This window comes from Pholcus phalangioides, unplaced genomic scaffold, assembly GCF_987345545.1.
Source record: "Pholcus phalangioides strain wild (caught in Gottingen) unplaced genomic scaffold, Ppha-v1.0 ptg000005l_1, whole genome shotgun sequence".
In the NCBI taxonomy this organism is placed as follows: domain Eukaryota; kingdom Metazoa; phylum Arthropoda; class Arachnida; order Araneae; family Pholcidae; genus Pholcus; species Pholcus phalangioides.
Genome location: NW_028301598.1, coordinates 10,217,958 through 10,362,136, shown reverse-complemented (window position 1 = coordinate 10,362,136; position 144,179 = coordinate 10,217,958). Strand labels below are relative to the sequence as shown.

The 144,179-nt window shown below is 37.8% G+C and overlaps 4 protein-coding genes, 2 non-coding genes and 1 pseudogene across 7 annotated transcripts; 3 read left to right on the top strand and 4 right to left on the bottom strand.

The window, feature by feature from the left end:
• Positions 1-13,106: 13,106 nt before the first annotated feature.
• On the bottom strand, positions 13,107-13,799 carry LOC149086281 (uncharacterized). Its single transcript, XM_089232054.1, has one exon. It carries the CDS (start codon positions 13,797-13,799, stop codon positions 13,107-13,109), a length of 693 nt encoding a protein of 230 aa, XP_089088180.1.
• Positions 13,800-26,508: 12,709 nt separating this feature from the next.
• LOC149086280 (leucine-rich repeat-containing protein 47-like) lies at positions 26,509-74,939 on the bottom strand. Its single transcript, XM_089232308.1, has 6 exons — positions 74,003-74,939; positions 64,829-64,996; positions 44,105-44,221; positions 32,227-32,345; positions 26,953-27,055; positions 26,509-26,845 (listed from the first exon to the last, which is right to left on the bottom strand). Exons 1-6 carry the CDS (start codon positions 74,813-74,815, stop codon positions 26,576-26,578), a joined length of 1,590 nt encoding a protein of 529 aa, XP_089088434.1. The 5' UTR covers positions 74,816-74,939; the 3' UTR covers positions 26,509-26,575.
• A 442-nt stretch (positions 74,940-75,381) lies between these two features.
• On the top strand, positions 75,382-111,591 carry LOC149086276 (corrinoid adenosyltransferase MMAB-like). Of its 2 annotated transcripts, none has more exons than XM_089232306.1 (8): positions 75,382-75,594; positions 79,992-80,038; positions 87,369-87,520; positions 87,724-87,796; positions 89,249-89,354; positions 96,544-96,608; positions 101,878-101,937; positions 111,313-111,591. In XM_089232306.1, exons 1-7 carry the CDS (start codon positions 75,524-75,526, stop codon positions 101,931-101,933), a joined length of 570 nt encoding a protein of 189 aa, XP_089088432.1. In that variant the 5' UTR covers positions 75,382-75,523; the 3' UTR covers positions 101,934-101,937; positions 111,313-111,591. The 2 variants fall into 2 exon arrangements, with proteins under 2 accessions (XP_089088432.1, XP_089088431.1); XM_089232305.1 differs by having other exon boundaries at positions 75,429-75,594; positions 89,249-89,346.
• LOC149086279 (U2 spliceosomal RNA) lies at positions 96,149-96,299 on the bottom strand (annotated as a pseudogene).
• TRNAT-GGU (transfer RNA threonine (anticodon GGU)) lies at positions 102,476-102,549 on the top strand. Its single transcript has one exon. It is a non-coding gene; the product is annotated as a tRNA-Thr (tRNA).
• Positions 102,755-102,828, top strand: TRNAT-GGU (transfer RNA threonine (anticodon GGU)). The gene has a single exon. It is a non-coding gene; the product is annotated as a tRNA-Thr (tRNA).
• Positions 111,592-114,464: 2,873 nt separating the features above from the next.
• LOC149086275 (somatomedin-B and thrombospondin type-1 domain-containing protein-like) lies at positions 114,465-137,234 on the bottom strand. Its single transcript, XM_089232304.1, has 4 exons — positions 136,762-137,234; positions 121,928-122,128; positions 118,657-118,777; positions 114,465-115,700 (listed from the first exon to the last, which is right to left on the bottom strand). Exons 1-4 carry the CDS (start codon positions 136,997-136,999, stop codon positions 115,415-115,417), a joined length of 846 nt encoding a protein of 281 aa, XP_089088430.1. The 5' UTR covers positions 137,000-137,234; the 3' UTR covers positions 114,465-115,414.
• Between the last annotated feature and the right edge of the window lie 6,945 nt (positions 137,235-144,179).

Genomic DNA, 144,179 nt, shown 5'->3' with positions numbered 1-144,179 from the left:
CGTTTCCATTCTTTGAGCAAATTTCCCACATGTTGGATGATGTCATTAATTTTACATTTTTAAGTATTTTTTCCCCTTTATCAAATAAAATTGAATTTTTTCAGGAATATTCATGTCGATTTTCAAGTCATTCTGACAATCGTTCTTTTTTTAATGTTTTGAAATCAGAACCTTAGTTATAATCACCCAGTATATCGTAAATCATTGCTAATTAATCTGCATTATTTATGCTTCATTAAATGCATTATATTCACCTAATTTTTATTACTTTTTGCAAAATAGCTTCCTAATTAAGTATACTGAAAGCAACTGGAGAAAAACCTTTATATATTATATGATTAATAATAACATTAAAAGAATTTTCAAACACACAGTAATCCATTGAGTTAAGCAAAAAATAATTAAATTGCAAAAGTTGGTTTTTGTTCAAATGTATTTATTGATTAATTAGCATGGGAATAGTGTTAATTACATTAATAAACATTTTATTTTAGTTAATTATCAGAAGTTTGAATGATTTTTCAGAAATTTCATTGTTTTTAATGTTAATACTATTTAAAACAAAAAACCGGTTTAAACCAAAAAAACCTGGTTTAAACCAAAAAAACCCGGTTTTTTTACCAACCCTGCTTCAAGGGAATTCAAAGAAAGGTGCTACAAGTTGAAACTATCCAGGACTGGGAAAGGTCAAGCAATTCCTAAATACAGAAGGATACGAATTTCACAGCTTCAAATTAAAGGAAAAAGAGTCAATCAAAATAGTGATAAAAAATATACATGTTTCATGTACAACGGCTATAATCCAAGAAAATTCGGAATCACTGGGTTTTGAAATTGACACAATAAACAGACTGGTTAGTGTTAGGAGCAAAAAGGCATTACCTATGGTGGTCATTGAGATGCCAAAAGGTAAAAAGAACAAGAAAATATTTAGACTTTACCTCTTGGACTGCCATATTCAAAAGACTGTCATGAATTTATAGTGTAAAAAAAAGCAAAAATAATATTTGCCCCAGATGTTGGAGTCCTGCAAGCCCCACCCTCGTGGGGGGTCACAGAGTATATATAGACAATGCAATAACATCATTGCAAAGCATACTGTTTGCAAGTAATTGAAGTTTTAAGGTATAATTTTTAATGGCGTTTTTCAAGGGTTTTTGTAACACCTATAATCTAAATAGCATTGAATACACAGATTTATTTATGTATTTCTTTTGAGATAGAGTATGGCAATGCAATAACATAATTAGAAAGTATACTGTTTGCGAGTAAGTGCAGTTTTAGGGGTGTAGTTTTTTTTGGGTTTTTCACCTGGGTTTTTTCTCTTTAAGAAATTCATAGCGACCCAACCATTAAACCATATATGGTAAACCCTTGACCCGCAGACCAAATGTGGCCCCAAATTTTCTGATGCGACTTGCCCCCTCAAACCTAATTTTGTAAAAATTAACTAAGCGGCACATTTACAAATCGCTTAAATAACCCGTGGCACAATTCCAAAGCATTTAAGTAGCCCGTGGCACATTTTCAGATCACTGAAGTAGGCTTCAAAGGGGGAATATATATGTTTATCGTGTACCTCATCTTCATTTCTTTGGAGAGTTTTGCCAAGCAATTGTTCTTCCTGTCTGTCATATTCATGTAAGTCTTGCCATCTTTTATTTATTTTATATTTTGAGGCTGGGAATATATATGTTTATCGTGTACCTCATCTTCATTTCTTTGAATGAAATTTATTCAAATTGTATTGGCATGCATGTGGATGATTAAACCATTTTATTCAAACTCCATGTTGTGTTTATGTGATCCAGTGGAGACTATTGAGTGAAATTCTACTGACTCTTGTGACAAAAGGCACATTGAATCTTCTCATGAAGAGGACGAAAATAACTCTAAGAAAGCAACAGAGGTAACCCCTATTTCAACACTTGCAGAAGATACAGATGTCAAAATAAAAAGACTGTTTAAGCTCAGAAATCACATTTATCATTCTATAAATCAACTTGAAGACCAACAGGGTATGGCAATTTGAATTTAATTTTTCCTTTAACTTCAACAGCATTTAAAATCATAGGTGGTTCGCTGGACCGAGACCACTGATTAAACAATCGAACCACCGAAAGGAAAACTAGTAATCCGTGGGACCAGTAGTGGAAATTTAAAGACAATATATAAGTTTATCGTAAGTTATCATAAGTTAAAATATTATGGTTATACCTCACCTAATGAAGATGATTTGTTCCGGAATCACTTTCATTAGCTGAAACTTGATTTCCTTAAGGTTTATATGGAAAATTATTTCATTCGATTCAGCTTCTGTCCGAAATTTAATGTTAAGTTTTTAAAACACCAACGAATGCTATGAAAAAGACAAACTGATCACAGACCAAAATGAACAGCTTCAAAATTTACAGGAGAATTTAAAAATTAAAGATTAACAAATTAAAAAAATTTACAAATTACAAGAGAATTTACAGGAGGACACAAAATACCAACCAATGATCTTTATTATTTTACATTATGTACACAACCAACACCAGCTTCAGTCTATCAAAGGTTGTGTTGACACAACCCAATAGACTTCACAAGTGTTCATCCATTTGTGATTCTGTCAGCTCATTTCCATGTCTAATACATGCAGATGGAAAAGATAATCTCCCAGAATGTCCAGCTTGATGCTAAGAGTCTTGCACCAAGGCTTAAACTATGGCAGGGGTGGGAAGTGACTAAGTCCATTTCGGAGCAGCTATGGAGCAGCAAAATTCAGGATTCGGAGCAGTTTTGGAGCAGCAAATTCTGGATTCGGAGCAGTTTTGGAGCAGCAAATTCTGGATTTGGAGCAGCAAAATGTGGGATTCGGAGCAGATATTTATAAATTGGAGCAGTGAAATTAACAAAAATATTTTTGTTAACCCTCAACCCTTTTCAAAATAAAACTGCACTGTCTTTTGCTATGAAACATCTCTTCATCAGCTTGATTTTTGTTTTTGGTGTTTTAGGCTTTTGACACCTTGTTTGAAAGAGCAGCTGTCATAAAATTTTTTGCACCCGTCTATTTAAGATGATTTTTGCTTACTGAGGGCACTATTTGCTGCCTTGAACAGCAGCACTTCAAATGAGCTAAAAAAATTTTATAAGTTTTTAATTTTTTTATACTTGGAAAGAAATTGTTGCAAAATGGGAGAAAATTTCGGAAGTATCAATTCGATGTTTGGCGATTCAGCACTCATTATTTGGCGAGATTACGATTTAACGCTCGTTATTCGGCACCATTGGCGATTTAACGCTCGTTATTCGGCACCATTGGCGATTTAACCCTCGTTATTCAGCACCATTGGCGATTTAACCCTCGTTATTCTGCACCATTGACGATTTAACGCTCGTTATTCGGCACCATTGGCGATTTAACCCTCGTTATTCAGCAACATTGTCGATTTAGCGCTCGTTATTCGCCAACATTGGCGATTTAACACTCGTTATTCGGCAAAGTTTCTAAACTAACATTCGTAATTCGGCGGACATGCGCTTTTTACTCCCGGAATGACAATTTTTTTCACGAAACATAGGGATTTAACGGGGCTAACAAGAAAGAGTTTTTCTCTTTCTCGTTAGCCCCGGGGATTTAACACAATGACAATCGACTACAGTAATTTCTGCTGCTTCCAGTGACGACTTTTTTTTTTTACGGAAACACTCGAATTTGCACTTTAAAGCTGAAAGGCATTGCAAACCATCTTCAGTTCCACGATCACGGACAATATCGGGGTTTCGCGATGGAAAGCCCGATCAGGGGCCGATAGTTTAAGTATAGTGGAATAAAACACGCTCTTCTCTCTCGTAAAGTTAAAGTTTAAGTTTCAAAGAAAGTTTAAGTTAAAGTTAAAGTTTCGTGGCTAGCAGGAACAAAATTTTTTTGGCGTCCTTTCCGAAATTCCGGGCATACTGTAGCAAAATTCGCTATTTGGCGCAGAAAAATGCGAAAATACGCTATTGGAGCAGGATGGCGCAAGATATTAGTTTTGGCGCAGTGCGGCGCAATTGGCGCAGAGTTCCCACCCCTGCTACGGTCAAATTTTTCGCAAAATGCAAAAGAAAATCATAGAATGCAAAAAAAGTAAGAGCCACTTTCGCAAAAATGCGTACAGGAGGTATGCAACGAGTAGACATCCAACCATCAATCATTACATTAGCATTGTAGAATTTTGTGCTACAGCTTTTCCCCCATTTTTGCGAAAGGAATTTTTTTATCCAGCTTAAACCGTCTTGCACTGAAAGAGTGCATGATCTGGAAACAGGCTACCTTTTTATTTTCAATGCATTTTCTATTTTGGCTGAATTTTTCATTTTACATGAAATGGTTAGAATAATTTTAAAAAGCAAAGAGTAGGGAAATCTGAAAAAAGATTTCGAGGTGGACATGAGCTAATCGGGTCCCAGTGACTAATTCTGATGATTGGTGCAAAAATTCAGCTCATGATGCAGCTATTTTACGTTAGTATATGCATTCACATCATCAAAAATGTTTGTTAGCTGAATCCCTATTTGTTAGCCGAAGCAGAAAAATCAGAAAAAAATCGTTGTCAGCCGAAAAGTTTGTTAGCCAAGGTATCACTGCTTACAAAATCTTGTTTTTTTTCAACACTTGTTACAATTTTACATCTAATTAAGAAAATTTCAACCATTATTTACCTGCAAGTATTAATGCATCATAAAATTTACGACTAATTTTTCCCCCCTAGATGTTCTTTGTCCCTTTCAGTAGTTCAATACATTTCTTGTTTAAGTATATCTTTCAGTAAGTGAACTTGTGTAAATCATGCTCATACCAGACATTCACCTTAAAGATAGGAAGCCCTCTTGAATTATAGCCCTCTACAGGGAAAAATGATAATCCGCAAAGTTAATTTGGATCAACGCCCTTTCATGTTACATAAATAGATTTTAAGTATCAGTATTTCTTGTTTGTTTGTTTATTTTCCATTTCACATTGTTCATTTATTCATAAATGGTGAACAAAATTTGAGAGATTAGTTGAAAACATGCATTTCTAATAATTAACAAGATTTGTTTCAATTAACATGCAGTCAGTTAATTTATATCGAGAAAATTTTATTTAAACCAAAAATATAATTTTTTCACACCCTGTTGAAGACTTCGTACAATGTTTGAGAGGATCCAAAAGAAAACAAGTGAAAAATATGAATTTATAAATGAAAAAGGTTTCATGATCTCTTACGTTTTATACAAGCACAAAATATTGTAGTATTACACTATGTTTATTGATACAAATACTAGGCCCTATACTGATTGTACATGTTTCATCTTGATTTCCACAAAGTATTCGATTGAGTCCAACATCGTAAACTCTTCAAGTGTTTACATGATATTGAGAGCAACTTGTTGAATTGGATAGAATCATGGTTGAACACAGGTCACAACGGGTTATGTTGAACATGAATGAATGAATGAACGCCAGGGTCTCTGCCACTGGACTTATCCCGTTGCAGAGATCTCTTCCAGCCCAGCTTCGTGGCAGAGTCTGGAACAAAGTGAGTGTGTACACCTAACAGTCTGAGTGTGTAGCTAGTTTTGTGTATGATATTTAAGTGCTGCCATCTATACTTCAAATTGTGAGTGAAGTGTAATGATTGAATATTTATAACGTTGTAGGCCTGTTGCTCTCTGTGGCGAGGGAGATCGGTGTAACGGGGAGATCGGCTCGCATTCGCGCCTTGAAGTTGGGAACCACAGAAAACCAACTTCAGCCGACCACCACTGTGGGGTTCGAACCCGGATCCTCGCATCGCGAGTCCGTCACTATAACCACTCGACCACCACAGCGGCGGGTTATGTTGAACAGGGAATTTTCTGATTTGACATGTGAAAAATGGATTCCCTCAAGGTAGTGCCCTTGGACTGATACTTTCTTCCACATTTTATCAATAAACTTGATCAGGGTATTATTAACAAATTTGCAGATATTGTGAAGCCAATAGGGGTAGTCAAGAATTCAGGCGATAGGGAGACAATCCAGAATAACTTCAAATATGATTGCGAATAGTCAGAATTCTCATTGACGAGTAGCTTAGGTTTTCTGACCATTGTCTAGCAGGGTCAAAAAATCGAATGGATTGCTTGGTTTCATTATTAAAAATGTTTCTTTGCCAGGTGGGGGGGGGGGGGGGGACAAATGTATTTTTGAAAGTCGCTTTTTCCCAACTTTCCCAAATGATAGGCCTGCTTTTCGAATTTTGCTAAAGTCATTCTTCTGCTTAGTTCGTCCTGGAGTAGAATGTGTCATAAAGTTTTAGAGTACATACCTACAGAGGGACATATACTTGGTTGAAGCGGTGCAGGGAAGTGCTATGTGTGCTCTTGTTGGCAGACAAGGCTTGAGCCATAAAGACCTGATTTCTTGAATATGTTAACAGTGGAGGAACGCAGGTGTCAGAGATGATCAAAATTTTCACAAATTTCAATGGGATGGATAAGATGAACCATGAGTTATTAAAAGTGTCAATTAACTGCTTTGACAAGGGGACACCAGTGTCGTTTCTAGTAAGGGACAATTTTAGGCTGTGATGTCACAAGGAGTTTTTCTCTAATTGGGTTGCTAATGAATGGAATAGCTTACCTCTGGGGGTCATGAAACCTAACACAATTGACATGTTTAAAAATATAATAATAAACATAGCGGAGCACATAAAACGTAGCAGGATAAATTGAGAAGATATCCATACTTAAAAGTAAGATAACCATAATCTTTATGGGCACTGTGTAATGTTACTATGTTATTAGTTACTATGTTTCTTTTCGCAAATACCTGTTCATAATTTCCTAGTAATATATAATATGTCGTGCTACGAAACTAGTTCGTTTACATCTCCGGCCGCGTCGTAGACATGAGGTATTTCCCATGCAATATCTAAAATATCGTAAGTTACATCACAACATATAGTTATTAGTGGTGCGACTTAAAAGTTCCGCAGCATAGAGTGGTGCCGTGACCAAGATTCGAACCTGGGTTATTTATGCCAAGTTAATCCTGACAATATTTAAGAGTGCCACACAACCCAAATACACCACAGATTCGCCGGTCGACGGCACCACTCTATGTTGGTATGTCGATACGCCATTTTCCGTATTATATATTACTTGACAATTATAAACAGGACATTGCAGAAATGATAACCTTTCCAATTAGAGAATTACAATTTAATTTTATTCATTCATTGAAAATACTTCGACACCGTGAATTACACTAAACTCGATACAATTTACATTCAACATGGACACTCTCACTCCACCAAATTAAACACACAATAATTATATATATAGTTGGAATTACTCACCGTCATCTCGGGGCAAGGTTTCTTGCGTCCCCTACATTGAGGGATCTCGACCCGGGGTTAGGAGGGGAGAGAGAGAGTAAATTAACGACTTTTCAAGCGCGACATGTTGGTCGTCCAATCTCCAGCAATACTCTCTCTGGCAAAAGGGTCTAGGTCAATTCGTCGCAGTCAATTTGTCGCAGCGTCAATTCGTCGTGCTACAAACTCGTCGCAGGCTCATTTCGTCGCGGTACAAATTTGTCGCAGGCTCATTTCGTCGCAGTACAAATTTGTCGCAGGCTCATTTCGTCGCGGTACAAATTTGTCGCAAGCTCATTTCATCGCGACAAATTTGAATTGCTTTAAAATTCATATGTTTGTTGTGATCTTATAAATAGGGTAGGTGCTTTAGGCGTAAAAAATGGAACTAATTGTTTTTCTCATTTATTGGAAATGTTCCCCCTCCCATCTGTTTTAATTTTTAACAAATAAAGGAAAGTATTCTTCGAAATCATTAAATTTTTAAAATTTAATTTTTACCATATAAGTCGCATCTCTGTCGGGATTTCCATTTCTCGCAGTGAGGGATGTTGAAGAGCTCACCCAAATAAAAAATTGAGATCAAATAAATTTTTAAATTTTAATTTCCATCGTATAGGCCGCATTTCCCACTTTTTGTCGGGATTTGAGTCCCTTATAAACGGAAGGAATGGCGATTTTCAGCCCCCCCCCCCACCTCCTCAATGTTTCCTTCATGTCGGCACCTTTGACTGGCCAAGCATGCCGGAAGTGTTTGGAACTTGTGGGTTCTTGTCTTGATCTTGAAGTAGGAAATTTTGATTTCTGAATCATTTCTCTGGATGCTCATACCCATTCCATAAAGTACCCTGGGCACCAACAGCATCTCTGTCTCTGACACCACTGCAAATGTCAATCGATTTTTGATTTTTTTTTTCAACTCTAAAGTAACAACTCTCGAGTGAAAAGAATGAAATCAGACTTTTAATTAGATCATTATTCTTCATGTACATGCCACTCGAAATTAAAATTACAATATCAATTACATTTAAAAATTTAACTGCATATAAAAGTTTAATTATATGTATTTGAAAATTCGGTTAGAAAAATTTGAAATGTTAAATAATTGATTTTTGCTGTGATAAAATTTCAATATCATGTGGAAAAATTTCGGTTTGTATGATATTCCCCAAATTACAGTGAGCCTATCTTTAACGGTAAATTTCTATCTGCCCCATTACAGTATCTCCATAAGAACCTGAAATATTTAATTAATTAATAATTCAATTAAATTAATATTTAATTTTCACCGTATAAGCCGCACTTCCCGCTTTTGTTGGGATTTCTCACAGCGAAGGGAGTTGGGCACAGATCAAAGATGGAAACGTACAGTGCTTATGAATGACAATTCGATGAAGTTTTCATTATGCCCACCGGATGAGCACCGACAAAGGCAATGTAATCACCAATAAGAAAGATGACTATGGGTCAGTCGCATAGATACAACATAACCATTAATCTCATGTTTATAATCAGTCGCATATCTTTGGCTGGCTTGTTTGAATATTTTCACATAGTTTTCATTAGCGTCTAAGCTTTTGATACAAGGCTGGTGTGCTTGGTCTACGGCTCCAGTCAACGATTAGTAAAAATTTCTTCCTACAATATAAGTGAATTAACATTAACAGACAATGTAAGATTATTATATTCAGAGGTATATTTCCTAGGTGGGGAGGGGGTATGCGGACTTTATCCCAAGATGACAAGTTCAAGTGAAAGGGCGTGACCAAAATTAAGTAATTTGTGATCAAGAACATGAATTAGAAAGGAAGAAGGAAGGCAAGGTTTGAATAGCCCACAGGTGGGAAAACTATAAATCCGCCTCTGATTATAGCCTACATTTATTAGGATAATTTTAATTTTAAAAACAATTCGTATCGTACATACAGTATAAACACTCCACAATATCTAAACCTTTATTTATTTTCAGTGCTTTAAGAGTATCATTTTATTTACACTTATATACGTGAATATCGCAGTAAAAACCCGATGATGATTTATAGAACAATACGTGATGGTATTTTGAACTATCATAATTTTTTTTTAAGATACATAGAAGATTTCAATTTATTGCAATTTAAATTGAATTCAAACAATTTAATTTTAAAAAGTACTACATTATTTTTTGTCATCCGTATAACCTGTATTTCTCTTTAAGATACAACAAAAAACTCAAATAAAGAAAATTAATAATAGTCTAATTCATTTTGAATTGCATTAAAAGTTTTTATAATTTCGGAACATGAATTATGGGGGAAAAAAACTTATGGGGGAAAAGTAACCACACACGTAAACCAACATATCATTTCCCCATTCGGTTTTGCAATATTCCATGTTTATGCCAACAGAAATATGTAGACCAAGCACACCAACCTTGTTCCAAAAGCTTAGACGCTAATGAAAACATTGGCTGGCTTGTTTGAATATTTTCACAAAGATATGCGACTGATTATAAACATAAGATTAATGAAATTCCTGAAGTTAAGAGAGGCTACTAATGCCTCTACTTCAGCGCCTCACGACACAGTGCGTGAAATTAGGAAGGCAGATTCATGTGTCTCCAGTGGTGTAGATGGTAGCATGCTTGCCCGGTATGCAAGAGGCCTGGGTTCGAGTCCCGGCGGAGACGTGATGACTTTTCTTTCCGAGCTCACCTCAGCATAATATCCGGAAAATAACTGTTTCCTTGATAAGATTAATGGTTATATTGTATCTATGCGACTGACCCATAGACATCTTTCTTATTGGTGATTACATTGCCTTTGTCGGTGCTCATCCAGTGGGCATTATGAAAACTTCATCGAATCGTCATTCATAAGCATTGTACATTTCCATCCTTGATCTGCGCCCAACTCCCTTCGCTGTGAGAAATCCCAACAAAAGAGGGAAGTGCGGCTTATACGGTGAAAATTAAATATTAATTTAATTAAATTATTAATTAATTAAATATTTCAGGTTCTTGTGGAGATACTGTAATGGTAAATGTTGGTGACTCTTGAAGGGGGGGGGGGAGAAACTCTTGAGCCCATGGGGCAGATAGAAATTTACCGTTAAAGATAGGCTCACTGTAATTTGGGGAATATCAAACCGAAATTTTTCCACATGATATTGAAATTTTATCACAGCAAAAATCAATTATTTAACATTTCAAATTTTTCTAACCGAATTTTCAAATATAATTAAACTTTTATATGCAGTTAAATTTTTAAATGTAATTGATATTGTAATTTTAATTTCGATGACCTTTCTGCATAGACAAAAATTAATTTTCAGTTAACTGCGTGTACACTTTTGTTCATGTTTTTATTTCACGTGTAAGACAAAAATACAAATACAAATACAACGCCACAACAGGCAAATTGCCCAACGAGGTGGCTGACTTTAAGAACATCCTGGATCCCCGAGCCATTTTTGGAGGCCCTACCTACTACTGCTACACCACACATGCACCCCCCCCCGCGAAACCCCCCAACGAACCCCCAACGAATAGGTACATGCGGGAATGTGCGTGTACGTGTAGTGCAACCTGACGTAAAGTTTGTTTCTGTGTAATGCTTGTTATGTGTAGTGCTGTCATCTGCCCCCAGTTTTTCTAACTATGAGTGAAGTGTTATGATTGAACGATTTATCGTTGTAGGACTGTTGCTCTCTGTGGCGAGACTTTTTAACGGGGAGATCGGCTCGCATTTGCGCCTTGAAGTTGGGAACCACAGAAAACCAACTTCAGCCGACCACCACTGTGGGGTTCGAACCCGGATCCTCGCATCACGAGTCCGGCACTATAACCACTCGACCACCACAGCGGCCTACATACAAGCTCGCGTGGAGCATGTACAGTGAAGAATCGACGGTTCGACGAATTGATTCTGCGCTGTAATATATAAATTCACGTCACGACGAATTCACACGGCGGAAAACTTGTACAGCTACGAATTGGAGCTGTGACGAATTTGTATCGCGACGAATTGGAGCTGCGACAAATTTGTACCGCAACGAATTGACACTGCGACAAATTTGTATTGCGACGAATTTGTATTGCGACGAATTGGAGCTGCGACAAATTTGTACCGCGACGAATTGATACTGCGACAAACTTGTACCGCGACAAATTGAGGCGCGACGAGTTGAGCGCGACAAATTGACCGGCTACGCTGGCAAAAGCCTCGTATGTTCCCAAACCAAGTTGGTGAAGACCCTCTGCTATTGGTCAAAGGCAATCGCCTGATTTCTGTAAGGGTCTATGGCCCAGAGGCACAATGTCTGTCTGTAGAGTTGTGATTTTGTTATGTAATACGTACTTATTCGGTGCTCAAGTGCGTCTTAGAAATACCTGGTGAGGGAAAGGAGAGCACACGTGTTGCAACCCTGTATGTATGTATGTATGATGTGTGGTTTCTCGATGAGAAGGCGAGGGGGGAGAGTGTGTGTGTAAGGTGCACTCGTGACATATGCTTTCTGTGTGTACGTTCGCCCGACTCTGGAGTTCTGTTCGCAAGTATGGAGCCCTTACAAAATCAAGGACATTCAGCTCCTCGAAAAGCCACAGAGGTCGTTTACTAAACGAATACCTGGCATGAGCGGTCTATCTTATTGCCAGAGACTTCAATTTCTGGGTTTACACTCACTGGAATGGCGTAGAATCGCTGCAGATCTGAAGATGTGCTACAAACTAGTCCACCAAATTGTTTATCTACCATCGAGAGAGCCTTTCTTTGAGATCATAGACAGGCGAGTTAACCTACGTAGGCATCGCTTCCAAATAAGAGTACCAACGGCTAGAAGGGATTGCTTTTTCCACGGATATAGATGCCGTGTGGCAAGAATATGGAACAGTCTTCCATCAGAACTTGTATGTACCTCCTACGCAAGATTCGCTTCCACTATTGGGGATTTCGACCTGACTCCGTATGCGAAGTGCTTCCCGTACTGACTTTTTTTTTTTTCCTTCCAGTATAAGTGCATTTCATGCCTTCTGGGGTTATTGTAAATAAATAAATAAGGTTACCAATTTGAGTCCCACCTCTTTACAGAACTGTCTCACATAATCGGATTCCAAAGACGGCGCACCACCGCTTACAATCCAAAATGCAACGGCTTCATCGAAAGATGGCATCGAACCCTGAAAGCTGCAATCAGATGTCACAGCAACAAGCAGTGGACTCGAGTGTTGACTACAGTCCTCCTGGGATTAAGGTCCACATTCCTGGAAGAGTTCAACTCAACCCCAGCTGAAATGATTTACGGCACGAACATCCGACTGCCAGGAGATTTTCTGGATACATCTGCCTCATCTCCATCTTCTTCCGATTTCATTCAACATCTCCGTGACCATTTCAATGACCTCAGACCAGCTCCGCCGTCAAGCCATTCAACACCGCATCTTTTCGTCTCTTCAGCGTTAAACACCTGTCCTAGTGTATGTGAAGCCGAGGCGTACACATAACACAAATTTATTAAACATTTTAGCACAAATTACCAAGACACAAATAATAGACAACTAAGAATCAGACAAACTGAACGTGAACATGCTTCTCTGTGTGAGTCAGCGAGTGATACAGTATATATGAAAGATCTTCGTCAGGAGTTGGGGGGAGGAGAGTTTAGTTTTAGTTCCAGTCTCAAAGTCAAACCAAAACCAAAGATGTTCTTCGTTTTTTGCGGTAAACAGTGTCCGCCTCAGTACCCCCCTTCCAGTGACTAACGACACAGTCTGACAACATTATTGAATCTGACAGGATAGCGAACCTGTCTTCCGGAAAGCGTGAAGCGGTCTGGTGGTTTCGGAAGCACATTAATTTTGGGACACACTGTATTCGAAATTGTAGTTGTAGCATCCTCATTCACTGTGAATGCAGGTTTTATTCGATCGATACATACATTTGTTGGTTTTCCATCTATCAGAACTTTAAAGTTCTTTTCTTTTCTGCTAATCACCGGAAACGGTCCAGAGTAGGGTGCTTGAAGCGATGTTCTCAACCTGTCATGTCGGATAAATACATGAGAACAGGTGTTTAATGCTTTATGTACGAACACATTATTTTTGTTATGAGAGCTTGTTGGTTTCGGTTTTAATGCTCTCATGTGTTGCCTGAGGTTTTCGATGAACATGGACGGATCTTGAATTTCGTCACTCGAATCGTAAAAATCGCCAGGAAGACGCAAGGAAGCACCGTAGACAAGCTCAGCTGGTGTTGCACCTATATCTTCTTTTAGTGCTGAACGAAAACCGAGAAGAATGGTTGGAAGGACTTCTGTCCACTTGGTGGTGTGGTGAGCCATAATTGCAGCTTTTAATGGACGGTGAAAATTTTCGATCAGCCCATTTGCTTTTGGGTTGTACGGTGATGTTCGCCACTTTTCCACACCTAGAAGAGCAGCAAGCTGAGACATTAGTCTTGACTCGAACTGTCTGCCTTGATCAGTTGTTATGCGGTCTGGTGTGCCGAATCGGGCAATCCACTCAGAGTAGATTGTCTTTGCGACTGTTTCAGCGGTAATATCTGAAATCGCATATGCTTCCGGCCAACGTGTTACGCGGTCAATTAAAGTTAAACAATAAGTTTTCCCGTTTGATTCCGGCAAGGGTCCCACAAGATCGCAATGAATATGTTGGAATCGTGCAGTTGGCAGTGAAAATTTTCCTAATTCTGATTTCGTGTGTTTGTGAATTTTAGAACGTTGGCAATCAATGCATTGGCGTGCCCACTCACGAACATCTTTATTCATAGACTGCCAAACGAAACGGTTACGTATAAGGTCAACAGTACTTTTAATACCTGGATGAGAAAGGCAATGTAAGTTTAGGAAAACTTGTTTGCGAAATTTAGCAGTGACATAAGGTCTTACTTTTCCAGTTGAAAGATCGCAATATATTTGAGAATTTGAATTGGGCAATTGAATTAATTTCAATTGCAACCCAGTATTAGTGTCTGAAATGAGTTGTTTCAGTTGTTCGTTTGATTTTTGATCATTACTGAGTTCATCATAATTAAAAGGCTGGGGGACAATAACCTCACTTATGCGCGATAGTGCATCGGCAGCTTCATTTCGCTCACCTTTTAGATACTCGATATCAGTAGTGAATTCTGATATGTAAGAAATCCACCGTGTTTGCTTATTCGAGTAAGTGTCCGTTGCCTTACGAAAAACGTATGTTAATGGACGATGATCTGTAACAATTTTACAGTTTCTAGCCTCTAGCATGTGTTTAAAAAATTTAACAGACTCGTATATAGCTAATAGTTCACGGTCAAAACTTGAATATTTCATTTGTGTAGGTGTAAGACGTCTTGAAAAGAATCCCAGGGGTTTATATTCTAAATTCTGCATTACACTTAAGGTAGCTCCAATTGAAATTTCGCTAGCATCACAATGAAGTATTAACTTATCTTCATTTTCTGGAAACACTAGCGAAGTAGCGTTTAGCAAAGCTTCTTTTGATTTTTCGAATGAATCTAACAAATTTTTAGACCATGTAATGCGAGATTGATCATTTTTCTTTTTAGACCCTTTCAATAGGTCAGTTAATGGTGCTAGTACTTCAGCAGCATGTGAAATGAATTTCCTATAGAAATTTAGTAACCCCAAGTATTTTCTGAGTTGCACCAGATTTTCTGGACGTGGATAGTTCATTATAGCTTTTACCTTGTCGTCCAAAGGTCGAACACCACCTGCTGATATTTCGTGACCCAGAAAGGAAATTTGTTGTTGACCAAAAACACATTTGGAAGCATTTATGTTTAGTCCGTACCTACTAAACCTTTCCAAAACAAGTTCCACGTGCTTAATATGATCATTTTCGTTTTCAGAAAAAATTAAGACATCGTCTAAATAACTGACAGTAAAATCAAGACCTTTCAGTACCTCATTCATAAATCTTTGAAATGTCATTGGTGCACATTTCAGACCAAATGGGAGATATAAAAATTCAAAACTACCAATGGGAGTAGTAACGGCAGTTTTTGGTACATCGGATTCATTTATCGGAATATGATAGTATGCCCTTACTATATCAATTTTGGAAAATATTTTCTTTCCGTGCAGAACATTAGTTATGTCATGTATATGAGGTAATGGGTACCTATCTGGGACAGTTATAGCATTCAAGCGACGATAATCACCACAAATTCGGTACGTTCCATTTGATTTCGGAACTACATGAATTGGAGAAGCCCAAGGTGACTTTGATGGGCGACAAATTCCATTATCAATCAAATATTCAAATTCTTGTTTAACTGCTTGTAATATTTTTGGATGCAGCCTTCTAGGTTTAAAGAAAATTGGACTTCCGTTTGTTTCAATAAAATGCTGAGTGTTATGTTTTGGAGGACGGGAAAACTGCGGTATTGGATTTGCCAAAATTGGAAATTGTTCAAAAATTTTATGATATGGTGATTCACCAACAATCAATTTCACTGTGGGTACTGCAGCATTGGACAGTACACCTTTTGTTTGCATGTTAGTGATAGAGTCAATTAATGCTCTATTCTTTAAATCCAACACGAGTCCGAAATGTGTTAAAAAATCAGCACCAATAATAGCAGTATTGACTTTTGCAATGAGGAAAGTCCAACGAAAATTTCGACGAAGCCCTAAATTTAGCTCTAAATGTTTTTTTCCGTATGTTGGAATTTTCGTGTTGTTGGCTGCATAGAGAAAATGTGAAGAACTGTCCTTCACATTGGGTGACACAGGAATGCAAGAGATGTCACTACCCGAATCGATTAAAAAATTACAATTTGTCGCTTTATCATATACGTAAAGTCTACATTTAGTAGGACCTGCTGCTGCACCGGAAAAAGTATGCTGTAACGATGCAGCAGCGTGCTTTAGTTTTTTGATTTGTATGTGCACGGCTGGTAACACTTTGTTGCTTTCTCACCAAATTTATTATGATAGAAACATAGTGTTTGTGTAGTATTGAAGTTACGATTTCTAAAATTACGGCTGTTGCTTCGATAGCGAGAATGAGTACGCCCTCTTGAATAATTTTCATTTTTAATTTTCGTTGACAAATCTGCAATTTGAATTTTTAATTGCGATATTTCACTACGCAATTGTGCAATATCAGATTTCACAGAATCTGATGAAGGGCCTGACTGTGAAGAAAGCGCAGAAATACTCGATATTGGTCGTATTTCGGAAATTTTATCGGCTAGTGTGGCCAATTCAGTTAAATCTGCAGTTGACACTGATAAAATGGCCTGAGAGTTCAAAGGTAACCTTTCCATCCAAATAGTTTTTAGAAAATCTTCAGTTACTGAATTTCCTGCCAGCTCTTTCATTTGTCTCAGTAGAGAGGATGGTTTCTTATCCCCAAGAGTTAATTCAGACAACAGTTTGCGGATTTGTATCGATTTAGAATCTGTAAATTCAGCGATAAGCCTTTTTTTAAGTGCTTCGTATTTGTTTTCGGCTGGTGGATTAAGCACCAAGTCTGAAACCGAATGAAGCGAGTCGGCATCTACAGCTGCTAAAACAGTGTTATATTTCGTTATATCGGAAGTTATTTGTGCTACTGCGAAATTAGCTTCCACTTGCACGAACCATAAAGCAATATTATTTATCCACATTGGAGGTAATTTACAAGATACCCTTGCGACCACCGTGGGATCCGTACCGTCATCCATCTCGTAATAACAATAACGAAATAGATGGGGGAAAACGAGGATAAAATTCCAACCAAAATTATTTTATGTGAACAATATTAGAATTTTACAAGAAAAAATATATGTATAAAGGCCGGAAGATTAGCGAAAACAGTAGCTCACCGTGAGAAGATCCCATCATGCCAATGGAAACAGAGGGAAAATAATCCAGAGCTTGGAAATACGACCAAAAAGTTTATTCAGAAGGTTCTGTTCATTTGTGAGTCACCACTGAAGCCGAGGCGTACACATAACACAAATTTATTAAACATTTTAGCACAAATTACCAAGACACAAATAATAGACAACTAAGAATCAGACAAACTGAACGTGAACATGCTTCTCTGTGTGAGTCAGCGAGTGATACAGTATATATGAAAGATCTTCGTCAGGAGTTGGGGGGAGGAGAGTTTAGTTTTAGTTCCAGTCTCAAAGTCAAACCAAAACCAAAGATGTTCTTCGTTTTTTGCGGTAAACAGTGTCCGCCTCATATGCATTCGTACGGACGCTGTGAGAAAACCCTTTCAAGCTCCGTACGAAGGTCCATACAAAGTCATCACAAGGACTGAGCAATATTATACTCTCTCAGTAAACGGTAAAGAAAAAAACATCTCCACAAGCCGGTTGAAACCCTGCTTCACAGAGAACTTCGACTCATCTCAAATCAATGGGAAACCTAACGAAAATCAAGCACCTCATCCGAAGACTTCACAACCTCTTCATACGAAGAAAAAGGTTCATTTCAACACGACAGTGAAGACTTCGAGTGAGACTGATAAATCAAAACTTCAACGACAGACTCGTTCTGGAAGACTCATCAAACCACCTTCTCGTTACGTATCGCTCTCTTCTGTTCACTAGAGAGGGAGTAATGTAGTGTCTTCCCAGCACTTACAAAAAATTATTTTCGTCGTTGTGGCAACACTACAAAAATCCAACGTCAACGCCGTCTGGCTAGAGAGCTTTTGTTGTTTATATTTTCCGGTCGCATCTTTTTGCATGTCCCTGCTCTCGTCCGAATCCCGTATTATTTTACCTTCGTTTATATTTGTAAATAAATAATTGTTTTATTGTTTAACTACTGCTTCGAATAATATAGTTATGTCTCAAAGCTAGCTCACATAACTATAGATCTGACAAACTTTTGAAGTAACCTATCGTTCAAGTCGGGTCCTATTTGGTATATACGCAAAATTTGGTGACGATCAATCTAAAATTGTAGATTTGTATAGAGAACATACATACACACACACACAGAAAATCATTTTTATATATATAGACTAGCTATAATACTCGGCGTTGTCCGGGTTTCCTTCAATGAGGCTTTATGGAGGATCAAGTGATATCTCATTCTTTCTTTGAGGGACATGCAAACCGTGTCTAAAGTTAACCAATATGGTGACTTCCTGTGCGACTCATGAAGTAAACAAATCTAAATTGAAAGAAACGTGCAAATGAATATTCCCTTTTTTTTTTGATGGGCGCTAGGTATTTCGATTCCCTCCCCCTGAACTTCAAGTTATCCATCTGCCAAAAATGCTTAATTGATGTTGTAGAATTTTTTCGATGTACTTTTTACGGGCCCATAAGTAATTTTAAAATATCCTAACCTATATGGATTTATAAAGTTGAATATCAAAAGACAATACGGAGACATTAATTTTCATGCTTGAGAAGATGTAAATAAAAAGTTGAAATCAATGTTATTGCATGAATGTCCAACTCAAAAGTAGGTCCGGCTAATTACTTCATATTTTATTTTTTCCGGGCTTCGTATATCTCTAGGCGACGTCACTATTTCAAAAAACGAGAATTCAATACAATTTTTTAAATTATTGATGTGACAGAAAACCCCACCAAATTTCAGCATTTATACAGTAGAATCGGCAATTATAACACTGATTTTTATTAGGATCACCCTTTTCCTGACACTCAAAGCGATGCTGGTGATGATTATGACGTCTAGTCAAAAGGCCTCATTACTGAGAGTATTGAAAATGTGGCACACAAACCATTATAAAGGCATAAACTATTATACATACACAGGCAGAATAAAGAAGTGGCAAACCATTGTAAACGCATTGCTAGGGAACCACGGTAACCAAAGTAAACGTTCGGAAAGTGATTGTTGAGGCCCAAAAACCATTGTTGCCCGACAGTTTTTTTTTGCCCATTTGGGGCGGGGCATTTGCCCTGGTCTGACGAAATTTTAATGTAGCCTATCGTTCAAGTCGGGTCCCATTTGGTATATATGCAAAATTTGGTGACGATCGATCTAAAATTGTAGATTTGTATAGAGAACATACACACACACACACAGACAGACAGAAAATCAATTTTATATATATAGATTATGGATAGGAATAGGATACGAATACATGCTTTATTTTTGCCTCATGCTTATAATTTGCTGTGAAATAGTGATGTTTTTGTTTTCCCACATCCACGACCTTGAAGTTATTTACTACTCATAGTTTGGACCCCAAAAATTGATATTGAGAATGCAAATTTTTTTGTTATATTGAAAAAAAATGTCTACACCTTTCTGATAATAAGAATATTGTTCTGCTGATGGATGAGATTCTCTTTAAATCTTTTCTCGATTTCAAAGGAGGAAATATCCTAGACATGGCTTTCAATTGCAGTGAAGCTGCAAACTCTGCTTTGTATTTATGGTTCAGTGTCCAGTCAAATTTCAAAGTTGTTGTAGCTATAATGTCAGTTAAGACTATTAATGCAGACATAATGCATGAGTTTGTGAAGAAAGTAATTATAGGTTTTAGGACAATGGGCTTTCATGTTTTTTGCATTATAAGTGACAATAATTCTCTGAATTGCAAGATATCATATGTTTTCAGGCTCAACCCATATAGTTTCAATATCATTTCTCTGCACATTACTCTCTCTAGCCTCTAAACATGATTTTACGTATATCAACACTCCACCCCCTTTCCTATCAGATCTATTTCCCAAAAACATATTGTATCCTGAGATGTATAAGAAAGATTCATTCCCATCGTTTGCCCAATTTAAGGGCAAAACTAGATAACACTTAAAAAATAGGAGAATGCAAAACCTTAACAAGAAATTAAAATAACCTCAAATACAGGGTGGACTCCGTAAAAACTTTAAAAACCGGGAAAATAACCGAAATAAAAACTGTTTGCAGAGTTAACATTCTAGGTCACTGGATTTCTTTTAAGACAGGAAGAAAATAAGTCCAAAAAAACCAATAGGTGACGCTTACATACACAAGTCAAAGAAAAGATATGAAAGCAAATAACGAACAGAATGTCTCCAAATTGTTTATTACAATAGTATATGTTCCACAAGACCACCACCACAGGGAATAACGCATTGCAGGGGGAATCACTAATCCAGCAATTGCAGAGTGCAGCAGGTCCGGATGTATACATGACACAACATACATTATTGTGGATTAGGAGCGCAAGTTCTTATAACCGTCTCATTTGCATATTACCACCAAAGTTGCTCATAACAGCACCACCTAACAGCTTTTTCCCCCAGTCGTAAAAAAATTCCCGTGACCTACCGATGCTAATCCTGCAAACTGTTTCTTCAGTTATTTTTCCGGTGTTCATGAATTTTTAAAGTTTGTACGGACTTTTTGCCCACCCTGTAAATGTAAACGATTGTACAAAAAAATTAAGTCAAATAAAATGCTCAACACTTATTCACAATATCTTAATCCTGTCTGTATAGCACTTGTGTGCCATTTGCCACAAGAAGTGTACAGAAATGGCACACAGTACATGTTAGAAATGTAATCACACTCTGGTTTATGTTGTATATGTATGTGCATAGATGATGCATGTCCATGAAGTGGTCCTTTGCAGTTTCGGCATAGGTGTGTGTGCTTGTATATTATGTCCTCTCTTGTACAATAAATAGTCTTCTTCCACTGACTTGTTCACGCCTCTCTCTTTAACAGTATGAATACAAATACAACGCCACAACAGGCAAAATGCTCAACGAGGTGGCTGAGGAAAAGATGCCCATAAAAATATGGATGTCATATATTTCAAAAATACAGTAACCCAATTAAAAATGCAATTAACAAAAATTATAAACAATATACACACATGATAAAACATTATAGAATGCCCATAAAGAATACTTATGGTTGTCTTACTCTAAGTATGGATAGCTTCTCGATTTACCCCAACATGTTTATCGTATTTATTTTTAAATTTGTCAATTGTGTTACAATTTATCACCTCCGGGGGTAAGCTATTCCATTTGTTAACAACCCTATTGGAGAAAAATTCCCTGCGACACCATAACCTTGCATTGTCCCTCACCAATCAATACTGGTGTCCCTTTGTAAAAGCAGTCGATTGGCGGTGTACTAAAAGTTCATGGTCCATCCTATCCATCCCATTGAAAATTTTAAACACTTCGATCATATCTCCTCAACACCTGCGTTCATCCAATGTAAACATATTCAAAAAATAAAGTCTCGCTTCATAACTCAAGCCCTGTATGCCATAAGGGCACGCGTAGCTCTTCTCTGCACCCCTTCAACCAAGTCTATGTCCCTCTGTAGGTATGGTCTCCAAAACCTTACAGCATACTCCAGTCCAGGACAAACTAAGCCTCAAAAAAGCGAAAGAATGACTTTAGGAGAACGCGAAGAGACTTTTTTGAAAATGACACCAAGCATTCTATTTGCTTTTTTGACCACCGCAGAACAATGTTCAGAAAACCTAAGACGCTCGTCAATGAGAATTCCCAAATCGGTGACCTTAGTTGCATCCGGGATAGTGACACCGTTCAACTTGTAAGAAAACCGTGGGTTGTTCGAACCAAAATGAGTGACCATGCCCTTATCAATGCTAAATGTCATGCTCCATGCTGCAATCCTTGTTAAGTTGGTCTGGAACAACTCCCTATCGCTTTCATTCCCGATTACCCCCATTAGCTTCACATCATCTGCGAATTTGCTAGTTATCCCATCGATACCCTGATCGAGTTTATAAAAAGTGAAAAAAGTATGGGGCCAAGGACACTTCCTTGAGGAACTCCACTTGTGACGTCTGTCCAACGAGAGAATTCCCAGTTCACCATAACTCGTTGCGACCTCTCTTAACCACGATTCTATCCAATTCAGCAAGTTGCCCCCAATTCCAATCTCGTGTAAACGCTTCAAGAATTTACCATGTTGGATCCAATCGAATGCCTTCTGGAAATCAAGGTAAACAACATCTACATTTTTGCTCTTACCCAAAGACTTAGTCACGTGATCATAGAAGCAAAGGAGGTTAGTTACACATGACTTCCCCTTCCTGAACCCATGCTGATTATCCGACAATACATTTTTCTCATCTATCCACTTCACAAACTGCCTTTTGATAATAGTTTCCAAAAATAGCTGCCTGGCAGTCGAGTGGTTAGGGAACTAGCTTCTCACTGTGCAGGTCTGGGTTCGAATCCCGGTTCGGGCATGGATGTTTACTAACACTAACAAATTCCCTGGACGGATCATGCTGATCCCTGGGAATACGTGAGGATCATATTATTATTATTAATTTTTGAGAGGGAGCTCGTCAAACTCACTGGACGATAATTGGACACAGCTTCTCTACTACCCTTCTTAAATATCGGAACAACATTAGCAAGTTTCGAATCCCTTGGGACGATACCCTCAGCAACACTACTCCTGTATATCTGTGTGACTGGACCCAACAATTCAATAGCACATTCCCTGAGGACCCTGGGATAGATATCATCTGGTCCTGGTGCTTTGCTTGCACATACATTTCTTAGAAGATTTAGGACCTCCACGTCTGCTACTTGAATATCGTTGAGGGTTTTAGTTACCCCATGCAACACCCGTATATCGAATATCACTGTCTCCATTAAAAACTGACATGAAAAAGTCATTGAAAGCACTACACATGCCTACATTGCTCTCTAACCTAGAGCCTCCTATCGAGAGGGGGCCAACTGTCCCCTTACATCCATTATTGGCGTATCGAAAAAATGATTTTGGGTCAGAGCCAATGTTATCTGCCAACCTAGATTCAACTTCCTTTTTACTATCCCTTATCGCTTTCTTCAACAGTCTTCTTTTATCAGTAAACAATGATAGGTCACCTCGTCCACTTTTATACTTTCTGAATGCTCTTCTCTTTTCAAGATAAAGTGAACCATAGAGGGTGCGATGTACAAACACGCTTTTTTCGAACAAAGGGTATGACGTAGTGCAAAATATAGGACAGCTTCATACTAAATTCTTCCCATTCACTTACCACCCCTACTGATTCCAACCGGTCTTTGAAAACTTCCGCTAACCTTCCTTTCAAAACATCAAAGTTAGTTCTCCGAAAACTAGGAACCAGTCTTTTGTTATCAACCTTACCCGAGGAAAAGTTACAGTGAAATCTGACGATACGATGATTACTGGAAGAAAACTCTTCCCCCACCAAAACATGTTCAACTAGATCTTCAGAACTAGTAAGAACTAAATCCAAAATAGCATTACCCCTCCTGGCTTCTGATACAAAAAAATTTTGAGCACCAACTTAAGAAAGTCTCTTTCATACTGATCTCTAGATGAAAGGTTCTCCCAATCAATACCAGGGTAATTGAAATCCCCTAGTATGAGAACCCTTTTACGCTTACACATGTAGGAAATTTCATCATGCAATTTGGCGATGTAGTTTGGATCCGTATTTGGTGGATTGTAACAAACCCCAACAATAAGTTTATGACATCTTTTGTTCTCAAGCTAAACCCATATAGTTTCAATATCACTTCACCGCACGTTACACTCTCTAGCCTTCAAACAGGATTTCACGTATATCAACACTCCACCCCCTTTCCTATCAGATCTATTTCTCAAAAAAGTATCGTATCCCGAGATGTGTAAGAAAGATTCATCCCCATCGTTTACCCAAGATTCTGTAATGGCTATAAGATCCAGGCCCTCCACAACTATCATAGTTTCTAAACAAATCTTTATTACCCAAGCTCCTGGCATTTATTAACACACATTTTAATTTGCCCGGTGATTTAGTGTCAATCGAGAAGCCATTCAAGTCAGTGGTGGGTAATTCTCCGTCAGTACTGTTATGATTAACATTAACTAACCCACATTCCCGACTACGTGGTCCGGGAGTAAAAAACCTAACCTAAGACTATCGTAAATCTCCCAGACCCCCCCCCCCTTATTCAGATGGATCCCATCCGAACGAAGCCACCTATCGGTAAATGCGGGAAGCTCCAAGTGAGGAGCAAACGTCCTTCAGGCCTATATTGAATTGGTGGATCCTACTCCTATACCCCTACTACCCCTTGGCAGCACTGGAATCACTGCCACGACATCTGAACCCCCCTCCCTAGTGGATAATAGTAAATCCTGGTACTCTGACAGAGACTCACTAATATTCTCTCCTACATGATTCGTTCCCACCCACAGAATCACCCGCAAGGGCAACTTTCGGCAATGAAAAACGTCTCGAACGTTGCCAATCTTCCCCCCAGGAAGACAACAGCGCTCGAAACCCCAAAAATCCCTTCACACTCGGTTCCCAAGTTCCCTAACCATAGAATCGCCGATGATCGCCCCTATCACTATCCCTCTCTACCTCATCCACGACCACCCATTCGCCGTCTAAACTGACGTTGTTCGTGGAGATTGCTTCTTCATCAACAGGTGGCTCGACGACCCGAAGCTCCGTTATAACCGGGCCCTCTAGCACCCTTTTTCCCGTAAAGCTTCGAGTTCCAGTCTTTTCCTATCCAAGCACCCTTTACAATTGAAACTATCAGCTAATATACCCCTAGACCAGGGAAACCTCCCGTCACAAGCTCTACTCAACACTAGTCGAGGTCGAGGCATACTAACACTATTGCCAAAGCTAGATAATAATAATAATTAAAAATAGGAAAATGAAAAACGTTAACAGGAAATTAAAATAATGTAAATATGCGAAATATGCGTAAGAGATTGTACTAAAAAATTACGTAAAATAGAATGCTTAACACTAAATCACAAAGAATAAAATAAATATGTATATAAAGAATACAACACACTCTAAAAAAGTATTAAGCTACAAAGTACAATTTATACTTACTAGAATTAGCTAACTATCTCAAATCACACTAACACTATAACCATAGGCCCAAGTGGAAAGAAAAACAAAGTTATTGAGAGAACCTGGGAAAAAGTATACACTGATTGCTAACACTAACGTCTAAAAAACCTACAAATTTATATCAGAGAAGTGAGAAAACACAAACCTGGCAAAAAGACAATGAAAATGAAATGAGAACGAGAAAAAAAAAATCTAAGTCGATCGAAAATACACAACGAAAATTTAAAAAATTGAAAGGAATATAATTTAAAAAAACCACTTATCTCGCAATCCAACGCGTGCTAGAAAAAATAAAACACCGCAGAATATGACCCAAAAATAAACAACACGCTAAGTAAAACTCACGAGAACGAAGAAAAACACAAAGACACAAAATGGCGCACTGACGTGACGGATAATTCTTCAGTAATCCCCCGGTAACGGTTTCAGATAAAACTTCTGCTATTGGTCGGTGAGTGGAGCGCTATAAGAGCACGTCCGTTCCCAACTACGGCAAAGACGAGAAAGACAAAACAAACAAATCTTACTGCAGTGATTGAACAAGCTTGGAAGGCAATTAAACAGTTATTAATGGCTTATCTCTATCATTGACATCCCGAATGTAAAGATAATAATGGAAAAAAACCTGTTTCTTTTGATTCAAAATAAAACTTGAGCGTAATTTTAATTACCTTTATACTTTTTTCGAGGTTTAGACCTTCACTATAATTAAAAATTTACTATTGTAGTTCACACTAGAATTTTGTAAATCTACAAACACAAGTTTGTAAGATAAAGATTTTTTTGTTTTCCTTAAACTTCTTTCCACCACCTTAGAGAAATAAAATTAAATACTAAACCATGATGAAATACCATTAAATTAAAATAAATGTTTAGTGATATTTTACAACCTACCTTGGTGGCACATCTAAGTTGCACGGTATATCATTCTTTGAAGCTACTATAATAATTAAAAAAAACCTATTTTCTTTAGAAAATCCCAGATCAAGGCTAGAGAAATCCCCAAACATTTTCATGCCCGACTTATACAATATGCCTGAATTAATATTTTATATACCACCGTCGGGTATGAGGTGGAAAAAAATTTATACCTATAATCCATTCCTGTCCCATATTTTATGAAATCAAATGGCGTGTTACATTTGGACAGAAAAAATAAAACAATTTGTAAACCCTTACCATAGAATGGGTGAGTGAAAACCAATTTTTGAAAAACCTTTCAACATATTTTGCATCAATGGAAACAAGAGCAAGTTAAAATATGCCACACTGATGTAGAGAGCAGTAACCCCCCCCCCTCCCACCCGTATTATATAACAATACAAATTGTATAAATCGTTAATATTCTTATTTATTTTCTTTTATCATTTTTTTACCCGTCAAAACTTTGAGACATTGGTTATGCACGAATGACATTTATTTTGATGCTCTGGATATCAGTCCTCGAAGGATAAACTACTTTCAGTTTCCCTTCCTCATCAACAACTTTGACTTGCTGCACAGACAGATGGCAAACAGAAGCTCCAGCATCTCCATCTTCACCCTCCAAATCTGATTTGCTGATATTGAGTTTCAAAGTTTCCTCTAGCAAAGTATCAAGGACCTTTTTACAAGTGGGTAGAGAATTGCCAGTCACTTCAACAAACACTCTTTTTGTTTCTTCTGATACCTATGAAGAGGGAAAAAATGAATAAAAACCAAATAATGCATTATTGTGCATTCAAGAAAAAAACAATAGCAAAATCAAAACTGAAAATGAAAGAATTTTGAGCATACTTTTGTGAGGTCACTGTTGGTGATAGGAGGGAAAGAGATGACCTGCTCAGTTTCATCGGTCAAGCAAGGATAGAGAGGCTTGTCTTTTAACAAATACAAGTACCTGAAAACAATGTGCCAAAATTCAGGACAAACCAATATGAACCACAATTATATTAACCAATATAAATGATAATTAGTGGTAATAATGGCATAAAACAGTGATTCCCAACCATGGATGTGAAAATTATTATCCCACATCTGTGAAAGGGTTTTCATCCCATCAGGGAATGTGGGATGAAAAAAAAAAATACAGGGGCCAATTCCCAGACTTGAAAACTCTGTAGTATGTCACGTGAAGCAGCATACACAAAAGAAAAGCATGTCATTCAAATAAGAGAAAATTAAAGATGTTCGGGGATAGTATAAGATAGCCATATAAAATGTTTTCCCAGAAAAATCCTGTATTTACCCTAAATTTTGGCCACCTAGACTTTATTTTTTCCCCCAGTATTTTCAATGAAAGTAACTGTTGGGACACTTCCACAGACTTATAGAAGTAGTGTTGCTGAGGGTATCATCCCAGGGGATTGGAAGCTTGCTAATATTGTTTCGATATTTAAAAACGGTAGTAGAGACGTGTCCAATCATCGTACACTGAGTTCGACGAGCTCCCTCTCGAATATTTTGAAAAATATCAAAAGGCAGTTTGTGTAGTGGATAGAAGAGAACAATGTGTGTATTGTTAGAAAACCAGCATGAGGGCAAGAAGGGAAGTTATGTAACCTGCCTCCTTTGCTTCTATGGTCACATAACTAAGGCTTTGGGGGGAAAAGTAAAAACTTTGACATTTATCTTGATTACCAGAAGTCATTCAATGGATACAGCATGGCTATCTCTCGAGGCATTCACATGAGATTGGAGGCAACTTGTGCCGAATTGGATAAAATCTTGGTTGAGAGATAGGTCACAACAAGTTATGGTAAACTGGAAACTTTCTGATTGGACACGTGTGAAAAGTAGATTCCCTCAAGGAAGTGTCCTTGGGTGCATACCTTTTTTTCACTTTTTATAGACAAACTTGATCAAGGGTATCGATGGGATGATAAATAATAAACAAAATAATATGAATGATTTTCCAAATATTTTATTTTCAATGTTAATGCTATTCAAACCAAAAAACTGGTTTTTTACTCCCAGACCATGTAGATAGAAATGAAGGTTAGTCAATGATAATAATAACAGCATAGGTGGGGAATTACCCCCTTCTGACTTGGATGGCTTCTCGATAGACAAAAATCACAGGGCAAATTAAAATGTGTGCGAACAAATGCCAGGAGCTTGGGTAACAAGAAAAATTTTTTTTAGAAACTATGATAGCTTTGCAGGGCCTAGATTAGAGATGTGAGTATTCTCCTGGATGTAAAAATTAGAGAATAATAGAGAATATATTCATTTTTCTTTTAAATAATTTAAAATTTTTTTGCTAATTTTGTTTATATTGTGAAATATAAATCAGTTTTCATTGCCTGAAGAAACATTTACAACAAAACAATTTTTGGTATAATCACCCCCCCCCCCCCAATGACAACTTTTTAGTTAGAGAATATTCTCAGAATATATATTCTGGTTACATATTCTCAGAATATTCTCCAGGTAATAATGAGAGGTTTTAAAAATTTGGTTATGAAGATTTTAGAAACCATTAGATTGAAACCTTAAAAAATTATTTTGAAATTAGATAAATTTTCAGAAATAAGTTCAAAACAAAAGAAATTAAATCAAAGTTGATTGATAAAGGAAGCAATTATTATACAATCACCTTCATTCTAAGAAGATACAGAACTGTTGTTTTTTCAATGCACATACACTTTATATATATATATATATATATAAAATTCTGTATCACTCACATTTCTTTAAAAGTTGCGTAATTCAGCCATGTTGGTTTAATTTTCTTGCTTTCAAACTTTAATATTGTGGTCTACAAACTTCAATATACCCATCTTCTTGATGGGAAGAGAGACAGGGACAGAGAATATTCTGGAGAATATTCCCTCAAATGACAACTGTTAAAAATTACTAGAGAATATTCTTATCAAAAATAATTATTATTCTCAGTTATTTATCGAGATAGAGATTATTTATTATAATACACGTTATTACATATATTCTTGATAATATTCTCTGGAAGGACTATTATTAATAACTTTAGAATAATTCTTATTATTTTCTATAAGAATATTCCCAGTAATTTATGAATGCAGTCCTTCCAGAGAATATTCTCAAGGATATTATATGTAACTATATTATAAATAAGAGGAGAATATTCTCATCAAGAACTTATAATATTCTGAAGTTATTGATAATAGTAGCAGAGAATATTCTCCAAAAGATTATTCTCGAGAATTTTACATCTCTAGCCTGGACAAGTAGCCATTACAGAATCTTGGGCAAATGATGCTCCATTCAAGCTGAGCTCCTATGAACTGCCATTGATATATGTGGGGGCAGGGTTGTAAAAAACATGGGTTTTTGAAATAAAACAAAGCCTGGGCGGGTTTTCCTAAAAAAAAAAAGTGTTTTTTGAGCAGAATGGGGAAAATTGAATTTCCTTTTTCTACAACCACAAAATATCTAATTTAAACATGTATGTACATTCTTTGTGTTCATCTTACATTATGTCAAAATATATATTTTTAGTGCATGTTAAACTATGTATTTGGCCCTGTTGGGTGCACCATCTATATGCTGAAAAATATGCGAGAAAGGAAGTTCGTTGAAATGGTGTAGACACACGATCTGTAGTGGTCTTCCCATGTGCAATTCACATGTGCTCCAGTCCCACTCAGGCAGTCGAGAGATGTGCCTGGCTTGTTACCAAATCCTCAACTAAAGTATGTGGAGATGAAGCTATAGAGACTGCTACACCATACCTACGATGTTATCAAAATTAGTCATACCTAATTCCAAAAGTTAGACTTTAAATGTGAACACTTGGAAAAGAAAGAATAGAAGAAACTGTAAACCACTAAATCCTGGTCAATTTTGGTAACTATAATGTAAATTAAACACACTCTCCTACTTTGGTTGATTGGATAGCGTGTGGGTGAAACTCAATGTGGTAAATTCTGTTTCATTTTGTTCTGACAAAGCATGCAAAGAGCTGCACAATGAAACTTGCAAAAATTTGGTCAATTCCAGAAAAAATTTGGTCAGTTTTTCAAACACATTGTGCAACCGATAAACATTGAAATATTAATGATGTTTTAATTTATTTTATCATAAAATAAGCATAACAAACTTTTGCATGTCGATCGTTCAGTTTTAAGTAATATTAGAAAATTAAGAAAAATGTTCAATTTTGTCAATTTTCATAAACTTCAAGTATGATGCGCAACCGGAAGATGTCAACCGATTTTAAATCTTTTTATTAAAGAAGGCTACTTTTCCGCACACTATAGCGATTCGAAAATACAAAAAAAAAAAAAATTCAACCCACCCTAATGTACATCCTTTATGTGTAAATATACATTTTTGGTGCATGTTAAACTATGTATTTGATCAATAAAATTGACCATACTATAAGGGAATAATTGTTCACACACAAACAAATCAACTTCTGTGTAATTGTATCTGAACCTTGAGTTATATGCAGAACTGTAGCAAGAAGATTGTTTGTGGTAAAATAAATGAATTTGGAGATAATGAAAATGCTGAGAAATCGGAATGGTGCTTGAATTTTTTTTTCTCCAAATTTTTCAAACCCTGCAGAAAATGTATCCAAAAGTGTCCTGATACATCATAAATAAAACCTTTTAGCTATGTAACCAGAACCATAATTTTTTTTTTTTTAAATAGAACCCAAACTTTCAGGAGCGAAAGTCTCATGCTTCTCTTTGTCTTGAATTCTTCACTGTTAAAGAATATCCTTACTTCATTAAACTAAATTCTGAAATACTTTCAAAAGAGCAGTAATAATAAAAAATGGTCTGGCTAAGAGGAGGTGATAGCAGTCATTCTGAGGATTCATTACTCTGGAGGTGTTATTATGGCTAATTTGGGACTATCACTCTGGTCCCAAATTAGCCATTTTTGGGAACTTAAAACTACAGAATAACTTGAATTATCATTAAACACAAATGTCAATAACATTATTGTATATTAATATCACTTTATACAAGAAAATGTGTCATGTATAGCAACAGACCTACAGAATGCCTTCATATGGCTGACGATTTTAACAGGCAAAGTTTCGGGGTCGGGCTTATATTATGAGCATCTTGAAAAATCAAGCTAAGGCTTATTTTCTGGTTGGGTCTTATTTTTGGAGAAAAACTATACTTTTTGTTCTGTTTCACTTGAATGTGTTTGTTACCAATGCTCAATTCAAGAATCTCACAAAGTTTTCTTTTCGTTATAAGACAATGTTATTTTTATCTCTGATATTTCAGGTATGAAAGTCTCACGTACCTGTATACAACTTATAAAAAAGTTATGCAAACATGTAAATATTTTTTGAATGAAAATTCAGTTTATATACATTGCTTACTTCTGCGCAGATGCTTCAATTTATTTATACAAGGATTTGTGTGTGTGTGCGTGCATGTGTGTGTGAAAAATTATTGTGTATTATAAATAAGCAATTTCTCTCTGTGGGTGTGTTTATCACATATATCAGGTATATTTGTTAAACTAAGGTCCATGGTTACAATTTTCTGTTTGCAATTTCTTTTAACATTTTAATATCTGAATGTCATACCTAAATGCTTACATAAAAAAAGATAGAAGAATTATAAAAAGTGTGTTTGTGATTCCAAGAAATTATTTATCACCACATTTTTGTTCCTAAAAAAATCATTCAAAAATATTTCAAAATATACATATTATAAACACTGCACAATGCAGCAATTTTTAGAATATATAAACTAACTTCAAACTAAAATTTTAACCTGAAAGCAACACATTTTCTTCGAAAACAAACAATATTCCAAAAAAAACCCCCCATTTTCCCCAATAAACCCGGGTTTTTTAGGCTAAAAAACTCAGCTGGAGGGGGGGGGGTATCTACCTGGGGAGCAAATTTGACAATCCTGTGTGGCGGGACTAAAGTTAGTCAGAGCTCCCACAAGAAGCTCATAGACATGCTTAAAAATGGTATTATACTATGCTAAAAGGTGTATGAGTACTTAACTTTACACTGTGTATAAAGCCCACACATAAAATTTAAAAGACACAATATTATTAATTCCCCTCCCCCATATCCAGAATAAGCTTGTCCATCATTGTACTAACTTGTGGATTCCAGAGTAAGTGTTTTTCTTTTTCTCTTTCCTCACAGCATCAGCTTCATCATTGAGTTGAGCGTACAATTCCGCGGCAGTTAGTTCTTTCTTGCGGTTCAGGGGCAGTATCTATACATAATAAAAAAAATTTAAAAATAACATCTATCGAAAATCAAAATTTTTTTAAAGTAATTTTATATACTTAAGCAAGACATAAAAGTCAAAATTACCATCTTTAAAAAGATTCATGTTTTTGCAGATTTGTGAAATAAAGCATTGCAAAAGAGATTTTGTAGGAATAAAAATCTCAAAAGTAGCAAATACAGTGTAACAATACCTGTTATAGGCCAGTGTAGAGGGTCTGAAATTCAGCCTCAATTTGATCATGAGCAATCGCATGATCAGCATTATTACTGTATAGTTACATACAGGGTGATCAGCGAATAAGCCCTTATTTCAAAATTAAATATCTCTACAACAAAGATCAATAGAATTATGCGGTGAACGGTACGTTTATTAGCAAAACTGTAAGAATGTTGTACAGAAATTTCGAAAATTTAGTTGTTTTTTTTAATTTTTTAAAATTTAAAAAAAACAAAAAAACAAAACTGGAGATTTTGGGGTTCCGAAAATCCTCATTTGTGTGAAGAGAAACCACTGCATTCGCCTAAAGTTACTGCATGGGCTGCGGTATGCGCCATGTGTGCTGACAAATTGTTCCAAAATTGTAACATAACGTTCAGTAGTAATCGTTTCTCGCACGAAGAAGGGGCCGATAATGCCTCTGGCACATACCGCAGCCCATGCAGTAACTTTAGGCGAATGCAGTGGTTTCTCTTCACACAAATGAGGATTTTTGGAACCCCAAAATCTCCAGTTTTTTTTTTTGTTTTTGTTTTTTTTTTTTTAAATTTCAAAAAATTAAAAAAAAAAAAAATTCGAAATTTCTGTACAACATTTTTACAGTTTTGCTAATAAACGTACCGTTTACCGCATAATTCTATTGATCTTTGTTGTAGAGATATTTAATTTTGAAATAAGGGCTTATTCGCTGATCACCCTGTATGAGAGTTGTAATAAATATAATACCCTTGCTTCACAAAATACCTTGCTACGGAAATATGGTCTTTGTATTGTTTCATCAAAAGTAATACTTTTACTCCGCACTATTGAACCAACCTGTCCAGTTTGTCGTTTTGTTAAGTGCTGCAATTTTGATTATGTATAATTATGAATATTTTGGTACGTTGTTTGAATATGTGAATTTCCTAGTGACCTCATATTTTTTTAATGTGAAGATAGAGAAGTTCCGTCAATCAACTAGTCCGAAAATTTCTTTAACACCTGTTTATATACAACTGATGATTTTTTCTCACTCCTTGCAGGAAATAACATGCTGTATGAAATAACATGTTCTAGTCTGAACAATTAGTGCATGAGGTTTGCTCTCGTCTATTCGCCGAGGTAGTTAGATCGATTGAATTCCTGCCATATGTGTTGATTTTTGCATCTGCCGGACTCCAAAAAATATTACTCAAAACTCCAAATTATTCACACTAAAAATTGGAACAAGTAGGATGGGGGTACCCTTAGCCCTGCCTCCCTTAGACAACATAACCATGGCACAAAAAAAATCCCTGTGTTTTTTTTAACAGTTTAAAAAACAAAAATTCATAACACCATTTCAGTATTCTATGAGACTGAGTCATTCCAAAGCAAGAAGAAACGGGTTGGTAACAAACAATTTTTGGCCAAAACAGGGTACTTCAGCCACTGATAATTCTTTTTTGTCTCTCCTCACAATGTAAATTACATTCTTTTTTGTAGTCTTCCACAGTCCAGTCTGTCAACTCTCTTCTACAATGCATAGTTAATTATGGAGGTATGTAAGTTTTTTAAAAATTACACTCTTTCAAGATCACTTTCAAAAGCACAGTGCAAAATGTGTAAATTACAATATCCAATTTAAATAGGTCAACGTGAACAGGATGGTTTTACTGTATTATCTTTTTTTAAAGAGATTTTTTTACATTTTACTGTTCAATACCAGTATAATTTTTTTTGACAAATGGAGCACTTCCATTTCTAACTTTTTATATCTAAATTGCTGGGCGTTGTAAATATCTCTTTAAGCCTCTGCATGCCCAAGCTGCCAACTTTTGAAAATGAAAATTAAAGAGATTTTCGAGCGAACCCGTATTTTATAGTAAAACCACTCCCCTAATAAATACAAAAGGGATTTTTCCAAATAAAATAAGGATTTTCTACACATAAAAGTACACATAAAAGTTAAAGTGTAGGGAATAAAATCTCTACTCAAAAATTAAATCAAATAAAATAGGGATTTTACACACATGGAAGTTAAACCCTTGGGAATAAAATCCCTATGCAAAAAACAAGTGAAATTGGAGGCCAAAACCTCAATGGTGATCTAAAAAAATATATACATATATTGTGCACAATCAGAAACAATGTGAACAAACATTTTGCACGAATGACCCCAAAATCATCGGAAGGTGAAGAAAAAAATTGACAATTTTTGAAGAACACAATTTTTGTGGCACTTCCTTGAATGTTTTTTTGATTTCACATGGATGATGATGTCAGTCTTTTCACCATGACCGATGTTTATGTCCTTATCACAATTTGTACAAAAAGAAAAAGTCAGCCTTTTTCTGGAACGTTTGAAAGAAAATTCATTGGAATAAGTATCTTTAAAATTGATTGAATATTTTTTGCTCATCAGTATTCATGTTTTGTTATATCGCACGTACGTAACTTCAACTAAAGAGGAAGTTTTGACCACATGTGTGTCACTGTAATCTTCAATTATTATCCAAGACTATTGGCTGCCTAGCTATTTCCCGTCATGGTAAGACAAACAACTGTTTTTGTTACCATCAGAGGGTTTGTAAAACTTCCTTAAAAAAGAAATTTCCCACTATTCCCCCATTTACGACGTGTGACGTCATTTCAAAAAGGAAAAAACAGAGGCAAAAGACTTTTTGCCCCACAAGAAATTCCTTAGGGATTGTTTTCAGAAGCGGGGATTGTTTTTAAATCAAGTACAGAATTTTTAGGGACAATTAGGCATTTTGTGATTTTCTTTAAAATTTGGAAGATTTAAGACCTTTTCAGGAGGTCGAGTGATGAAGCTAAAATTCCGGAGACTTGGCAGCTATGGAATGCTATTTGGTGGCATCAGAATCACAAAACATAGAATAGGCCTATGCGATCAACTGTTTTGTTATGTAAACTTTTGTTTCCCCTACACACAAAATGTGCACCATAATTTTGAATGATAAATGTCAATTACTGTCTATGTAAGATCATGAAGATGTAAATAAAAAACTATTTTTTCCATCCAGGCAAAAGTTTTTAATGACTAGTCTACTTGTTAAACCCTCAAACTAAGCAAAAGAAAAATTAATAAACCAAATGATCCACATACACTCCCCGCCTCCAACAAATAACCTAAAAAATGATATAATTCCTGCTTTGGCAGAATCGTTAATTTCAATCTCCTACATTTGTATGGCATGGCTTTAACGAAAAATTTGATGTAAAACCTATCATGAATTTTTTCCTTGGTGAAAAATTATTTTGTTTTCATTCATTCTGTCCTCTACAAATATTTAGATGAACAAAAATATACTGATTAGAGTTTAACAATCTTCAAGAAATAGATTACAGCAAAGTCTCAATATTTTGAGGTCAACAAAACTGAAGCCACCTCAGATTACCAAAAACTAATTATCTGAAAGAAAACAATATAAATCGACTTTCAAGAGGGGAGGGTACTTTTGGACCTCTATATTCACTCTTGCATATTTTTTCATATTTCAGTGGCTTAATTTATTAAGATTGGAGCTATTAAGAACAATGGCCTCTTCATAATGGAAGCTGACACAGATACAGGCTCTTCAATTCCAAGCTGACCCCCCCTTTTCAAAAATTTCATGGGACCCCCCTTTAAAAGCTGACCATATTACCTGGTTTTCCGGGACATTGATATTTTACCGGTAGTAAATATGCTGTTGCAAAAGCATTTTCCGGAATGCTTGTTTCGATTTTAATTAGGTTATATTTATTTCCAAAGATATTCAATTTTTTTAATATAAATATTTACTTTGTTTTTTTGATGTGCTTAGTTTCTTTATGCAAGGTGGAAGTATAGCGAGGTGTATGGTCCTTGATGTTCGTATATATACAGGGTTATTAAGAAAGAGTCATCCGATTTCAAAATGATTCTACACTTGAAATTGACCATTAACAAAATTGTTCATATAACAGACACCAGAGGCGCTATAACGCGTCAAATACGCAAAATTTCGAAAAAGGATGCATAAAAATTTGGTTCACGCGTTCTGAGGGACGCGTTCTTTCCTAGTTCCAAGATGAAAAAAGTAGAGAGAAAAACCTAACTTTCCCCCCCCCCTTTTTTTTTTAGTCTATCATGATCGTGTGACCTTGAAAAAGTGGTTTTTCTACTTTGTATACTATACTGTATTGATATACACATGGGTTGTTGAAGATATTTAACTTCCCATGAGGGGCCATGTACAGAATTTTCAAAGAGAATTTCAGAGTTTTTACCCTCCTGCGAATTTTCTCCCCTCAGGTTACATATAGAAAATTACGGAACTTTTGCTGCTATCTGCCAGCATTCAAAGACAGCAGTCTATGCGGCGTAAATTTGCCTTGTTCTTACAAGATTGCAAATGCACATTTTTTGAAAAATCGTAAAGGATTTGGAATGCCTGTTTAAAGTGTAAAACATTTTCCGAGATCGTTCAGAAAAAAAAATGAATCTGTGAAAACTCTACCTTGAATATCCAGTTTTATCATCTAGCTGCTATGTGGCAGTCACCGCATTTCATTGTAAAAATCACTGGTGTGTATGCAGAATCGGCTTTTGGAGGTGCATAAGGATTGCTTCCACAGAAATTGTGGGTCACTATGCTCGAAAACATAGTACGACTTTTTCCAATATATATTTTAATTTTCTACAAAAATATTTTTCATTTTTCATTTTTGGGGGGGAGCACGGGCCCCCATACCCCCAGATTTTGCCTTTGGTGAAATCTGGGTTTAGAATCTGCGATTGCACAGTGGTAATCGGCTAAAAATACGATTTTCTAAGGTTTCCAATTTTGAGTCAATCATTCCTTTGAAAAAGCTCTGGTTGCCACAACAATCACACAAACCTACAGCACAAATAATATGTATACATTAAATTTCACATCCATGCATTACCAATTTTGAGGATAGATGCAAGGTCGCAACTGAGGAGGCAGGTCTAGTGTTTCCCCCCCCCCCAGGCTCTATTCACCCTTCATAACTGCTTCTACATTACACGGGGGCCAAAATGTGTGTTTGCCCTGTTTGAGAAAGTATCTAGTTGCGGCTATAGATAGATGGCACCACCTACTGAACACAAAACATGCTAAATGCTGGGCACACACAAGCGCACGAGTTTCACAATATAAATCTGACATAGCTTCAATATTCAAGTGAGTGTGAAAATATGTGGCAGTTAAATGGTCACAGATGAGAGCGGTGGACCATCAGGGAGGGAAAATAAAATCATTCTACCAGAAAATTGCTTCGAAAGGATTTGTATGAAATCCTTGCTCATATGAATAGAGAATCGGAAGATAAGTGTCTGAGAGAGTGTGTACTGAGAGAGAAAATTTCATTTGCTTTTCTTAAATTTAAATTAGAAGATATTATTGAAATAGCTAAAGATTTTTTTAAAGAAATGAAAAATCAATCGGAAGGGAATTAATAAATCAATCTATTAGTAAATATATAAATGTGTTTCTCTAACTTTTAATTACAGTGGATCCTGCTTATAATGTTTTTCAAAAACTGTCATAAAAAGGTTGTAAGCAGGAAAACACTTCAAACGGGAAATCTTAATAAAAATTACTTAGAGTTCGGACCACGAAAATCAGTTGTACTATGTGGAAAAACGTTCTAAATGGGAACGTTATAAACAGGATCAACTGTATATTTGGTTTAGATTTGTTATATGTGCTGCATTCCATATGTTAAATTCTCAGTGTTAATGGGCTTCTTTGCAAGCATTTTCCTACCAGTAGATCAAGTAAATGATCCCTTTGATAGAACATGTTTTTATAAATGAATTATTTGATTTACAGAGATACCTCCTCCTACTACCCAGAACATGGCCCACCGTTCTGTCTCAAGGAAGGGATGAAAGCAGGTGATCAAAGACCTGCAGTATGCTGGAAAAATAATTCATGGAGATACCAGTGAATTATGGGGGGAAAAAAGGGGGGGGGCATACTTTTTAAAGGTAATTTTTTTCAAGAAGGACCCATTTTCACTCAAAGGGGACCCAGGTTTTTTGAAGACCCAGGTAAATTAGAATACAGTGGCATCTCTGAACACATTTCCCCGTACATTCACATATTACTTATCATTCTATCCTATGTTTTTAATTATCAAGAAATATGCAATTTTGAAATATCTGGCGATTCTCTTTAAGTCGCCCTGTAAAAGTACTAACTAGATATTGTCCGCCACATGCACTAAAAACACAAATTTCCCTTTTTTTTAATCAGCTGTTTGGATACCTTGTTTCACTATCTTACTTGTGCCTGAAACACAAATGTGTATCCCTATTGAAACGCACGTTAGAATAATACCATAGAGTAACACGGGTGGAGTGAACATTCAAACGCAGGCCTCGAAGTGAAAATTTGAGAAAAAAGTAGGAAAAATAAGAACATTGACAAAAAATAGGAAAAAAATAGAATTCCAAAATTATAGCATTTAAAAATGTTGTGCCATTGAAATTCACACCTTATATATTTGAGTTATAGTATTATCTATGATATTTTAAGAAACTCAAAAAGTTCTGACAAATTTAAAAATCTTTCATTTCCACAGAATGTGGGATCAAAAACAATGTAAATAGCAAAACTAAAAAGAAATTAATAAAATTTCCATTGTTACTTGAAAAGTCCAATTAATCATTCAAGAGACCCCGCGACAGTTTCAGGTCATTCGAGTAACTCGCGTCACAGTCCCAGATCAGTAAATATGTCGCAGCACAACAACAGATCACAGCGCCATAGTTCATGAGCACTCAATTGATCCATGAATCTTTTAAAGATCACTCAAGCAACATGTGCCACAGTTCCACATTCTTCAAGTGTGCTGTGGCACATTCCCAGATCATTTAGGTGACCCGCAGAAAATTTACAGATCACCGCAGCACAGTCCAGAGTACTCAATTCGCCAAGGCACATTTACAAGTCAGCTTAAGTGGCCCACGGTACTGTTTCAGATCACTCAATCAAGTGATCTGTGACCCATTTCAAAATCAATGAACCTACTGAATGTTGAACACCCTTGATATAGCACCTCCTGAAGTTACACCATATGGCTCACAGCACACAGATCACCTAATGGTCTGCAATATATTAACAGTTTACTTAAGTGGCCCTATGCATTTTTTATAATGATTTTAGTGGTGCTCTTAACACATTTCCAGATGACTCATGTGGCTTGCACACATTTCCAGATTACTCAAACGGCCCGCTGCACACTCGCAGACCACCTGAATGACTTGCAGCACATTTCCAATTAACTGAACCATTAAAAGTGTGGGGCCAATTCATTGATTTGAAAACGTGTCATGGGTCACATAATTAAGTGGTCTAGAAAAGTGCTGCAGGTTATTTGTGTGATCTGTGAATGTGCCACGGGTTACTTAGGTGATCTGGGAATGTCTCGTGGGTTACTTGGGTGGTCTGGGAATGTGCTGCGGGTCACAAGTGATCTGGAAATTTTACTCAGGCTACATAATTGAAGTAAGAATGTACTGCGAGCCACTTAAGTTATTTGTAAGTGCACCAGGGACACTTGAGGTAGGCCACATTTGGGCCATGGTTTGAGCACATGTATTCTTTAACCGTTTAAAGGTCGAAATATGAACAAAATCACTTATTGTTTTGAAACTTGGAATTCAAAATTCTTCTGCACCCCTATATATCAACTTTGAAATTTGAAGAAAAAATGTTTTTCTTTGTTTTCCACGAGGAGAGGCAAAAGAGGAAACTGGTATCGCAATTTCTTATTTCTGGAATATTTTGATTGAAATTTGAATTTTCTGTGCAGAAAATTCAATTTTTTTTTCTAATGTCCGTGATAAAAGAACGAAAACATCTTTGATGGACCCGTTTGCAACATTGGTAGCATTTAGTGTTTTTCGGCAAACTGCACCCAGTCCTTGCGTCGCAGACACAATATAATAGCAATCAGATGACCTGGCATCTTTTTTCAGTTGACACCATGAACCTGGATGAATAATTAACCCCTCCTTCATCTGTAGAAGGTTCATTGTCTCTTAGGAATTCCACATGCGAGATATATGATCTGCTTGTTGCCACTCTGAATGAACTATCCAATGTGTTATAATGGTCATACGGCAAATCTTTTCTAATGAAATCCAGAACTGAGGTTTTAATTGGATTCTAGGAAAAAAATTTTTATCCAATGCAATGGGTTTTTTTTTTTCCGATTGCTCAAAACTGTCTTACCTTTTATTGAAACTTTCACATGAGTGTTGCACTTATTTTTTGTTTCTTTTTTCTACCTTACAGCTTTTCAAGAATATGTTTTGGGAGTTTCTAATACCTCATCCTATTTGCAAAATATATACAAACACAACGCCACAACAGACAAAATGCCCACAAATTATAAACAATATATACACATGATAAAATATTATACAACGCCCATAAAGAATACTTATGGTTGTCTTATTCTAAGAATGGATAGCTTCTCGATTTACCCCAACATGTTTATCGTATTTCTTTTTAAACGTGTCAATTGTGTTACAATTTACTACCTCCGGGGGTAAGCTATTCCATTTATTAACAACCCTATTGGAGAAAAATTCCCTGCGACACCATAACCTTGCATTGTCCCTCACCAATCGATACTGGTGTCCCCTTGTAAAAGCAGTCGATTGGCGGTGTACTAAAAGTTCATGGTCCATCCTATCCATCCCATTGAAAATTTTGAACACTTCGATCATATATCCTCGACCATTCATCCAATGTAAACATATTCAAAAAATGAAGTCTCTCTTCATAACTCAAGCCCTGTGTGTCAATAAGGGCACGCGTAGCTCTTCTCTGCACCCCTTCAACCAAGTGCATGTCCCTCTGTAGGTATGGTCTTCAAAACCTTACAGCATACTCCAGTCCAGGACGAACTAAGCCTCGAAAAAGCGGAAGAATGACTTTAGGAGAACGCGAAGAGACCTTTTTGAAAATGAGACTAAGCATTCTATTCGCTTTTTTGACCACCGCTGAACAATGTTCAGAAAAACCTAAGTCGCTCATCAATGAGAATTCCCAAATCTGTGACCCTAGTTGATCTAGCATTCCACATACATCAGCTGGAACTATTGTCACTAGATCATTTTCAATAATAACATCTTCATCCGTGATATTCCCATTTTCAGTAGCAAGTAATTGGCATATATCTAAGAGTTTTCTAAATAGCCTACAGCTTCTTCTAATGTGAGATATCTTTTGGATATGGTTACATACAACTGAACATACAGAGTACAAAAGGACGATTGTGGCAAAAGTAGGAAAATAGGACATTTCTAAAAATTAGGAAAGTAGGGAAAATAGGAGCACTGTGAGACCTGCAAACGTCATTTTCTACGTTCAATTTTTGCAAGGACATTCCACATTCATCATTCTGGCATTACAGAGTTGATATATTGATTCTTGTACAAGTAGAATTTGATAAAATTGAATTGTATGATACATGGTAATTAGCTAAGCTGAATAACGGCATTCTTTAGTTGACATATCTATATATATAAAATTGATTTTCTGTCTGTCTGTCTGTCTGTGTGTGTGTGTGTATGTTCTCAATACAAATCTACAATTTTAGATCGATCGTCGCCAAATTTTGCACATATACCAAATGGGACCCGACTTGAACGATAGACTACTTTAAAATTTCGTCAGCCCAGGGCAAATGCCCCAAATGGGCAAAAAACTGTCCGGCAACAATGGTTTTTGGGCCTCAACAATCACTTTCCGAACGTTTACTTTGGTTACCGTGGTTCCCTAGCAATGCGTTTCAGACGTGTATATGCTTTTACAACGGTTTGTCACTTCTTTAATCCTGTTAGTATATGTATAATAGTTTATGCCTTTATAATGGTTTGCCACATTTTTAATATACTCTCAGTAATGAGGCTTTTTGAATAGACATCATAATCATCATCACTTTGAGGGTTAGGAAAAGGGTGATCCTCATAGAAATCAGTGCTAAAATTGTCGATTTTACTGTAGAAATGCGGAAATTAGTGGGATTTTCCGCCCCATCAATAATTTTCAAAATTGTATTGAATTCTCGATTTTTGAAACATTCAGTTCGCTTAGAGATATACGAAGCCCAGGAGATTAAATATGAAGTAATTAGCCAAACCTATACTTTTGAGTTGGATATTCGAGCAATATCATTGATTTCATTTATATCTTCTCAAGTATGAACATTAATGTCTCCATATTGTCTCTTTTGATATTTATTTGCATAAATTCATGTGGGTTAGGGTATTTTAAAATTAGTTATGAGCCCGTGAAAAGTGCATCGAAAAAATTCCACAGCTTTAATTAATCATTTTTTGAAGCTGGAACAGACAGATGGATAACTTGAAGTTCAGGGGGGGGTGGGATCGAGATACCTAGCGCCCCTTAAAAAAAGAAAAATATATATTCATTTCTACGTTTCTGTGTAAATCTAGATTTGTTTATTTCATGAATCGCGCAGGTCGCCATATTGGTTGACTTGGACACGGTTTGTATGTCCCTCAAGAAAAAGAGAGGGAGATATCACGTGATCCAAAAAAGCCTCATTGAAGAAAACCCGGGCAGCGCCGGGTATTATAGCTAGTTTTTAAATAAAAATGAATTTCTTATTTGGAAGTTTTTATTTTGGAGAATCTCTTGCAACTCCTCCCCCCCCCCTCCTAGTTCATTGACGCAACTCCCCTAGAGGGTCGCAACCCACAGTTTGTGTGAAACTGCCCTAGGTCAGGAAGTAGTTAACTGAAGCTCATGCACGATCCATATGGAGCTCTCTATGGATACATATTGGATGGCTCTGAAGTAGAATCAAAAATAAAAACAAAACTATTTTTCACAATTATTGTCACTAAAGCAATTCTATAAGTGGGAGAGCAGCAATGAAATATTGTCGTGGTCCCCATTCCCTTAACGCACCCTCTGTGATTTGCCCACCTTGCTCGAAGAGCCTGTATCTGCTCAACCCGTCAAAGACAACAGGTCGGCTTATTTCTGTAGGTTTGTTACAGGTCACAATGAAATAAAATTGTTCGTAATGCACACTTCAAAAATAAATATTCAGATGGTGTAACAATAACTTCAAAAGCTAGAATCATTGCTCTGCATGCACCCAATCTCTGTTGGACTAATGTTCAGTTTTCAGCTTTGGGAAACTATAGCAGAATCAGCAAATATAGTCCCAATCAGGATAACTATTGTTTAATCAGAGTCTAAACAAAGTGTATGGTGAACAGAGAAATAGCATTAAACATTGGAAATTAAACTGGCTTTTAAAGGTAACAAGACTTATGCGGCCGTCCTTCATTTTCTAGAAAAACTTGCCTGCTGGCCAAACAATCTGATTAATCTTACTAACATTAATTTGTTTAGAATTCACCAAAGAAACCATTCCAGAAATGAGTATGTCATTATATATATTTTCATTAATTGTAAAAAAATTGAGTTTGGAAACCACATTGAAGGGGATAACGAGCTATGGCTTGAGCATGTGTTGTGTAAAGTATCAAAGGAAAATATCACCTTGAATTTATCAGGTTCTTCAGCATCATAAAAGAGATTGCCCTTGATTTTAAACAAATCATGAGTTGCTATCGTGGCTGCTTGTCTCTTCTCACAAACAGTTTCGTGTAGCTTTGTCTGAAATGAGGGAAAAATTATACTTTACAAAAAGAAAAAACAAGACAATAAAAATGAGACCCTGTGTATCAATAACAGATAAATTTGCGTACATAAATATATACAGTAATACCTTGACTAACAAACATTCCAGCTAACAAATTTTTCGGCTGACAGATTTTTCTTTTTCTCAATGTTTTTCTGCCTCAGCTAACAAACATTCTAGTTGATATGAATGTATGAGCTAACACAAAACGGCCATATCCACAGTTATATTTTTGTCAATCAAAATAGAATACAATGGGTTGTTGTCACTCAAGCAGATTAATTTATTTCCCCACCAAGGAATCATTTTCCAGATACACCGCTTTTTCAGAAAAAGATGATGAGCAATTTCATGTAAGATGAACGATTAAGCTAAGAGAAAAAGTACTGAGAAAAAATAAACCTATACTTGAATGTTTTCAGTGAATATAGTGAGACTCTTGATACCGAACTGAACTGTCCGAGAGAACATTCTATGAACCTATCTTTTCTATCTGAATACAGTAAAACCCTTTTTAATTGACACCCCTCATGTGTAATCACTCCTCTTTTATGGCAAAATAATAATTTCAGTGTGCAATAAAAGTGTGAATTTCAAACAATGGTCACCCCTCTTTTACGGATGAATTTTTTTCGTCTCTCTGGTGTCCGCAAAAGAGAGGTTTCACTGTACATGAGACACAAAAATGAGGTAATCAAATTATAAATAGACAGGGACACTAACAAATCCGACTGGGTTGTGTACATAGCGTAAAATAAAAAGATCTCCAGTTTTTCATCTTATAAATTCTCATGTACTGTTTATCTAGTCGTGTCGTTACTTAGTTTTAGCCACCTGTCAGTTTTAGTTTTTTTTACGGTTTTCCTTGAATATTTTTTAAAACTTACCTTTAAATTTTTGGCATTACTTGGAACAAATCAAACCATTTCTCATAGTAACCTATTCCAATATTCCACACCAGCTTATTCCCCTGATCTTGCCCCATGTGACTTTTTTCCAGAGATAAAGAATTTGCTTCAGGGGCAACAATGCTCAAGTTATGAAGGCGAGCAGCGACAAAGGCACTGGAAGATGCGACAAAAAGGGCACACAATCCGCATTTGCGTTTTTTGTATAAAAAGCAAAAATACATAATTTCACTGGGTCGTTACTTCAAACAAAACATCAAATAAACAGGTTCTATCTGTATTCATTCTTCTGTAATAAAATAAGTTTTGAAACTTTGTGAACATAGTAGAATATCAACTAAAATGTTTGTTAACCGAATAAGTTTTCTTTAACAGAGACGGAAAAACCTAAAAAAATTCATCAGCTGAGGTATGAACATACATTCAAGGCCAAATGGCAGCACTGAAAAATCAAACAATCAAAATCAAATTCCACTGAGACTGTTAGGTACACACATTGACACTTTTGGCACAACTCAATAGGTAGTGAATTGACCACGCTGACAGACCAGAGTTGTGCTCAGTTTGAAAGTCAAGGCCAAAACACGCTATACTCATGAGCGGTGATTATCACATCGCTCACATCAATGTAGTGTGTTTCAGCTTTCAGACCTTGGTATAATAGCCATAGCTTTTAATGTCAGACACTGCCCATAACATTGGTTTTTGAAAGTCAGAAAATCAAAATTGCTGGATAACCAGGAGAACATTATCTGTGCCATTTTTCTATATGTAGGCCTTTAAAAAATAAAATTATTACTGTATATAATGCAAATATTTTGTGTGAGTAAAAATGATTTTCTTTTCATTATTCCGTAGTTATTTTTACTGATCTTTTTTAAAATATAACACCTAGGCAGACATGCCAACATTGGCTTAAAGCTTGTCAGTAGTGATGAATGTTTAGCTTTGCCACTGGGAGACCCCCCCCCCACCCCAATAAACTGAAGAGTCAAAAAAACTGGTGCAGGCATGTGTATGCAAATAAAGACGAGTACGGCACTGCGGTCAGCAACGCCTATATAACACAACAAGTGTCTGGCATAGTTGTTAGAACGGTTACTGCTGCTACAATGGCAGGTTATCAAGATTTAAGTGAGTTTGAACGTGGTGTTATAGTCGGCGCACGAGAGATGGGACATAGCATCTCTGAGGTAGCGATGAAATTTGGATTTTCACGTACGACCATTTCACGAGTGTATCGTGAATATCGGGAATCCGGTAAAAAATTAAATCTACGACATCTCTGCGGCCGGAAAAAGATCATGCAAGAACGTGACTGACGAGAATCATTAAACGTGACAGACGTGCATTCCTTCCGCAAATTGCTGCAGATTTCAATGCTGGGCCATCAACAAGTGTCAGCGTGCGAACCATTAAACGAAAAATCATCGATATGGGCTTTCGGAGCTGAAGGCCCACTCGTGTACCCTTGATGACTGCACGACACAAAGCTTTACGCCTCGCCTGGGCCCGACAACACCGACATTGGACTGTTGAGGACTGGAAACACGTTGCCTGGTCTGACGAGTCTCGGTTCCAATTGCTTCGAGCTGATGGACGTGTACGGGTATGGAGACAACCTCATGAATCCATGGACCCTACATGCCAACAGGGGACTGTTCAAGCTGGTGGAGGCTCTGTGATGGTATGGGGCGTGTGCAGTTGGCGTGATATGGGACCCCTGATACGTCTAGATACGACTCTGACAGGTGACAGGTACGTAAGCATCCTGTCTAATCACCTGCACCCATTCATGTCCATTGTGCATTCCGACGGACTTGGACAATTTCAGCAGGACAATGCGACACCCCACACGTCCAGAATTACTACAGAGTGGCTCCAGGAACACTCTTCTGACTTTAGACACTTCCGCTGGCCACCAAAATCCCCAGACATGAACATTATTGAACATATCTGGGATCCCTTGCAACGTGCTGTTCAGAAGAGATCTCCACTCCCTCTTACTCCTACGGATTTATGGACAGCCCTGCAGGATTCATGGTGTCAATTACCTCCAGCACTACTTCAGACATTAGTCGAGTCCATGCCACGTCGTGTTGCAGCAATTCTGCGTGCTCGTGGGGGCCCTACACGATATTAGGCAGGTTTACCAGTTTTTTTGGCTCTTCAGTGTAATAGGACAGTATATATAATCTTAGTATAATAAAAAAAATCACTCAAAAAATTTGATTTTAATTATTTTTGAAATTTTAATTGAAAAAGTTCATTAAATATAATGTCATTAGCACTGGAACCTAGAAAGCTTTGTGACCTCAGAAAGTTGCTTCAGGGAGCCAAAGTCACTTAATAATTCATGAATATTCAATGCAATCCCAACCCTTGTGAGTGTATATTAGAGAGGGTCAAAAAATAAAATTCACATTTTTCAAGGGGTACAGCAATAAAAAGGCACTAAATGGTCTCAAAATAACACACATGATTTTTTTTAATATTCTGATAATTGTAACTGCTTGATATCCGGATCGATATTAATATTTTGATTTTTTTAGATTTTTTTTTTCAAGGTAAATTTCAGTTAGGGTTTCAACCAATTACATTACCTTCTACAAACACACAATTCATCATGTTGTAGGTGTGAGGAGTAGATGGATGGGTAGAGTGGGGGAGAGTCTATGAAAACCCTACGTGTGCACATGCGATACCCATGTTTCTCAGTATAACTATGGCTGCAATAAGGCGAGGTTGTGTTGCGCTCTTTTGTATCATTTTCATCATGGATTGTACTCGTTCAAAATTGAAATGTTAGTTATTTTGTGATTCAAGTGACATTAAAAGCAATATGTTACACAAAGATGTTATGAAGTTCTATGCGTAGAACCGTCATAAAATCATTTGATTATGTTTGTCGCACCACTGTCATTTTCTGCACACAAGGGCTTAGACTGGGACCACAATTTATTGCCGATTCCGAATGGCAGGCTTGTTCTTATACTCGTCGAGCAGTTGGTGTGCTAATCCCTCAATGGGGGACTCCTTGCAGTGACAATTTTTCCCTGTGGTCTACTCTCAGTTTTTTTTTTTTGTTTTTTTTACCCGCGTCAGGAAATTTTTCTGACAAGGGTAAACTGAGTATCAAACTCGCGACACCTCTAAACATCCTTTGGTACTTTAGGCGAGTATCGACCTGGGCTACCGCGGCCACAGTCATAAAATAAAATGTGATAATGGAATTAATAAAGAGCCCACGTATAAAGAAATGGAGGACATTGTTGTGGCAAAAATTGAAGAAATATGGTAAAGAGATTCCATTCCTTCTGTCCAACATAAACGAGTGAAAGCGATGTTGAAAGCGCATCATGTATGAAATGCAACAATCTTTTAAAATCGCACCCTAAAATACTGAAGAAGCAATTGGAAGAGTTTTGCCATAAATTATTGTTTGACATTTCATCCTGCAAGTGTAAGAACATCGAAGAGTGCATTTGCCCCAAATACAAAAAGAACCTGTCCGAGAGAAAAGCTTCTTAATCAACCAACGAACGACCAAAGTCTTACATATAAATGCTTCATACTTCGACGGACAGATGGGGGAGGATAAATAAAACTTTAATTATATCAGAAAAGGATGAAAAAATGTGTAGAGTATTCTGGAAGAGCATATTTCATTGGTAATGGGAACCAGAGTCTAAACACCCGCTTCTGCACATCTCATTACATAGAAAGAAAACAAACTTTGATTTCTTCCTGAAATCAGAAGTATCTATGGAGACTTAGTGGCAGTTGGGTGTGATGTGAACATTAGTAAATATGGAGATGTCATGCTTCTGCTTGAAAAAAGGTTAGATAATCCATTGCGGTGGATTATCTGCCTACTGCATATGAACGAATTACCCTTCGGACACTTGTTTCTACATATTGATGGCTGTACAGAGACCCAAAACATTTTCAGGGAAAATCGGTAAAGATATAGAAATATGTGAAAAAAAACCGGTGTTTCGTTTCAAGTTATTCGAACAGAGTTACCCAAGTCTGCTATTCAAGGCACAGACCAAACATTTTTGCGCAGAATAGTCTCAGCAGTTTCAACAGTTTTTTTTTTCATATTTCCTAAGGATTTAGCAAACAAATCACAAAGCAAAATGTCCCACGCCCAATGGCTAACTTGTGCTAATCAAATTCTACGTTTGTATGATGGAATCTTCCTCTGAAAAAATAATTCCAGCAACGTATGTTGTCAACCTTCCAGTAAACATGGAAAACAGCACCTGTTCAAGCTCATCTCTGCCACTAGGTATTTGCCCACAGAACTGAAAGGGAAAATATATCCTGTAATTCTTCTCTCTCAAAGAAACACTTACTTCACACACCCTGAAAATTTCCAGATTGCAATGCTGACTGACTTTGAACCGCATATCCGTGAACTAGCAGCCCACCACATATCCGTGAACTAGCAGCCCACCACATATCCGTGAACTAGCAGCCCACCACATATCCGTGAACTAGCAGCCCACCACATATCCGTGAACTAGCAGCCCACCACATATCCGTGAACTAGCAGCCCACCACTTTCAGAAAAATAGACTCCGACCGTTTCAACTTCCTATTGTAAAATTTGATGTATCATCTTCCATCGATCTCATTGACTGGCAGAAGGAGAACATATCTGATCCACCAATATTGAAATTCATACCTGACGAAGATATCTGTTTGTCGTCCAAAAATCAGGAGAACTGCCTTTACTATGTCCGCCACGTGACACACAAACTGTTGAAAAGGCAGTCAAGGCTGTTACAGAAACTTCAGCCACATTGTGCAAAAAAAAAAAGAGAAGGCTGCATGAAAAACCAAACAGTCTCAAAGCTATGCTGAAATTCGATAGTGATAATTATTTTCACACTATTTGAAATATGATAATATTAATGTCATTTTTGTAAATGTTTTCTTGTAATAAATGTTACTCATGTAATTTGCATTTGTTTTATGAACTCATTAAAAATTTTTTTAAACCTTACTGTAACACCTCTTTGTATCAAAACTTCTAAAGCACCTACGACCAAACATTCTTTCCAACACAAGTTTTGTCATTCTCGTCCGTTTTGCTGACTGAAACAGTCGCAAATTTTTTCTCGCCATCAAAAGCACAAGCTGGATGCAAACGAAATAAAGTGCCGGATCCTATCATCACGAAGTTCAGGTGGAAGGCCGGACTTTCTAGTTAGAGACGTGCAAGCTGCTGAGATCACTGCCGGGACAGTTATCACAAATTATTTTTTTCAGAGGCGGTGATCGTAAAAGGACGGGACGCAAAGGAAAGGAAGTCGTCGCCGGGGACAATACTTTAACGTTACCGAAGTCAGGAGAGAGTGACACTGACGGTGTTTCTGCAAAAGAATGGACTGGTCACAAGCTTCGAAGGGGTAAGTGTAATAGTTATTTAGAGCGCCCAATGGATATCTATACTTTGTTGGGAAGTAAATTAAAATGGAAAGGGGTTTCGTTTGTGCACTTTGTCTGTAAATGTTAAGGCAGCATGGTCAAATTTAATTACAGTTGCTAGACATGCTAATCAGGCCGCCGACAATTTTCATGAAATTGTGTTTGAAAATTTTGACTCTGGTGGTCGAATTAAATAGACAACATGAAGAGAACTTGCCTATTGGAAGTTCTATTTGTAGTGATCCAGTAAGGATCAGAAGGTTAATTGATTTATATTATAAGTGTAATGACCCTAAGAGCAGTAAGGAAAAGAAACAAATGGATCTCATAAATAGAGTAGTGATTTTCTTCAGAAATCACTGTAATCACAAAACTTCCATGTAAGAAGGATAGGAAAAAATCCAAAGTTGTTAGGGTGTAACATGACGACCTGGGATCTCTTACAATCCTTATGTTCATTTAATCTTGTTTAGACCCCAGGGTTCGTTGGCTACCGGAAACCACCCGAGGCTTCCGCTGGAGATCGGGTTCGGGCCAGTTAGTTCGCTTAGTCTGACGGTCGGGGGGTGGGGTCTCCTAGCCATCGGGCGAGAATGGGGCCAGAGGTTGGGCTGCCAATGTCCCATATAAATTCCGCTTTACATCCATGTCAGAGATCCCAATAGCTTGTCTAGTTACGTTCGCTTTCCCTCTGGGGGGGGGTTCCCATGGCTTGTCGGTGGGATCCGCGTCGAGTCGCTGTCGTCAAACTTTATGTTAATTAAAAGAATATACACTGAAGAACCAAAAAAACTGGTCCACCTGCCTAATATCATGTAGGGCCCCCACGAGCACGCAGAATTGCTGCAACACGACGTGGCATGGACTCGACTAATGTCTGAAGTAGTTCTGGAGGTAATTGACACCATGAATCCTGCAGGGCTGTCCATAAATCCGTAGGAGTAAGAGGGGGTGGAGATCTCTTCTGAACAGCATGTTGCAAGGGATCCCAGATATGTTCAATAATGTTCATGTCTGGGGATTTTGGTGGCCAGCGGAAGTGTCTAAAGTCAGAAGAGTGTTCCTGGAGCCACTCTGTAGTAATTCTGGACATGTGGGGTGTCGCATTGTCCTGCTGAAATTGTCCAAGTCCGTCGGAATGCACAATGGACATGAATGGGTGCAGGTGATCAGACAGGATGCTTACGTACCTGTCAGAGTCATATCTAGACGTATCAGGGGTCCCATATCACGCCAACTGCACACGCCCCTTACCATCACAGAGCCTCCACCAGCTTGAACAGTCCCCTGTTGGCATGTAGGGTCCATGGATTCATGAGGTTGTCTCCATACCCATACACGTCCATCAGCTCGAAGCAATTGGAACCGAGACTCGTCAGACCAGGCAACGTGTTTCCAGTCCTCAACAGTCCAATGTCGGTGTTGTCTGGCCCAGGCGAGGCGTAAAGCTTTGTGTCGTGCAGTCATCAAGGGTACACGAGTGGGCCTTCGGCTCCAAAAACCCATATCGATGATGTTTTGTTGAATGGTTCGCATGCTGACACTTGTTGATGGCCCAGCATTGAAATCTGCAGCAATTTGCGGAAGGGTTGCACGCGTGTCACGTTTAATGATTCTCGTCAGTCGTCCCGTTCTTGCATGCTCATTTCCGGCAGCAGCGATGTCGTAGATTTAATTTTTTACATGATTCCCGATATTCACGATACACTCGTGAAATGGTCATACGTGAAAATCCAAATTTCATCGCTACCTCGGAGATGCTATGTCCCATCTCTCGTGCGCCAACTATAACACCACGTTCAAACTCACTTAAATCTCGATAACTTGCCTTTGTAGCAGCAGTAACCGATCTAACAACTATGCCAGACACTTGTTGCGTTATATAGGCGTTGCCGACCGCAGCGCTGTACCCTGATTGGTTCTATATCTCTTTATTTGCATACACATGCCTGTACCAGTTTTTTTGGCTCTTCAGTTTATTAGTGCAATATAATGTAAATGTTCAGCAAAGTGTTATATAAATGTACAATATATTTTACCTCCATGACATCGGTGGGTCCTAGGACCATCTCACGGCCTATAATGTCATGAGCTTATACAATGTGCAATAGGCCTAAAAGTTGTGGATCCTGGCCAGATCTCCAATTTGTTATGTTCGGTTGCCAGATTCAGTACTATAATTTTTACAATATTTCCTTTTCTCTCATGAAATTATGTAAATTAGATGCAAGTTCAATACCGCACCTTTGATCTTGTGATTGGTTCTGTCATAAAGCATTATGGAAATGCTCCTATATAAAAACCAGATAGAGATGTGCTTCATTCTCCGATTCTACTACTTCCAACTAACGTCTTGTCTTAATCACTAAGGCGTCATGCCCTGTTGAGGAGTGAGCTAGATCGTCTCTCAAAAACAATGAATTGAAATTGTAGAGGTGTGCCCTTGGCACCTCACTTGTCTCATCGCTGGACTTCACGTGAAAACCCAACGTCGTCATGATCCCGTCGCCTGTGGATTGGTTAGTGGCCAGACCGGCTACCCGTGGCCATTTGCCTCCTGTTCCCTACGCAGTGGCTAAGCTGTGACCTCAACGTGTGTTTGGAGACACCAAGCCCGTCTGAAGCTGGTGTCGGGGAGTCTTCTGCTGTGAGGTAAACACCTGGGAGTGTCTATTGGATGATGTGAACTAATACGTGGAAACCTGGACATGGCGGTGAGACCGTTCAGTTTTATTATTCTGTTATAATATTGGGAGACAGGTTTAATTGTGATAATTGTTGTTAAAACGTCATATTAATAGTTAATATATAATTGAATAAATGCTTATAGTTTAATCAAAATCTTGTCTCTTTCATTGTTGTCATCCATTCAATGGTTACTGGGGGAAAAAATGTTAAAGAACCGGGAAATGCAAGATAAGCGTTGCAAGGGATACCAAGGTTAATCCAGATGTACAATTCTCTAGTTCAGAGTCAGTCTCTGAAAGAGAAACAGGTAAGTCAAAAGGTGTATTCAGTCCTAAGCGCTTTTCATATACATTGGTACAAAGGAGCAATAGTGAAAAAAATAAAAAGTGTCTCTTAGATGAAAAAAAATCAGAAAACAGTGGTTAATCCGGGTAGTGGAAACAAGGATAATGACTTAAATTGTGAGAAAAGTGAAAAATCAGATGACAATATCCACATACAGGGAAACTGCTCGGCTTTGACCTATAAAACAGGGATAAATCCAACGGATTTGGTCAAGATGACAGACTCTAATGGGGTAGAGCAAACAGAGAAGAGGATACAAATGTGCATTTAATTGACTCTGGACTTGGGGCACATAATTATGAAGAAAACAGCAACGAAGACAGAAAAAATCATAGTAGAGATGATCTTTGAGCAAATGACATCCAGAGGGAAGAGAGAACAAGGGTCAGCGCCAAATTTGGTTTTTGGCACGAATTCTTCAAACAGTGAAAGTGACCAAAATAATGAAGGAGAAGATAATGAAAATGGATTTCAAACCATACTAAATAGAGGAACAAAAAAAGCTGACAGGAAGAAATACAAACCTCCAGATGTCAACTTAACACAACTGGAAAACTGGATTACATTAAGAAACAAGCTGAATGAAATATGCAAGAAAGGCTTCAAGGCAGGGTTGTTTGGTTTAAACCACGTTGGTTTAAACTATGGTTTAAACCTTGGTTTTAACCAAGTGGTTTTTTTCAAAAAATCAAATAAAAGTTGCCTAAATATCATTTTTTTCCCTTGAAAAATATCATATTGGTTCATTATTAGCCAAAATGTTTCATTTTTACCATATTTTATATCCTTGGGGTACATTCTGATGGTATATCTTTGAATGACATAAGATTTTATAAGTGGTTTTTTTCAAAAAGTCTCATAAAAGTGGCCATAATATATATATATTTTTCATATGAAGTATCTTAGTTATTTAAAGTTACACTGCTGGCCACCGTAAATGCAACACCCTGAAGGAAGCATGCAAATAATATGAAATTTACAACATGCATTAGCGGAGGTGAGACATGCAAATGATTAGAATTTCAGCGCAGATGCACATCATGCGCGCCTGTGGCGCCACTTCAAAGCGCTATTGAAGGCTTGGAGATTTCGACGATTTGAAGTACGGCGGTGTTTTTCTTGTGGTTTTTTAAAAAAAACGATCAATTATGCCTCGTAGAAAACAACGATCATCTTTTGATCAAGTATCCGAGTTCGACAGAGGAAGGATAGTGGCCTACCGAGATTATGGATTATCTTTCAGGGAAATCGGTAGTCGTGTTGGACGAAACCAAACAACTGTAATGCGGATATGTGATTGTTGGATGCAGGAGGGTACGACAGACCAACGTGTTCGATCGCATCCACCTCAGTGCACCACTTCACGTGATGACAGGCGTATTGTGCGTATGGCAGTGACGGATCGCTCAGCCACATCACGAACCATAGCACAGCACATTCAGTCTGTACCGCATCATCCAATGTCTGCGCGTACCATTCGACGCCGTTTACAGCAGAGTGGTCTGTCCGTAAGACGTCCATTGTTTCGTCTACCCTTGACGCAGAACCACAGACGTCTCTGCCGCCAATGGTGTGATGAAAGAAGGATGTGGACGGCACAATGGAATGAAATTGTCTTTACTGACGAGTCACGCTTCTGTCTGCAACACCACCATGGTCGGATTCGAGTCTGGAGACACCGTGGAGAGAGGATGCTGAACAGCTGCGTTATGCACCGCCACACTGGTCCTGCACCGGGTATTATGGTATAGGGCGGTATTGAATATCACTCTCGCACTCCTCTAGTACGCATTGCCGGTACTTTGAAAAGCCAGCGCTACATCTCCGAGGTGTTGGAGCCAGTTGTCCTTCCTTACCTTCAGGGCTTGCCCACAGCCATATTTCATCAGGATAATGCGCTACCACACGTGGCACGCATTGTCCAAAGGTTCTTCGTCAATCGCCAGATTGAATTGCTTCCCTGGCCAGCTCGCTCTCCGGATCTTTTGCCGATAGAAAACATGTAGTCCATGGTTGCTCAACGATTGACCCAGATTACATCCCCAGCTGCCACACCAGATCAACTTTGGCAACACGTGGAAGCTGCTTGGTCTGCTGTACCCCAAGAACACATCCAAAGTCTCTTTGAATCAATGCCGAGGCGTGTGGCAGCGGTGATCTCCAACAATGGCAGCTACTCTGGCTACTGATTTTGGCAGGAACCACACTTCACAGAAGTCTATAAATTTAATCATTTGATGCTTGGTCAACATGTTATCTACAAAATAAATATTGTTGCGATATCTCTTGTCTTTCTTGGTGTTGCAATTTGGGTGGCCAGCAGTGTATATACAAAAGCCAAAATTCCTCATTCTTGCAGCATTTTCTAACCTTTGGCTACATTCTGATGCTCTATATATCTTTAGCGAATTCATGAATAAGGATTGCATCACACATTCAAATGTAGTGGTGTATTATCTCCCAGGGTTTCTTTTTCCCTTCACAAAGAAGCAGCTACAGTAGTGACACCATCATGCTAGCGGCAGGTGGTCCTATAATCCAATAAAGACACCAGCTGTCCTTAAAGGACAAAGACCAGTGTACTAGTAGTTACATTACCTCGCATACATTTTCATTTTCTTTCCCATAAGAAGTAGCACATCTCCTACTGTATATCTCCCAGTCTTAATATTCAATAGTTGTTTTTTTTTTTTTATACTTTCACACACACACACTGTTAAGCCCAGTTAATCAAGGTTCTACTGTATAGTAGTAACAGATTTATGAAAAATAATCAGCTATATACAGGGTGATTATAATTTAAGTTTTGATTCCAAAACTATACAATACGTACTGATCAGAATAACTTGAAAATTTGCATGGATACTCCTGAAGCAATGGAAGTAGATGATGCTGTACTTGGCCAGCAATATAATCTATTTTGTGCAACCACATCATTTCGGCACTTCCACAGCATCAGTGTGTGGATAGAACTTCTATCAAGATGCACATTGCAATACCAGCAAAGCAGCTGCTGAAGACCCATTTTGACAGGATGCACCTTAACCCTTGCAACTTCTGGCTGTGGGGGCACCTCAAAATGTTATGAACAGTGGTCAGATTACAAACTTTGGTGAATTGCAATCTCCAGCACATTCCCTATATGTTAGAAGTTCCTCAGGAATATTAACGGAGGGGGAGGGGACACGTTTGGTTTAATAAAGCTGAATTGCAAGCACATCCACATTATGACCATGGCATACTCCGATTCTGTTGTTGAACAAGAATTTTTGTGCTTTCAACTTCTCATATCCAGAACACGCGGTGGACAACATATTTTACATTTCTTAAGTAAGTTGTAGTTATTTGTTCAATTACTTCGTTTTTTGTGATGTTTCCATGAATTATGAACTCGTGAAATGCTATAATTAAGGTATCATTCTGCCATGACTGGCTATCGTTTCCATTCTTTGAGCAAATTTCCCACATGTTGGATGATGTCATTAATTTTACATTTTTAAGTATTTTTTCCCCTTTATCAAATAAAATTGAATTTTTTCAGGAATATTCATGTCGATTTTCAAGTCATTCTGACAATCGTTCTTTTTTTAATGTTTTGAAATCAGAACCTTAGTTATAATCACCCAGTATATCGTAAATCATTGCTAATTAATCTGCATTATTTATGCTTCATTAAATGCATTATATTCACCTAATTTTTATTACTTTTTGCAAAATAGCTTCCTAATTAAGTATACTGAAAGCAACTGGAGAAAAACCTTTATATATTATATGATTAATAATAACATTAAAAGAATTTTCAAACACACAGTAATCCATTGAGTTAAGCAAAAAATAATTAAATTGCAAAAGTTGGTTTTTGTTCAAATGTATTTATTGATTAATTAGCATGGGAATAGTGTTAATTACATTAATAAACATTTTATTTTAGTTAATTATCAGAAGTTTGAATGATTTTTCAGAAATTTCATTGTTTTTAATGTTAATACTATTTAAAACAAAAAACCGGTTTAAACCAAAAAAACCTGGTTTAAACCAAAAAAACCCGGTTTTTTTACCAACCCTGCTTCAAGGGAATTCAAAGAAAGGTGCTACAAGTTGAAACTATCCAGGACTGGGAAAGGTCAAGCAATTCCTAAATACAGAAGGATACGAATTTCACAGCTTCAAATTAAAGGAAAAAGAGTCAATCAAAATAGTGATAAAAAATATACATGTTTCATGTACAACGGCTATAATCCAAGAAAATTCGGAATCACTGGGTTTTGAAATTGACACAATAAACAGACTGGTTAGTGTTAGGAGCAAAAAGGCATTACCTATGGTGGTCATTGAGATGCCAAAAGGTAAAAAGAACAAGAAAATATTTAGACTTTACCTCTTGGACTGCCATATTCAAAAGACTGTCATGAATTTATAGTGTAAAAAAAAGCAAAAATAATATTTGCCCCAGATGTTGGAGTCCTGCAAGCCCCACCCTTGTGGGGGGTCACAGAGTATATATAGACAATGCAATAACATCATTGCAAAGCATACTGTTTGCAAGTAATTGAAGTTTTAAGGTATAATTTTTAATGGCGTTTTTCAAGGGTTTTTGTAACACCTATAATCTAAATAGCATTGAATACACAGATTTATTTATGTATTTCTTTTGAGATAGAGTATGGCAATGCAATAACATAATTAGAAAGTATACTGTTTGCGAGTAAGTGCAGTTTTAGGGGTGTAGTTTTTTTTGGGTTTTTCACCTGGGTTTTTTCTCTTTAAGAAATTCATAGCGACCCAACCATTAAACCATATATGGTAAACCCTTGACCCGCAGACCAAATGTGGCCCCAAATTTTCTGATGCGACTTGCCCCCTCAAACCTAATTTTGTAAAAATTAACTAAGCGGCACATTTACAAATCGCTTAAATAACCCGTGGCACAATTCCAAAGCATTTAAGTAGCCCGTGGCACATTTTCAGATCACTGAAGTAGGCTTCAAAGGGGGAATATATATGTTTATCGTGTACCTCATCTTCATTTCTTTGGAGAGTTTTGCCAAGCAATTGTTCTTCCTGTCTGTCATATTCATGTAAGTCTTGCCATCTTTTATTTATTTTATATTTTGAGGCTGGGAATATATATGTTTATCGTGTACCTCATCTTCATTTCTTTGAATGAAATTTATTCAAATTGTATTGGCATGCATGTGGATGATTAAACCATTTTATTCAAACTCCATGTTGTGTTTATGTGATCCAGTGGAGACTATTGAGTGAAATTCTACTGACTCTTGTGACAAAAGGCACATTGAATCTTCTCATGAAGAGGACGAAAATAACTCTAAGAAAGCAACAGAGGTAACCCCTATTTCAACACTTGCAGAAGATACAGATGTCAAAATAAAAAGACTGTTTAAGCTCAGAAATCACATTTATCATTCTATAAATCAACTTGAAGACCAACAGGGTATGGCAATTTGAATTTAATTTTTCCTTTAACTTCAACAGCATTTAAAATCATAGGTGGTTCGCTGGACCGAGACCACTGATTAAACAATCGAACCACCGAAAGGAAAACTAGTAATCCGTGGGACCAGTAGTGGAAATTTAAAGACAATATATAAGTTTATCGTAAGTTATCATAAGTTAAAATATTATGGTTATACCTCACCTAATGAAGATGATTTGTTCCGGAATCACTTTCATTAGCTGAAACTTGATTTCCTTAAGGTTTATATGGAAAATTATTTCATTCGATTCAGCTTCTGTCCGAAATTTAATGTTAAGTTTTTAAAACACCAACGAATGCTATGAAAAAGACAAACTGATCACAGACCAAAATGAACAGCTTCAAAATTTACAGGAGAATTTAAAAATTAAAGATTAACAAATTAAAAAAATTTACAAATTACAAGAGAATTTACAGGAGGACACAAAATACCAACCAATGATCTTTATTATTTTACATTATGTACACAACCAACACCAGCTTCAGTCTATCAAAGGTTGTGTTGACACAACCCAATAGACTTCACAAGTGTTCATCCATTTGTGATTCTGTCAGCTCATTTCCATGTGTAATACATGCAGATGGAAAAGATAATCTCCCAGAATGTCCAGCTTGATGCTAAGAGTCTTGCACCAAGGCTTAAACTATGGCAGGGGTGGGAAGTGACTAAGTCCATTTCGGAGCAGCTATGGAGCAGCAAAATTCAGGATTCGGAGCAGTTTTGGAGCAGCAAATTCTGGATTCGGAGCAGTTTTGGAGCAGCAAATTCTGGATTTGGAGCAGCAAAATGTGGGATTCGGAGCAGATATTTATAAATTGGAGCAGTGAAATTAACAAAAATATTTTTGTTAACCCTCAACCCTTTTCAAAATAAAACTGCACTGTCTTTTGCTATGAAACATCTCTTCATCAGCTTGATTTTTGTTTTTGGTGTTTTAGGCTTTTGACACCTTGTTTGAAAGAGCAGCTGTCATAAAATTTTTTGCACCCGTCTATTTAAGATGATTTTTGCTTACTGAGGGCACTATTTGCTGCCTTGAACAGCAGCACTTCAAATGAGCTAAAAAAATTTTATAAGTTTTTAATTTTTTTATACTTGGAAAGAAATTGTTGCAAAATGGGAGAAAATTTCGGAAGTATCAATTCGATGTTTGGCGATTCAGCACTCATTATTTGGCGAGATTGGCGATTTAACGCTCGTTATTCGGCACCATTGGCGATTTAACCCTCGTTATTCAGCACCATTGGCGATTTAACCCTCGTTATTCTGCACCATTGACGATTTAACGCTCGTTATTCGGCACCATTGGCGATTTAACCCTCGTTATTCAGCAACATTGTCGATTTAGCGCTCGTTATTCGCCAACATTGGCGATTTAACACTCGTTATTCGGCAAAGTTTCTAAACTAACATTCGTAATTCGGCGGACATGCGCTTTTTACTCCCGGAATGACAATTTTTTTCACGAAACATAGGGATTTAACGGGGCTAACAAGAAAGAGTTTTTCTCTTTCTCGTTAGCCCCGGGGATTTAACACAATGACAATCGACTACAGTAATTTCTGCTGCTTCCAGTGACGACTTTTTTTTTTTACGGAAACACTCGAATTTGCACTTTAAAGCTGAAAGGCATTGCAAACCATCTTCAGTTCCACGATCACGGACAATATCGGGGTTTCGCGATGGAAAGCCCGATCAGGGGCCGATAGTTTAAGTATAGTGGAATAAAACACGCTCTTCTCTCTCGTAAAGTTAAAGTTTAAGTTTCAAAGAAAGTTTAAGTTAAAGTTAAAGTTTCGTGGCTAGCAGGAACAAAATTTTTTTGGCGTCCTTTCCGAAATTCCGGGCATACTGTAGCAAAATTCGCTATTTGGCGCAGAAAAATGCGAAAATACGCTATTGGAGCAGGATGGCGCAAGATATTAGTTTTGGCGCAGTGCGGCGCAATTGGCGCAGAGTTCCCACCCCTGCTACGGTCAAATTTTTCGCAAAATGCAAAAGAAAATCATAGAATGCAAAAAAAGTAAGAGCCACTTTCGCAAAAATGCGTACAGGAGGTATGCAACGAGTAGACATCCAACCATCAATCATTACATTAGCATTGTAGAATTTTGTGCTACAGCTTTTCCCCCATTTTTGCGAAAGGAATTTTTTTATCCAGCTTAAACCGTCTTGCACTGAAAGAGTGCATGATCTGGAAACAGGCTACCTTTTTATTTTCAATGCATTTTCTATTTTGGCTGAATTTTTCATTTTACATGAAATGGTTAGAATAATTTTAAAAAGCAAAGAGTAGGGAAATCTGAAAAAAGATTTCGAGGTGGACATGAGCTAATCGGGTCCCAGTGACTAATTCTGATGATTGGTGCAAAAATTCAGCTCATGATGCAGCTATTTTACGTTAGTATATGCATTCACATCATCAAAAATGTTTGTTAGCTGAATCCCTATTTGTTAGCCGAAGCAGAAAAATCAGAAAAAAATCGTTGTCAGCCGAAAAGTTTGTTAGCCAAGGTATCACTGCTTACAAAATCTTGTTTTTTTTCAACACTTGTTACAATTTTACATCTAATTAAGAAAATTTCAACCATTATTTACCTGCAAGTATTAATGCATCATAAAATTTACGACTAATTTTTCCCCCCTAGATGTTCTTTGTCCCTTTCAGTAGTTCAATACATTTCTTGTTTAAGTATATCTTTCAGTAAGTGAACTTGTGTAAATCATGCTCATACCAGACATTCACCTTAAAGATAGGAAGCCCTCTTGAATTATAGCCCTCTACAGGGAAAAATGATAATCCGCAAAGTTAATTTGGATCAACGCCCTTTCATGTTACATAAATAGATTTTAAGTATCAGTATTTCTTGTTTGTTTGTTTATTTTCCATTTCACATTGTTCATTTATTCATAAATGGTGAACAAAATTTGAGAGATTAGTTGAAAACATGCATTTCTAATAATTAACAAGATTTGTTTCAATTAACATGCAGTCAGTTAATTTATATCGAGAAAATTTTATTTAAACCAAAAATATAATTTTTTCACACCCTGTTGAAGACTTCGTACAATGTTTGAGAGGATCCAAAAGAAAACAAGTGAAAAATATGAATTTATAAATGAAAAAGGTTTCATGATCTCTTACGTTTTATACAAGCACAAAATATTGTAGTATTACACTATGTTTATTGATACAAATACTAGGCCCTATACTGATTGTACATGTTTCATCTTGATTTCCACAAAGTATTCGATTGAGTCCAACATCGTAAACTCTTCAAGTGTTTACATGATATTGAGAGCAACTTGTTGAATTGGATAGAATCATGGTTGAACACAGGTCACAACGGGTTATGTTGAACATGAATGAATGAATGAACGCCAGGGTCTCTGCCACTGGACTTATCCCGTTGCAGAGATCTCTTCCAGCCCAGCTTCGTGGCAGAGTCTGGAACAAAGTGAGTGTGTACACCTAACAGTCTGAGTGTGTAGCTAGTTTTGTGTATGATATTTAAGTGCTGCCATCTATACTTCAAATTGTGAGTGAAGTGTAATGATTGAATATTTATAACGTTGTAGGCCTGTTGCTCTCTGTGGCGAGGGAGATCGGTGTAACGGGGAGATCGGCTCGCATTCGCGCCTTGAAGTTGGGAACCACAGAAAACCAACTTCAGCCGACCACCACTGTGGGGTTCGAACCCGGATCCTCGCATCGCGAGTCCGTCACTATAACCACTCGACCACCACAGCGGCGGGTTATGTTGAACAGGGAATTTTCTGATTTGACATGTGAAAAATGGATTCCCTCAAGGTAGTGCCCTTGGACTGATACTTTCTTCCACATTTTATCAATAAACTTGATCAGGGTATTATTAACAAATTTGCAGATATTGTGAAGCCAATAGGGGTAGTCAAGAATTCAGGCGATAGGGAGACAATCCAGAATAACTTCAAATATGATTGCGAATAGTCAGAATTCTCATTGACGAGTAGCTTAGGTTTTCTGACCATTGTCTAGCAGGGTCAAAAAATCGAATGGATTGCTTGGTTTCATTATTAAAAATGTTTCTTTGCCAGGTGGGGGGGGGGGGGGGGGGACAAATGTATTTTTGAAAGTCGCTTTTTCCCAACTTTCCCAAATGATAGGCCTGCTTTTCGAATTTTGCTAAAGTCATTCTTCTGCTTAGTTCGTCCTGGAGTAGAATGTGTCATAAAGTTTTAGAGTACATACCTACAGAGGGACATATACTTGGTTGAAGCGGTGCAGGGAAGTGCTATGTGTGCTCTTGTTGGCAGACAAGGCTTGAGCCATAAAGACCTGATTTCTTGAATATGTTAACAGTGGAGGAACGCAGGTGTCAGAGATGATCAAAATTTTCACAAATTTCAATGGGATGGATAAGATGAACCATGAGTTATTAAAAGTGTCAATTAACTGCTTTGACAAGGGGACACCAGTGTCGTTTCTAGTAAGGGACAATTTTAGGCTGTGATGTCACAAGGAGTTTTTCTCTAATTGGGTTGCTAATGAATGGAATAGCTTACCTCTGGGGGTCATGAAACCTAACACAATTGACATGTTTAAAAATATAATAATAAACATAGCGGAGCACATAAAACGTAGCAGGATAAATTGAGAAGATATCCATACTTAAAAGTAAGATAACCATAATCTTTATGGGCACTGTGTAATGTTACTATGTTATTAGTTACTATGTTTCTTTTCACGATATATTCTATTTTTGTGTTCAAATTCAATATGCATTTCTTGTTGCTGGTGTTTCTCCACACCGAATGAAATAGTCTGCAGCAGCCACATCACAGTATCACTAAATTATGAACAATAATTCAGTCTCCCCTGCGTATTACTCTCCTGAAATTATCAAACTTTTTCTAAGAAATAGGAGTATTTTTCTAACAAAAATCACCATTTCTATCAGAAATGAAATGCCAAACAAGCTTTTACTAAATTCTGAATAGTAAATCTTTGAATAGTCCTGGAATTGAAAGCCTGATCTCCCCCTCACCCCCCCCCCCCAGAACTAGTTCAGATAGATAAAAGAATTCATCGTTTTCCCAAGAAGTGAAAGAGCTCACCTCACAAAAGGGGATCAGAACAACTCTTCTCATCCAAAGGAGAAAAACTTGAACTTGGCCAAAAATTCTTTCCATTTTAATAGGTTTTGTATCCACAAAAGAGACTAAATATGCTTTCTGATTCCGCATTAGTCAATTTCTGTCTGAAAGATGATTTCTATGGTTGAAAAATAATTAATTATTCATACGACTATATATTCATTCCATTCAAAACAGGTTTCCATCTCATACATTGCCCATTTTAGACAAGTTTCACTGTATAATAGTTTTGGAATAATAAAAAATAAATCACTAACTTTGATGAATAAATAAAAAATAGGCCTATGGAGCTCCACCAGACATTATATACCAGAAAGGGCTGAGCGAGTCAAAAAAAAGGTAGAGAATAGCTGAGTTAGACGATTCAAAATAAACACTTTCAATAATTCATAAAAATCTTTTTTGCAGTCCTGTTGAGCTTTGAATTACACAAGTTCAACAATGTAAAAGACTATTTCGTAAAGAAAACTATCTCAAATTTTTTTTTTTTTGTTCCCATCAGTTTTTAGATAGAATGGTTCTTCTGTATCAATGCATGTGAGTAAAACATAATCAAAATACTGAGCACCTGCATAGTAATGAACTTCTTCAGTGTGTTATTCTTCTGGAAATCTACATCATTTATAATGCAGCAGACAATGTATGGACGAATGTCTTGTGCTCTTGCTTTACAGATCACCTTAATCACATCATCTTGCACATGCAGCACAGTTATTTGGTCTAGCAGCTGCAAAACCTACAAAGGCATAAACAAAAAATTACAGAAACTAACGAAAAAAAACTGCAAATCCAGGAAAATACTTTAAACACATTTGTTACAATTTCAATGCTTCAATCAGACTTTTATTTCAGTTAGCGTTACAAAATTTAATAGGCAGGGTTTATGCTACATAAAAAGTTCCTTTAGCACAAAATTAAAAATTGGAAAAACGCTTTAACAAAATACTAAAATGCAAATGATTGATGGATGGATGCCTACTCGTTTCGTACCTCTTGTACGCATTTTTGAGAGAAAGTGGCTACTACTTCTTTCTTATTCTAAGATTTTCTTGCGCATTTTGCAAAAAATGTGACCATAGCAGCTTCAATCCTGTTAATAGGGTAGCTTTAACCTTTACCTGGCCTCATGGTGCCATTTTGACCCCAGCGCGTATTAGTGCATTTAAAAAATCAACAAAAAGAGTTTTCATAAAAGCAATGGGTTTTTTACGTGACTATTCATCCATTAATTAAGTCATTACATTTTTCAAATTTGTTTAAATATTTTCTCAAAATGGTCTTTTACTAAGGCACACATTCAAAATTATATATTAAGTTTTTTGAATACAATTTTCATGATTAAAAAATTAACAGGTACGATTAAAATATGCTCAAAAAATAAAATCTACAAATTCAGATAATATTTAGCATTTTTACACAAGCACCAAATTTGGCCTTATTCAAAGTCGGAAACACAGTCCTTGCAAACAACTAAACATGTTGATCACACCTAACAGCACTATCTCCATGCTAAACCTTGTATATCTGATGTTTCTTAATTTGAAACCATTATCGAGAAAACTGGTATTCTTCTGAGGCATTTTGATCTGAGTAATTCGGCTGTCAGGCAAACACTTATGCAATTGGTGTGGTTGGGTCATTTTGACCCCATGGTAACTTTGGTCAAAGATGTAGAAAGAAAACAAATTTGTCAAACACATGTAAACTGACTTGAAAGGTACTGAAAATAGGATGGTCCAGATCCATTTCTTTCTCAAGGGATGGCAAGATGAGCACTGCATGGAGTCTAGATGGCCCCACCACCTCAGTAAAGAGTTAAACAAGGATATATTCATGTGCTCCCGTTGTAACGATTGCTTTTGTTTAGATAGCATCACTATTTTGATAAAAGAGTAATACTAGTTTTTTTTAATGAAAAAAGAATAGATATATTTTTTATCCTGTGTCCGATCACCAGCCTCATTTTATCCTGATTTGCATTGTTGCAGTATTTATCTCTTGCACACAGACTTCATGAACCAACCCGATCAATATTAAATTTAGGTAAATGCGGATATCATTGTCATAAAAATAATGGCAGAATTTGAATTGTCAACGAATTACAGTAAAACCAGTATGAAATGAAACGACAAGAGACTGAAACGATGTTCCATTTTAGACAGGTTTCTGTTCCATATCAGTGCACATCACAGCACTAATCACTGATGGGGAGACTATCTTTGGATTCTGTTCAAGACAGATTTATTATACAGTGTATGTCTTTGGAGAAGTTTCACTATATATACCATTCAAAATTTCATATCGGTGCAATTTGCTTAGGTTTTTTATTTATTTTAATCCAAACAGCTATCAGGGTTCATACAAAATTTTCGAAACAAAATATATATGAGTTTTTAAGGAGTCATGGGGGTCAACTCCCCCAATAAAAAAATTGCATCAGTAGACTACAACATTTTTTGTTGAAATTGAATGGTAATTTGATGATGGTATAAATCTCGCATTTATGTCTCTCACATTAGTGATCTAGTATATCCAGTGAGACTTGGGGGGGGGGGGGATAAAGCCAGAAAACAAAAATAATATAGGGAAATAATTGTTCTGTCCCTTAAAATACAGAATGTATTTCCATAATGTGATATAACAAACCTTTATTCATACTAAAATGTTCCTTTACGCCAAATCTCCCTGGATCTGTGCCTGGCAGTGATTTTGACAATCTGTACTATTTAATTTTCGTATTTAACTGAAAAAAATATGACAGGGAGAATGTGGTAAAGGGTTTAAATTGAATAGATAACTTATTAGATTTAACTTAAAACTTCAAAATCTCTTAACTAAGAAAACTTTACTTTAAAACATAGTTTCCATTCTGTTGTGTTGGTTGAGTTTTTGGAAGACGTAACAGAGTGGACAAATTAGCCTAAATTATTTTTTTCCCATTATAAATTTAAATTATTTGTGAAAACTTTTATTATATTTAGAAGCATATCTCCATGTGCTATCACTAGATGCTGATATAGATGAAAAAAAAATCTTAATTATTTATGATAATGACGTAACAGAGTGGACATCTGACAGAGAAAAATCTGGTACTAAAGACATAAAATGAATAATAAGTTATTTTGCAAAAGTCAAATCCGAAATTGTTGATCAAGCATTTAAAGTAAACCTTCCAATGAGCTCAAAAGTGTTATCAGATTTAATCTGGTATAAAAACATATTTCCCAAATCACCGTAACAGAAAAATGGGAAAAACTTCGACATGAACAAAAAAAGTTTTTCATAAGAAAAAAAAAAAAAAAATTTCAAAATTTTATTGTCAGTTTTATTCATCTATGACACATATAAAATGTGGTTCCAAGTTTTCTGAAACAAAAAATTCCATGTTTGCACCAAGTTTCTTTAACACTTTTTTGAAGCTGGGACAGCCAGATTTTGACGTTTTGCTACAAACAATGATTTTTTAAAAGAATTAGATACTATCTGAAACAAATTAAGAAACACTGCATGACAGAGAATTAAATGAAGAACTAGAAAACAATTAAAATTACTACCAGAGTGCTCTGAAATTTTGTAAAAAAAATTACAAAGTCTCGGAAACAGTTTGTACGCTTTTTTTGGGAATGACCCATATCATTGTTGTGAAATATTTTATTCAGAATGGTTATGAAAATAAATAGTTGTCTGTCACTGTAATATGCAAATTTCTCAGAGCTACCGATTCCACATCTTGATTAGCTGTTGTAAGGATGGATGCTGGGAAACTGTTAGTTCAAATATCAGCAGTGTACTGGGAATCAACACTTTTTCACATTTCATCCCGTTTCAATGCATTTGTTCTAGTCGTCAACAATTAATGAGAAGTTCCATCCCAAGAGCTACACACAGGGTCGCCTCTCAACCATCATGCACTTTTGAAAATTCCATAGCATGCTTCGGCACTGTTCCAATCACTTAGCCTATCCTCCTACTCGTTGTTTTGTTGTCCGACCAGAATGTCTTCATGAATCTTTCTCTCGAATGAAATGAACTTGCTGTAGAAGACAGCGATCTGTCTATGTTGTCCTTGGACTCATTGACTCTGGTTTCCTGCTGTACCTGCACTGCTGGGAGAGAGCCAAACTGTTCTTACAAACTGAGAAGTTTTAATTCTCGTGTTGATGTGTAACGTGTCGCGACAGACAGAACCGGTGAGAATGAACCACTTTGTTGAATTATCAACACCAACATTTTAAGGAAAAGTTTGTTACCAAGATAAGTCTAAACCTTTTGTTATGAAAAACTTAAAAATTAATATTGTTGAATAAATGATTATGTGTGGAAAACAGGGTCTCACTGTTGTCATCTGTGTAGCGAATCAATGTTGGGAAACACTAAAAATAATCTGGGTATGCAAATGTAATGTTGCAAGTTTCACTTTGCCTTAAACATGGTGAGAGGTTTTGTTTTGACCAAGGACCTTCTTTATCATGTTTATCGGCATTTAATTTTTTTAAGGTATTTCTTAAACAAGGGAGAAATTTTCCATGAAAGTGGGGGGGGAGGCATATAGTGGTTTTTTTTTTCCATGCCACTTCATGTGACGGTATCGCGACTCACGGTTTCTGATAGCAATAACGAAATTATAATTGTATTTGGAAAAAGTCCCACTTGCAGGGGTGCAAGCGCCCCTCATCTATTTCAGAGCAGCAAATTTCATTTTTGGAGCAGAAATTTTGAAAATGGAGCCGAACAAAAAACCAAACTATATCTGTGCAATATAAGGAGTAAATGCCAAAAGTTTTACCAAAAATGGTTGAAACAAATAATTCTAAATAAATATCCTTTACAAATTAAAATCCATTTAAATTTTTTCTGAATTATCTCATCTGTTACTACTAAAACAAGCATTACTGAAATGACGAATAAAAGTTATGAGACTCTTTTCAAATTAAGCAACATGCATACTAAAAACCTAGGCAACAAGAATTTCTGCTGCTTGAACACCAAAATCTTATTCATCCTGATATAGCAAAAAAAGTGTGTGCAGAATATAATAAGGGTTTCCGTGAAAAAAAAATAGCTTCTCACAAAATTTAAAGGAATTATTAAATTTAAAAGCAAATGCAAAAAAACGAGAAAAATATAAATACCTTATTTACTTAAACAATTTTTCAACCTAATAGCATGTTAATATATTACGAATCACGAGTTGCTTTCAGAAGTTCAGCATCTCTCTCAATGACAATTTTTTTCAAATATTTCATGCCCTTGAACATAAGATTTCATATGTCTTATTCCATTAAAGCATTGGATGGATAGATTTTTCAATGTTCGAACAGACTTTTATTTATTTGTTAACAATGAACTCTCTTTCACTGTCTGCGTTACCATGTGCTAAAGATAAAAAAGCCTTCACCAAAACTGGCAAAATTTTGAACTTTGGGCTGCTTTCAAGGTTACAAAGTTTGAATATGTCTGCCCAATATCTATCTATTCTCTGAACTGATTTCACTTCTTGTAATTATTTGCATTGTAGTGCAACCCATTCATCACACATAATCAATAGTTCTGTTGGTGATACAATGTTAAACAACATTCCAGCAATACGTGAGGGAGTAATGTACCATCCCAGCAATGCACGAGAGGGAGTGCAAAAAACAAGAAAGGGTGCAAACATTTCATTCTCTCCAACATGTTTTGGAAAGGTAGGACATTAATATATAATAGGTATCTCACAGAAGTTATGTAAAATGAGCATGCTCCTAATACAAACTCCTTCCTCTGACTATTGTTAAGAGCATGCCCCTCCCCCACCAATGCAGTGGCGGACCGTGCGGCCATATTGGGCGCCGCTCAAGGAAGGGTGCCCAATGGAGTTGAAAGGGTGGAAAAAGGTTTGTCGACCAAAAAAACGTGGTCAGTAGCGCCAAAAACAGATTTTGCATGGGTAGAAATTGTTTTCCTCGAGTCGCCCGTGTTCACCAAATCCGGATTTTTGCAATGTGAAATTGCCACGATCGGCAACTGCCGACGATAATCACATGACCGCATAGTGACTAGATGACAAAACTATGAATATTTTAGCTGGAGTTTTAACAGATCCCATTATTTTCCAGTGATCTTCGAAAAATGTTGGTAATTTAAACGAGTAAACCAATCCTTTTTTCGATGTATGCGGTCTTTGAACGCAGGTTGGCAGCCGCGAAATTACCGTAATTTTCAGTGTATAACCCGCAGGAGAAAAAACTGTCTCCGAAATCGGAAAATTCGGCATATTCATTCAGGGACTTTGATAGCCCGCCGGTTAACCAATAACAGTATAGGACTTTATACTTCAAGGTAGTAGAACTACTTTCCAAGGTCACGACATAACGCGATTGTGATAGATGGTGGGAAGTGAAAAAAAATTAAAGTTTCTCCCTCCGTATTTTTTTCCATGTCTCGGAAAGAACGCGTCCCGTGAACAAAATTTTCATGCTTCTTTTTCCTAAATTAAGGGTATTTGACGCACTACAGTGCATTAGATGTACCTCCGCGAACCAGAAACAAGAATTGGCACAAATGCGCAGAGATTCGGCGCCTTGGCGCACCATGTAGCAAGAGAACCGTTTCGGCACAGTTTGGTGCAATTGGAGCAGCTCTTGCACCCCTGCACTTGCAAGTACAGTAGAACCTCGTTTATCCGAACAACTCAGTAAACCGAAAACCTTCACAGCCTAACTCATTTCCAGTTTTCTGTAGTCGATGATGCTTGACAGCTGGTATTTTCTTCGAACTTCAATCCTTTTTTTCCCAATTCCATAGCTTTGTTCTATATTACACAATAGTTCTTACTTCTAAACAATTATACATATTGTACCTGAGAGATATAGATCTAAGGGGCAGATCCAGGTAAAGCGTAAGTAGGTACAAACGATTGACAAGCAAACAAACGTGTGAATAGGAGCAGATTTCACTGTCATATGTTATTTATGTTTTCTTCTGACAAATTCATCTTAAATTTAATTTACTCCTTTGCACCGTCAAATCAGTTTCGAGAAATCGATTTTGCAAACTTTCACTTTTCCGAACACCCTTCGATCCCGATGTGTTCGGATAATCAATGTTCTACTGTAACCACCAATTCCATATGATGAACGAATATTGGTGAAACAACTGGGACATAACGGACTACTACTACTAAACCAGACATGCACCTCATCCATATTCCTCTGCAGAACTTCTAACGAATTGGTACATGTTGGAATGTGTGTGTACATTTAATAAACCTTCCGCGAAGTTTGTTTCCAAGTAATGCTTGTTATTTGTAGTGCACTGCCATCTACCATCAATTTTTTCACTATGAGTTTTTCTCAACTCATAGTGTAATGGATGAATAATTATACCATTGTAGACTTGTTGCTCTCTGCGGCAAGACTTTAACGGGGAGCTTGGCTCCCACTCACGCCTCAAAGTTGGGAACCGCAGAAAACCAACTTCAGCCAACCAACATTGAAGCAACGGTGGGATTTGAACCTGCATCCTCGCGATGCAAGTCCGTCACTATGACAACCACAGTGGCGACATAACTGACTGTAAAATGTTAAACCACTTACATTTTTTTTTCTTTTATTGTACTTTAAAACGATGGACTTTTCTTTTTTTTTTTCTTTTAACCCTTAACTTGCCTCGTGGGATAATTTTGGTCCCAGCAAGTGTTAATGCATTTTTAAAATCTACAAAAAGAATCTTCATAAAAGCAATGAGATTTTACATGACTTGATTGATCTGTAACTACATAATTTTTCCAATTTCTTCAATTATTTTCTCAAAAATAGTCTTTTATTAAGACACATTCGAAAGAAATGGAGGAATACATGACTTTTGAATTTTTCTTTCAAATCATATATTGAATTTTTTGAATGCAATTTCCATGATTAAAAAATTAATGAATGTGATTAAAATATACTGTGAAAATAAAATTTACAAATCAAAATAATATTTACTGTAGTTTCACAAGAACCAAGATTATTATTCTAAGTCAGAAACAAAGAGTGTCTTCGCAAACAACATCATGACATATTGATCACACAGATCTTAAGCGCAATTCACTAATTTTATCCTCATGCTCACCTCGGATATCCAATGTTTCACCATTAATTTTAAACCATTATCGAGAAAATTGATGCTCTTCCGATATGCCATTTTGATCTGAACACTCCGCCCATCAGACAAAAAAAAAAGACACAAGTGGCGTCATTTTTACCCCATAGTAACTTTGGTCAATGATATAAAAAAAGGAAAAAGTATAAAAAACCATCATAAATTTGTCAAACATGTAAAAAACTAGCTTGAACGGTACTGAAAACAGGATGGTCCAGATGTATTCATGCATGGGGTCAAAATGACCCCACCACGTCAGTTAAGGGTTAAGATTAAATTATGCATTATTGTTATTCGGCCGTTACGAGGCATTAGAATGGAACTGTCTAATGTTTATCACAAAAATTACATTATTCTTTTCAATGTACACAACACGTTTCAGATTCCTGAGGAAGTTTTCAAAGAAAGAAACACGAATCTTTGGTCAACTGCAAAAACTAGGTCATTCACCAGTCGGTCCCTGGCTTTGATTCTTGCTGTCCAAGTCCCTCTTTTGGTTGCTTACTGACTTGGTCCCCTTGCTCTCTACGTCACTATTTCAATAACTCGCATGTTCGCAAACTACCTGGGCCAGTGTTTCCCAACCTTTTTCTCATCCAGCTGCCCCTTGTGTAATGTGCTGTCTATTCAATATGAAATTCATATTTTTCACAGCTAATTACATTATAATTATTCTTATATTAATTACGATGAAAATTCTAAACATCAAGAATTATAAAATTAATTTATTACTAAAATACACACAGGTATATTATCAACAAATTAAAATTACATAAATTTTCATAAATTGACTATTTCAATCGAAATGGAAAACAAGCAAGGGAAAAGTGGATAAAAATATACATGTATGTTTTTTGGCTGTTGGCAGCAGAGTAAGTAAAAGCATCATGACTACAGCCGACTCATGTGTGGAATCGGCCATAGACGAGTTAACTTATGTGTTGAGCCGTCTCAAAAAGGGGCTATTATTGATGTCACCCCTGCATACCCACCTTTCCCCTACGATCGCTAACCGAAAAAGAAACTTATACACAAAAAAATCTCAAAACTACATGCAAAGAGGTGAAATATTATGTCCAAGTTTTTCAAACTGGGAACATTCGAATATGGTGCGACACATTTCTGTGAGCGAAAGCTAAAATATATTGTGTCAAATTATACACATAATTCATATTACTTAAAGATATGAAAAATTCACACTTTTTTACAATTTAATCTTTATATAATAAGCAGTGAGCATGTTATAATTTTTTTTCCCCATCTCTCACTAACCGGGTGGAAACCACTGATCTAAGTGGACCATTTATCCAAGTACCTTGCTCTTCAGGTAGAAGTTGATTTATGATTTTCCTGCCCTTCTCCCATTCTAGTTTAATTTTCTTGACCACTCATTTCTTAATATTGCTGCCTCTCAAAACTTGTCTTAGTCTATAGCCCACTCTACACCCCTCCCCATAAATAAGCCACTGAGCCCCAGCGGGAGAGGACACTTGTAATAAGGTCCGGATTTTCAAATAAGTATGTAAATTGGTAGATAGATATGGGCCTGACCTGGGGAAGGGGCTACGATGCTCTTATAACTGACCTGCCGAGCTCCGAAACCAATATAAATACTAACCTCTTCATTCTCAACACCCTTCTTGTTCTGTTTGGTTTTCTTTTTGGACTTGCCCGTTTTGCTGTCCTCAGAGTTCCCTTTCTGGCAGTGGCTGCGCACGTACTCCAAGACCTGTTTAGTATGGCACTGATCGATCAACTTGGCCAGCCTCTTGTCTTTCAAGTTGTTATTCTTGAGGTTGAGCTCTTTAAGCTTGTTGCAATCGCCAAGCTCACCAGGTATCTCGCTCAGGCAATTGTCGCTCAGGTTGAGAGTTTTCAAGGCAGTCAATTGCTTGATTTGGGAGCTCAGGGACAAGACAGAGTTGTTGTTGGCGATCAGCTCCGAGAAATGAGTCAGGCCGCCCTGGCACAAAGTGTCGGGAACCTCGGCGAACTGGTTGAAAGATATGTTCAGGGAGACGAGATTCGACAAGTTGGACAAGTCCGGAATGACAGCGGAGAGCTTGTTGTTGCTGACATTCAGCGACTGCAAATCAGTGAGCCCCTCAAGCTCTTTGGGCAAAGCGCTTATCGAGTTGAACGACAAGTCGAGGAACTTTAGTTTCTTCAGTTTGCCGACGCTCGACGGTATCGACTGGATCTTGTTGTTCGCCAGCACCAGTCGCGCCAAGTTGCCGAGCTCGCCGATTTCGTCGGGTACCACCTCGAGGATGGTCTTGCTTATCTCTAAGAAATTAAGGGTCGTTATCTTGAAGACATATTTGTCCAGGCCCTCCTTCGAAATACGCTCAGATATCGCTGCCCCGGATAACACGAGCTCGCATCTCTTACCTTCGAGGGCCTGTTTCACTTCAGGCCAAGATGAGGCCATCGATAAATAGTGAGAATCAAACTAGTTCTTGAACGAAAGTGGCAATAATTACCAATTGACACGCTTGTTTCAAGCACGCAGTTCCAGCCGGCTTTGACGAACTTTCAAGCGGCTCTGTTGACGAATGAGTCATCCGTACAATAAAGACGTGCATCTTTCCTGACCTCTAGTGGACATAAACGTAAGCTTTCTTGAAGAGTCAACGTAGCCGTGCATAAATCCAATAATTCCAGTTATAGAAAATAAATGAACGAATAGTAAATAATGTTTCAACAATAAAATATGGTAAATTAATTTGCTATATAAATTGTAGCTTCAACGTTCTTTGTTCGGTATTTTAAATTTGTTAGATTTGACGTCACGTTCTCGCCATCTTCTTTCGTCATTTCATCATGCTCAGGTGTGTCACAAATCTGTATTTCATTTTATTTAAAATACTTTTTTACATTGAGTAGAATAAATCAAACACCGATTTGTATTGTAACAGTCCTTTTCAAATTTAGTCAAGAAATTGGATATTTTTCACTAAGCAATCAGAATAGCAGTCGCATAATCCAATGTTCTGTGTAATTGTGTTCACTATCATGAAAAAGTTGAATCACGTGGTTTTGTTTATTGTTTACACGTGTTCAAAAAACAACTACAAGTCCGAGTTGTTTATTTATACGAATTATAAACTAATATTTAATGAGTTGTTAAAAGTCAAAGATGCCTATCCTTAGTATGGCCAAGAAACATGTCGCATCCAATGCGATGAGATACTTTCTATTTCTCAAAAAGTAAATAATTCCATTTGCTGTAATTAATCCTATTTAAACTGGAGTCAAGAGCCTCCAACATCCTGGAGTGGGCCCTTAGCCCGAGAATTTCGGCTGGCCCTTAGTGGTCAGAACTTTCTGCGGGCTTCACTTATTAATTTCCTAGTAATAAGTATAAATTTATCTAAAATAACAATTCGAAACCCCGGGTCAGCGTTTACACCAGTGATTCCCAACGTGGGCGTTAGCGCCCCTGGGGGGTGATGGAATGTTGAAGGGGGGCGGTAGAAGTTACGGGTATAACATAGGATCCTATGGGTTAGATTGCGTGGGGGGGGGGGGCGATGGGAGAAAAAAAATTCTTCTACTCGTTTGTGCCGGTGCTGTCGTGCGAGCATCGCGCTGGACTCTCATTGTGAGGATCTTGGTTCAGACCCTGCTAGTGGCACAGTGGTGGTTGGCTGAAGTTGGTTTTCTGTGGCTTTCCAACTTCTAGGCGCGAATGCGAGCCGGTGTCCCATTTAAAAGAGACTACACAGAGAGCAGGCAGCCCTTAAACACGTCATTACACTTCACTCACAGTTAGAAAAATTGATGGCAGATGATCTGTGTCAGAAACGGTGACATCACCCCAGAAACAGGTTGCTACCGCTGGGACTTCCACACTGAGGAGTTACCACACCATTCTCTCAGTGAGTATATAAAAAAAGGCTGCCATTCAGAATCAAGAATAATTCATTGGTCTCAGTCTAATTGCCCTTTGTGTGCAGAAAATGACTGCGGTGTGACAAAGGTGTATGTCTGAGGATGATGTCACTCTGCTATCCATACAAAGGTTTTTAACATCTGGCTGATGTGGAGATATATTTAGGAAAAAGAAAATTCAACTGCCCCTGCAGGGAATCAAGACCCACGTCCTTTTACTTTCTGGGTGGGCGCACTAGACTACAGAGGCAACAGATATCTCAATCTTTCCTTAGAGCTCGTGTGCACTGAACAGGACCGTACATGGATGGTCTGACACAATTCAGGCCAAAGCTGACAATTGACACTGCCACCAGATGATGACTTATCTGTGGATGATGTCATGTACGGCCTTGTTCAGTGCACACGAGCTCCAAGGAAAAATTGAGATATTCATTGCCTCTGTGGTCTAGGGTGTTCAGGCAGAAAGTCAAAGGACATGTGTTCGATTTCCCCACATTGGCAGTTGAATTTTCTCTTTCCTAAAGATATCTTCGCATCAGCCAGCTGTTAAAAACCTTTGCAAAAATGATCTGACTCTATTTTAAATAATACAATGGTCGGGGAGGGGAGGGGAAGCTCTCTGGGTTCAATAAAAGCACAATTGTGGAATTAAAACTTTAGCAGCTAGTATGCCAAAACTTAATTTAAACGGAAATATACATATATTTTTTTTTAACGTGATCCACATGTATTCCCAAGGGATCAGCATGTTCCGTCCAGGGAATTTGTTAGTGTTAGTAAACATCCATGCCCGAACCGGGATTCGAACCCACACCTGCACAGTGAGAAGCTAGTTCCCTAACCACTCGACTGCCAGGCGGGGATATGAAATGTACAACTTGAGAAAGTCCAAATGCAACCTAAGAAGAAATTCCAAATGAAATATTCCAATATTAAAAACTGAAAGTAACATGCTGGAAAAACGGTATGTACTGATACAACATGTGATGAACAAAAGAAATAGGTTCCAAAATTTGTATGTGGGCTAACAGATTCTATTAATTGAAACGTGTGTTCTATTCAAAAGCCTATTATTACTGGCAACCTCTAGGGGATGATATGACCATCAGGTGATAACCAACAGTTAAAAAAAGAAAGGCAACCTCGAAACTGAAGGAAATAATAACAACAGACAGAAAAAAAAACACATGGATGAAAATAGCAGACCATTGCCAATCGAAAAGAAAATGCATCAACAGGCAAGAAAGAAAGCCGTCAGGAAAAGTCGGGGAAGGAAAAAAAAGATTTTCAAAAAGCTGTTCTTAATATGATACTCATAACAGAGAAATTTAAGATTTTTAACGTCTTCACTTCAAAATACTTAAGGTATATTGTACCACCTGCAAGGACACGAAACAGGCTCAAACTCTGACAACATAAATATGATTGGGGCTATTGGAACACATTCTCGCATGTAACAATTTGTTAGAAATTCTTTGTAGTAGCCGTTTACTTTTTGTGGACCTGATCTGAAGTCCCTTTGACATTGAAAACACATTTCGGGCCGAGCCATCAGACATTTACATTTTAGTTACACACTCCAAAAATATTAGTGCGAGAACAGTTCTCTATGGTACACGACTGATGTGATTATGTTTATAGATAGAATGTAATTGAAAGGAAACTGAAAATTGCTTCTGCAGGCATTCTGGAAGTCATTGCAGCAATTGCAAACTTCTAAACAAGGGTGGTCTCAGTACCACAGTCTCTCGCACCTGCAGTGAATTTTAATTTACATATTACGTTCCCCCAGTAAACTTTGTTTCACATTTCTTGCATCCTTTGGATAGCCAAAATCATGGGGACATTTTGTAACTTGCACCTTCCTAAGATTGTTACCTTGCATTACTGATCTAAACTGTGAAGTTGATGTGATTAGTTCTTCTGTGCATAAAAAATTATATATAGATCAGGGCTTGACAAATCCCAGGCATCAAGTTGCCTTAGTGACTAGAAAATCGTCATTAGCACCTAAAACTGTCTGTCTCTGATTGCTTAATTGGAATCATGAAATTTTCTGATTTCATAGCAGTATGTTACTCAACATAAGAAGGGGATGCTGTGTCTCTAAAAGTGGAAAAAATTCTTTAGGACGTTTTTCTTGACAACAAAAAACATTCTTGGCTCCTAAGAAATTTGTCTGAGACCTAATTCTTTTTCTAATTTGTCAAACTCTGTTATAGAATGATATTGAGGATCTGGGATGTCAGAAGTGTTTCTCACCTGCAGGTGCAGTCAAATCTCTCTATCTCGAAACTGTCAAGACCAAAAAAAATTTGAGATGAAGAGTTTTCGAGAAATGCAGGTTATTCTAGTAAGAAAGGAAAAACATTTCAAAAATGGCAAAAAAATTTGATTGATAAAAACTAAAAAATAATGTACTATGTTTTTTACTACATGCTAATGAAATTACTGGTTAAGTTGCACAATGTTCAATCACATCCCCTATGTATATACACTAAAATATGTTGGAATTTTTTTTTTTGCTGAAAATTCTATTTCATCCACATAACTTATTTTAAATAATCCATTCGATTGGTGCATATTTTTTGCTCTTTGAACCTCACAATTTCATCTATATTAGTAAGAGCTGCAAATACATTTTTTCGTGCCCTATCTTCTTAGTTTGTTCCAGCAAATATGTGCAGCGTTTATACAACGTGTTTAGCATTTACTACTGTTACTTTCTTCTAATTCCTGTGGAGCATTTTCTGTTTTACTCATGTATTTTTGTCACCTGAGTCGACCATACATTCAGCGATAATTTTGGTATCGTCAAGGTGCTGCTAGTTTGTAGATAACTGTCTGTTTCCACGAAATCAGAAAATGAAATTTATAGTTTCAAGTGTTTTTTAGTAATTCCCCCACGCCATGTTTTTAAATTTCATCTTCAACATTTTTCTGAGAGTCGTTGAAATTGAAGTGCGAGAACCCTTCACCACTGAGATGACTGGTTCCAAGCCTGCAACTTTCTTGAAGCAATTTTTAATTGCCTGTTGGCTGATTTTTTGCCATGCTAATAAACAAGCCATCACCATGGCATCCACCCCCAGTTAATCATTATATTTTAATAATAATAATAATGTGATCCACATGTATTCCCAAGGGATCAGCATGATCCATCCGGGGAATTTGTTAGTGTTAGTAAACATCCATGCCCGAACCGGGATTCGAACCCAGACGTGCATTGTGAGAAGCTAGTTCCCTAACCACTCGACTGCCAGGCAGCTATGATTGACAAGATCCATGAACACAGTGGACTACAATAGAAATAATCCTTTCTTATCAATTTCTCGCACCTTCAGAGGAAAGTCAGATATGCTCAAAAGAAAAAGTTTCCATTATTTGTTTTACTTTCATTGGTCTCACCCTCGAGATAGAGTCTTTGAAAATGACTCCGAGACAGATAGATGGAAATGCATAGATTTAGTACAGTAAATTCAAGGATTTTTGTCATTTTTCGAGGTATAGAGTTTTTCGAGAAATAGATTTTTCAAGAAAGAGGGGTTTTATTGTATTTGTCTTGAGCTTTTCTGTATAAATTTTTATTTCTGAGTAAAGTTTGGGTGTGCTGGAGCATCCTCGGCTCTGACACCACTAATAATGATAAAAAAAAATTGTGTATGATGATGTGTTAATATAAGCTACATTATTTATCTCTTTACTTATAGTGAAATGAGTTCAGTCCCGAAGATATATACTCGCACAGGAGATAAAGGTGATTAATCTTGTGAATTTTTCTCTGAATCTTACTGTTTGGTATGAAAAAATCAATGTTTCAAAAAAACATTTTTTTTATTCATATCCCCCCCCCCCTAAAGTTGATGTTTTAATATCTGAAAATTAGAAGAGTATGCTATAGTAACTCCTGACACAGGGGTACAAAAAAAAACAAAAAAAAACGGCGACTTGACCACAGCAAAAATTGCTACCGCAGGGAGTCCCCCATCGAGGGGTTAGCGCACCAACCTCTCGATGAGTATGAAAAACAAGCCTGCCATTCGGAATCGGCAATAAATTGTAGGTCCCGGTCTAATTAGCCCTCGTGTGCGGAAAATGACCGTGGTGTGACAAAAATGATCAAATGATCAAGTAACTGGTGTGAATGGAGTGATCATATGACCCATATTTTTCACCATCTTGACTTTTTGAGAGAAGTCAAGATGGTCAACTCTTCACGAAATAAAAATTAGCGAAAACATAAATTTGAAATTTTAGTTCTCTTGGGATCTGGAAATTTTGCCCCCCCCCCTCTTTATTTTGTCCCACACTTTTCGCCCCTGGAACGTTCCATTCCTGTCACATTTCACCCACGGAAATTTTGCCCCTGACATTTCACCCTGGTACGTTTTGCCACCGAAAATTTCTCACCAGATATTTCACCTGCCCTGAATGCATGAGTGACTGACTGTGTGAGTGTAAAATCGATTTTAGGAGTGAGTTAGTGCCTGTACAAATGACTAATTCAATGACTGAGCGACAGTATCTGTGTGTGTTGAATTGGCTGTATGAGTGAGTGACCATATGTGTGTCAAAGTGAGTGGTAATTGACCATATGAGTAAGGGGCTGTTCAAGTATTATGTAAGCAAATTTTTAGCCATTTTTGACCCCCCCTCCTCCCCCTTGTCAGCAAAATTTCATTATTTCTGCCCCCCATTTCCTAACGCATAATGATCGGATCAAAAATGTACACTAGAGGGGGCATAGGGAGCTTGTGCGCCTCCCCCCCCCCCCCAGACAGAAAAAAAATTTTAATGCAAAAAATATTTTTTTTTAATTAAAATTTCAGAAGAAAATACCTTTATATGTCATTATAATCGATTTCTGTTAATTTCAATGCTATTAGCAGGGTAAAAACTCAAAATTTCTTTTAAAAAAATTCATTGCTGCCCACCCTTTAAGCCACATATGGTAAACCCTTGACCCACGGTCCAATTGTGGTCCTGAAGGTTATCTGATGTGGCTCGCCCCCTCTCTCTCAAACCTAATTTTGTAAAAATGAACTAAGCGGCACATTTACAAACCGTTTAAATGGCCCGTGGAACAATTCCAGAGCATTTAAGTGGCCCATGGCACATTTTCAGATCACTGAAGTAGGCCTCAAAGATCACTTTCATATTAAAAGATCACCAAGTAACCCGCGACACATTTAGAGATCCGTAGCACATTTAGAGATCCCTTGAGTGACATGTGGCACAGTTTTAGAGCACTTAAGTGGCCCCCAGTGCGGTTCTACATTATTCAAGTTATCCGGGGAACATTCCCAGATTACTTAAGTGTGATACGTGGCATAATTACAGATCATTAGAGTGATGCGTGGCACACTTCCAGAGCACTTAAGCTGCCCGAAAACATTTCCATTGCATTTGAGGGAGCCATGAAGCATTTAGAGATCATTGAAGTAGCTCTGTAGGGGACTTATCAACAGGTAGAATGTTAGTTCAGGTGCCCAATAACTATCAAAAGATTTTTTTTCTCAGTTTTCTGTACACCAAATAAGATGCCATTAAGAATATTTCATATCTTCATAAAAGGTGGTTGATGACGTATGCATCATCCAATCCCCTCTCCCCCTTGTCATCAAAAGTCAGCAAATCAGAAACCCCTTCCCCATCAATGCTGACGTAATACTTGGATGACCCCTAAACAAGTAATTTACCATATGAGTGACCGAGTGATCGACCATATAAATTATTGTATGAGTGTCCAAGCGGGTTACTGAGTGATTGATCATATGGATGACCAAATGAATGACCGAGTGAGTGCTTATTTGAGTTTCAAGTGAGTGACTGTGTGGTTCACTGTATGAGTGATGAAATGAGTGACGGTAATAATGACCAAGTGAGTGACTGTAATAATGATTGAGTGAGGGAATGAGTGACCAAGCAGGTGACCGTATGAGTGACCAAGCAGGTGACCGTATGAGTGACCAAGCAGGTGACTGTATGAGTGACCAAGCAGGTGACTGTATGAGTGACTGTAATAATGACCAAGTGACCATTCAACTGATCAAACGAGTGACCAATCAACTGATCAAATGAGTGACCAATCAAGTGACTGTATGATTGACCAAGTGGGTGAATGTCTGCAAAGATGGTCCCCTCTTCATCCCCCCCCCTCCTTATAAATGGTTATGTAGTACTTTAATGGGCTTTAAAAACTTGGAATTTGCTATGAAGTATAAAATAATTGTTTCGAAATTTACATTGCAGCAAAATTTTTTAAATAAGCTGGAGTATAACAGTACTGAAGAAACACATTAAAATCCCCCAAACTATCCCCCCACACTTAATACATACGCCAATGCATTTGTGACAACAATAGACATTATATTATGCTTTGTGCAAATTTCTGTCGCATACTCACCTAATATTTACACAGAGGGCGAAATGTCGGGGTGTGAAATGAGATATCTGGTCCAACTCACATAGTTGCTCACTTTGTCACTCACTTGATCACTCATACGGTCACTTACTTGGTCATACTTATCATCAATCATCTGTTCACTCATATGGTCATTCATATGATTGCTCATACGGTCAGGGCAGGTGAAATGTGAAGGGAGTAAATTTCCAGTTCACTTGATCACTCACACAGTCAGGACAGGCAAAATGCCATTGGGGGCTAAATGTTCAACTTACTCGCACCATCATTCACATGTTTACTCGTATGGCCATTCATTCAGTCGGGGCAGGTTAATTGTCATGGGTAAATGTCCAGCTCACTTGGTTACTCACTCATACGGTCACTCACTTGGTCACTTGTACCATCATTCATATGTTCTCTCATACAGTCAGGGCAAGTGAAATGTCAGGGGGTAAATGTCCAACTCACTTAATCACTGATGGGGTTCACTCACCAGGTCGCTCATATGGTCAGGGCAGGCTTAAAGTCAGGGGTGAAATTTCTGGGGGCGAAATTTCCAGGGGCCAAATGTAATGGAGACGAAACGTGCCAGGGGCAAAATGTCAGGGCAAAAATTCCGTGAGCCATTTCTTTTATACAAAATTAACTAGATTCTTTTTCTTTCCCCATAATTATAGATCATTTGATGCAACTAGAATCACCGAACTGGGTATTCGTATTGATGAGCAGCTTTGGTTTTCTGAACATTGTCCAGTGGTGGTAGGAAATTTAATAAAATGCTCTGTTTCATTCTCAAAAAGGTTGCTTTGCATTCTCCTAAATTGATCTTTCGACTTCTCCAGGGCTTACATCATCTAGGATTGGAGTATACTGTCAGGTTTTGAAACCGTACTTACAAAGGGACATTGGCATGGTCAAGGGTTGCAGAGAAGAATCACATGTGCTCTTGATGGATTCACAGGACTTAAGCTATGAAGAGCATGTTTTTCGGACAGCTATGTTTACATCGGAAGAATGCAGATGTCGGGGATGTGATTGAAGTGTCTAGGATCGGGTTCAGCATAGTAAACTCTTGAAGCGAAGGATCAGGATTGGGGACAACTTGCTGAATTGGACAGAATTGTTGTTAAGAGATGGGTCACAACGGGTTATGGTGAACGGGGAATTTTCAGATTGGACATTGGTCACAAGTGGAGTTCCTCAAGGAAGTGTCCTTGGCCCCAATATTTCTTCACTTTTTATCGATAAACTTTATCAGGGTATCAGTAGGATTGTTAGCAAATTCGCAGAAGACTTGAAGCTAATCAACTAATTCCTGGTAGTCAGGAATCAAAGCAATTAGGAGTTTCTTCAGACAAAACCTAAGCAGAACTGCAGCTTAGTCAAATGAATGGAACTTGTCTTTCAGTGTTGACAAGTACATAGTCACTCATGTTCAAACAACTCATATTTCACTTACAAGTGGAATGGTGTTATTTTTCCAGATGCAACTAGGATTACCAAACTGGGTATATGTATTGATGAGCAGCTCAGGTTTTCTGAACGTTGTTCAGCAATGGTCCAAAAATTAATCAAAATGCTCGGTTTCAATCTCAAAAGATCTCTTCACATTTCCCTGAAGTGGTCCTTCCTCTTTTCTGTTCTTAGTTCATCCTGGGTTGAAGTATGCCATAAGTTTTGGAGACTATGCCTACAGAGGGACATGAACTTGGTTGACGAGATGCAGAGAAGAGCCATGTGTGTGCTCTTGATGGCACACAGGGCTAAAGCTATAAAGAGAAACAAACTTGATTTTTTGAATATGTTTACATTGGAGGAAGAGCGCGGGTATCAGGGAGAATATCTTATAGATGCACCCAACCCACCAGAAAGGTATACAAGAATGAGGGAATATGATCAAAATATTCAAAATTTTCAATGGGATGGATAGAATGCACCGCCGTGAGTTATTGATACACCATCAATCGACTGCTTCAATAAGGAGACACCAGTATCATTCACTAAGGGACAATTCCAGATTGTGGTATTGCGGGGGGGGGGGTGGTTTCTAAATACAAATACAAAGCCTGCGATAGTCAAATTGCCTAATGAGGTGGCTGAAAAAAGATGCCTATAAAAGATAGGGTTGTCAAATATAACCAGAATACAGCTACCCAATATAAAAGCATGTTTCAGGAGAGAAAAACTAATAATTAATAATATGCAATACACTGCCCACAAAAAAAATTATGGTTGCCATATCTAAGTATGGATAGCTTCTTGATTTATCCCATTACGTCCATCATACTTTATTTTAAACATATTAATTGTGTTATGGATATGACCCCCAGAGGAAAGCTATTCCATATATTAACAACCCTATTTGAGAAAAACTCTCTACAACACCACAACCTGGAACTGTCCCTTAGTTACAGTTAAGTGATCCCTTAAGGGGACACGATACTGGTGTCCCCTTGTTGAAGTAGTTGATTGATGGTGTATTAATTTATTAATTACTCATTGCCTATCTTGTTGAAAATTTTACATACTTCTATCATATTCCCAGACACCTACAGTCCTCCAATGTAAATGTATTCAAAAAATCAAGTCTTTCTTCACAGCTCAAGCCTCGTGTGCCAAGAAGAGCCCATGCTGTAATCATATTCAAATTCATCTGGATCATCTTATTGCTTAACTACCCTCTACGATTCTCGACTATCCCCATTAGTTTCATGTCATCTGTCAATTTATTAACAATACCATCGATACCCAGATCGAGTTTACATTCCTTCAGGGACTCCACTTTTCACACCTTTCCAATCAGAAGATTCCCAATCCACCATAATCCATTGTGACATATCTCTTAACAATGAATTTATCGAGTTTTCAACAAGTTGCTTCCTATGTCAGTCTATGTCCCTCTGTAGGTGTGGTCTCCAAAACTTTACGACATACTTCAATCTAGGACGAACTAAGCTTGGAAAAAGCAGAATAATGAGTTAAGGAAAATGTGAAGAGACCTTTTAAGAATGAAACCAATTATTCTATTCAATTTTTAAACCACCACTGAACAATGTTCAAAAAACATCAACCGCTCTTCGATGGGAATTCCAAAATCGGTGAACCTACTACCTAGTTGCAACTGGGATAATAATACCATTCATAAATAAAACAGATTATTCAAACCAAAATGAGTGACCTTGCACTTATCAACACTCGAGGATCATGCTCCATTCATTAGCCCATGCTGCATTGTATTTTAACACAATCATTAGTTATTTTTGATATAGTTGAGATATATTTGGCATCCATATTTTGTATGGCCATCTTTTTCATAGCAACCTTGTTGGGCATTTTGCCTGTTGTGGCCTCTACGTTTGTTTTTTTTTTTTTTTTTTTTTTGAAAAGGAACTATAGCTTTGATCAGGGTACGTTGATTTAAATCACTTGATTATTTTTTAAAAATCATTGATTTAAATCACAAAATTTAAATTTTGTTTTTTCTGCACATAAATTCAATGATATTGAAGTAAATGTAACTGGTCTGGTTTGCATGTTACTGATATGTGATGAAGTTTGTAGTTAAAAGAAGTATAGATCTTTTGGGGGTAAATATAGACTTGAACTTAGCCCCAGATACAGTGCAGAAAGAATCCTGCTCTATTTCTAGATTTTGTATTTTGTGCATGGAAAACATTGAAGAAAAATATAGGGAGATAAACTTAGCTAAACTGCGTTATATTCACGGCATTGCATGATGTTATGCCAACATATCATTGGGCGTTCGACTTTACTTTTTGGATAAAAATTTTGTGTTCATTCGGTTTTTTTCTTAACCAAAACTCATTAAATCTGTGAAAGAATGAAAATGTGTAAACAGTAATGTATTAAGCAACATCATGCAAGTCAGAAACACATCCATTAATTATGCAAGAAACAATCGTGTCGATAGAATTTGTTTTATTTAGTTGATGCTGAATGGCCCTTTGGTTGTTCATCCAGTGAATTGACATGTCTGCACCAGATGTGTGATACTGAGATGCCGCCACTCATTCACTGTAATGGTGGGGGGGGGGGGGTTGTTCATGAATAAAAACACTTTTCTCTATAAAAAAATTTTAATCCATGAATTTAATTGGGGCTCAATGATTTTTCATTTTACATAAACACAGATTTTTGGTGGTGCTTTTATCTTTTGCTTGTAGTTTGTTTGTTGTTTATTCACTAATGCTTAATTAAATTTGAGCAATTAGGAGAAAAAAGCAGTTAGGTGAGATGAAAATATGCATCCTTAATAATTAACAAGATTTGTTTCGCAATTAATAAGCAGTCAGTTAATTTTAATCAAAAAGTCTGATTTTTTAATTCTTTTTTTTTAAATCATGATTTTTTCATACCTTGGCTTTGATCAAAATCTTTGAGTCAAACCATAATTTTTTCTCTTCCAAAGCAAATTATATCAAAAGAAGTAATGGAAACTCAAATAGTTTGTTCCAAATCTGCTTCCCTCACACCAGACATTCATAAAACCATCAAAGCTCAAATAACATTGGTCATGTTTATTTACCATCTACTCTTTTGAGGTTCTATTCTCTGATATTAGCATAATATTATTCTCAAGTGAACTTTTTGCTTATGGAGAGGCATCAGCCACTGTGGTGCAATGAAATGGTTATGAATGGTTTGTCTTGTTCAATCTTAGGAACATCTGCAACATTTGGTGGTGAAAGAAGACCTAAAGATGATGCATTATTCGAGGCGTTAGGCTCTACAGATGAGTTGACAAGTCACATTGGATTAGCCCGTGATCTCTTGCCAGAGAAATGTGAAACTGTTGAAGAACAACTCACAGAAGTATGATTCTATATTATGAATTTTACTCTTGTATTTAAGCATTGTAGTTAATGTCACAAGTCTCCTCGTGCTAAAAAAAATTGTAAAACCATTTATAGTCATCTCCAAAACTAATTTTGTTAAAGAATTATATTGAAAATTGCAATTGTAGTTTGAAAATTTGCATTTCTTTTTTATATCTGAATATGCATATGCTTTCACAGGTACAGTGTGCTCTGCAGGATTTAGCTTCTGCAGTTGCCACTCCACAGACATCAAGTAAAGAATATGCAAAAGGTAAACATGTGTAAAATACTACTTATAAAGATCCATGGATGACTTACTGTTAGGGTAAATTATGAATTTAGTAGAACAATTGTTCTCTCTCTCAGGCCGTAACTATGATTTTTGCCACCCAGGGCAAACATGATTAAGCTGCCCCCCCCCCTCCCCCCAACTTTAAAGTGCAATAATTTTATAACTGTGTTCTTTGTTCCCATTTGAAATTGCTGCCCGGGACAGTTTCCCACCCGTCCCTCTAGTTCCAGTCCTACTCTCTCTTAACCAGTGGTGGGAGGAAGCATTCTTGGGGTGAGGGGTAGAAAATATTAGATGATACAAGGTATTAATTCCATGTATGTTGATTATTTGATTGGGTGTGAGAATATTAATTGAAGTTCACTGTTGCTTGGCAATTTCGATAGAGATTATGGGTATGTCCTGTGTTAGAAAAATAGATTATAAACTGTTGTAATATTTAAAAACTGCAGCAGTAGGCCATTGTTATCCTGTGGGTGTCTAAGGCTATGTTATAACAAACTCTTATGCAATAAAACTTTCAACTTTATGAATTACTCTTAACTTTCTTCTTTTTGTATCGAAATTCTGATTGAGCAAATTTTAGCTTAGGTGAAGCCATTTTCAAACCTAGAGAAAAACAGCTTCACAAACACTTCTACCTTTGAAATTATGATATTTTATTCAGCCAAAGATACATTAAATCAGTATACCATATGGATATTATGCAAAGGTGAACTTCGGAGGAAAGAGTTTTGTTCTATCCACCGGAAATAGAAAACATGACCTTTTGCATACCAGGCAAGTGCACTGGCTGTTATACCACAGAGAGATGATCCTTTTCCCCCCTTAAAACATGCATAGTAGTGTGACTTGGTGAGTAGAGGCATTGTAGCCTCTCTGGCACTGGGACACTCAAAAACTTCTACCCTTCAATTAGTTACCTAATATGGTATAATATCCAGATAGCCTATTCATTTCATACATTTTGGCCCAGCAAAAATCATGATCTATCTCTACTGCCACCACCTGTAGACCATTAGCTGAAATTCAGAGATGCTACAACCAGTGTTTGCTAGCATGCATCTATATGCATGATTCTAGCACCGAAATTCAATTTTACCCCTCCAAATTTCATTTAGGAGTGAAAATACTCCTTCAAATTTCGGGTAACGTTTTTTATAGTCTTACTTCTCACTGATAAAAAAGAAATACCCCTCATTTTACAAAAATACTCTTAAAAAAAAAGAGGAGTGAAATTACTCTTGAAAATTATGCTTTCGGATAACACTGGCTACAAGGGAATCCTGTTACTCCTCATGATGCAAGCATTATCAGGGGTGGCCATGAAGTAGCTCATTAAGTGGCATGTTTTCTCTTCACCTGAAATTTTTTATTATTTTTCTTCAAAGATAGCATACTGATATCCTCCTTCTTCCTTTATTTCCCCAGCTAAAACCAGTTTTGATGCAGATCACATAGGAACCCTTGAAAAGTGGATAGACGAACACACAAATCATCTGCCACCACTCAAGAACTTCATTCTTCCTGTAAGTTGGTAAGGGAAAAAAACATGTTCAGGTAATAAACAGTCAGTTAGCTGAAACCCCACAAATGCTCTTGAATCTCCATGTATTGTCCGTAAATTCATGGCCCAGATGCAAGGGGAAGATATAGAGCTTAGCCTACATGCTGAACACACCAATATTACTTATTGGATACAAGTGAAACCTCTCTATAAGGCCAGGATTACACTATAAAAGTTTTCTGAAAGTTCTTTTATAAAGCTTGAAAAATTCAACAGTAAACTTTTCAAAACTTCTTCTTGCTGACCGTAGGTCCTCGGCTGTACTTCTACTGCGATTTCAGGGCGAAATAACTGGGTTCTAAACTCCCAAAAGAAAAAACATTTTATTTCATTTATTATTCAGCTTCTCCAATGAAACTTTCACACTACTCCCACTTTTTCGAATGTCTCAATCCCTTTTCTCTCTCGAGCCTTCTTCCAGCTCTTTTCTCCTGAACCTTACACGTCCCATCATCGAAAAGTACATCCATCATTTTTTAAATGATGATTCTTCAAGAGCATAACTCGGTTTCTCAACAGCAACTATCACAGGGTATTACCTTGCATATCACCCTTTCAGATTCCCTGGGCCAACACAAGACGCTATCCAGTAGGCAAGCATTGTATTTTCAGCAGCAGCTGCTATGGAGGTGGCTGTACCACCCTTGAATGGCAAATAATGTTTGTTCATCCAAGAGCTCATGGGGTGATGGTCGCCACTGGCATAAACGAAGAATGACCTTTCCCTGCCCTGATCACTGGGCACGCCGTTGTTGGCGATCAAAGACTTGGCCGGTTGGCTTCTGGCTTTCTCGGTCTTCGACTGCCGGCTCGGAGCTCTGTTGGCAAATGGACACAAAAACAATAGCCAGTCCGATAGCTTGGACTTATCCTGCCTAGACTGGAACTTGTTTTGATGCAGATCTCCTCCTGTTGACAGGATGTCCATCGTCATATCGTTTCGAGTTCATCTTCTTGAGCTGCGAGGTCTTGCCCTTGGATGCAGACTTGTCCCAATTGGTCTTGCACACATCAGAGAGGAGAGGTGCTACTTTGACACTGTTCTCGGCGATGTCGCCGCCTTCTTCAGCTATCTCTCTCTGGGAGGATTGTGGGTGTTGTACTCGACGAGGGCAAATGTCTTCTTCACCACGTCCCCATTGATGTAGAGGCAGCACTTCATACAGACATCCGGTATCTTAGATCCTCAATTGACGACTGTCACGTCGACGACTTTGCCAGGCTCTGACATAAATTGCGACACGGACTCGAGTATCACTTCCTCTGACGACATGTTGCAGACTAGGATCATTTTAGTGCATCTGGTCTCTTCGAAAGCTGGTATGGGCATGATCCAGCACACTTTTCTATTGACTTAAAGACACCTTTTCTATTGACTTAAAGTTTTTTTGAGTTCCTGAGATAGTACTGAATGATCCTCCAGTCCTTGGTTAGGGTCTTGACCTTCCTGAAGGATGAGACCAACCTCAGACTGATATAGCCCTCCTTGTTCTTAAAAAGGTGTTTCAGCAGGAAGTTCTTCATGATGTTGAAGTCGATTAAGTTGCTCTCGACTTGGGCTATGATCCTCTCTTCGAGTTCTTTGCTAGGTATGTTCAAATCGCTGTTATTGCTGTCGTTGGACTTGGCCTCTTCTGTCTGCGATCGGCACTGGAATCGACAGATAAGGTACACATACATCGCCCTTACAGCTTGGCTCATTGGTCAGGCTTAAAAGTTGTAAATTTCCTGAGAGTGTGAGAGTTGAGACATGTCATATATGAACATTTCATTTATCAAGTGACTTGACACAGTGCAAGTAATCAGCATGTACCTGTGATTGCCGTCGCTGATCTTCACCAAATGCAGACTTGATCCTTATTCTCCCCTCGCCTTCATTGTCATCAATCTCAACCCAACCCAATCTAATGACTGAGATCTGGGTTCCGGAATCAACTGCGCCTCTTATTGTCTTCTGACCACATTTCAAACTCACGGTCTGCAGTGTGTCAATGTTCATACCAGTACCAGCTGCTGGCACTATGATATGTGCTGTTAGGACTGTGGTTTCTTCAATATTGTCCCCCCACCTCTTCTGTCTGGACAGAGTTCACCAGGGCCCTGCTCAATGGCTCCTGCTGACCTCTTATAGAACAAAACCTTGCTATATGGCCTTTTGCTCCACATGCATATCAAGTGACTGTGGATCTTTCTCTGGTATTTGAACCCATTGTTGTCTTAGGTGGGAAGGACTCACCCTGAAGTCTTTGGTTTCCACTGGCGTTCAATCTTGGACTTTGATGAACCAGTCTTGGGGTCCTCGTCCTGTCACTATGGAAGTTTGTCTTCACAGTCCTGTTTACATCATCGAACCTCTCTATTTAGTTTCTCCAATAGCTCACTTGGAGAAACCATATCATATCATTTGTCCAGATGGTATTCCTTAAAATCTGCTGGGACGTGTTTTTTTATTTGATTGGTGATGATTAAATCTTTTAGTGCTCTAACGTTGTGACCCCTAAAGTCAACGTCCACCAATCAAAGTAGGTACACAATTTTTTGGTAGAAGTCTCTCCAGGTGCCCTCTCGATTTTCGTGATGTGAAGAAAACGTCTGCCAAAACTTCTCTGAGGTAAGTTTGAATCTTCTCAATAATAATTCTTTAACTTGATTATAGTCCTGTACCTACTCTTCCAGCTCGCGGGCAATTAACTGGTTCATTTCATAGGGAAGAAGTCCCAAGAGCTCAGTTAACCAATCTTCCCCTGCCAGGGCCACGTGACGAGCTTTTCGCTCGAACAGCACCAGGTAGACTTCTGTCATCTTCCATCCTGAATTTTTGCATCATGTTCTGAAAATCCTAGCTAGGGGTTCTGCCGTGCCCAGCCGGATTATGCTTCTCTCTGCTAGCTCCTGTCTCGATCCTCAGTCTTTCGACTTCCTGTTCCATCTTTTTTCTCTATGTCGCTCCTCCATCTCTTCTCTGTCTCTCCTATTGCTTATGATCGTTTTCAGCATCTCTCTGCATGTTGCTTTGTTGTACACTTAACTTTCCTGTATGGCTTTCAGTTATTGCATTAAACTGAACTTATGTCTAACTTCTACCCCCAAGTTGATGGCCATGGTCTCCAGATCTTCTTTGTTTCCTTTTTCCAAAAACGTCATCTTTATTTATCATCTCAATACCGCTGCACAATACTTGCTTCTCCTCCCTAGGCAGGATTGCCCCTCTCAGCACTGTAGTCGGGTTGACTTCACAAAAAAAAATGCTGTGGGAGCTCAATGCTGCTGCTATCCTTCTCTAAGAACCAGGGTGTTCCCATCATGGCTAGGACACTTTTCTCCTAATTCACCTCAATCTTGAGTCATTGAAGCCTGCCAATGGTCCTGCCAACTGCACCAGTAAACGTTCCCCAACGAAACCGTCATGGTCTCGTCTATATAAACTTCCACACCACTCTCTCCTTTTTCGAATGTCTCAATCCCTTTTTTCTCTCAAGCTTTTTTCCACCTCTTTTCTCCTCAGCCTTATTCCAACTCTTTTCTCCTGAACTTTACATCAACCAATAAGCTTATTAGTTGCATTGAATTGTAACATATGAGCTTTATTAGTGGGATTTTTCAAGTTTTATAAGAGATTTTATCAAACTTTCATAGTGTAATCCTAGCCTAACAATGTTATCCAGGTCTAGACGAAGCATCATGTTAGAGAATAATTGTTATATCAAGAGGCAGCATAGTCATTACGCACCAAAAGACTTTATGCTTGTGCTAACATTCTAAATCAGTTTTGTTAATACCATCAGAACATTCACCTATGAGCATTTATTGGCTACACAAAATTATGATTAATGATTTAATAAACTTCAGTGAGGTGTTTCACCCATTGCAGCAGTTTTAAAATATCTTCAAAAATATTGTGAATGAAGGAACTCGAAACAAGATTTTTAAAAATATCGCTGTAAAGCATGGGTGCACAACCTCTCCGGCCTATGTGGGCCAAATATCTGATATTGCTATCGCTCAGAAGCTAGCATATATGTGTTGGCCATGTTATCCATATTTTTTTACATTCCTGTAATTTTTTCCATCTGGTCTTTTCTATAAAATGTCCTATTTATTCCCATATTTTCAACGGAGCTAACTAGAATTTTTAGTCTTTACCAAAATCAAGGATTACGTTCTAATTCATTGCAACTTTCTTGCAATAGCTGTCTATTTTCACACCATTTGCTTTTTTTAGCAATTTTAGCAAGATTCAGCAATTTTAATTATCTCTGACAATTTTCTTGGCTACAATTGGCAACTTTTTTTACTATAATTAACAACTTACCTTTGACAATTTTTTCTATAATTTGGCAATTTATTTTTGACAATTTTCTTTACTTACCTTTGATAGTTGTTTTTTCCACATACAGGTTGCTTCAAAACGCAATGTACAAACTTGGGAGGTAGAAAACACAAAAACAAAACAGAATCACATGGAACATATGACTGGAAGCCCCAACCCGATCAGCTGGAGGATAAACGAAGATGTAGAAATGACAAGCCAATAATGGGTGGAAAAACTCTTTATTTCAAGATATACAGAAGACTGGATGTTGTGAAGATATTTATTATTTGAGATGTTAATTTTTTAAGGAAGGAAAAAACTCATCTCTGCCTCTACCGGGAAGCGAACCCTGGTCCCTCGATTGCCGGACGAGTGCTCTGACCACTAAGCTACAGAGGAGATAGAGATTTTTCTTCGCTAGAGCGTATATATGCTGAACGGAACCGTGCAATGGACGGTGAAACCGATCAGCTAATAGCTCATGGACGACGAGCCACCAGAGGGCTATATATATGACATGAATGTCACTCTCCACTTGTTAATACAAGATATACAGAAGACTGGATGTTGTGAAGATATTTATTATTTGAGATGTTAATTTTTTAAGGAAGGAAAAAACTCATCTCTGCCTCTACTGGGAAGCGAACCCTGGTCCCTCGATTGCCGGACGAGTGCTCTGACCACTAAGCTACAGAGGAGATAGAGATTTTCCTTCGCTAGAGCGTATATATGCTGAACGGAACCGTGCAATGGACGGTGAAACCGATCAGCTAATAGCTCATGGACGACGAGCCACCAGAGGGCTATATATATGACATGAATGTCGCTCTCCACTTGTTAATACAAGATATACAGAAGACTGGATGTTGTGAAGATATTTATTATTTGAGATGTTAATTTTTTAAGGAAGGAAAAAACTCATCTCTGCCTCTACCGGGAGCCTCTGCCTCTTTATTTAGCGATACTTTACACAAGAACAGTATCTGCACACGTTAAGTTTCGCAACAAATGCTCAAAGTTCTTACCATCCACAATTGTTATGATCTTAAAAAAAAAATTCTGATTCCTATGTGATTCTGTTTTGTTTTTCTGTCCTCCCCTAAAAGTTTGTATGTTGAGTTTTGAATAACCCTGTGTATATATGTAGTTGGCAACACTTAATTTTTACTGTGAATGGCAAAAGTTTTGACAATATTTTTGCTATGAATGGCAATACATCTGACAATTTTTTGGTGATAATTGCAGATGTCGACTATGGATCCAGATTTTCCTTATTCTTGTGGTCATCTCAGGAATACCTGTTGTCTTGTGTGTTGTTCTACTGGAACACCTTTCGCAGGCCAGGTGGAACCACTCCATGAGCTGCATCTGACCCGTGGGTCAGAGGTTGTGCACCCCTGCTGTGGGGATTTATTTTTATACTGGATATTGTCATAGGAAGGTCTCACTAAAATGGTGTATGTGTAAACAGCTGATGAACTTGGTCTAATACCACAGGTTAATTTATTACCATTTCCCTAGGAATAATTTTCTATTAGAAAAGAGAAACTCTTTTTGGTCCATGGCATGACTGAGGTATTTCATTGAGCCTATCAGCATTTCAAATTCATTGTCTTATTAAATACATGTAAAAAATTATTTCAAAGATACATAAACTATCTCAGTACATTGAATAACTTTTGCTTGAATTTCTCAGAATGCATGTGTGCAGAGTTGTATTTATAGGGCAGTGAATTCGGGAATTGGATGGTTAAAATATTAAACCAGAATGAGTAGAGGGTGGCAAATTCTGTACAGCCCACAAAAAAGGCTCCTCCCTCCCCCACATTGATTTATTAACTTACTTTCTTTCAAACTGAGCACAACTCAGATCTATTGCCATCTATGTGCAGTTTACTACCTAGTGAGTTGTGCCGGAAGTGTAAGTGTGTGTACCTAACAGTCTGGGTGCATATCTAGTGTGTGTTTTGTATTTGTGTCTGTTTTTTCAGCGCTGCCATCTGTATTTCAGAAGTATAATGACTGAATACTTGCACTGTTTGTAGGCCTTTTGCTCTCTGTGGCGAGACTTTTTAACAGGGAGATCAACTTTAGTGAACCACCACTGTGGTGACATGGGGGCTCGAACCCGGGTCCCCACGATGCGAGTCCATCACCATGACTACTCGACCACCACAGCGGCTGATTTATTATGTACTACTTAATCGTACATGCACTTGTTCACAATCATCTTGCAATTTCTAATAAATTGGGGCTGGAATGAATGTGTACATGTTCTGAACCTAACATGAAGTTTGTTTCTGTGTAGTGCTGCCATCAATTTTTCTAACCATGAGTGAAGTGTAATGATTGATTAATTGTACCATTGTAGGCCTGTTGCTCTCTGTGGCGAGACTTTTTAACAAGGAAATCAGCTCACATCTACGCTTTGAAGTGGGGAACCACAGAAAACAAACTTTAGTCTGACCACCACTGTGGTGACATGGGATTCGAACCCGGGTCCTCGTGATGCAAGTCAGTCAAGATGACCGCTCGACCACCATAGCGGTGACAGAATATACTGATACTACACTTTGATCTTAGCCAAAAGGCTGAGAAGCGATGCACACATGTAAACTAAATTGCAGCTCCTTTAATATCCTTATACAACCTACTCCTTGGGTGGGAAAGGGATATGAAGCAGAGAGAGAAGAGGCCTGCCCTATGCATGGTGATGCCTTCCTCTTGTTTTTCAGTTACTGCATGTAATACATTCTATTAATTCAAATAAAGTATGCATGTATTTGCTTATTTGGTGAAATACTTGACACGCGTTATGAGAAGTCATTTATTTTTTATTTCTTTCAGTCTGGTGGTCCCAGTGGGTCATTATTGCACATTGCCCGAGCAGTATGTCGTCGGACTGAAAGAAGGTAATTGTTGCAATATATTTGTTTTCAATTTCATTTGCCAATGACACAAACTGTGAATGATATTTCAATTTTCAATACAACTAGGTAATTTTTTTTCTCAATTACAATGATAGCTCGTCTAACGAAGATAATCCGTTCCAGAAATTACATTTGTTAGCCCAAACATGATTTTCTATAGGTTTCTATGGAAAATTGTTTAATTTGTTCCAGAAATGACCCAAAATTTGAAAATAATTTTCAAAGCACATTAAGGAGCACTGTAAAAATAAGATACAGTAACAGAAGGCTGAGATAAACAACTTCACAGTTGAATGAAGGAGCATTTAAAGGAAGATGGAGACCAAAACATCTTTTTCTTACACCGTGGATCGCAATCTTTTTTTAGGAGTGGGCCAAAACACAAAAATAAAAAAAAAATGGCTGGCCGGACATTTATTCATAATTGGAATTTTTATGCTTAGAAATGAAATTGTGGAATGTCTTTGAATTGGCTACCATGATATCATTGCAAACTCGCGCCAATGGTTTATTTTTCACAACTGTGCATAAATAAATACAGTGAAACCTCTCTTTTGCACCCACCGACGGAACAAAAAAATTTTTCCATAAATAGGGGGTGACTGTTAATCAGGGGTTCGAAATGCATACTTTTAATATGCAAGAGGAAATTACTATTTGGTTGCAAAAGAGGGGTGATTGCATCTGAGGGGGTGTATATACAAAGGTTTTTAAATCACATTCTATATAAATTTGCATAACTATATCTTCCATATGTAAAAAATGTAACACTTCCTTGAATGAATTTTTTAAATACACTGAAATGAAAACTTCTATACTATTATTTTGAAATCTGCACCAGGCTAGATAGAACCTCTAAGCAAGAGGCATCTGGGCCATGGACCATAGTTTGACCATCATTATCTTACACTATGTACGCTTACGCAGTCGGGTTCGTGAGCCATCTTTCTCTCACACACATGCAGATGTAAAAGATAAATTCCTCGAATGTCCATACTGTTCAGTTTCGTATTAAGAGTTTTACTGTATCCACTGAAACCATTCAAGTCTAAGGCTTTTTTTAAATGAATTTTCTCTTAACTTAATTCATTTATTAATTTATATTTCATATAAAATGGCTCAAAATCTTTCTGAAAGGGAAAGTGTATTTGGGAAGCGATTTTGAGGTGGAAATGGATTAACTCATTGGATTAATTTTGATTAGCACAAAAGTTTAGCTCATGACATGACAAATTTCATGTTTGCTCATGCGTCCATATAAAGTGTTTGTTAGCTGAATCTCTCCATAGTCGTTTACCTAAGAAGTTGCACATTGAAAGAAATCTTTGTTAGCCGAAAAATTCATAAGCAGAGGCATTGACTCCACTCATTATTCAACTCTTTAGTGACAGCTCTTGAAAAAGTGTGATGGAAATGCTGTAAATAATTTTTTTTCAGAGCCTGAAATAACCAGGGGTCACCTTTGATTACGAGATCCTCAGTTAATAAAATGTTATTCCTGTAAATACAAGCATTTACAGTCCATTGATCACTGGTTAATCTATTTACATTCAACATTGAAATGCTGTACACAACCAACTTCATATCTCATAGAGATTTAGATGTTAATCTACTTATGTTTACAAACAAATAAAAATCAAATTTCGATACTTAATGGTAATGAATTATTTCCAAACGAAATAATTAATAAATAGAATTATGCGAATTATTTCCAAATCCCTAGTTTGAAGGATTTTATTACCCATCATACAATCATGAAAGGTATACGCTACCAGTTCACTTTGATCTGGTCTTCATACTTTGGTTGAAGGAGGCTTGGTCAACTGAGGCTGTATTGCAAGGGTGCACAACCTTTTGCCCGTGAAAGGTTTTTCCCGAAGAATGATATCAATACACATATCACGATAGGTACACCAGTTTATAACCTGAGAACAGTATCTCCAATATCACATTACTGGCCTGAGGACTGAAAAGGCTGTGTACTAGGGTGGGTCGAAAAAAACGAAATTTTTATTTTCAAATCGCTATAGTGCGGAAAAGTTGCCTCCTTTAATAAGAAGAAAAATGACGTAAAAAATTTTAAAATCGGTTGATATCTTCCGATCACGCATTGAACTTGAAGTTTATGGAAATTGATGAAATCGAGCATTTTTCTTAAATTTTTTAATATGAGATAAAATTCTATGATCGACACGCAAAAGTTTGTTATGCTTGTTTTATGGTTCAATAAAGTAAAATAAATTAAAGCATCATTAATATTTTAATGTTTATTGGTCGCCAGCGTGTTTGAAAAACAGGAATTTACCAAATTTTTGCTGGTTTCATTGTGCAGCTTTTCGTCTGTTTTGTCAGAATAAAACGATCCAGAATTCATCACTTGGAGGTGGCTGCACGTTGAGTTCCACCCACATGCAGCCCAATCAACCATCCAAACTAGGCATGTGAAATTCACACTATATTTGAAAAATAGTTATTACAATTGACTAGAATTCGGTGGTCTGACCTTTGTAAGAAATCAAGCATGACTGATTTTGATAATAGCGTCGATCTGTGATGTAGCTATCTCTATCTCCATGTCACATCCTTTAGTTGAGGCCTCAGTAACAATTTAGGCATATCCCTCAACTGTCTGAGTCTGAATGGATCACGTGTGAACTGCACGTGGAAAGACCACTACAGTGAATCGTAGATCTACTCCATTTCAACGAAATTCCTCTCCGTCATATTTTTTCCACATATAGATGGTGCAATGAATCAATGAACGTCAGGACTCTGCCATTGGTCTTATCCTGCTGCCGAGATCTCTTCCAGCCCAGCTTCGTTACGGAGTCTGGAACAAAATATGTGCACCTGACAATCTGAGCCGTATTTATTGTTGTGCGGGAATGTTTAGTGCTGTCATTTAAATTTGAAATTATGAGTGAAGTGAAGTGGTTGAATATTTGTACCGTTGTAGACCTGTTGCTCTCTATGGCAAGATTTTTTAACAGGAGAATCGGCCCGCATTCGCGCCTCGAAGTCGGGAACCACAGATATAGATAGTGCATCTACAGGGCCAAAATCTTTTTCTGGGCCCATTTGATAACAGCTTACTGAATGTGAAAGCTCTCTGTGTTGGAGTATGAATCTGTAGATTGTTGGTTTCTAGAAGTAGACAGAAAGATGCTGAGAAAAGACGAGTAGTACTGTATTTATTAGGCATATCCAAAACAAAAAAGTCAGGAAATTTTCCAGGGGATTTGTTAATTCGAGATCCTGGTCGTCTGTCACATTCTAGATAGCTAAATGCGGCCAATAGAGTGCTAAGGTTATAGGAATACTTAAGTTAGCCAAATCCTTTTGAGAACCAGAAGTTCTCTTCATCTTGAAATTGTACGTGCCTCTGTGGTTCCACATGAAAAAGAACAAGTATTTCAATGATGAGCAGTTCAAAAATTGTGGTATTTATTTGATGAGAGAGACTTACTTAAAGTTGTTGATCCAGTAGTTGAACCCAATGCGTTCTTTGGACAGCCTGAAAATTTACTGTTGGCTATGATTGTTGATGACATTCGAGAGAACTTGGATATAGAAGAACCCTTTTTATACCCAGATGGTACTTTAAAGTACCAGGGTAAATAAATTTGTTTCGAATTAACTAATTGTTTCAAAAGCATTGTTTATATGTTTTTTAGTTTCTCTTTAATTAGAACTAAAATGACCTACCAAATAATTTACATGATGACTATTTGTTATTGCCATCACATTTATGCTTTTATTTTAATATATTATAATTTTCCTTTTATTCTATTTTTCTCAATGTCGGATATAAAGTGTAAAAGCAAGACAATCCGCCTCTAAAGGAAAAACCATTAGACACTTCGTGCTACGTAAGAAAAACTTTGAAGCTTCCGAACACACTGGAATTATTAACCGGAATACTTGCCTCTTGTATCCTTCTATCCTTCCCCCAATGGTACGGGAAGTATGTGATGATATTATATCATTCATCAATTCCGACACTAACCACATCAGAGGCATCGAAAGGTTTATCCGACAGACTCAGACAGTCGAGAGATGCATCAAACTTGTTACCGAAGCCCGAACTAAAGTATATAGACATGAGAAGCTTAAGTGTATATGAGATCTACGCTATTATCAAGATCAGTTATGACTGATTTCTCCAAAAAGTCATATTTTGAACGTGTTAATTTCGATGACTAGTTTTGAGATATATAATGTAAATTATACGCACACGCCTATTTTGGATGGTTGATTGGATTGCGTGTGGGTGGAACTCGATGTGCAGCCACATCCTTGTGGTGAATTCTGGGTCGTTTTGTTGTAACAAAACGGGCGAAAAGCTGCACAATGAAACTTGCAAAAATTTGGTAAATTCCTGTTTTTCGAACACGCTGCGCAACCAATAAACATTGGAATATCAATGATGCTTTAATTTATTTTACTTTATTGAACCATAAAATAAGCATAACAAACTTTTGCCTGTCAATCATAAAATTTTATATAATATTAAAAAATTTAACAAAAATGTTCGATTTCCTCAATTTCCATAAACTTCAAGTTCAATGCGCGACCAGAAGATATCAACCGATTTTTAAATTTTTTACGTCGTTTTCCTTCTTATTAAAGGAGGCAACTTTTCCGCACTATAGCGATTTGAAAATAAAAATTTCGTTTTTTTCGACCCACCCTACTGTGTACCCCTGCTCTACTGTATTAATTCAAGCCATTTTGGATGATTGGATTGTTTTTGCCTGTGAAAGTTATGATTGATGAAGGGAAAAATATCATTATGTAAACTAATTTCATCTAAAAAGTGGAAAAAATTAGCGCATTTCATGTCATGATGGAATTTCATCTGTTTCGTGTCATAATTATTCCCGTTTATCTTCTGTCACTCATTTCTTATTCTTAGATAAGTAACCTAGATAATCAGTTGCTTGGCAGGCTTAATCAAAGTGCTAATTAATGCTTCCAGTAAGTTTTCCCATCATAAAAATGTACCGCTATAAAGTTTTCTACTTTCTTATTTATAACAATATGGTAAATAAGTGATTGTAGAAAAAGTAAGCCGTTGTTTCTCACAAGTAGGTTTTTTAATGTTTTGTTAAGCTTATTAGTCTAGCATGGTTCTTAATGTTTACAAGTTCGAATCCACTGATACAAGTACCATTCAATGTACATTTTGTACAAAGATAATAAATGATGTATTTTAGTCAGTTAAGTAATTTCTCATTTTGTTTCGAAATAGGGTTGTTCCACTCGTTAGGGATGGTCAAGTGGATCAGTCAGTTGCAAAATATTTGAACAGGTAACAAATATTCATTTCCTCTTTTTCAATTCATTTTCTAACTCTTAAACTGAACTTAAGTTATAGCTTTTGGTATACACAGAAAAAAAAATTTCCTCTTTCCCCCCCCCCCCCCAATATCACAAATTATCAAGGAGTGTCAAGGAAACAGTTATTTTCCGGATATTATGCTGAGGTGTGAGCTCGGAAAGAAAAGTCATCACGTCTCCGTCGGGACTCGAACCCAGGCCCTCTTGCATACCGGGCAAGCATGCTACCATCTACACCACTGGGGACATATGAATCTGCCTTCCTAATTTCACGCACTGTGTCGTGAGGCGCTGAAGTAGAGGCATTAGTAGCCTCTCTTAACTTCAGGAAATGGCTCCTGGGTGGAACGGTTTCGAGAGATATAGATGGCTTTTTTCTCAGCCAGAGATATCAAGGAAACAGTTATTTTCCGGATATTATGCTAGGGTGAGCTCGGAAAGAAAAGTCATCAGCCTCTAATTCAGCACCTCACGACACAGTGCGTGAAATTAGGAATGCAGATTCATGTGTCTCCAGTGGTGTAGATGGTAGCATGCTTGCCCGGTATGCAAGAGGGCCTGGGTTCGAGTCCCGGCGGAGACATGATGACTTTTCTTTCTGAGCTCACCTCAGCATAATATCCGGAAAATAACTGTTTCCTTGATATCTCTGGCTGAGAAAAAAGCCGTCTATATCTCTCTAAACTGTCCCACCCGGGGGCCATTTCCTGAAGTTAAGAGAGGCTACTAATGCCTCTACTTCAGCACCTCATGGCACAGTGCGTGAAATTAGGAAGGCAGATTCATGTGTCTCCAGTGGTGTAGATGGTAGCATGCTTGCCCGGTATGCAAGAGGGCCTGGGTTCGAGTCCCGGTGGAGACGTGATGACTTTTCTTTCAGAGCTCACCTCAGCATAATATCCGGAAAATAACTGTTTCCTTGATATCTCTGGCTGAGAAAAAAGCCATCTATATCTCTCTATCAAGGAGTGGTTCAGAAGCTTACTAGGCTCGTTATATACAGTCAAACCTCTCTATCTCAAAATTAGATAGAGTTCTCGAGAAATAGTTTTTTCGTAAGAAAGGAAAAACATGTCAAAAAATTTGATTGATAAAAACTAAAAAATATTGTACTATGTTTTACTACATACTAATGAAATTACTGGTTAAGTTACACAATGTTCAATCACATTATGCAAGGTGCTGTAAGTTCGTAGTGAACTGTCCATTTCCACAAAATCGGAAAATGAAATTTATAGTTTCAAGTGTTTTTTAGTAATTCCCAACCCCATGTTTTTAAATTTCATCTTGAAATCGGAGTGACCCACCTCCATCACTGAGATGACTGGTTCCAAGCCCACCGCTTTCTTAAAGCAATTTTGAATTGTCTGTTGGCTGACTTTTTGCCATGCTAATAAACAAGCCATCAACATACCATCTACTCCCAGTTAATAATTATATCTGCCTATGATTGACAAGATCCATGAATGCAACAGACTGTAATAGGAATAATCCTTTTTTATTAGTTTCTTTTACCTCTGGAGAAATACCAGATTTGCGAGAAAAGAAAAAGTTCTAGTCATTCACATGGCATCCATTCCCCTATCAATCATACTATCTGTCTATGATTGACAAGATCCATCAACACAATGAGCTGCAATAGGAATAATCCTTTCTTATCAATTTCTTGCACTTCCGGAGGAAAGCCAGATTTGCATGAAAGAAAAGGAATTTCCATATTTTTTTTACTATCCATTGGGCTTGATCTTTGAGATAGAGAGTTTTTCAAAATTTACTTTGAGACAGAGAAATGAAAATGCATTGATTTGGTATAGCAAATGCAAGGGTTTTTTTTTTATTTTTCAAGATAGATATAGAGTTTTTCAATAAATAGATTTTTGAGAAAGAGAGGTTCGACTGTAGTTGAACTTGGTTATTTCAAACCTGGGGGGTAGCAAAAAAGTTTGAATTATCCAGTTAATCTATACTGGATCTGCAAAATAACTGCAAAATTCAAAATTTAATTATCAATATTCACATAAGGTTAATAACTGATCTTTGTTGATATACATTATTTCCCTGTTCTGGAATCCTCATTACTGTAGAATTTCTTGATCTTGCTCAAAACCTGATTTATGGATCCAGTTACTGATGATCGGTTACAAAACTTTTTTCCAAATTTTGCTGATCATTCGTATGGTATTGGGGAAATCTATTTTTACCAGAATTTGTTAGAAGAAACTGTTCTGAAAAAATCTGTTTCCAGAGAGTGAACAACATAATTCATATCGGTAATATACATATCTGTCATAAATGGTACTGCTTTTCCAATGCTTTGGGCTGAACAATGTAAAAATAGGCATTAAATTATTTTAAAAACATTCGCACAATTCACATTTTGAATTCTTTCTATACGGACAGTTATTTCTTAAATTGCTTACTTTTTTCTTGTTAAAAATTGTCATAAAACTAGGGGTATCTTATGTTCGAGCCAGAAGTTAAGGCTAAAAAATGGCACCCGTTCTTTTGCCTAAATTCAGAAACATCAGAATTTTTCAACTATTATTTTTTAAGATTTGTGTCTTAACAAATTAGTCAGTAGATAATAGCCCTGGACAATGAAGATTGAACAAATTAGTTGACAGAAGCAGCATCTGACTGCATGTGGATTTTCCTCAACCTTCTACATTTGCTCATACTAAGATCATGGATTTTTTCTCCTCCAAAACTTCATTTATCCAAAATATTCGAAAAAAATTCCAATCAATCAAGAAGTGTGAACATTAAATTAGATAGAAAATCCAATGGGAGTTTGTAAAAGTTTGAATTATCCAAAATTCAAATTACCCACATGTGAATCAACAAAGTTCCACTCTAAATTATTGATGGGAAAGTTTAAGGGTTTTCAGAATGTTTATTGTAAATAGCAGATATGATTTTTATTTTATCATTTCAAGGGTTTACAAATTCTTCTCTCATAATGATGCCAAAAACCAGAGTTAAGGAAATATGAAAGACCTAGTTTTGGGAGGAGGGGGGGGGGATGTAGCTATGCCGTCCACAAGCTCTCTTGCTCTTTCAGAAATATTTAATTTTCAGATCTGTGTTCACTAAGGGCGGATTCATGATTTTGCCACCCTGTGGGCTACATAAATCTTGCCATTTCTCTACAGTTTTAGTCAAATTTTCTTGAACACCCACTGTTCAACTTTGTTACCCATGCAAACTTGCTGCCTTAGAGCAAATGTCTTCAACCTTGACATTGCAGGTAAAAAAATTTCTATGAAGTCAGAGGGCCAAGAAATCATATTGCGCTACAGTGAAACCTCTCTTTCTCGAAACTCTATTTCTCAAAAAAAAAAAAAAATCTCCTTGCATTTACTGTACTAAATCTTCGCATTTTCACCTGTCTGTCTCAAAGTACTTCTTAAAAATCTCTCTATTTTGAAGAAAAATCATGATGATAGTAAGTTGAAAATGAGGAAATTCCTTTTCTTTCGCCTGAATCTAGCTTTTTGCCAGCGGTGAAGAAACTGATAAGAAAGAATATTTGTGATAATGTTATTGCTCATTGTGATGATGGATATTGTCTGTCATAGGTGGATGTTATATGAATAGGGGGGGGGGGAGACAGTTCACTTGAAAACATGTAGTGGCATAGGCAAGAGGTTGACTACCCTCCCCCTCCATTGGACGAGGTGACTGAAGGAGTACGAGAGAGTTTAGAAGTTCAACTGGTGGGATGATATTCATCGTTTGGCCAATGCGTACTTCTTCCTTTATGGCTCTTCCAGGCACTGGTTCAAAAACAACAAGGACAGGCTCAATTTGTGGACAACGTTTGAAGCCAAGCTGAAGGAAACCTTCAGTGACACTGGACAAAAGAACAGCTGGAGAGTCGAGCACAGGAGCGACCAATCAAACCATCTTATATCTAAGACATGTTGGGACTCTGTCATTAAGTAGACCCAGCCATGTCAGAAGACAAGGTACGTCTTCTCATAAAAAGAGTGGCAGAGGACATATACCTGGTGCCTCCACTCGAAATGTTGTGTTTGCTACAGGCAGAACCAATCAAAATCATTGAATTATTTTATTAGGCTAAGCCAAGTACAAAATGAAAAATAATTAACTGACCTATTAAAAAGAACATGACAAGCAAACTGAATAAAAAATAATAACCATCGAAAAGAATAAGCTTAAGTGACTATAGCAACCAAAAATTAAAAGCGAGAAGGAGGAAAGAGTTCTTTAAACATTATTTGTGTAACTTAATGAAAAATTTAATTAGTATTTAGTAAAAAAAATTCAGTATTTTTGTTTCTGTTAATGTTTTTTGGCATTTTTGGTGTGTTTTACCTTTCTTACACAAAAACTTTTTTCAGATTCTCCTAATTTTAAGATAGAGAGGTTTGACTGCATATTATTGGAAAATTTCATTTATTCTGAAATTGCTTTATCATCATCATATTAATTTTCTTCAATTTTGAATTTTTCATTAGGTACAAATTTCCATCAATTCTGATTTCTATCAAGTCTGAAGGGCTCCCCCTCCTGCTAAATCCTATCAACAAAATTTGTGTAATTGATTTTAATTGAGGAGGGAATGATCTATATTTTGCCAAATATTATGAATGTTGTAGATTGCAATTAATGATTCTGCCAAATCAGAAATTTTATCTTTTTTAATGTTATTTGGGAGAGGGTATATGTGTACCATTTGGTTCATTAATTTTCCATTTGCTTAGTTTAAGGGTTCAACAAGTGGAGTAGTCATTAAAAACTTGTCTGGGTGGAAAAAATAATTTTGTATTTACTACTTCATGGTCTTGGACAGTAACTAACATTCAAAATTATGGTACACATTTGGTGAAACAACAGTTTTCATAACAAAGCAGTTGGATAGATAGGCTTATTTTAGGTTTGGTGATTCTGATGCTACCCAAAAACTTCAATTGTCTTTTGTATTTTTAAGGCATGAAGAGGCATAAACAATGCTTACAATGATCAGCAAATAGCTAGAAATGAAAGTGGTTCATTTTTCAAAAACAATTACACTGCTATTGAATAGTAAAATGTAAAAAATCTCTATAAAAAGGATGGGCACATACAACACAGTATTACCATCAGGTTCACCTTTACTTGGACCTTGTAATTCATCAATTTTGCACTGTGATTTTGAAAGTGGTCTCAAAAGAGCGTCATTGTTAAAAAAAGTGCCTGCCTTTATAATTTGTTGTGCATTGTTGAAGAGAGTTGACAGACTCTGCGCTTTGGAAAACTCCAAAAAAAGAGTATAATATGTATTGTGAGGAGAGAGAGAAAAGAATTATCTGTGTGGTTGCTAGTACACTGTTTTCATCCAAAAATAGTTTTTGTAACCAAGTCATTTCTACCATTTTGCTTTGAATTGTGTCAATCCTATAGGAGACTATGGAAAAAAGTTGATTAAATTTTTTTTTAAAATAAAAACAACTTTTTAGGGTTTTTTTTTATTATGCTATGATTATGTTATCTACGGGTGTACCCTCCCCGTCTCACCTTTTAGTCCTGATTTTTCCTATTTTTTTAGTGGGAGCCCTGAGTCTGGAAATATTTTCATTTATTCTGAATTATTTTTTTCTTTCAATAATTATGAAATTATTTCTCATTTATTCCAATTCGAATTTATTTCTTGTTAATTCCAAAACTATTCTGAAATTAGTTTTCTTACTAGTTTTGTTTTTTGAAAGTACAGTAGAGTCTCTGTAGACCGAGGCCACCTCGGATTATCAAGAAACTTAGTTATCGGAAAAAAAATTACTAATGCTTTAAATGTTGGTTTTACTTTAAAAAAAATGCAATAAAAAAGTAGTACTGGCATGCTTACTTTATTTGAATAAGATATAGATGCCATAGGATGTGTTTCAAAAAATAGAGAATGTTAAAAGGGTGAAAAGATATAAGTAATTGAGAAGAGTTGGGGATGGGATTGATGGTGAATGACACTGAGACCCTCCAGTGATATTACGTAGCCAATTTGGGGACAATGCTATTGTCCACCATTATGAAGGGAAACGGTTAAACTTGCTACTCTTTCTCAATGACCCCTCTTGAAAGTTAAAATTATCTACATCCATTCAAGAGAATCTAATATTTTATTACACCAGTTACCCATTATGGGGCGAGGGGGGGTTTCTAGTCCCTTCCAAATTGAAATAACTGTACAATATGTAAATACTGAATAGTATTCTTGGGAAGGAAAACAAATAAATTAGGTTTTTGGTGGGAAAAAAGAGAGAAAGAGGGTCTCAAGAAGGAAATTCCAAAAATTTTCAGTGCCTTGAATTTTCCAGAAATTACAACTTTCTGGGCTTGAATTTTCGAGACTACTGTAATTTTAAAATTACTCTTTTAGCCATTTCTGGAACATAATTTTTCATTCAGGGTTTTTTCAGCATTTCTGTGTTATGTAAATCTTATGTAATCAGTTATGTACATCTTTTTGTCAGCATCACTGCAAAAAGCTTCGAGTACACGCGTCGAAAACTCCTGCCTTAAGATATTGCTCATTTATCCCTCCTATAAATATTTCTCTAATGTACAAACCCCTTGAAGACAAACATTAAATGGCTCTGTTTTTTATAGTCATGATTTTGATTATTGTCATTATATGAGTCAGGAAACAGGCTCATCAAATTTAAAGAGAACGATCAACTATGTATCATGAATTGATTGTTTAAGCTACTACAAAAAAGTGGACGTGGACAAGAAGTGAGATTGACTATATCCTATCTAATAAGAAGCACATTATTCAAGACTGCAATGTTGTCATCAAATTCAATACAGAAAATGACCATCATTTGGTGAGGTGTAGAATGTTGCTTACCACTAGAGTGGAAAGAGCAAAACTTATCAAAAATACAATAACTGTCATTGATATGACGAATCTTTGAAAACATTGATGTAAATTCCAGTTAGAGCTGAGGAACCAGTTTGGTTTGTTAAATAATATCACTATAGATGGGCAAGATGTCACCATGATGAACAGAAATTCAACCACTACCGTAAAAGAAATAGCAGAGAAAGTTGCTGGAGAATAGGAAATCAAAATTGTGAAAATAACAGAAGAAAGGAAGAAACTGATGAAAAATCAAAGAAAATTTTAGGTGAAGAAAAATGACCCTAAATCAAAAGTGGAATGTGTGGAACTTTGTAAGATGGTACGAAAACAGATTGCATATGTGATGAAGTGATATTGTAAAGAAAGCACTGGAAGATAGTAGAAGCTTAAAATCAGCAAAATGAAAACTGTGTATTGGGGAAGAAAGAAAATATTTTTATTGAAAAGGGAAGATGGGAACCATCGCAAAAGATGGAAATGAAATTATTATTATTATTGATAAATTTTGTTATGCTCTGTTCAAATGTGAAGTAAAGGATTGGAACAGAGAGACTGAGGCAGGAAGAAAAGAAAATAGATCAGAAGATGGGATTTCAATTGATGTTGTTAACCCTTACAGCAACAATTCCGGGATATGTCCTCAAACTTTACCTGCTTTATTTCGGTCACCCCGAAATATCTCAGATTCTTAACACACTTTTATTTCCATTATGGCAGTTATAATACGGTCAGGAAAAATTTAAAAACCGCTTAAATGGTTAAGGAAGCATGATAAAAATTTGCCAGTATGCTAGCTGCTTTGCTACAAACTGTCTCATGAAACTGAACATCTCAGAAGATTGGAGTAATGCAATGATGGTTCTACTTTTCAGAAAGGGGGAAAAAAGATTATCGACCAATAATTGTACTATCTGTAATTTATAAGATCTTCACCAAAGTGCTGATATATAGGCTTTAATCCAAATTGGATGAAGCTCAACCAAAAGAACAGGCAGGATTTTGAAGTGGATTCAGTACAATGGATCACATCCAAACAATCAGAGAACTTATAGAGAGACACAAGGAATACGAATTACAATTGTGTATGGCCTTCATTGATTTTGAGAAAGCATTTGACTGCCTTCACATCTGCTGTTGTTAAAGCTCTAGATATAATTGGGGTAGAGAAGACTTATATCACACAATATCATCAAAAAAAAATAAACGACAAAACAACTGCAACGATTCGTTTGGATAAAGGAAGAGCAAAGATTAAACTTGGAAAAGGAGTCAGACAGGGTGATACTATCTCACTAAAGCTCTTTACTGCTGTTTTAGAAGTATTCAGAAAGCTGGATTGGAATGAGAAAGGAATTAAAATAAATGGAGAATTTCTCAACCATTTGTGTTTTGCAGACGACATTTGTTGTTATCAGCAGTAATTCAGACGAACTAGAAGAAATGATACAAGAATTGGCGAAGACAAGTAATAAGGTGAATGAATCTGCAAAAGACTAAAGTTATGTTCAACCCCTTTGCGTTAAAGAGGACAATCTTGCTCAACAACACAAAGATAGAAGTAGAAAGCTATGTATACCTGGGACAAATTACCTTGGACAATGGAATCATTAAGGAAATAAGCAGAAAGATCAGGATTGGATGGAGCACTTTTGGCAAAAACTGTGTAATTCTGAAGAGTCACATGCCATTATGCCTGAAAAGAAAAGTTTTAACCAGTGTGTGCTACCAGCACTGACTTATGGAGCTGAAACATGGACACTCACAATCAAAAATCAAATTGCCATCAAATCATACAATACTAATATTGGTAATTACTGTGCTGTAAACAGATTTTCCGAATTTTATAATGAGCTTCCTCGACATTTGGATATTTTTCATTCGTCTGTTACAGACTTTAGAAGATTTTTGCTGTGATTGCATTGTATATATCTTTTTGTGGAGTTTTTGAATTTTGCGTAATTTTTTATTTTTTGTCTTTTTGGTGCTTTATCATGTAGTTATATTTTCTATTCTGTGTTAATTGTTATTCTTACTGCAAGCTGTAAATATATATATACATACAGACTAAGATGTATGCTAGGCATCTCAAGAAAAGGCATTAAATGAATCGTGGATAAGGAATCAAACAAAAGTATATATGACATCATGGAAAGAATCATGTCTAAAATGGAAATGGGCTGGACATATTGCAAGAAGACAGGACAACAGATGGACCACACATATTCTAGATTGGTGCTCTCATGGTGTTAAACATCCAAGAAATTGTCTCCACATAAGATGGATTGACGAGATCCGAAAAGTGGCTGGAGTCACTTTTCGGTGGAAGGCTAAAGCATCATACAGAGTAAAATAGAAAAATTTAGAGGAGACCTTCATCCAGCAGTGGATAGAAAATGGATGGTTGATTATTTTTATTCTTTTTCTTCGGTTTTTGGCTCAAATTTATTTTTCCATGTAATTTTTGTTACATTTCATTTTTTCCAGGTTGAGTGATTATTTGTTCACGGTGGCAAGAGTCGTAGCAAAAAAGAGTAATAAAGAGGAAAAAATCTATCAACGACAAACAAAGAAATCTTGATTGCTGATCAAAGATTCATTTGTATGAGTCAAAGCTACATGTTTTGAAATTTATGGAACTAGTAAGAATATTTGTATGTGATGAGAGCTGTGTCACGAATATTACATGTTTGAGCCAAATGCCATTAAGGATATGCAATTTTATGCATGTGAATATCTATATATATAAAATTGAATTTCTGTCTTTGTGAGTGTGTTCTCTATACAAATCTACAATTTTAGATCAATCATCACCAAGTTTTGCAATATACCAAACGAGGCCCGACTTGAACGATAAGCTACTTTAAAAGTTCGTCAGAGCAGGGCAAATGCCTGAAATTGGCAATAAAACTGTCAGGCAACAATGGTTTCTGGGCCTCAACAATCACTTTCGGAATGTTTATTTTAGTTACCATGGTTCCTTAGCAATGAATGGTTTTCAAATATGTGAACAGTGAGATATTTTGATATGTGTAACGGAAGAATTTTGTTTTTCTGTAATTTTTTTCCCTAGACCACACAAATATGAATGGTTGTAGAGGTTTGTGTTTTACAAAATGCTTACAAACCAGTTTTTTTTAATTAGTGAGCTAGCTAAGGGCAATAAAAAAAAGCAAAGATGACTAGAAAGTGTTCACATGATTCAACTGGTCATATTACTTTCATTCACATTTACTATGACATTATTGGTCACCTCAATTATTTTAAATACTGCTTACTGAGGAAATATCTACTTGTTCATAATCTCTATGACTGTGAGAGAGTTTTTGAAACATTATAATCCTTTAGGAACGTCAATTGTGAAATGAAAATTCCATACTTTTTTGCAACATCAAAAGAGTTTATGAATAAATGCAGTACCTAAGCATAATTCCCAGCACCTGTTATAGACCTTGGGACACAGCCACACTGTTTGGGAATCACTGTTGTAAAGAATTGTTGGGTCTGTTGAGATAAATTTTTCGTTTGAAAGGAAGCAATTCGCAGGGTTCCCTCTTCTACTTACTAGGTTTTGTCCTACTTTTCTTATTAAATCCTATCAACAAAATTTGTATAAATTTTTATAAATTAAGGGAGAATCGTTGAAATATTGCTGAATAATACAAATGTAGGAGATTGCAAGTAATGATTCTGCCAAAGTATATATAAATTGTATCGTTTTCTGAGGTTATGTGGGGAGTGCATGTGGACCATGTGGTTTATTAATTTTTCTTTGCATGAAAAAAAAATCCTTCCTCCCCTCCTATGAAGCATAGATTTTTTCCCGACTCATTCAATAGATGATATATATAGGTATAATGAGTAAAACATTCAAACAAATAAGTGCATAATTGAAGAAGATACTCTTTAAAAACCTCAAAAATTGGCACAAAGTTGTACCATTTTATGGTAGTTGTTAAAAACTTCTGTCTCGATGGAAAAAATAATTTTGCATTTACTATTCATGGTCTTGGACTATTCATTATACAGTAAATAACAGTTTTCGGATAACACTGGTTGTTGTGATATGCTGTTTTGGCCCAAAATTGTTTTTGTTACCAAGTCATTTCTGCCATTTTGCTTTGACTGGAGTCATGGCCCTCAAATCGTGGAATATGGCCACTAGGCTGAGATCTTTTGTGCCCCCCCCAGTACAGACTTTCAGGAACCCCTTTATGAAAAATGTATACCGTAAAAAAACAGAAAATGATGAGAATCTTCCTGGGCCCCGGGTATGGAGCCTTGTCAACCCCACTCTCGTGGGGGGACCATGACTGGAGTCAACGTATGAGATACTAAAATAGTGCTATGAAAAAAATTTGCTTTTACATTTTTTTAGAAATTAAAAAAAAGTTTGTGACTGATTTTTTTCTTCTTTTTTAAATGTGTTGTGATTATGTTGTTGGGGCACTCCTCCCTTGTCCTACTTTTTCTAATTTTACGAGTAGGAGCCCCCTGAATTTAATTTTTCACTGGTATATTTTAGCATTTCAATGTATTCTTTAAACTTTTCAAGCTTTGGAATCATGTATGTGATTGCTTTTTATCTTAGCCACTTCTTGTTGAAGAGAAATGTTCCCAAACATTTTTCATTCAATGTGCCCTTTTTGCGTATCAGAATTTTTCTTTGGTACTCTAGTCTGAACAGATTTACATGCCAAGTAAACAAATCTAGCCTGGATACAGTGTGGTTGCGTTAGTTGAATGAATAATAATTCTCAAATTCACAATAAATTTATGTATAACATATCGAATAAGTACATGTTTTTATTTTTTCATGCTGTCCATCATGGCTTCAATATTTTTGGAAGTTGCCTTTTGTGGCCTTTGTTTTTGTATTGTCCCCTGTAAGTGGTCATGGAGTTTTAGGACAGATGCCTCTAGTGTACAGTGGGGGAAACATTGCCCTTTGTTATCATAATTTTAACGAATGATAATGCAGTAGCACCTCTCAAATCTGGACTCCTTGGGACCTAGGTGATTCCGGATTATGGATTATTTTGTTTATTTCGCAAGTTTCTATATTTAAAGAAGTAATATTCCTCTTCGAGCACTTTGATTTGTATTTTTCCTTTGAAAAAAATTAATAAAGCAATTAATGTGTACGTATAGTAACAGATAATTCAATTAAAACCATAATTTTCAATTCACATACTTATCTTTAAATAGTTTTTGTAGTCATTGCTTGGATCTGGAAAAAAAAATAAAAAACATTTTCTTTTTGTTTCAGAAGATCGTAAATAGTAGATTTTCTGATTCTATATTCCACACACAATATTTGTACTGATGTTCAACATTCTAACTTTTTAAACTTTCTCACATTTTTTTGAAGTGTTATGGTCAGTTTTCAGCTGCCACATCAATTGACATTTTCATCATGTTCAGAAATTCACTTGGATAATCACAGAAAAAAAAGAAGGACAGTTCTAAAGCATTAAGGTTCACTGTACATCACGAACAGATGAAAATGAAGTAAGAAATGCTCTTTTGGCCAAAGCTGACTTTCTAACTAATCACATTCGTTGAAACCTAGAGTTACTGCCATTGTTTCTTAGAAGCCCAGAAATTGCTATGGACAACAATAATAAGTGGTGCAAAAACAAAATAAAATGTCTGATTTATTAGAAAAAAGGCGGAAACAAAATTTTGGTAAAGAAAAACATCAGAAGTCCCCAGTTGAAAAAAAAAAATTTGATTGAAGTGTTCACGTGCTTGCGAATTATGGGTGTCCTGATTTAACAGGTCCTACTAAAAAACTAACTATTCATTATGGTTTTTTTTTTGTCTATGAGGTGGAGAATAATAACCACAAGCAATCATATTGTATATATAAAATATTATTATATACCTTGCACAGAAATTACGATCCATGAATATGGTGACTAATATTTAAGCAGGTTAAGTTATATACATTTTTTTAAGCCCCATTTACACAGACAAGATTTTCAGAAAAAGGGTGGTTTATTTGTTAATATTGAACGCACTTGTCAAGTTCTTTTCCCTTGTGGGGGGAAAAAAGGGTAAAATTTTTGTACCCACTTTTGTTGGATTCATGAGGAATATCCAACAATCCTTTTCGAGACAAGTGGGGAAAAACCTGTCCAACAGTGTAGTGCAATCTGAACTGGTTTTGAGGAAAATCCCACTTGCCACACACACACTATTATATTGTATTTCTTTGATTTTTTTATTTCCCATGTGTAAATAGGGCTTTACATGACAAAATGTTAAAAGCCAACCACATCAAGCAAGTAAATCACGCAAACCAAAATATTTTAAAGCATAACTACAATTGGACTTTGTAAAGGGTAGTAATTATAACTATATAAGTTCTCTAATCCTTTACTGCAGCAAAAACAATGTGTTATCTTTCAAGGCATTGATATATTTATATGTTTTATCTTTGCCCCAAAATTGCAGTCGTTTTAAAACTGTTTGCTCTGTGTAGCAGTCAATCGATTTATGAATTTTTATTTTAAATTCAAACTTGATGCTGCATGGATTTGTGTCCTGAAATTTCACATGTCTTTGTGTTATCAAGTCTTTTCCATTACACAAATATATAGTCTGCAGTGCCATCAAGATGGCAGTCACACTCGTCTGTTATTCGTTTCCTCTGCCATCGGCCATGACATTGAGATGCGGCTAGGAACATGAATCTGGTAGACTTGTGTTCCACCCCATGTCCTTGGCAACGATAACCCAGATGTTTTCTCATAGCGGCTGTTTCACATCTTACACAAGACAATTTTCCCTTGACCATCTTTGATGCAAATTCCTCACCAATATCTTTGCAACCTTTTGTGACTTTCGTTATTTCAAAGGTAACACAATACCTAAAAAATAAATGAAAAATTGATTACAGGGCATTGATTTTACATTTATGTTACATTTGAATGTATGTATTCTTTTTATGTACACTTATATTTTTGAAGCACAAGATTATATGTATATGTAATTAAAATGTATGAAAATTATGTATTGGAGAATGTGATTTCATTCTTATTAATATACCAGCAGAAATGTTCGATTCTGCCTGGGTTTTCTCTACACTTAGAACATCATAGAAGTGACAAATCATTTCAACGGAATAAGCATGTTGGAAAAAGTGTTGTTTGCAAATGAACTGCAGAAGAAAACGTTAAACATCTCAGAAGTCATCGCTGCAGCTGAGCAACCATTGTTGTTGAACAGTCATTTTTTTATACTCCAATCATTTTTGGACATTTGTTCAAAGTGGCATATCATGGCTGTCAAATTCTGTTTGTTATAGTATACAGTGGATCTTAGTTATAACATTTTTCAGAAAACCAGCATGAAAAAATGATCTAGGTGAAAAAGTACTTTGAATGGGAAATCTTGATGCATATTACATTATATGGTTCCCAACTTCGAGGTCCAAATGCGAGCCTATCTCCTCGTTAAAAAGTCTCCCCACAAGGAGCAGCAGGTCTACAGTGGTAACAATTAATCAATCATTACACTTCAGTCCCAATTCGAAATATAGAGGCCAGCACTGAAAAATCAGACATAACACTATATATGCACTTAAACTGTCAGGTACACATACTTCCGGCGCAACTCACTCTGTAGTAAATTACAGAGCTGTGCTCGGTTTTAAAAAAAATAAGTATTACATTATAAGTGGGATCCACCACTGTATAAACAAAACTTTGCACGAAATTGATAAAAAATATCATGAATTTATATTTAGAGCATATACCTATAGGTGGACAGAAAATATTTTTTATGCTCAGCATGTTGATAAAAGTGTTAATGAATAATAAATATAAACACATGCATCGTGACATATTATCATCACTGATGATACTAATCACTCTCCCACAGCTGCCAAGCAATTAGCTCACCAGGCATATTCTGGTTTGTCAGACATTCGAATTCTTGTAAGTGGGATGGAAGCAGAGTTATTCGTAATATCTCCAGTGGCTCGTATTGTTTCCATGGTTAGCATTCTGACGTTTAACATGGCACTTATATAGCATGAATATCCAAGCATTTACCATTTTAACTTCAAAATATGGAAGGCAGGTGGCAACAGAACATGAACAAGCACAACTCTGCCCCCCCCCCCCCAGCATCAAAGGTGAAGTCGACAGATCTAATGCATATATGTATAGATGAATCGACATCATCATCATCTTGCCCCCTCCCCAGCAATAATGACCGTGCCCCCCCCCCCAGACTTCCAAGTCTATCTCCGCCTATGCTACATAAATATGTTTGAGGCCATGCATACACTCAGATCACATACTCTAGCATGTATATATGATTTGTTAACTTGTCAATTCTAAAACACTTTTAAAAATAAGAACGATGCTTATAATGAAAGGAATCAAGATGTTATCCATATTTAGATAAGACAACCATAATCTTTTTTATGGGCAGTGTATTTATATATTATCAATTGTTAGTTTTCATTGTATGTGCTTTATCTTATATTGGGCTGCTGTATTTTAGTTACATTTGATATCCATATTTTTTATGGGCATCTTTTTCAGCTCAGCCACCTCGTTGGGCAATTTGCCTGTTGTGACCTTTGTATTTGTATCACTTATCTTGTTGCTGAGGATTTAGCCACTATCGGTTGTATTAGAAAAATTGAATTTATTATGCATTGTGTAGTGTCATTCATTTCTTAAATTTACAGCAAGTGTCATGTGAAAGCTAATAAGTTTCATTTCGGATGTGTAAAAAGTTCTCTGTTTCATTGAAGTAGATTTTACATTTGCAATATATGATGGTGAGAAGTTAAAGAAAAACAACATCGATCAGCAAGCACAGTATTCTGAAAGAACAACTCCTGACTCAGAGGTAAAATAAATTCAAAAGCAAAGCATCAGTATAAAGAAGGCAATGTATATGTGTCATGTGTTCAAGAAATTTGTCATTTCTCTATCTTATAAATGGAAGTGGCAGTACAGAAGTTTGACTGGCTCACCCACTCGCTCAATCTTATAAGGTCAGAAACTTTTGCACTGCTGAGTTTATTGTAAAAAAATTTCATTCTCTGTTGTTGGCCAGGAGTTTCCTTTCGAGAGTTTCATTATGTCCATGATGGTGCAAAAAGTTAATTCTTGAAATTCCCAATTTCAAGTGAAACCATTTATATTATTTGAAAGCTACTGTGTGTTCATGTGGGCATTATGCTGAATTCTCATTGTGAGGATCCAGATTCAAACCCCTTGAGAGCACTGGTGGTTGGCTGACATTAGTTTTCTGCAGCTTTCTGACATTGAGTGTGAGCCAATTTCCCATTTGAGTAGTCTCTTCACAGAGAGCAGGCAGACCTTGAACATAATACTTGCATATGAAAATTCAAGCATTTCACCATTTGTAACTTCAAAATATGGAAGACAGGATGCAACACTGAACTAGCAATATTGTGAAACAAGCACAACTCGGACAGCAGGAATACGTTAGGAGACACACACTCAGTACACACATTTATGCATATACTGCTTTGCTAGAAATTCCTCTGAAGGAATGTGTATGGTTAATTGGTAATAGTATACTCTGTTTAGAAAACAATTTTTGACAAATTGTCTGTGTTGTTGCTCTGACCTTCTTGCATGGCTTCCACATCCTGCAGCAGTGCCCCTAGGCTGGGATCTTTGCCAAGGGCCCTTTTACAGTGAATTTATAGCACAAAAAATTAGAAGAAACCCCCCTTCATGCTGGAACCCTATCAGCTCTATCCTTGTGAGCTGTGCCTTCTTGATAGCAAACAAAATTTTCATGTGAATCAAAAATTGACAGGATTTTGATGCTCACTCTTTGGAGTTTTCTTCCGCTGGATCCTTGTGGTACCTCAGTCTCAAGTTTTTCCTTATATCATTGGTTGCATTGATGTGTCTGATGTTTGAATAAGTCGCTGGCAAAACCATCGCAGTTTCTGTGGGGGAAAAAAACAATTGTATGTAATATCTTATGCAAAAAAGTGGAAAAGAATCCCAGAGTTTCTAGTAAAAATACAATCTGTGTATTTTAATGCATTTGAAGTGGTCTGAGGATGATATCACTCTCCGCTATCTATACAAAGGTGTTTAACAACTGGCTGATGAGAAGATATATTTTGGAAAGAGAGAAAATTCTACTGTCCCTGTGGGGAATTGAACCCACGTCCTTTCACTTTCCGGGTGAACGCCCTAAACCACTACACTACAGAGGAAACAAATATCTCAATCTTTCCTTGGAGCCTGTGTGCGCTGAACAGGACTGTACATTGACAGCAGTTGATGGCATTACATGTAATTTGAATTTTCTCTCCTTCCAAAATATATCTTCTCATCAGCCAGCTGTTAAAAACTTTTGTATGGATAGCGGAGAGTGACATCATCCTCGGATAAGTTGCCATCTGGTGGCATTGTCAGCAATTGTGAGCTTTGGCCTGAGTTAGGTCCGACCATCCATATACGGTCCCGTTCAGTGCACACGAGCTCCAAGGAAAGATTGAGGGATTTGTTGCTTTGTTTTGGGATTTGTTCTTAAAAAACTTGCATGTCTTCATAATTTACTGTGCATTGTCGAAGAGAGTTGACAGACTGGATTGTAGAAGACGCCAAAAAAGAGGTAATATATATTGTGAGGAGGAGACAAAAAATGTGCTAGTACCCTATTTTGGCCAAAAATTGTTTTTGTCACAAAGACATTTCTGTCATTTTGCTTTGGCTCAAGTTGATGTTATAGGATACTGAAATAGTGTGCTATGAAATTATTTTTTTTAATTTTTCGAAAAAAACATATTTTTAGGGATTTTTTTTTATTTCACTGTGATTATGTTGTGTCAAGGTGATGCCCTCCCCCGTCCTACTCTTTCTAATTTTTTGAGTGGGAGCCCTGAAAAACTGCAACACATATTGCAAAACAATCGGTGCTGTTGCAGAATGATCTCAAGAATTTTAAGAACTCTTCTGCATAGAAGGGAATTTTTATTGCAGAACATTTACAGTCATTCGAGGGCTCATTAGGGCTTCCCCTCCCCCCAAAGCAGTGCTCTGGAGGGGACACTCAGAACACACATTCTGACATGCACCAACTGATTAGAAATTTTGTAGAGGAATGTTTATGAGATGCATGTACGGTCACACAAGTAGTAGTAGTAGTCTTCTAAACTAGACTTCTGCAAAGTTGAATGGACATCATGATTTTCTCACATTGCAAAGGTCTGGTTTCGTAGTCGTCTTTCCAACTAGGACAATGATTTTCAAAGCATGTGCTACTTCCCTAATCGCTGTGAGCTTATAATATTGATGAGTGTATGTTCACTGTTCTGAAGTGATTGTCTATCAGACTATTATGGGGAGCCGTGAGTGACAAAAATTTGAGAACCACTGGATTTGAAGAATGCAAGTAAATCTCGTGATCCAGGCATTAGTTCAGACTTACACTTCCCATTCCCTAATAATGTTTAATGAGACGTATGGGTCAGCTGGGGACTGACCGCGCAATGCACTCTTTATGTATAGGTTTCGGAAGCCAAATACCCATGAGAGCACCATTGCTTAATGCACATCATTGAGCTCAACATTTTGCCTGGGACAGAGACTACAGCTAAATGATAATCAATAATTAAAAGTGATTAGCATAGAATAATGAGTCCTATTTCCAATTTCATATCATTGATGGTTTCCCCCAAGAATGCTGCAAGTTGGTGGCATGGGCTTGGATTCAGTCTCCTTAGGCGACGTTGTATCGGTCTGCTGAAATTGGATTTTTGAGGTTTTTAAGCATACGATCTGTCCCTTTCAAAAGGTGTCCCCACACTGAGAGATAACAGGCATAGCTGCAAACATAAAAATTAATTTGATCACTTCATACACCTGAAACCATCAATTCTAATTTTTAAGATAGATAGCAGCACTTCGAACACAAAAATACACTCAAGGAAACAGATATATTCTGGATTTTATGTCATGGTGAAGTCAGAAAGAAAAGTCATGCGGTCTCCTCTGAGACTCGAACCCAGGCTCACTGGCATTCCAGGCAAGCATGCTACCATCTACACCAAACCTGGCTATATCGATATATTGCAATGTACTGCCATTAATAAGTTAGGTTGGAAATAAATGTGCCATCTATTGGTGGTTGCTTCAAGCTCATGAGGAAAAAAATCTTATCTATATTCTTCCCTGGGTTTGAACCGGGGACTGTGATGGCAACCTTCACGATGGTAGACAAGCATCTTACCACCACACCACTCAGGTTAATCATCTTATACCTCATACCTAACCTCATCTTATATCTCATAATACACCACTGGAGACACGATCCTGTCTTCTTTATTTCACGCACTGTGCCATATAATAAGGCTGGCATGATTGTATCTCCAGTAGTGTATATGGTAGCATGCTTGCCCAGAATGCAAGAGTGCCTGGGTTCGATTCCCGGCAGAGACCAGATGACTTTTCTCTCCAAGTTTACCTTGGCATAAAATCCAGAAAATATGTTTTCTTGGTATATTGAGCTCAGAAAAAGCTGTCTATCTTTATTTCTACTCATGAATATGTTACGGATACCTTGCATGCACACACTGTGCTTCTGGCATGTACCCATTTTGTTAGAATGTAGTAGTAGCAAAGTCGCCCCCCCCCCCTGTAAATACGCTTCTGCGTTCATCCCAATGAATGTGGTGAAGTGCACCCCCATCAGACCCACTCCCTAACAATCCCAATTGGTTACTGCATGGTCACACTGGATAGAAGGAAGTAAGGCGTCTGTCTAGATAGGCAGGTGGAGTCCTCGTTCTCCATTTTGGAGCGGCACAACCAGTTTTTGTTCAAAGTGGTAACTAGTCGTATGAAAAAAGCAGGGTAGAGAATCGCGATCGGTCTATAGCGATAAGTGACGTCATAATTCTCTCAAAGTCATAACTTTGGGAAAGACGTGTATATAATTGTGGGTCTTCCATAAGAAGCCCCATTAGGCCCCAATCTCATTAGTCGGTTGAGGCTAATTTTAATTCTCCGCAACATCAGCTGTTATCGTTGTTCCATCAAAAAGCAATTAAAAATACATAAATTGACGAATGACGTGCTGATCATACCCCTGTAAGCCTTGACATGGGACGACGTCGTCTTGTCGCAGCGAGTCCCGTAGCAACTTCTTTTCTGGAGCATGTCTGGACACGGATCTCCGCCATTGCTGGCGGGCCTGATTATGTTCCGCTCCCTGGTCATGACACCTGTCCCGCAGGGCGTGTTGCAGTCGGACCATGGACCCCATTCGGACACCTCGCAGTTGCTCGCTGAAACATAAAACCAATGCATGCAAAGTGTCATTCATGATAATTATGTAAAGGAATAATTTTATGGAACAAAAATACAGTATGCATATTAGGGCCCGACTTTGACATGAAGGGGGGGGGGGGGGGGGTCACTGGGATTTTTGTGAGGAATTAATGTAGAGGAGAGAGAAAACGCTCTCCGCCCCTCCAATGTAAAAATTCGATGATTTGGTATAATATACCATTGCGACGACCATGGCCCCCACAAGGGGTGGGCTGACAAAGCTCCAGCCCGGGGTGATTTTAACCTTTTTTTTGTTTGTTTTTCACGCTATAAATTCATCATAAAGGGGCCCGTAAAAGATCCCAGCCTAGGGGGCCCTGCTTCAGGATGTGGGGGCCATGGCGACGACCCTGAAATTTTTACTGTACTGCACTGTCGAAAAGAAATTTTCCGGAAACATTTTTACTACTTAACTCCTATACTTTACAATGCATTACCTTTAGAAATTCAAAATTTACCTACCTACACAAAATTCAAAAAAGCCATTTTCAAATTAATCTTATCAATAGACGATATTGACGTATATTTTCATATCCAATGACCAAATTCTTATTACTTTTATGGCATAATTCTATCTAACTCAGCATCAGATATGGAATTTATTTGAATGTATTATATGAGAATTATATTTGAATACAATGAATGTATTTATAATTGTATATAAATTCGAATGTGTGTATATTTATAACTAGCTACAATACCCGGCGCTGCCCGGGTTTTCTTCAATGAGGCTTTTTGGATCATGCGATATCTCCCTCTTTCTTTGAGGGACATGCAAACCGTGTCTAAAGATAACCAATATGGCGACCTGCGCGATTCATGAAATAAACAAATCTAAATTTAAAGAAACATAGAAATGAATAGTCCCCTCCCCTTTTTTTTTTTGATGGGTGCTAGGTATTTCGATTCCCTACCCCTGAACTTCAAGTTAGCCCGTCTCTGCCTGTTTCAGCTTCCAAAAATGCTTAATTAAAGCTGTGGAATTTTTTCGATGCACTTTACGGGGCCCATAACTAATTTTAAAAACATCCTAAACTATATGAATTTACGCAAATAAAAATCAAAAGACAATACGGAGACATTAATTTTCATGATTGAGAAGATGTAAATAAAAAGTTGAAATCAATGTTATTACATGGATATCCAACTCAAAAGTAGATCCGGCAAATTACTCATATTTTTAATTTTCTGGGCTTCGTATCTCCAAGTGAATTCAATATTTCAAAAATCGTGAATTCAATTTAATTTTTAAAATTATTGATGTGGCAGGAAACCCCCCCCCCCCACACTAAATTTCCGTATTTATGCAGTTAAATCGGCAATTTTAATACTGATTTCTACGAGGATCACCCTTTTCCTGACCCTCGAAGCGATGATGGTGATGATTATGGCGTCTATTCAAAAAGCCTCATTACTAAGAGTATTGAAAATGTGGCAAACCATTATAAAGGCATAAACTATTATACATAACTGGCAGTATTAAAGAAGTGACAAACCGTTGTAAAGGCATATACACGTCTGAAACGCATTGCTAGGGAACCACGGTAACCAAAGTAAACGTTCGGAAAGTGATTGTTGAGGCCCAAAAACCATTGTTGCTGGACAGTTTTTTGCCCATTTGGGGCATTTGCCCTGGGCTGACGAAATTTTAAAGTAGCCTATCGTTCAAGTCGGGTCGCATTTGGTATATATGCAAAATTTGGCGACGATCGATCTAAAATTGTAGATTTGTATAGAGAACATACACACACACAGACACACAGAAAATCAATTTTATATATATAGATTATGATTTGTACTCTGATGTACGGATGTATTTTCTTTAACGCTTTTAGCATAAAAAAAAAGAGTAGAATGTATCAAAAGATATAATACCTTCACTTCCTTCATTTCTGTTAATTTGAAATGCTTTTTAAAGTTCGGTTACTCAAGATTAATTAATCTAGCGGACATTCCCTACGCAACCTTCACCTCACCCGGAAGGTGGGTGTTGCGTACGCTCTGAGCAGGTGTGAATGAATAAAGATTTTTATCTTCCGATTTCTTCGAAAAGTTGCTAAATTTTGTTATCGAAAAAAACCTTCCTGTGCCACACATAATACCTTAGCATGCTGCCGGTTGTCGTGCTAGTTAGATCAGGTAGCTGATTTTTAAACAGTGACATCAGAGCCGGACTTACGATCGCAGGTGCGATCGCACTGGTTCGCAAAATATTAGGGTGTCATAAAACTGATTTTTTTAAAAAGCATTTTCTGGATTTTAACCTGCTTTACGACGCCATAGCTTGTAATTCTATATCTGTTTCACATAAAAAATATGTTCTATTCCAGAGGCATATTTATGGAGGGGGGGGGGCGAGCACTACCGTTTGCCCTTGACTCCCGAAAACCCGCCCTTTCCGACACAGCCTGGATCCAAGAGCTACCTGGTTGGCATATCTCCAGGACGGTTTTTGACAGACCCCTCCCAAATCAAGACCTCTAGTCGTCCTCTATAAACTAATTCTCGGAAGGTATAAAGAAAAGCAATATATCGAAAATAAAACGTCAACATCGAGTCTATGGGCTAGCCAGTGCTGTCTTGAAATCATCATGGGGCCCCCTAGATGACTAGAAATGCATGCCAATTTACATTCTTCATTTCGGAAATCTCAACGAATTCTTATTATCACGGGGGCTCCTCTACACCTCTGAGTCTACTCGGGCGCATCCATGCGTTAAAACGGCGTGGGTCTACCACCATCGGAAGTGTTTAAGTTTTTATTCCTGAATTAATTCAGTGGGTGCTCATTCTCATGCCATAAATTACCTTGGGTTCTCGAGCACCCACGGCACTCTCGGCTCCGACGTCACTGACCGTACATACACGTTCTACACAATCCTCTTCGGAATTTCTATGCTTGACTTTTGCTACATATTTATGTTGTCGGAGTTATGCTTGTTTCTTGCCATATTGAGCCGCCACTTGGCTTCCATATTTTCAATCAAAATGGCAAATCAAAGCTCGAATAATTAAGTAATTATGGGGATGAAGAAACACACACAGGTCCGAAACACTACTGACGCCCCTCAATTCAAGTGTCTTTGTCTGGGGTGTTCGAAAATGTTTGAAAAGCTCCAATTCATAGAGGTCAGCGGAAATTCCAAAAAATAAATAAAACGATAACATATCCGAAAATGACTCTCGACTTAATTGACAGAAATTATTTCGCCATTGGTCGCTGGTGATTTCGAGGAACCAATGGTGCGACGGCACCGAGTGTTATCAACATGCTGTTCACCCAACATTTCGTAAAAGCACTCTCCTAACTTATCTATTTTTTTTATCCTGAAGTCTATGTTGGATGTCGTGATGGGAACTTAACATGTGAAACAAATCACCTTCGCCCCCGCTTTTGGCTTGGCTGCATTTTATGTTTGGAAAGGGAGGAGGCCCTTGTTATGGGGGCCTTTTTTTAAATCGCCCAAGAGATTAGGGGACGCCGTGACTGACACTGACAAGAAGTGTCCCTCTAAAAGAAGATTATAATCCTAATTTTTCTTCTTTTTTTCGCGTTCTTGGTTTCCATTATCAGATAGTGAATTCTCAAACTGACAAACGACGAGATCTGGCAACACGAATTTCGTTGGGTTCCTTTCTTTCCTTCACGCACATATCGTGTCACTTCTCTTTTCTCGTGTCCTCTATTTTTTATAGGTACTTGGAACATGAGATTTTTTTTGGTCCTTTTTAAGATTTCTGAAGAAGGTCAATGGAGTAGTAACAAAAGCCTCCTAGATACTACTTCTAGGAGGCTTTGGTAGTAACAATTATTCCAGCTAAACCATCTCAGTACTTTACGTATAGACACGATCTTTGTCTCGTATATCATTGGAAGCAATGTACTGGCCTGTGTTTTTGTAACCCCGTGTGGTTCTGAAATCTGTGCAATATTCACGGGCCTCTCATAAATGTTGCTTGGTTCGAGATCCGTTTTGGGTAGGACTCGGCATGGGAAGCCCCAAGATAATACGACCGCAGTACAAACGCGGTTGTAACAATGATCGAAGATTCCACTAAATTTTGTCGTTACAACCGAGGTTGACGTTTTCAAGACCTTTTCTGATGAAATGCATTATCAGAGGCAGGCCCGTCATTTTGGGGATGTGGGGAAACTCCCCCGACTTTGAAAAATACAATAAAAATGGATCAACAAGGTGAAATATGAAAGGATGACGCGTCACTCTCTCTCCGCTATCCATACAAAGGTTTTTAACAACTGCCTGTTGCGAAGATGAATTTTTAGGAAGAGAGAATTCAACTGCCTTTGCGAGGAATCGAACCCACTTTCACTCCGGGTGAACGCACTAGACACTAGGTGGCAGCGTCAGCAGTTGGGAGTTTGCCCTGAGTCAGGTCCCTTTCAGTATACACGACTTCAAAGGAAAAATCGCGAGATTCGTTGCCTTTGAAGTCTAGTCCTAGTGATCTAGGACTAGAGCGTTCACCCGGAAAGTGAAGGACGTGGGTTAGATTCCCCCCAAAGACCGTTGAATTTCCTTTCTTTCCCAAAATTCATCTTCGCAACATCCAAAAACTTTGGTAAGGTGAAATATATGCAGTCGACGTTCGTTATAGCGGATCACGTTATAGCGACCATTCCATTGCAACGACCGGTAGAATAATTCCCAAATGTTTTCATTGTAATGACTTTTTTTTTCGATACAACGACCCTCCCAAAATAACGTGCGTTTTCGACTGGACGAAGGAAGTCGTTATATCAAGCGTCGACTGTGTGTGTGTGTGTGTGTGTGTTTTATAATCACCATACACGGTGATTATAAAAAAACTATCCCGACATATGGGCCCCTAACTATCATACCATTCGGCCGGGGTTCTCCGGCTACTTCGCGAACTGGCCAATTTCAGGCTTTTGCAGTATCGGTTATAAATGACGCTTGGTGAAGTTACGAAAATAAATGCTTTAGCAAATTTGCTAACGTCACATAAAAAAAATTACCTTGGTGAATATTCGAGATGAATTTGGCATCTGTCCGGAACTCCCCGGACTGCCAGTTATTGACGTTATAGGTCGAGGTGTTGTTACATCCGAGTTTAGGACAAAATAGAATTATTGTATCGCGTGGCAGTCGAGTGTGTGTGGTTAATGGAATATTTATTGACATTTTTCTGCCCATTGCCACCCTTTGGATAATTTTTCTTTTCGATTTTCGAGTGTGTTCCTACCTCCCCTCCATCTTATCGAGGGCAACTAGCCCCGTCATCCAGTCTTTCTACTCAGGGGCCGTTCAAGTATTACGTAAGCAAATTTTTAGCCATTTTTGACCCCCCGCCCTTGTCAGCAAAATTCCGTCATCAGCTCTGCCCCCCCCACCCCCTGAATCCTAACGCATATTGGTGGGATCAGAGACGTACACGGGGGGGGGGGGGGGCACGATCAAAAATTTATTTTTTAATGCAAAGAAATTTTTAATTGAAATTTCGGAAGAAAATACCTTTATGTGTTATTACAATCAATTTCTGTTAATTTCAATGCTATTTGAAAGCTATGAACTCAAAATTTATCTTTAATAAATTCATTGTGGCCCACCCTCTAAGCCATATAATGATAAATCGCATAAAAGCCCTTGGTCCGCGGACCAAATATGGCCCTGGGGGTTACCTGATGCGGCCTGCCCTCCTCAAACCTAAGTTTATAAAAATGAACTAAGCGGCACATTTACAGATCGCGTAAGTGTCCCCTGGTACAATTACAGAGCATTTAAGTGGCCCGTGGCATATTTCCAGATCACTTAAATGACCAGGGACACAGTTCCAGAACACTCCATGACACATTTAGAGATCCCTTGGGTGACATGTAGCATAGCTTTAGAGCACTTGAGCGGCCCCCAGTGCGGTTCTACAATCAAGTTACCCGCAGCACATTCGCAGATTACTCAAGTGATCCGTGGCATATAATTACGGATCACTTGAGTGACGCGTGGCACATTTCCAGATCACTTGAGTGATGCGTGGCACATTTCCAGATCACTTGGATCCGCGAAACATTTAGAGATCACTAAAGTGGATCTGTAGGACAGAATAGGGAGAATGAATAGACATGAACAGGGAGAATGTTAGTTCAGGTGCCCACAAACTACCGAAAGATTTTCTCGTTTTTGGCGCACCGAGTAAGGTGAAATTACGAATACTTCATATTTTCATAAAGGGTGGTTGATGACGTAAGCATTATCCAATCTCCCCCTCTCTCTTGCCCCCCCCCCCCATCTATGATCACGTGATACTTGAATGGCCCCTTATTGATTTTTTGAGTAACTCTGTGTTGAAGATTTGTATAAATGAAGTCTATCTCGAGACCCCTGAGCTAGAGTTCAATGAGCTTCCCTGTTGTAAGGGGTTCAAATGCAGGGACGTCTAACCACTATGAGATCCTCGGACAGAGTTGAGTTCTGGGGCCCATATTTAGAGGGAAAGTTGTGGGGGCGACAAAATCCGAGTTACGTCCCTGCCCATGTTCACCTATTTTGCCCTTCCCAGCTCTTTTTTGTAAAGTGTCCTTTTTTTATTCTAATGAAGTTTACTTCCTTGAATTTTAATTCATCATTGTAATCAAAGATATATATATTTTCAAATTTTTTACATTATAATACGACAATTATTGGCTATAAATGTTTATCTCACAAATTTGTCATGTTCGACGATGTTGTTGTGGTTTTTTTTTTTGCGTGACGTTGCATTTTAAAACACCGTGATTTGTAGCAGCCCTCATTTCCTGCCCATTTGTGATTTTTTTGTTAGATATTTTAGCAATTTTGGCAATTTTGCTAATGTTTAGCAAGTTTTTTTGGTCAAGCGTCGTCTCGAATTTTCCATGTTTAGCATCCTGAAATCTCGTAATGAAATCTGGCCAGCCTCTCTGTTCGCATTTAATCTGTGACTCCTCGATGTATCAACCACGCCTACTACAAAGGACAGGCAGACAGTGCGCAAGCCCTGAAGAGCAAACCGTATTCTACTATTATTTTGTATATTTCTTTGATTATAAATCAGCTGGAGAATCGAGTTAAGTCCTCAACCCCCTAGCTGGTTGGCTTTTTTTTTGGAGGGGTTCGAGAGCCATGGTATTAATCGCGCGTTAGTTACTGCTCAAGCCAACTTTAATGACACCCTTCAGTATGTGCCTCGTAGAACCCCGTCTAATTTCAAGGTATTTAAGTAGTATCGTAAAGTGCCGCGGCAAACTCTGTTTTCCGAAATTAGTGAAAGCAGTAACGCAATAAGTGCATTTATAACAGGACTGTAAGTGGATTCGTTCGACTCATCTAGGAAGCCCTTGCGAATCAAGTTTGGGTCCTGACCCATAACTCAAAAATCCCTCGCGGTGTGTGTGTGTGCAAGTGGATTTATACAACCCATTTCGGAAGCCACTGCGAATCAAGCTTGAGTCGGGACTCATAGCTTGAGAGCCCCTGGCTGTTAGTGGATTCGCACGAGCTATCTCGGAGGCCCCTGCGACCCAAGTTCGGATCACGACCCATGGGTTAAAAACCCCTTTGATCTGGGCTTGTAACTCGTTCTTCCCCCCCCCCCTTCCCAATTGTTTCACACATATCTTCCATGAAAACAAGAATGAAAAGGCAATTTATTACAATAGCTATCCTTCAAGCATTCGATGGCGCGTAGTTTGGGTTGCAGCCGGGGGTGCTATGTGTGTTTGAGAACTCACAATATTTTGTTGCACAGGGTAGAGCCAACACCAGCTAAAGCAGCTTTTGCACCCAAGGAACTTGCTGAGGAATCGCAAACCCAAACGTGAAGCGTGATCCCAGCATGCATAGATCTCCACGTTATACGCCCCGGGGTTGTTTGTTAATTAACTTGGGGTTTAGAGAAAAGGCAGTTGAAAATACGATATTATGCGCCAAGGTCGATATATCGATGTTCTTGAACCAATTCCTTTTAATTTAATCTGGTGTCACATCAAACTCTTCAACTGTGGAGCTATTTTTTGTGAAAAGAAGACATTGAACTCTGATACAACCAAAACAAAAACAAGAGCGAGGTCGCAGACCTTGTTTCGCCCGCCATGGAAAATTATCATCATTATCATCACTCTCTTCGTGGTTATCAGATAAATTACGGCGGGTTTCTTTTTTAAATAATGTGTTGGGAGTTAATGGGAACCAGATGCTTAACCAAAAAAAAAAAGAAACGGGTGAGGGTCTTTTCATTTATGGTTGTGTAATGTGTCAGCGACTGAACTCGTCAATCTTTCAAGTCAGTTACATTGGAACAAACGCTCTACTGTATCGAATATGTGGTACCCTTTGATATAATGATTTCGCTTTTGTTTGTTTTCTTTCTAAGTTCATCTGGTATTGGATTCATGTAGACTAGAGACAGACAGACCGTGGATGCCTGGATTTTGTGGCAAGGTCAATTACTATATGATATGCGAAACGGGGACGAAGACCTCGTTTTTTGTTTTCAGCAATGGATCTTAATACTCGTAAATTTCATTTGCTATTCGAAACATGCAAGATACTGAGCTGAGGTCCATAGGCGTTGTAATCTCGAGTGTGGGGGCGTTTCACTGTATGGGTCCACCTGGACACAACCCCCGGGAGGGGAGACGGCTCATGAAAATGAGATCTGGTATTGTGATTTCTGGAGTTTCTTAATGCTGAGGTAAATTGTTACTGATGAGCTAGTACTATAGTATAACCTACCTGATAGCCGCCCACTACTTGGAGCGCATATCGAGCCAAATGGTAGACGCTTGGACATCGCTTTGCCATAACAAACTACAATCGACCCTCGATTTACGAACTTAATTCGTTCCTGAGGTCCATTCATAAACCGAATTGTTCGGAAACAGAAATTTTTTTTCCTTGGGAAGAAATTTTTTTTAAGGCCGTAGCGGGATGGGGGGGGGGGGGGGGTTTCCCTGAAATGTGAGAAAATGACCGAAACAAGGGAAAAGATGGCCAGATCTATGTTCTATCACTTTGCTTCCCCCCCCCCCCCCGAAACGAAATCTCTGGCTACGGGCCTGGTAAAATAGATTATCTATTTTCTCATCATCACGAAACTCTCGAAACCACACTGAAAACGTTTTTCTCTAGAACAGTGGTTTCCAACAAGGAGTTCACAGGGGCGCGGGAGAGCATTTTTGGGGTGCGAGATGGGGAAAAAAAATCACATGTTGACTGATTATTCAGGAAAATGAAAAAAATTGAACTTCTCAATTCCTATAAAAATTTGAAACATACTAATATTTTGACACCTTATTTTCCGACTTGAAAAGTGTCATATGGATTTTGCGTTGTAAAAGTTCCTTTTTCGATTAGTGATCGTATTTATTTTCCATTTCGATTGAGAAAAATACCATTATTTATCTAAACTACTTCGTGGTTTGTTTACGTGCTATTGTCCTCGTGCTATTAGCGTGTTGTGCTTGGATTTGGTACAGTCGTGAACACACGACTCGAGAAAAGCGTCATAAAATTCAGTAGAGTGTCAAAGAAACATTAATTTATAGTGGTTGCGGCTGGAATCAACAAGTGAATTCAATGAAACTTTCTTTCCAAATCTCAAAAAAAGTAAAAAAAAATAGGGTTTTTTTTTAGTTTCGTTTTTGAATTAATTTTCAAAAAAGATGAAGCAAAAATTAAATATTAGCCGAAAAGACAGTAAAAAATAAGTAAAAAAATTCATAGAAAATAATTATTGGACAATTAATGTTAATGACAATTACAGAAAAAAAATTGAATTTTGTAATAGATAAAAAACGTATTATCCCCATGCAAGTGCGGAAAGGTAAGTCGTATTGCCCTGAGGGTGGGGGAAGGAAAACGGTTGGGAGCCACTGCTCTATAAAGATAGAGATCTTATAGAGAGAGACAATCCCAACCTCACCAAGTGACGCGCTCATATCCCATAACCATTGAAGAACCGATGCCATATATCTCAGTGTCCAAGTACTCAAAATTTCTGCCTGCAAAGAAATGTTTGGAAGGGGTTGTCCTGTCAAACAGAATTCACGGCTCTTTAAATCACTTGTTGTTAAGCTCTAGCAGTAAAAAAAATTTCTTTGATGTAAGGGGCCGTTCAAGTATTACGTAAGCAAATTCATTTTTGACCTTCCCCCCCCCCCCCTGTCAGCAAAATTTCATTATCAGTTCTGCCCCTTTGAATCCTAACGCATATTAGTGGGATCAGAGACGTACACATGGGGGGGGGGGCGGGAGCATAGGGGTGCTCGTGCCCACCCCCCGCCGATCAAAAATTTATTTTTTTAATACAAAAAATATTTTTTAATTGAAATTTGGGAAGAAAATACCTTTATATGATATTATAATCAATTTCTGTTAATTTCAATGTTATTTGAAGGCTATGAGCTCAAAATTTATCTTTTAGAAATTCATTGCGACCCACCTTCTAATACAAATACAATGCCACAACAGGCAAAACGCCCAACGAGGTGGCTGAGAAAAAGATGCCCATAAAAATATGGATGTCATGTATTTCAAAAAATATAGCAACCCAATTAAAAATGCAATTAACACAAATTATAAACAATATATACACATGATAAAATATTATACAATGCCCATAAAGAATACTTATGGTTGTCTTATTCTAAGAATGGATAGAGCTTCTCGCTTTACCCCAACATGTTTATCGTATTTCTTTTTAAACGTGTCAATTGTGTTACAATTTACTACCTCCGGGGGGTAAGCTATTCCATTTATTAACAATCCTATTAGAGAAAAATTCCCTGCGACACCATAACCTTGCATTGTCCCTCACCAATCGATACTGGTGTCCCCTTGTAAAAGCAGTCGATTGGCGGTGTACTAAAAGTTCATGGTGCATTCTATCCATCCCATTGAAAATTTTGAACACTTCGATCATATCTCCTCGACACCTGCGTTCATCCAATGTAAACATATTCATAAAATGAAGTCTCTCTTCATAACTCAAGCCCCGTGTGCCAATAAGGACACGCGTAGCTCTTCTCTGCACCCCTTCAACCAATTCTATGTCTCTCTGTAGGTATGGTCTCCAAAACCTTACAGCATATTCCAGTCCAGGACGAACTAAGCCTCGAAAAAGAGGAAGAATGACTTTAGGAGAACGCAAAGAGACCTTTTTGAAAATGAGACCAAGCAAAGCATTCTATTCGATTTTTTGACCACCGCTGAACAATGTTCAGAAAACCTGAACCGCTCTTCAATGAGAATTCCTAAATCGATGACCCTAGTTGCATCCGGGATCGTGACACCATTCAACTAGTAAGAGAACCGTGGGTTGTTCGAACCAAAATGAGCGATCATGCGCTTATCAATGCTAAACGTCATGCTCCATTCATTTGCCCATGCTGCAGTCTTGTTTAAGTTGGTCTGTAGTAAAACTTCACGTCAGGTTTCACTACACGCACATTCCCACATGTACTGATTCGTTGGGGGTTCCACGGCGGGGTGGGGGCCGGCGGGGTGCATGTATGGTGTAGCATTCATTCATTCATTCAAACCGAGCACAACTCCGGTCTATCGCCATAGGCAACCCCGTATGGTGTAGCAGTAGTAGGTAGGGCCTCCAAAAAATGGCTCGGTGATCCATGATGTTCTTAAGTCAGCCACCTCGTTGGGCAATTTGCCTGTTGTGGCGTTGTATTTGTATTTGTAGCAACTCCCTATCGCTTTGATTCCCGATTACACCCATTAGCTTCACATCATCTGCGAATTTGGGTTTATCGATAAGAAGTGAAAAAAGTATAGGGCCAAGGACACCTCCTTGAGGAACTCTCGTGTAAACTCTTCAAGAGTTTACCATGTTGGACCCGATCGAATGCCTTCTGGAAATCAAAGGTAAACAACATCTACATTTTTGCCATTACCCAAAGCCCTCGTCACGTGATCATAGAAACAAAGGGCGTTAGTTACACATGACATCCCCTTCCTGAACCCATGCTGATTATCCGACAATACAATATTCTCGTCTATCCACTTCGCCAACTGCCTTTTGATAATAATTTCCAACACTTTCGACAGGGAGCTCGTCAAACTTACTGGACAATAATTGGATACAGCTTCTCTACTAGCCTTCTTAAATATCGTAACAACATTAGCAAGTTTCCAATTCCTTGGAACGATACCCTCAGTAACACTACTACTGTATATCTGTGCGACTGGCCCCAACAATTCAATAGCACATTCCCTGAGGACCCTGGGATAGATATCATCTGGTCCTGGTGCTTTGCTTGCACATACATTTCTTAGGAGATTTAGGGCCTCCACGTCTTCTACTTGAATATCGTTGAGGGTTTTATTACCCCATGCAACACCCGTATATCGAATATCATTATCTCCATTAAAAACCGACGCGAAAAAGTCATTGAAAGCACTACACATGCCTACATTGCTCTCTAACCTAGAGTTTCCTATCGAAAGGGGGCCAACTGTCCCCTTACATCCATTATTGACGTATCGAAAAAATGATTTTGGGTCAGAGCCAATGTTATCTGCCAACCTAGATTCAACTTCCTTTTTACTATCCCTTATCGCTTTCTCCAACGCTCTTCTTTTATCAATAAACAATGATAGGTCACCTCGTCCACTTTTATACTCACTGAATGCTCTTTTCTTTTCAAGATAAATGTTACGCACGCTATCCGTGAACCATAGAGGGGGTGATGTAAAAGCACCCTCTAACTCTAAGCCATATAATGATAAATCGCATAAACACCTTTGGCCCGAGGACCAAATATGTCCTTGTGGGTTATCTGATGCGGCCTGCCCTCCTCAAACATAATTTTGTAAAAATGAACTAAGCGGCACATTTACAGATCGCTTAAGAGTCCCGTGGTACAATTACAGAGCATTTAAGCGGCCCGTGGCACATTTTGAGATCACTTAAATGACCCTGGACATAGTTCCAGAACACTTAAGCAATCCGTGACACATTTAGAGATCACTTGAGTGACGTGACGTAGTTTTAGAGCATTTAAATGGCCCCCGGTGTGGTTCTACATCACTCACGTTACCCGCGGCACATTCTCAGATTATTCAAGTGATCAGAGGTATATAATTACGGATCACTTGAGTGATGTGTGGGCACAGTTCCAGCGCACTTAAGTGGCCCGGACAGATTTCCAGATCACTTGGACCCGCGAAACATTTAGAGATCACTAAAGTGGCTCTGTAGGGCACTTATCAATAAGGGGAGATATTACTTCAAGTGCCCACAAACTATCGAAAGGTTTTTCCTTGTTTTTGGGGCACCGAATGAGATGCCATTAGGGGCCGTTCAAGTATTACACCATCATCGATGGGGGGGGGGGCGGTTTCCGAATAGCTTACTTTTGATGACAAGGGGGGGAGGGGGGTTGGATAATGCTTACGTCATCAACCACCCTTTATGAAAATAGGATTATTAAAATGAGTTAGGATTCAGAGGGGCAGAGCTGATGACGAAATTTTGCTGACGAGGGGGGGGGGGGAATCAAAAATGCCTAAAAATTTGCTTACGTAATACTTGAACGGCCCCTTCAGAATATTTCCTATTTTCATAAAGGGTGGTTGATGACTTAAGCATTATCCAACCCCCCCCCTCCCCTCGTCATCAAAAATCAGCAAATGGGGACCCCCCCCCCCCATCGATGCTGACGTAATACTTGCATGGCCCCTAAGCCACAAACTTTTGTTTTACGGATGTTAATAAAGGACAAGCCGTTGCAAAGGCAGAATAAGCACTTCGGCATAGTTTGGTAACCATGGTTACCTATGTAAGCATCCCGAAGGTCATTGTCGAATTATTGTTTCGAAACAATTGTCGTCAGTACATTGGAATAAGTCACGCTTTTTATTTCTCAGTAAATATGCAAATTTCAGTGTCGAAAATAATATACAGAGTAACACACAGATAAAAAGTGTTTTACGAAAGTAGAGATTTCTGTAACAATCATGGCCCTCTCTAATCTTGAACGGGAGGCTCCTTCCCCTCCAAGACTTGAATTTTATAGTGAATTTAAATCGCAAAAAATTAAAAAAATACATCATCAGACTCGATGCTCGGGTCTCTTGATCAGAGTCCAGTCAGCCTCTTCTTTAGGAGGGAAAAGCTATTATATCATTGTTATTTAGGGTACTTGATATTTAAACTATCTAATATTATTCATCTTCTACATTAACTGGTTCCGTACCTGGGAGAATGTGCGCTCATCAGTCTGCTTAAAGCAGTGTTTTTCAACCGCTGGGCGGCGGCCCAGTACCTGCCATCAGCCAAACTGGACCACGAGTGACCGTTTTATTTTTCCTCATTTATTTCCCATTAGTCGTGTCTATCACCGGGCTTTCCATTCACAAAAAAGAAATTAATCGGGCCGCGGGCTTAAAGTACACTTGGCATGAAGACCCTTTAACATCGAGCAAATTCTGGATGAAGAAAAGAAACCCCCGATGTATTTATATTTCGGTCACACTCACTACAAAAATATTGGTCTGAGAACAATGCCTTGGGGTACACCACTAACGATGGTTAAGTTTTTCGATTTAATATGAATGATCGAAAAGAAACCGAAACTTACCACCGCAGGCATATTGGAAGTCATCGCAGCAGTCTCCGACTTTTAAGCAAGCGTGGTCGCAGTAGCATGGTCTCTCTCCGACGTCGTTGAAAAGTATGGAGTTTCCAGTGGAGTACACGGCGCAGGTGCTGTCCCTGCCCTTACAGCACATTTTCGACTGTAGGCACGAACCTCGGCCCTCGCAGGCGCAGAACAAGCCTGTGACCAGAAGGGCCAAAAACACTTGTTTCGGGACCATTATTCCACTCCAGAATACCGGACAAGAACAACCTCAATCTTCAAACAGTAGAAATCGTTCTGTCCTGTTCTAAATGTACTACCAGAGATGTATAAGCCAAGAGAGAGAGAGACAACCCCTTGTTCGAGAAAGGAGATAATCTTTTTCTTTGCTGATGTCCCTTCTTTCTTTAAGATAGTGGTTGGAGGTGTGTGGGGGTGTCACGAGAGTCTCTTCCCCTCCTTTTTTCTGCTTCTTTTTCTCGAACTGGGGTTGCCAATGAGTCTTGTTTCTTTTATTATCTCTCCGCACCAAAAACTGCGCCAAGGCCTGTCGCAAGCATGGATGTCATCACACCCAGCTGTTTTGATTCGGGTTTTGTTTATATACAACATGTTCGGAAGATTGTCGTAAACCAGCGGTTCTCAACCGGGGCTCCGCCGCGACTCAAGGAAACTAAAATAAATCAGTAAATTTGATACATATAAATTAAAGAAAGGGCCTACAGGGTTCCGGAATTAAAATTATACACAAAAAGGGCTCCTCGAGTCAAACAGGGCTCCGCCATAAAAATTATTTACTGAAAAGGGGCTCCGCGAGTCAAAAAAGGTTGAGAACCGCTGTCGTAAACGGTATTGGACTGCCCTAATGTAGGTTACTTTCGCAGCTACGGATGGTTAGTCCTTTTACGTTGAACTATTCTGATGACGACAGGACCAGACTTTGGTAATTTTACGGCCAGGTGATTTCTGCAAGTTTTGTGACCCTCTACAATTTGTATATCGCTAAATAAGCATAGTGGTCACAGAGGTCCCAACTGTAATTTGTATATGTATTACGACCGAAGCCCGAAATAGGCCAATTTGTGAATTGGCTAATTTCGCTGTAAATTGGCCAGCCAATGTCCGATCTTTTCCTGTTTTTGGCGTTAGCCTGCCAGTTCACTAAATGACACGGAGTGATCAGCCAAAGTTGAAAGAAAAAAGGCATGATTTTATTTATTGATTCTTTGTTTATTATCACTTGTTGCAACAAGTTTGTGAACGGCTAAGACATTTCAAATTGTACATCAAATCAGAAACGATTGATGTGCCGCCTACCGGGCCATCTTACATCAGCTAATCGAATTTTGGCCATATATCTCCAGCCACCTCTCAAAATGGCCGGTCAAAGTAGAAAAAAACACTAGTCATTTCTGCTAATTGGACTTGGGCCACAACTTTCAGCTGATTCCCAAACTGGCGGAATTCAGGCTTTGGCCATAACATATGCATGCCAATGCCCCCCCCCCTCCACGCAAGGGATGTGATAGGAATTAGAGAGGATTAACTAGTATTTATATTTTTGCTTTTTACGTCTACGGGGCCATTCAAGTATTGCGTAAGCAGAATTTTGGCCATTTTCGACCCTCTCCCCCTTTTCAGCAAAATTAGGTAAGCTAGACCAAACCTCCTAAAACAGGCACTGATTTGATCTAGGGGGAGGAATTGATCGCCTCTCCCAAGAGCCGAATGATATGGGTAAAAATTCATCTGTCCCGTAAAATAAGGGACTAGGTGACGAACCTGCACAAAGAATCGCCTCTCCCAATGCATCGCTCTGGATCTCCGCCTGTCCTGGACTGGTACTGGTCCTTATCTAGGAGACTTTGTTTACCCCCCCCCCCCTCCCCAAACACACACGTAGGGCTTTGGGGGGGGGGGCTTTGTTCCCCCAAAACGCGTAAAAAAGGATATTTTTGCAAAAAAAAATTAATATTGAAAGAAAATACCTTTATATAAATTGCCCCCCCCCCTCTGAACCTTTGATCCACCACAGTGTGGCTCCCCAAAGGAAAATTTGGAAGCAACCCCGTCTCCCTAAAAATTGCGGTCTTCTCAAGATTGTAACCCACGCGATGTAATCTTCATTGCCCTCGTATAACTCGATCTTGCTATAACCCATGTCTGTAAAACTTAACAGCATCAGGATGCCCCCAGGTCAAGTGATGTTCAAGGGGAGCCCTCTACTTGATTGCAAATATCAGAAGGATAAGGCTTTCCAAATGTAAAATTGAAAAGCCTGCTTTCCGAAATCATAGATCAATTCTGAGGAGTGAATGAAGTGGGGTCACATTCTCCTAAAGCTAGAGCACCCTTGATGTAAGCCAGTGTTTCCCAAAGTGTAATACGCCCCTCGTGGGAGATGGAAAGGTTCGGGGGGTGGTAAAAATTATGGGTTTATAATAGGATTCTATAGGTTGGCTTGAGTGTGGGGGAGGGGGGGGGAAGGAACGATGGAACCAAAAGTTTCGGAAACTATGATGTAGACGTGAGATTTTTTAGGAGCGGACCAGAAAAAAAGGAAAAAGTTTTTGCTTGCCGGACACATTCTGACATTGATACATAAATGGAATTTTTATTCTTAGGCCGAGATTACACTATAAAAGTTTCAGAAAAGTTCTTTTATAAAACTTCAAAAATACAACCAATAAGGGCATCGGTTACCTTCCAGCGAATGTAACCATCACGCTTATTGGTAATTTTTCAATTATTGTAAAAGATCTTTTATCAAACTTTTATAGTGTAATCCCGGCCTTAGAAGTGAAGTGGTTATGGTCTAGAAGTGAAGTGGGGCTGTGCTGTAGTCGTTGAACACTGCCACGGTTTCATTCATGATGAAGTGCGATCCGAAGGAGAGCGATGGGGGCGATCACCCCTCTCAAGAGCCGAATAATATGGGAGAAATTTGTCACGTACCCGTAAAATACGAGATGATCCAAGATCCAATGCACCTACACAATAAGTCGCGTCCACTCCATTCGCAGTTTTAGATGCCTGGGATTTTTGGCGAGGTCCCACCACGGGTCTCTTTATAGTGAATTTATAGCGCGAAAAAACAAAAAAATGATGAGAATCGTCCCGGGCCCCGTCAGTCCCACCCTTGTGGGGGGAGGGGGGTGGAATGGCTCTGATATTTTTTTTGTTCTTTCATGCGATAAATTCACAATGGAAGAGCCCGTGAAAAGTCTGACTTGCATGCCCTGCTCTAGGATGTGAGGGCCATGTTTTTCTCCCACAATTCGCAGCTGAAGGTGCCTGCCTCCACTCAGTGCCGTCCTAACGCATGGGCCCACCGGGTCATGGCCCGGAGGCCTTAAGAAAAGGGGGTCACAAAAATGAGATCTCTTCGAAATTTTCGAGAATTTGCCAGGTAGGGCCTCAGAAAAACCACTTGGTCCGTGAGGCCCATGATGTTCCTAAGACGACCCTATCTCTACTCCATTCGCAGCTGAAGATGTTTGCCACTGCTCCATTCGCAGCTGAAGATGTTTGCCACTGCTCCATCCGCAGCTGAAGGTGCCTGCTTTCGCTCAGGCACGGATCCAGGAGAAGAGGGGACAGCCGAATAATATGGAAAACTTTGTGGGATGTTCCAACGACTTACACAATTCGTCCTGGATCCGCAGCTGCAAATGAGAGACAATAATTTTTCCCTTACTACTTCGCCGCTGTGGTGGTCGAGTGGTTATAGTGACGGACTCGCGATGCGAGGATCCGGGTTCGAACCCCACAGTGGTGGTCGGCTGAAGTTGGTTTTCTGTGGTTCCCAACTTCAAGGCGCAAATGCGAGCCGATCTCCCCGTTAAAAAGTCTCGCCACAGAGAGCAACAGTCCTACAACGATAAATCATTCAATCATAACACTTCACTCATAGTTAGAAAAACTGGTGGCAGATGGCAGCATTACACATAACAAGCATTACAGAGAAACAAAAAAACTTCACGTCAGGTTTCACTACACGTACACGCACAGTCCCGCATGTACCGATTCGTTGGGGGACCCCCTCTAGCGCGAATGCACGATGCGATACGAGCGGGCATTGAGGCATACAAGTTCCGTATGATGACATCTCGTTCCACAGTTGCTGTAAATGCGCCTCTAGTTCGACCAACCTCGTAGGGTGTCCAACTTGCCGTCCCAAATGATCCCAGATATGCTCGATTGGTGACAAATCTGGGGATAGAGCAGGCCAGGGAAGGGTGGTAATGTGGCGGAGGCAGTCTTGTGACATCCTTGCTGTGTGTGGCCTAGCATTATCATGTTGAAAAATGGCTCCTGGGAGCCCTGCTATGAGTGACAACACATGTGGCTGAGGGATGTTATGGACGTACTGCTGGGCTGTCATTGTGCCATGGATCAATATTAGGGGTGACCGTGTAGCATAAGCAATGGCACCCCATACCATGACACCAGCTGTGGGAGCGGTGTGTCGCTGTAAAGCGAAGGCAGTATTGAAGCGTTCACCACGGGGCCTCCACACACGAACACGATTGTCATCACTGCTCAAGTTGAATCTCGATTCGTCGCTGAAGACGACCTGGTTCCATTCCGTTGCAGTCCAATCCCGTCGTGCTCGACACCACTCCAAACGGAGGCGTTGGTGGGTGGGTGTCATTGACAGCACACGTAATGGGCGCCGCGATAACAGATGTCCTTCAGGCAGGCACCTTGCGATGGTTCGGGAAGACACAGGGGCCCGTAGTGAAGCTGCTGCCTGTGTCTGGATAGCGGCCAATGAGGCAGTTCGCTCTACGTGTGCGTTTCGGATGATGTGACGGTCTTCTCGACGACTGGTCTGTCGAGGGCGTCCTGAACCTGGTCGCCGTGTAAATGACGTCTCTTCTGTCCACTGGTCCCAACACCTCCTCACAGTAAAATCAGAACGGCCTAGTTGACGAGCTGACCACCCAGCTTCCATCATCCCGATGATTCTTCCCCTATCGAACTCTGACAACTGCTCATATGGTCTTCGACGACGGCGTAACGGCATGTCTACCTCAGCATTTCCTTTGCAAACGATTAAATACACACCAGCAAGCTCTGCTTACCTGTTTTATACTCCAAGGAGAACGAAGTTCAACGCCCTCTAGTGGCATTACGCAATGCGCAATCACGCTGCATTTCTAATCATTTGCATATCTGCCCGACATGTACCTTCAGGCCAACTTTCGTTTCGATCCCACAATTATTTCTTGGTGCGCAAATTTTTATGGCAATGAGTGTATTTTAAAATCTCTGGCGGGCCGGATGGAACCTCTAAATGGGCCCTAGCTTTCTCATGACTAGAGCCCGGATTATATGCACATATGCATTTGCATATTTTGGCCTTTTTTAGCATTAATGCATATAAATGCATAAAATCAAGGAATTTTCAGTATAAATGCATAGTTTTGATTGTTTAATCCCACTCAATCTCCTTCAAATAAATATTGTTCATAACATTGGTTTTTTCCCGCAGGTGAAATTTAGTGAATGAATACATATTTATAAAGTATTTTACGAATATTAACCATTTTAAGGAAACAGTTATTTTCCGGGTATTATGCTGAGGTGAACTCGGAAAGAAAAGTCATCACGTCTCCACCGGGACTCGAATCCAGGCCCTCTTGCTTACCGGGCACGCATACTACCATCTACACCACTGGAGACATGACCGGGCCTTTCTTATTTCACGCATTGTGGCGTGAGGCGCTGAAGTAGAAACTATAGTAGCCTCTCAACTTCAGGAAATGGCCCCCCGGGTTTGACGGTTTAGAGAGAAATAGATGGCTTTTTTAAGAAAGGCAGGGTCATGTCTCCAGTGGTGTAGATGGTAGCATGCTTGCCCGGTATGCAAGAGGGCCTGGGTTTGAGTCCCGGCGGAGACGTGGTGACTTTTCTTTCCGAGTTCACCTCAACATAAAATCCGGAAAATAACTGTTTCCTTGATATCTTGGGCTGAGAAAAAAAAGCCATCTATTTCTCTCTATTAAACATTCTATTGTAAGGCTATTTCTAGAGATATGTCAGTGTTAAATTTTTTTAGAAATAGTGTCGAAATGCTTTTGTTACTGGTATTTTCGTTATCGCGAGCAGCTACAACAAACTGATAATTAAAAAATGGCTGAATAAAAAATTTGTAGAAGTTATTTGCATATGCTGGGTATATATATATATATGAGAGAATATTTTTTTAAATGTGAAATACATATGCATTTAAGGAATAGAAAAGATGCATTTTAAAAAACATCTGCTTTTATTTTGCATGGTGATTTTTTAATGCGTATTTTCTCATCTTTTGTGCATATTTCGGAATTTTGGCCTTTTTCAAGATTTTTAGAACAAATTGAATGTTTAATGCGCATTTTGGGATTTTAAACATATATTTTGTATTTTAAACATATATTTTGTATTTTAAACTCTTATTTTTGCTTTTTAAGTGCATATTTTTGCATTTTCAAGTGCATATTTGCATATTTTTAGAGCATATTTTGCCACTTTTTTAGTGCATATAATCCAGGCTCTACTTATGACTAATGTGTGTATGTAGGCTTTAAATTTCTCTTTGTATTGTAGTTTCCATTCGCAGAAGGGCAATCGTTATTTATTTCGAGGACCTGGTGAACTGGAGATAGGTCGCCAAAAAACATGGCTCTCGACAAGGCTAGAGAGATTCAAAAAGAATCTTCCAAGAATATATGTGTATATCATTCACACTTGCGGTTTCACCCAGCCACCCTGCTTCTTGGCCTTGGGATTGATATGAGTTCACGGAGGGGAGGGTTGACCTTTCGTTTCGACCCGAGATTCCTCCTTTTCGTTTTAGAAAAATTTCAAACGTCGTTTAATGACCCAATGCCATATGACCCGTTGCCCTTCCTCTCATTTCCATGCCTTTCTTTATAATCAGAAAGATTGATCTTGAAAATAGTCACTCAACCCCCCTTTCCCTCTCCTTCCTTTCTCTACAAGTTTTCCTTTTCAATACAAAAAAAAAAAAAGGAATACTTCAAAAAAAGACCATCGATAGTAATTAAATCCGAAAAAGAGAAACCATCACTCAGACAATAAAAACAATAACCGCCACTGAGCGCTGTCAATATGTGGCGACCATCTTGTTTCTTTTGTTCCTTTATTCTTTGTCTGGACGTTGAATATAAATGGCGTAATTTGACCATGCTCTCTGTAATATTTGCTTCTGCTAATTCTGATAATTAACCCTTTCTTTCATACAGAAGAAACTCAGTAATTATGCATAAAAAGCCACCACATGGTGGACCGCAGACTTCCTGTCTAGTCTTGAGAAAATCGTTTTTTTTGAGGAATAATTGTGAATAACGTCATCTTCTCAAGCCATGTGGTTTGATGTCTCGTTAGATTCTTAAGATCAACTAATAACT

Coding starts and splice junctions, on each gene's coding strand:
- LOC149086281 (XM_089232054.1), bottom strand. CDS start 13,799: ATGTCTCAGCTTGCTGCTCTTCTAGGTGTGGAAAAGTGGCGAACATCA.
- LOC149086280 (XM_089232308.1), bottom strand. CDS start 74,815: ATGGCCTCATCTTGGCCTGAAGTGAAACAGGCCCTCGAAGGTAAGAGA. Junction 64,997..74,002: donor AGGGTGTTGAGAATGAAGAG/GTTAGTATTTAT, acceptor ATGCCTTTGTAG/GTTTTGCAGCTGCTAGACCA. Junction 26,846..26,952: donor CCAACAGTGACCTCACAAAA/GTATGCTCAAAA, acceptor CCCTCTTCATAG/GTATCAGAAGAAACAAAAAG.
- LOC149086276 (XM_089232305.1), top strand. CDS start 75,524: ATGCCTATCCTTAGTATGGCCAAGAAACATGTCGCATCCAATGCGATG. Junction 96,609..101,877: donor TGTCGTCGGACTGAAAGAAG/GTAATTGTTGCA, acceptor GTTTCGAAATAG/GGTTGTTCCACTCGTTAGGG. Junction 101,938..111,312: donor GTTGCAAAATATTTGAACAG/GTAACAAATATT, acceptor CATTTTTTCCAG/GTTGAGTGATTATTTGTTCA.
- LOC149086275 (XM_089232304.1), bottom strand. CDS start 136,999: ATGGTCCCGAAACAAGTGTTTTTGGCCCTTCTGGTCACAGGCTTGTTC. Junction 118,778..121,927: donor CCATGTCAAGGCTTACAGGG/GTATGATCAGCA, acceptor TTTCCCCCACAG/AAACTGCGATGGTTTTGCCA. Junction 115,701..118,656: donor GCGGAAGAAAACTCCAAAGA/GTGAGCATCAAA, acceptor TTTATTTTTTAG/GTATTGTGTTACCTTTGAAA.